At 42.1% G+C, this 107,019-nt stretch overlaps 4 protein-coding genes and 2 long non-coding RNA genes across 28 annotated transcripts; 2 read left to right on the top strand and 4 right to left on the bottom strand.

Moving 5' to 3' along the window:
- Window positions 1-1,243: 1,243 nt before the first annotated feature.
- On the bottom strand, window positions 1,244-21,616 carry MFN1 (mitofusin 1). Of its 2 annotated transcripts, XM_066325765.1 has the most exons (18): window positions 21,534-21,616; window positions 20,887-21,008; window positions 19,928-20,063; window positions 18,723-18,885; window positions 17,952-18,076; window positions 16,394-16,502; window positions 14,394-14,501; window positions 13,611-13,764; window positions 13,417-13,484; window positions 9,017-9,138; window positions 7,441-7,567; window positions 7,011-7,115; window positions 5,848-5,950; window positions 4,662-4,891; window positions 4,037-4,192; window positions 3,355-3,551; window positions 2,009-2,143; window positions 1,244-1,331 (listed from the first exon to the last, which is right to left on the bottom strand). In XM_066325765.1, exons 2-18 carry the CDS (start codon window positions 20,999-21,001, stop codon window positions 1,262-1,264), a joined length of 2,223 nt encoding a protein of 740 aa, XP_066181862.1. In that variant the 5' UTR covers window positions 21,002-21,008; window positions 21,534-21,616; the 3' UTR covers window positions 1,244-1,261. The 2 variants fall into 2 exon arrangements, with proteins under 2 accessions (XP_066181862.1, XP_066181861.1); XM_066325764.1 differs by lacking the exons at window positions 1,244-1,331; window positions 2,009-2,143 and having other exon boundaries at window positions 3,424-4,192; window positions 21,505-21,611.
- A 3,086-nt stretch (window positions 21,617-24,702) lies between these two features.
- On the bottom strand, window positions 24,703-29,523 carry ZNF639 (zinc finger protein 639). Of its 7 annotated transcripts, none has more exons than XM_066325754.1 (6): window positions 29,451-29,466; window positions 28,356-28,449; window positions 27,897-27,973; window positions 27,270-27,365; window positions 26,293-26,433; window positions 24,703-25,988 (listed from the first exon to the last, which is right to left on the bottom strand). In XM_066325754.1, exons 3-6 carry the CDS (start codon window positions 27,952-27,954, stop codon window positions 24,841-24,843), a joined length of 1,443 nt encoding a protein of 480 aa, XP_066181851.1. In that variant the 5' UTR covers window positions 27,955-27,973; window positions 28,356-28,449; window positions 29,451-29,466; the 3' UTR covers window positions 24,703-24,840. The 7 variants fall into 7 exon arrangements, with proteins under 7 accessions (XP_066181851.1, XP_066181850.1, XP_066181849.1 ...); XM_066325753.1 differs by lacking the exon at window positions 29,451-29,466 and adding an exon at window positions 29,061-29,078; XM_066325752.1 differs by lacking the exon at window positions 29,451-29,466 and adding an exon at window positions 29,005-29,070.
- Window positions 29,524-35,222: 5,699 nt separating this feature from the next.
- PIK3CA (phosphatidylinositol-4,5-bisphosphate 3-kinase catalytic subunit alpha) lies at window positions 35,223-65,557 on the bottom strand. Of its 5 annotated transcripts, XM_066325760.1 has the most exons (23): window positions 64,815-65,557; window positions 64,527-64,730; window positions 64,351-64,432; window positions 57,820-58,233; window positions 56,147-56,356; window positions 55,260-55,510; window positions 53,190-53,435; window positions 52,300-52,385; window positions 50,721-50,826; window positions 49,491-49,643; window positions 49,252-49,386; window positions 47,508-47,632; window positions 47,068-47,149; window positions 46,450-46,614; window positions 45,796-45,899; window positions 44,951-45,122; window positions 44,515-44,621; window positions 43,885-44,006; window positions 43,277-43,355; window positions 42,292-42,462; window positions 41,942-42,059; window positions 41,621-41,772; window positions 35,223-40,455 (listed from the first exon to the last, which is right to left on the bottom strand). In XM_066325760.1, exons 4-23 carry the CDS (start codon window positions 58,169-58,171, stop codon window positions 40,185-40,187), a joined length of 3,207 nt encoding a protein of 1,068 aa, XP_066181857.1. In that variant the 5' UTR covers window positions 58,172-58,233; window positions 64,351-64,432; window positions 64,527-64,730; window positions 64,815-65,557; the 3' UTR covers window positions 35,223-40,184. The 5 variants fall into 5 exon arrangements, with proteins under 5 accessions (XP_066181857.1, XP_066181858.1, XP_066181860.1 ...); XM_066325761.1 differs by lacking the exon at window positions 64,351-64,432 and having other exon boundaries at window positions 64,621-64,730; XM_066325763.1 differs by lacking the exons at window positions 64,351-64,432; window positions 64,527-64,730.
- A 2,055-nt stretch (window positions 65,558-67,612) lies between these two features.
- Window positions 67,613-68,155, top strand: LOC136365379 (uncharacterized). Its single transcript, XR_010744362.1, has 2 exons — window positions 67,613-67,723; window positions 68,018-68,155. It is a non-coding gene; the product is annotated as an uncharacterized lncRNA (long non-coding RNA).
- Window positions 67,881-68,966, bottom strand: LOC136365378 (uncharacterized). Its single transcript, XR_010744361.1, has 2 exons — window positions 68,879-68,966; window positions 67,881-68,508 (listed from the first exon to the last, which is right to left on the bottom strand). It is a non-coding gene; the product is annotated as an uncharacterized lncRNA (long non-coding RNA).
- A 5,799-nt stretch (window positions 68,967-74,765) lies between these two features.
- ZMAT3 (zinc finger matrin-type 3) lies at window positions 74,766-106,453 on the top strand. Of its 12 annotated transcripts, none has more exons than XR_010744360.1 (8): window positions 76,787-76,878; window positions 80,563-80,888; window positions 82,330-82,449; window positions 84,165-84,331; window positions 84,444-84,544; window positions 85,548-85,768; window positions 91,340-91,481; window positions 105,685-106,453. XR_010744360.1 is itself a non-coding variant. In XM_066325776.1 (7 exons), exons 2-6 carry the CDS (start codon window positions 80,619-80,621, stop codon window positions 85,757-85,759), a joined length of 870 nt encoding a protein of 289 aa, XP_066181873.1. In that variant the 5' UTR covers window positions 76,787-76,878; window positions 80,563-80,618; the 3' UTR covers window positions 85,760-85,768; window positions 91,340-93,079. The 12 variants fall into 12 exon arrangements, 7 of the variants coding, with proteins under 7 accessions (XP_066181869.1, XP_066181873.1, XP_066181872.1 ...); XR_010744359.1 differs by lacking the exon at window positions 105,685-106,453 and adding an exon at window positions 103,453-104,434 and having other exon boundaries at window positions 76,795-76,878; XR_010744358.1 differs by lacking the exon at window positions 105,685-106,453 and adding an exon at window positions 97,265-104,434 and having other exon boundaries at window positions 76,795-76,878.
- Window positions 106,454-107,019: the final 566 nt, after the last annotated feature.

Here is a 107,019-nt window from a genome sequence, read left to right as displayed (position 1 = left end):
ACAAACAGAGCACTGATACACAGCTGTGCCCCCACCAACAGCAAAGTTACTCAGGGTGGATGCCACAGTTCCCCTCAAACCCCCAGGACTCCCCATGCACAGTCAGAATGAACACCTGTACACACTGGTGGTGTCTTCCTTCAACACCTTTAGCATTACATCTTACACCCATTTCCTGAAGAGACAGCATTTAGTTACTGGAAAACAGCAAACTCCTACACCTTAGAGCTCAATCTAACTTAGTCAGTGTTAACACTGCCATAAAAATATATAAATACTCTGAAAAGGCTTTTCTTTTAAAATCATTTTAAAAAGTCTAGTTAGGAAAAAGTAGATGTTGAATGACTGCAGACAGCAACAGCAGAAGGTTTCTAAAGAGGCTTTGCTGGAGGTGAGCAAAGGTAAAGGTCTCCAGCACAGCTGCCTGGAGTCTGACCTAGAGGAGGAGACCTATTCTAGAGCAGAGGCCCTGGGCAGGGAGAGGGGGTTTCCCCACGTCCTGCTCCCTGAATGCAGCAGGAGCTGCAGGTCCCTCCCGGCACCCTGAGCTTCCCTACCCAACCTGCACCACTCCTGCCCAACCACCTCAGCAAACCCTGCTGTGCCTGGCCCACACCTGAGCCCCCTGACCATGGTTCTAACCATGGGCAAAGGAACACTCCACTGCTCTACCAACTGCAGGAAATCGGTTCACTTCCATGGAAGCACTGCCAGGGGAGCCACTGCATGTCCTCAGTGCAGTTCACCCCCATCTTCTGCTGCCCAGCACCCTGGCACCTGCTTTCCAAACATGTCAGAAGTCCTTCCCCATGCCACTTTGTACTTCCCTTCACTAAACAAAATCCCACCCACATGGAAAACCGGCACGCTCCATCCCTGGACAATTCCTAAGCAGCAAAGCAGGAGAGTGGGCTAAGCTCTTTACCTGCCTTAAGGTCCTGGATGCCAGGACGTGAGAGACTTGCCACTGCTACATACTCATAAAAACCAGTGAGGATTTGGGGTTTTGTCAAGTGCTCAAAAAATTTAGTGTTTAAAGGTAATTTTTAACCCAAAAATCTGAAAAATGAACATAACACTCAAGAATATCACAGCTCTTCTGTATGGTTCACCATCCAACCGTCCAAGTTTTACAACAACTGTCACCAGAGTAATATTAAAAATATAAATAATTTCAAATGACTCCATGGAATAGAAGTGTCACCTGTAAAATTTCAACTTTGCCCTACAAAGGAGCACCAGGAAGGTTCACAATGATGTTTTATTTACTCTTTTGAAGAAACTGTTTTGTGAAGCGATCTAGTTCGTTCTCAAGGTGAATGGCTTTATTTCTGTAAAACAAACAAAAGCAAGGGATTTACTTCCATGCCCAAGCATCCCCAAGACAGGACTGACATCAGTGTTTCATTTCTATTCCTCTACTGACACCCTAGCACTAAGAAAACGTCAAAGCAGGTTTTTAGAAGGGCTGTGTGGGGGCAGATGTTCACCTGCCAGTGGTGGTGGATGTGCCAGGCCAGGAATCAGCAGCCCAGAGCCAGGGCAGCCTTTCAGCAGGTGGAAAGAACAGGAAACTACAGTCGAGGCTGCTTCCAAATCCCTGAACCACCAACTGCTGGAAGTTCCTCCTCTGCAAACACCCACCACTGGCAGCAGCAGCACTGCACTGGCTGACTCAACACAGCACAGCTGCTCTGCTCTGGGAATGGGGCTTTGGGAAGGTGCCACCCTCAAGTTACAAAGAGGAGACTAAAATTCTGGTCAAAGGCCTGTCCCCCACACAAGGGTAAATGTGATCTAAGAAATAATATTTCCGGAGGCTAGCTGATTCACTGAGGCAGCAGCAGCAGCATGTATTTATTTAACTTACCCAGAGCTGTTCAGGGTATCTTTGCACCCCCTTCTGCACCTGAACTAACCAATTCAACTCCAGAGTAACAGCAAGCATTGATCACTCTGAAGTCAGCAGGGCTAAGAGATGCTTGTGGCCAGTCATACCACAACTTACCTCAGCTGCTTGGAGCTGCTCTGTATGTTCTCCAGCTGATCTATTTCTTTGGAAAGCCTAGCTATTTCTTTTTCCAGGTTTTTCTCAGTAATATCCACCTGCTGACAGAGCCGAGCAAAAGTAGTGGCCATTTCCCTAAAGTGAAAACAAGTTTATAATCATGATTTACAGAAGTTTATGCTAAAAAAAAAAAAAAAAAAAAAAAAAAAAGAAATAAAACCTGGCATCGCAGTATGCAAAACACAGCATATAAACCTCCAGCTGTTACGGGATTACAGAACAGCAGAAAGCAGAATTTGGGTACTTTTTAAATTAAAAAAGAAACCCTCAACACACGAAATGCACGTCAGTCTATGCCTACATTGTGCCTGGCCATTTTCATAGAACATTAACAGCTCCAAGTCTGAGATGGGGCTCTGGAGGAGCCATGGGGCAGGAGGTGCCAGAGCAGCCCCACACTGCCAGGCTCAGCACCCTGTGCCACACACAGTGCCTGCTCACAGAACAGGAGCCCTGTGCAGGGTGAGGAGTGCTCCAGGCCTGCCCACTGAGGATCCCCATCCTACATCCCTCCTTAGGCATGTGCTCCCAATGTTCCAAGACTCCTCCTCACACAAAGGGAAAACCAACCCCGTTACCAGTCTGGGCTCAGCACCCGAGCTCTCATACAGGAGACAAAGCATCCTTCCCTCTCTACTGGAGCACTGGTTTGAGTGCAGCTCTTCCATGTCCTCACAGAGCTGCTGCACACAGGGATAGATCTCTTTCCTTTACTGAAGCTTAACTTTTTAATATTCCATTTTTTTCGTTTCCTATTTCCAAAACACTTTCCCACCTGTCTCTCCCAAGCAATACCTGGCTGATGGTCTTCCTTAGCTTCTTCTTGAAACTATGTGTTTTGACTGAATTATTACTTCAGAGAATTAGGTCTGCTAATGCCCCCTCTAGTCCCCAGGTGCAGAACACCTCTCCTGTGTAGCTCAGGGAATAGAAAGGCTCAGAAAGGCTATCAAAGTTCATCTCCTGCAGTGCACAAGAGCCAGCACTGGCTGCTCAGAACTTGACTATAGCAGCCCCTGGGGCAGAGGCTCTGCTCATCCTTCCAGGGACTCCAAGGGCAGAGCAACTCAGCCTCCACTAGAACAATCTTTCATGTCTCTGCTGTAAGGGGCTGGACAAGGAGTCACCATCTTCAGAGCACCACACACAAATGCAGGTATTGGCCTTTTCAGGTGGGCATTCTAAACTCTCTTCAAAGCCCCTCCCAAGGGACACTCGAGGTGCCATCATGCAGGGCAGGTGACAATAGCCTGTCCCAGTGAGGGGCCAGCCCGTGTGACACTTACTGCTGCACCTGGTGGCTGCAGTTGGCACTGGTGAGGCTGACAATCATCTGCAGCTTCTCGGTGGCGTAGTTGACAAACTGCTGCTTGAAGGCTCTTTCCTTGGCCCGGGTGGTCCATGTCAGCCTCTCATACAGGTACAGCAGCCCGTACATGCTCAAGGAGATGGAGATCAGTTTCCAGCCTATGGTTTTCCAAACCTGAAAAGCAAAATCTTCATTAGCTTAAACAAATTGACCTATGGAATAAAAGCTAATTCCACCCATTTTTAAAAAATCATCTCCACAGCCCTTTCACTGGACTTGTTTAAGAAAATAAATGTTTTCCATATTATTACTGCAGAGCAGTACAGCTACTTTCACATGAGCTGGTCCCCAATGGCACAGAGAATGTGAATGTTAGAGAAGCCTTGCTGCTCTTTCAAACTGAAGGAGGTACCATCAAATCACCATTTAATTCAGGCACTGAACACAGATTTATGGCACAGAGAATATGCCCAGCTACCCTCACAGTGATCAGCCTGGTTTCCCACCATGAGCTGACTGTGGGTATGCAGGGCACTGCACGTGCTCATCCGGCCCGGTGTGGAGTCCATGGCACACTGTTACGCCCCAGGCAGGACAGAGCAGCTCAGCCTCTGCCATCCCTTTCCAGCAGGGAAGGGAACGTTGCCAGTGCTACTTGCCACTCCGCCAACAACGATGACGCTCATGGAGGTCCGGGATGTCAGCGAGGCCAAGCTCAGCACCAAGGGAACCATGAAGTCGTCCTGGGCCGCGCTGTCGGGAGTGACGGCGGGAAGGCTGGCGCCTGATGGGGTGCTGGCTAAAGGACGAGGGATCTACAACATGGGAACACGGCAGCCTCAGTCTGAAGCATTAAGGAACTACACGGCTGGGTTGTATTTTCATATATTCAGGCTTTGATTTGCTTCAAGGAAACCCTTCAGCAGAGGGATCTGAACAAGACTCCTGAGGAGCAGTGGACGCTTTGAGACAGTTCCTCCAACAGAGAATAAAGGCCTGTGTAGGGCTGGTACGGACCTAAGGGTCCAAATATTACAAATGGAATAGGCTCCTCAATGGGTTCAATCCAAAGGAAAACTAACTTGTGTAACAACTTAGAAGAAGTTTTTTGTTTCATTCTAATCCTGAATATAATCCAATAAAAACAACCCTCACCACAAATATTTCACACAATGGATCTAAGGAAAGGTAGCAGGGAGCGTGTAAATAGCACTGGCACAGAGTAAAAGTCAGTATATTCTCATCGAGGTAAGCCCAAGGCAGCCCAAGCTCTGAAGGACTCACATGTATGTTTGGATCTGCTAATCCCAGGAGTACTTTCTGAGCTTGTTTAGGACCCAAGAAACGGTTTACAAGAGAAGTCCATCCCAAAGAAAAGTGGAACATGATATCCTCTTGAAAATCTGCACACAGGCTATGACAGTTTAGATCATAGCTCAGGTCAAACTTCCTGCACGGAATTAGCAAGTGGATCTGATCCTGAACATTAGAAGGCAACAATGGTTTCAGATTTTCTAGAAATAAGAACAAATAGTGAAGTTGAGTTAATGTTAGAAGAAGAGCACATTCACAAGCAGTATCTCTGCACTGCTGACCAGCTTTGTCAATTGAAAGAATCTAAACTGACCAGTTCATTATTTATTTATTTGTAAAATCAGTGGCATTTCGGCAGGATTGACCCTAACAGAGCACAGAATTTATTGCTCTGATACAAGAAAACAGTCATAAAAATCGATTCACCAAGGAAGCACTGCTGGAAAAAAAGACTCAAATTAACTGAAAGACCTCTATCAATGGTCAAAAGATAGAGATGGAGTAAGAAAAAAAATTGATTTATCCATCAGTTCTGTGGTGCCACACAGAAAAGGCAACATTATTACATAAGAGGACAGAAAGGTTCACATAATTTCATGATCTTGCTCGAATCTTTTATTACCAGCAACGGACAAATAGAGATGGATCTGCAATAAAGTTACTGCTTATTAAAAAAAAAAGGGAATGCACAAATCCTTTGTAAAATGAACTGTTTTGCATTCTGGGCCTGAAGGGACCTAGGGAGAGCATTATACTGCAGAAACACTTTCTATTAATTAGTGTATATGGTGTATATTTTGTGGAAGCCAAATTTTAAATGGGTTTATAAAAGGATTAAGTGAGTTTTCAGAGGACAGGTCCATTACTACTTGCTTAAGCCATTAATCCAGATGCAGTGTATCAGCTCAAAAGTCCCTAAAATGGAGAGGGATCGCTATATTTATCCTGGTTCATTATTCTTCTCCCCCAGCATCTGCTATTGGTTAGTATTAAGAACAGCGGACTGAGCTAAACACTCAGTCCTGGTCTATCATGGCTTTTCTTTTATCTTTCATAGCATCAATGTTAAACATGATCAGAAGGAAAATTCTTTAAAAACTGAATTTTCTTAGATTGTCCTCCTTTAAATGTGAAGTGTTAACATTCCTCCTCCTACCAATGATCTCCTGCTGGGACTGGTGCATGGACTGGTTGACTTCAGTGGAGCAGCGCTCAGCCAGGTTCTTTCCCAAACCGTCTTCTATGTGTTTGTTCAGCTCCTGAAGTGTTAGAAAGAACACAAACACATCAATTTGTATTTAGCCAATCAGTTACTTTATATGGAGCAGGAATATGTCACACTAAGCACTGTTATTTACAGTGAGAAGAAAAGTTTGTTTCCATGGAAATAACATGCTTTCCAACTGGGACTGAAAACCTAACTCAAGTGACACAGGAAGGATTTCCCTAGAACTGTAAACATTAAAATGTGTAACAAGACTTCTATAGGACTTTCAATAACCTGTGACAGTGAAAAGCAAACCTACTGCCCTGCAAAGCCCTTACTGTATCATTTGATGGGAGCCAATTCCATTGCTCTGCACAGGGACAAACCCAGGCCACCAACTCCCACGGGTCAGGATACTCTGTTGAGGTCAAACAGCACAGATTGTCCTGCAAATGCAGCACTCCCAGGTGATCAGCCAGGCTGGGACAGCCTGAGATGAGCTCAGTTGGTTGGAGCATGGTGCTGTTAACACCAAAGTTGTGGGTTTGATCTCTGTGTGAGCCATTTGTTTAAGAGTTGGACCCGGTGATCCTTGTGGGTCCCTTCCAACTCAGAACATTCTGTGACTCCAGGGGGAAGCTGTGGCAGTCACCACTATCAGCAAAGTCTGGGCACAAGAGGCAAACACAGGTATATGTGCTTTAATTTAAAGCACTAAGTTTGAGGATTAATTTATAAAGTTAAAAAAAAAACCAAACCAGTTTTTATTAAAAGTGTTGGGTTATTTACAAGCTCATTTTATTTTTGAACTTATTTGATTTTAGGAGCAGTGAAAATTATTTATGCAAAGTCTTATTACTGGAAGTGAAGACTTGAAATTAGAAAACACTCTACTACTAAAAAGATGCTGAAAAAATTAATTTCTTTCTAAAAACAAAGCAGAAAATATTGTCAACCTTTTTCAGTTTTGGTAGAGATATGCACATGTCAGCAAGCAAAAATCCTGCAATGCTCAGACAAAGTCACATAAAATCTATGCAAGTTATAAAAATACAGAATAGAAATTAAGGGAAAGACAGAAGTGTGGCTTCAAACCAGTCAAAAAAACTTACTGTCTTATAGAGCTTCAGTACTTGAGGAGAAGGGTGAAAATCAGAATAAAATTCATCAACTAGAACTGAAAGCCGGCAAATCTCATCAGTCATGGCAGAGGAGACCTGGAAGAACACAGGAAATAGATAAAATGTTTCTGCCACCTTTTCCAGACAGAGTGAGAACAGACTACTGCATGAACTGTCCCAAGAAATCATTCCATCACCTGTCAGGAAAGATTGCCATTTTAAGCTTTTAGTGGTTTTTTTTTTTTTTTTTTTTGTTTTTTTTTTTTTTTTTTTTTTTTTTTTTTTTTTTTTTTTAATTGAAAAAGGAACAGTCTGACACTTCAAACATTATTTCCTGAGATGGGTGGGCTCCATAAGGAGCTGCCTGAGAGAGGAGGCAAACACTTGGATCTGGGAGGTTGTGCCCACTGCATTGACTTACTTTGCTCTCCACTTCCTCAGTAACAAGTCTGATTTTTTCCTTGGTGTCTTCTGTCAAAATGTTCAGCTGATTTCGAACGAAGTCCAGCCTGTCCTTCCGATTTTCTCGCTCTTCCATGGAAAGGACTCTACCCCAGCAGAAAGGAAACCACCATCACCACCATGTAATCCCCCAGGAAAGAAACAGGCCCTTAAGCAGGCATGGAGCATCCAGCTGATGGTTTCTGAGCAGCCAGGGGGAATGCCAAGGGACACTGGCTGCCCAAAGTAGAGGCACTGCTCCACAAGGGCTGTACATGCCAGTTCCATGTGCACCAGCATTCAAAGGCTGTGCTGGGCAAACACGACTCAAAACCAGCACTTCCAGTCAGAATTGTTATCAGCTAAAAAAGGTGTGGGGAATTGGAGGCCTTTAATAACTTGTCTACCCTGATTTAAAAAAAACAGGTAGATCTGATCAAACTGCTGCTCACAAACAACATCAACCACTCCTGAACAGTGACGTGAGTCTGATGACCCTGCAAAGCAAAGGGGCCAGGGCAGAAACCAACCTTGGCACAAACAAGCCTCTTTAGAATTCCTTGACCTATCACTTAAACAAAAATTCCTGAAAACCTGAAGCAATTTCATCTTGAAGGGCCAGCAGAAACAACAAATAGCAATTCAGACCAAGAGGTGTCACCACAGACATTTTGGTTAAGTCGACTGACAGAGAGAGGTGGAATATCAGAATATTTTCAAACATTTCACAGCATGTTTTCATGGGATCTGACAATGTGAGACAAGTCAGTCAGTAAACAGGCAGTCTGTAAAAACTGACATATTCAGGGGGATGATTGTGTTTGACAGCACAGTGAAGTCTGCGGAAACACAGACATATTATTGACAGGCAGGAAGGAGATGGATGGGAAGGATTAATCGTGACAGCAAGTTCACTGTGTACAAGAGACACAGGGTGGCAACAAAAGTGAGGAAAAACTGCACACATATGTAAACCTCAAAGGATACATGAAGCTACCAGACAGAGCAGATGAGCTGCTATCATTAGCACTAAAGGATTACATGAGTGAAGACAGAATAATGATATTTAAGGATGCAATCTGGAAAGGGCCAGAGGCCAAGCTTCTGTTAGCTTGGGCTCATCTCATTCCTTACAGTATTCTAATCACTTGCAAATTAAAGCATCTACATACTTCCATTTTTTTTCTTCACTGTAACTGTTAATGGAAGTAGAGCAGGCATAAACATCACCTCTGAAATGCTGGGTACCACTAGAAAAAAGTAACATTTTAAATATTTCTGAAAAAAAGGCTTGAAAACACAGATTGCAAGTCAGTAATGAAGGACACCAATTAAACCAAGATCCCTGTACAGAAGTCACAGACCAAGAACACAACTGAGTGGGCAAGTGAACAATGGTAAGACTGACACATTGACACACCAGGGCAATTGCTTCTTACCAACCAGAAAAAGTGAATTTTAAAAGTCCATAATGGCCCAAGAAAACCACCAGCACAGAATTGGCTCCTCAGATGATCTGGACAAACCAAATCCAACCAGCCCTCCCACCCACCTACCTTTTCTCTGCTGCTGCCACGTTTATGGTGTCCATAATGTTTTTCACAGTATCTATTATCTGTTTAGCTCTGATAGTGTGCTGTTCAAACTTGGTTTTCACGGCTGACTGCGAGATACACTCCTGCGAGGGGCCCAAGCCACAACACATTACTGCAATTCCATGCCAACACAACCAGGAATTTCACTGTCAGAAAGCACACGCTGCCAATTTTACCATGAACTTAAACCAGTGGGAAGTAAAAGGGGAGAAAGCATAAAGAAATTAAAAGGCAACAGAAAATGAAATCTCAAATGAGTCTATAGCAGCAAATCTGCCTTCGTGTCCATTCACAGTAATGTGCATAGGTTTTAATTCTTTTAAAATAAATTAATAATGAAAAAAAAAAAAAAGAAAACTTGGATGAATACATAAAATAAATCTATCTCTTCAGGAAATTTTCAGAAGTATCTATTTAGAATTACAAGTGTCAAATATGAATGCTAGCAATATGCTCTGGGTTCAGTTTTCTTTGTTGCACTACACAGCCTAACTTTCAAGAGGCAATTCTGTCAATAAAATTTGACATTCTCATGTCAATATTGGCCATCCAGGAACAAAATATTCAATTAGGAATAAGAAACAAGGGTTTTCTCACAGGATAAACAAATGTTAAGTAGTCCTTAAAATATCAGCTTGTTTGCATAACACTGAAGTGTTGAATGACTAAGTAGAAAATGCTCTAACAATACAACTCCTAATCAACCTTAAATATTGAACAGAATTCAGAAATACAGGACGGTGACTGAAGAGCTCTTGTGTTTGAGGGGAAGAAAGGGAGCAGCTGATTTCCTTAAACCAGATTGATGGGATTTTTAATCTGTTCTCCATCTGTGGATTCACCTTTCATGGCACAGGTTTAAATTGCTTTTAGAAGACTTGCCTATGACCTTAGCATATGCTGCAATTACAAATTTTGGCTATCTAAAAATAACAGATGAAAACAAAATAAACAGAATGGGTAAAACAGTCCCTGTTCCTCGACGAAGCAGATCTAGAAATCAGCAATGAAAGGCCAGAGTTTCTTAAATATCAGCACATTGTAAGAGCTAGACTAGGCACAGAGCAGAGTCTTCCCAACATTAGTATGTGGTAGATAAAAGGATGACAATCACTCACAACACAATCAGAAAATCCAAGTTAGAGCACTAGGAAAAACACAAAGGTTAGTTAAACAATGGGGAAAGATAAGAGGGGGACAGCAGCAGTTTTGCTGTTAGTCTGTAATAAGTATTTACTGAAACCAAGATAAACTGTGTTTCAACAGTCTAACCAAAACCAGGCACCTTCCAGCCCACTGCCAGTAGCACAGGACAGTTGTTAAGTGCCCAGCCTGCTCTAAATTCCATCCCCAGGCAGTGCTGGGGAAGGGCTCTGCAGCAGCTGCCTCATTCCTGCTCTGCCTTCACTCCCCTCTACAGCCAGGAGTACCTTTCCACCCTGCCTCCCTCCTCCTGTGCTTCCCACACCACTTCTGTTTTTGAGAAACTTGAGAAGCACCCCAACCTAAGGCATGGTGGGGCTGGTTTTATGTGGGATATCCTCTAGGCACTACTGCACACAGTGCAGGGCCCAGGCATTTCTTTGCTGTACCTCACAGTAAAATTTCAGCAAATACATTGACTACTTTCTATTATTCCCCAGTATAAAAATTCAGAACTGATCCAAGAATTCAATGCTTTAAGACTGCCTCTCTCCTTTCCTTTGTTGCAATACAGCTAATATACACAGTAGCACCACTTTTTAAAACTACTACATGAATCTCTAAAATCTTAATTTCCCCACTGCTTGCAAGTGTTTCCAGTAATGCCTGCACCAGGTTTTTTTTTAGCAACTTCTGAGCTTTGCAGACAAACATGTTTCATCTAGTTTTGGAATGATTTTTGCCCTCACACAAAAGTCTATATAAATCTTACAAGCCTTTCAAAAATAGTCCAATTTTTTCTCATACCACAACTAAGTAGCGCTGGTGGTTGTTTCTACATTTTCTTTCAAAGATTCTATCTATACTGAGCTCATATCAGTCCTGGATTAAACAGGCTTTCCCATCAGGGAACTGATACTAAAATCAGGAATGTGGAAGTACTGGAGAAGTAATAGTTCTTCTCAGCCCATATGGAGAAGGGGGAAAAGCTGTCCAATTTTAGTGAAGACAAAAGCAGGGTAAAGAGAATCCAGGAGGAGCAAACCCAGCAGGTACAGCCAGGGGGAGCAAGGCACATGTGGAGTGACAGATTACTGGGAGATGTGAGCTGGACAAAAAAGTGAGAGGTGTTTGGGAAGTCTGAGGAGGGCACCTGCACAGGACAAGGAGATAAAGGCAAGGCAGACTGAGGGAGGGGAGGAGTCAGTGTTTGATGAGGACAGACAGAAGCATCTGTGCTCTTATCCCTTCCTTTTCACACACTGGAATGTAATCCAGGCTGCTGGGACTTGCAGCTCCCGTGGCAGGAAACAGAGTAACTGCAAAGTGCTTTAGGCAGAAGGGCTTAGGCTGTACAGCATCTGAGTTTGGTCTGGCAGAGCACAAGACACAGCATCAGTGAGGATTTCACACAAAGTTCTTCCTGCAGTCTGAGATTCCTCATTAATACAGAGCCTAGAGCTGGCAAGCAGAACTGATGACAACAGTATGCTGATGTCAGCTACTTTATCAGCTCAGGTGACAGTAATTTGAGTATTAGGTCTGAAGACTTCAGACCTGATAAACCATTTCAGTCTCAGCCTTGCTTTAAAATCATATAAACTGCCACTGTAACTTAGGAAACTGCCACAAAACCTCAAAGAGGCTGCAACAGCAAGCACTCAAATTTTAAATTGCTTTGGCAATCTTAATTCAGCACAGTTGTCCTTCTCTTTAAATGATGGGAGCACACCCCTACTCTAAGCCATTAATAATGACTTTAAGATGAAACACAGCTGAGCAGGGAAAAACACTACAGAATCCACTCTCACTGCTGGAGTCAGGTGTGCAAAAATGTAACATATTGTGAAATAAGAAAAAAGGTTGAATTAAGGCCATTCAGTGCTGTCACAGAATTGTTCCTTGTCCCAGCCTCTGCCACAGAAACTTGTCATGGTTGTGATCCTGTGACGTGTATTTCTCATTGTGGTGGCCAACTGGAGTTTGTGACATCTGATTTACAGATGTGCTGAGCACTCACAGCATCACATCATTTAGGAAGTCATCATCCATCTTCATATTGTAATATTCTAATCACTGAGCATCTAACTGTAATTATAAGAAATTTTGTCAAACAAGCTTTGGGTACAGCAGATGGCAAAATACAATGAAGAGCAACAACTGATTTAGAAGCTCAATTTCCACTTCCTTCCTGCTGGCTCAAAGTTTTCCTACCATGGTTCTGAGGATGAAAATTACAAAAAAGCATGCATGTTTGACTATAGCTAGTGACACAAGGAATGTCATGTCTCATGGAGCCAGGCCCTGCCAGCGCCCTGAAGCCACCATTTCAACACTTCAGTCACCTCTCATATGAGTGTGGATAAGGAGTAAATTTAGTCTGACATTTTCTTCCTTATGCAAGACTGAATCAAGCTATTGTTTTAAAACCTCTCTCATATACACACATCACTACATAATTCAATATTGCTAAGGTTAAATGGGTTTGTTGTAATGCAAGAACAAATACTTTTCAGAGGCAGTTTGATTTTTTTAAAAATACTCAAATACAGAACTACTGAGGGATACCCAAGAGGCCTTGGTAAAATATCCCAGAATGGCTTTAGTTAATTAAAGTAATCAAATTCAGCAGGTCAAATGGATCCTATCACAAAGAAACCACTCAACTGTCTAGGAAGTCCCACTTCTGTAGAAACTCTGAACTCCAGCTGTGAATATGGTTAAACTGAGGCGGATTCTGTACAGCACAAAGGACACAAGGAGAGCGTTAATACTCAGAGTAACAGAGCTAAGAGGTACATAATGGCGATAGATTCAAAACTCTGCCTTTAGAAATAAAAGCAAATTTTTAGATTTACATTGAAGAAACTGAATTTCTTACTGCAAACATTCACCAGCACATGGCTGTAAATGATACACATCTCAAGACTGTAATTTCTTCTTACATAGACTATATTGATCTTGAGATCTCAAAACATGAACTAAGAGTTTTGGTTCCTTCCTTCACTGATACAATTCTCCTTTTCAACAACTACCTGCTACTCAAGGTGAGGAAGTTTGAACAGAATCCACAGAAAAAGCAAAGCTGCAGCTGGTTTAAACACCTTACGCTCCTCCACTTGCTAAAGTGGATAATGCTCAGTATAATTAAGCTAAGCATAAGAAAAAGCTATCTCTATAAAAAAAAAGAGGCAGTCTAAAAAGCCCATCATAAATACCTCAAATATCTGCTCAAAATGTTGAAATTCCTGGAATCTTGTTTGAAACCCTTCAGCAAGTGCTCCACCTGTGAAAAAACAACAGACCATAAGGAAGACAGCAGTACCTCAGAGCAGGGACTGTATCTTAAATATATTGATCGGGTTTTATAGCATTTTTCTGCATTTGAGGAAAAGCAGGAATTCCTACACACCACCCTCTGGCATTCCTTGGGCCTTTTGTCTCCTGGCACTCAGAACTTCTTTTGCAGAAACGAAGAAGATGCGGTTCCTGGCTTCTACAGGATCAATAACTTTGAGCTCATCCACCAGGAAGGTCAGGCAGCGCTCCATGTGCTGCCGCCGCACCTGTGGGAAAGGGGAAAAGCTCATGGAGGAAAGGCAGAAACTGAGCCACCAACACATCACAACATCAGAGGCAAAACCAGCTGCTGAAGCACCCCTCTGACAGCAGATGCCTGCCAACACTCCAGAGGCAGCAGCTGCTTTTACTCCTTTAAGCAGACCTGGGCACAAGAATACTTCCTCCTACAATTGTATTTACGTAAGCCAGAGATCTCAGCCAGTTACTGGGGGAAACTCTTTATTCCCCATACAGGGAGGAATGACTCTCACTGTCTGAAAATCCAAACTGTTCCCATCTAATGCTGCACTTTCCCAGCTGCTCTATGCAGGTATAAATGTATAAACTGTGCCTTCAGGCTGCACTATCACTGCAGAAAGAAAAGATAATACATATAAGATTAAAAAACAAGCTTAACAGTGGAGGAAAAAGGTGCTAAAGAATTCTCCCATTTTACTATTTGTCTGCATGTACTGTAATTTGAGCTTCAAGCTGCTTTTTGGTCATAATGAGGAATAGGTTATTTCCATTTTCTGACCATGTAACTTAGCCTTTTATTAATAAGACAAAGCTGGTGTTTCCATATTAATACATATTAACTGTGAACCCATGTAAGAGCCATCAATTCACTCACATCTTCCATGGATTCTGGTTCTGATGCAGAGGCATCCCATCTATTATTAAGGATGAAGATGTTTGGCTTGGAAAGTCGTTCATTCACTTTATGGAAAAAATGTTTCTCCTAAAAATTAAAGCACAAACAGAAAATTCCCTAGACATTCAAACCAGAGTCAAGCATTCTTCTCCAACATATTCTTAAATTTATACAGCTTTTCAGAAGATTATTATAAAAAATTCACCAGTATTAAAACTCACAGGTGCTCAGCACATAGCAGGCTTGGGGTAGTCCAAAAGTCATCCAATGTCTTAAAACTGATGCCAGTCTAAAAGTCAAAGACACTGCAACTCTCTTTAAAAATTGGCAAAAATACAAACTAAGAAAACTTCTTAAAAATAGTTCAAAAAACACTGATGCCTGACTAAAAAAATGAAGTCTCCCTTATCTGAAGTACCAAAATGCTCCTGCTAACCTGTAATATCTGGATTTATATCCAGGTAATAAATACATCATCTAATTATTCTTCAGCTAGGCAACATCAGCTTGAATTACAGAGAAGTAACATTTCCTGCATGAAGAGCTATGGTTGAGACACAGCAAAAAAAAAAAAAAAAAAAGTAATTGATGAGTGTCTTAATTTAAGAAAATTAGGTGTATTTAGGTCTCTTGACTGCACCTACCACCCATTATTGCTGTTCACAGAGTCATAATGGGCGAGTGGTGATGGAGTGAGGCCCCACTCAGCAAAGCTGAAACAGAAGAGATGTCTGGGCAGCCATAAACTTTTCCAGATTGCAGCAGGAACACCACGACATATCCTGCACACAGCACTGGAGATCCACTGTTCTCCATCAGCTGAGAACAAGCATGTGCAAACCTGACCACTGCTGCAGAAATCAGAATTTTGTCTGAGGAGAATTTATGAGGGAATAGTAGAAGAATCACATTTTCACAAAAAAAATCTCTGGTGGTGTGGCAGAATAATGCCAAGTATTCTCAAACCTCTTATGGTAAGAGGCATCCTCCTTAAGGAGGATGAGAACATAGTTGTCAAAAGCTTTATCTGCAGGATAACTTATGTTGTCTATATAGCAATGAGATCTTCACTGAAATAATTTTTCTTTTTCCTTTAATGAGAAGAGCCCAACAACTGTTATACACAGAATATAAACAACTTACAGATTTTGTCCATTAAAAAACCTAAAAATGTCACTTGTGACATAATAGAGAAGATATGGCCACAGTGGTGCCAAATCCTCTTTGCCCTGAATGTTTTAAGAATTTTCTTTTTCTTCTGAGTTACATCTCTTGTACTTGACTCTTTGTGGACTCAGCTCAGAAGATGGAATGCAATGTTTTTAAACTTACAGTCTTTCTCAGACTTCTGCCAAACTATTCTAATTTGCTAGAAGGAAAAGAAATACTGTCTTTGCACACTCAGTTCTTTATTGTATTAAAATTGTCTCGACAGAAAGTTCAGACCTTTCAAGTCAGAACTATCCTCAGAACAACCAGAGCATATTATCTGGCTGCAGTAGGCTTAATAAAAATCAAGAATTTTCTCAGTAGCATTGCTCTGTATTCTGGTAGTCACACTTGCAATAATTCAGAAACCTTTTATGTTCAGCATCCACAGTACTTAGTTTTGTCAAAACTGGAGATTACTGCAAAACTACTCCACAATTTCTGTGATAATGTAAGTGTTTTCAGGTAACAAATACCAACGAATTGCAAGGCAAGACAAGCACTCTGTCACCTATTTATCAAAAGCACAACTGAACTGGGAAGGAAAATTATGATGCTCAAGGCAGAGAAAGCCAAGCCAGTAAGAAATTTAAATTTTGTTCTTCTTTTCCTAGTGAGGGATATACATTACTTCTTGCCTCCCACCCCCAAATCCTATTCACAAGATCCAAGTGCAGTGATTCACCTTCTGTAAAGGTCTCAGCTATTTTGGTTATGGAACTGCTGAATATTTAAATGAAGAAGTAGCATAAAATCATTGCACATCATACCGTGTTCATGAGAGTTGATTCAGAATTGGCAACCAAGACAAACACATCAGCATCTAAGCAGAACTTGTCAATCCAGCTGTCCAGTTCTGTGGTGACATCTGTGCCAGGGCTGTCGAGAACAAAACCCACAAACTCTTATTTACACAGTGAAGAAGTAGTCGATTTTTATAAATTGATAAAAACAGAGTGGAATTGCCTAAGGGCCTTGCAAGAAGTTACAGAGGTTTGTATCTTGAGGCTGATGCCTAGTTCAGACCAAAGGTAAACACTGCACAAGCAAATGACCATCCAGAATTTATCAGTCACTTGATCATTAGACTACCTACTCATTCCAAAATGCAATTTCTGAGTAAGTATGCACATATAATTAATTGCCAAGTGAAGTGACAGGCAGGCCATCTGAAACCCAGGAAGCCTCACACAATGGTTCCCCTCTTCAGATCCTGGTTTTAATCAGAAGAGACCATAGTTCATAAAATATTTTTTTCATTAATAAAGTCCAAGTTTAAAGCAATATGGTATGCAAGCTGTGCACAGATTTAAGAAGATACCAAAATGAAGTTAAAACTGTAGTGCTATCTGTTTTTTAAAAAATTCAAGTGGAATATGAGCATTAATTCATGTTTGCAACACCTAGATTATTGCTGGTTCAAATTTTCTCAATTTAACAGTAAAAGGATGATTTGCTCTTTTCAAGTACCTGCTCTCTCAGAATACATGCTTGTTTCTTTTCCCTTTACTTTTTACCTTTGGCAACAGAGGCTGTGCAGACCCAAAATCATGCACCCAAGAATATAATAACAAACTCCCAGTGATTTCAAAGTACAAGACAGAGATGGAACAAAACCCACTGTGATTTATTAGAATACACACTGAGTGTTGTTTTTGTGAAGAAATCATTCTTAAAAATTCACTGACACCTGTGTGACTTACTCTCAAATTCCGTATTTGTTGATTTACATGTCAGGTACAGATCACCTGAAGGTTTGAAAAGCTATCACCAGGTTATAGTGCAGTGGCCTGAAATAAGGGCATTTGGCATGGACAAAGCAACCACTTCCAGAATTCTTTAAACACATCAACACATGGGAAATGCCAGCCTAGCACAGGGCACACACAGCTGACATAGGCACAACTACATTTTGAGGTCACCCATTACTTTGGCATGTAGGCACTGCATCTCTTATCAAAAGCTTTTATAAATGAAGTTTGTTTATACTTCACATGATCAGTCTGAAGCGTTTCAAGAAAGGAAATGGGCAAAAGGTTGTTGCTGCACCAACCCTCTTCACACTCCCATAGTGCTTGTTTTAAAGGTAGAGTATCCTCAGCCAAAAGCTATTCCCTTTTTCAGCTCAGTCACAAGACACTTGCCTGTTCCAACTGCTACAAGGGCAGAATCAGGAGGGTGATGACAAGTTGTAAATACAAAAGAACAAACTCTGTCCTTCCAAACGAAACAGCTTTTCAAGAATTTTCAATCTAAACCAATTTCTTTTCTAAACATTGTAATGGTTAATATTCTAAAGAAAATATTTACTAAAAAAAAAGAAGATACCTGTCCACTATGACCAAATCATCTCTCAGCAGGGCACACTTTGACTTGGGCCAAAAGACATGGACGAGACAGCCAGCCTTCAAATCTTTATCCATGTGAAGTGCATGAGCCAGCTGATTGACTGTCTAGAGAGAGCATTACAGAGAAGACAAATGTGAATATGTACCTCAAACAAGTCTGTAAACCAGTCTAATTCAGTTCTCAAGCAAACTTGGACAGGATCTATCTTGAAGAGGGTAACAGAGTTCATACTCTGCTCTGGTGAATAGCTGTGATTTTTTTTTTAAGCTCTTCAACTCACCAGCATCTAAAGAACAAGTTGTGCCTTGAAACTCAGACAAGAGTTTCTTTTGAGGCACAAATGCTCCCTGCAGGGCTGGACTATGTGCTGTGGAGCATCACCATGACTTTGCCTCAGAGATTTAACATATCAGGGTAAGCAGTTCAATAAGATGAACACCCTAAGTCCAAACGAAAGGCACATTCTAAATCCTTAATCAGTAACAGGACTTACTTAGTCCTATAAAAATAAATCACTCAGCACATGCTGTGGTACAACGAGACACACATTAGCTGTTTCTCTAGAACAGCCAAGAAAAACTGCAGAGCAGAGCACTTTAATCAGTTCCTTCTTCCATCCTAAATAAGAACTTAAATATGCAGAACGAGTGACCCTTATACTTTTGTTGGACTTAAAATAGTTGCTTAAAAAGAGACCATTTGAGAATCAATTCCTGTGAAAACTGGCATGAAATCATCCAAGAACTGTACCTTGACACTCTTCTTTTCATCTGATCCTTCTGTCATAAGATAAGCCTTATCTCCATCAGTCCCTTCCACACTGAGGAAGCAGTTTGTTGTATGGCCAATCCCACTGGGAAGTACCTTATCCCACAACATTGCATTAATGACTGAACTTTTCCCACTGCTTGTTCTAGAGGGACAGAAAACAAAAGCACTTTGAGCAGAGCACCGCAGCATGAAGCACACCTTTGTGCAGAATTGAAAGCAGCCCCTGGAGCCCATCAGCCCAACAGAGCTGGTTTGGGTACAAAGATGCAGCCAGGAGAGAGTGGGGAGTGCTCATTCAGAGGAACCAGTCACCAGCTCCACCTTCTGCAACAACTTGAAGTCCCTGAAGTAGGACAAAGCAGTGTTCCACTTTGTACTAACCCTCTACCCCTCACCCATAAATATTTGAGGTTTAATTATTACACAACAGCATGAAGTTACACAGACTGTAACTTGTTTTTGGGCTACTTCCAGAAAAAGTTCAGTGCTCACTGTATAACAGTTCACAAATTTATTCAAAACGCCAGAGGGGAGTTGAGTTCTCCTTTTCTTGCTCAGAACTTTTTGCCTTTGCAAAAGGGAAACTTTTATCACACATCACAGCTTGTATTCAACTTTTAACTTTCTGAAATATCAAGGCTGAGAGATAACTCATTTCTTTATTCCAGAACTTTTTATAGTTTTTCTTTAAATTACTAAACTAGTTTTAGCAAAATGAAGGCGAGATGACCATTGTAACACATTTTTTCCAATAGTACTACAGAATTTTTAGAACCATGAAGATTCATGCTCCAAAAATACATAACCACACATTTAAATGTAAGCACAGAAAAATCAATCTCCCTGAAGCAAAGTGGACACACATTGCTACTGCTGTCCTTAAAATCATCACACAGATCTGTCACACTGATGTTACAACCAACCAGGCAACCATCTCTGTTTCTCTTCAGCTGCTTATACACAGAAACATGAACAGATCCAAGTTTAGCTCTTCAACACTTCTGATCAAATACAAAAAAAAAAAAGTCCTCAGCAGAAAGAGTCCAGAACAAAATAAATATATTAAACAAACAAAACTACCAGCTTAAAAAGAACCAAAAGCTCTTCTGGAGTACAGGGCAACCTCCAACTTTCCAAACTCAAAAAAGAAGAAGAAATTAAGTAGTAGCAATTTCGTTCATTACCTGCCAAAAAATGCCACTTTCATGTGTCTCCGTGAGAGCACCTCTCCAATGACTGCCAGCTTTTTTTTATATGCATTTATTTTTGCTAGTTCATCTTCTGTTGCTATCTGATCAAGCTCTGGGTTCTTGTATGTGGCTACACACAGAAAGGAGAAACATAAAAGCAATCACACAGAGAAAGTGTTCTGTGGTATGTGACATGTACTGAGTAATTAACAGGCCAAGTGCAAATTTTAATTACAGTGGTTGAACAAAACAAGCAAAACCCTACTACAGACACTGATATCAGCCCTTATCATTTGGCAGCTCTGCCACAGGCACCTGTGAAATCACGACATGAATCACTTCAGATCAATTGCCAATGCAATCACTGATCCACTAACCCTGTGAACACAGTGAGTGATGGGCTCACTTGCCCAGCTCCTTGGGACACCTGTTTCCTTCAGAAAGGAAAGCCAGGACCCCTCATGGATACACCAGCTCAGCTGGGCTGTCTTCCCCCTGCAGAGCTCACTGGCATGATGAGCAACCAATTCTGTGTGGCCACACACGTCCCACGCTGCTAAAACTTCTGAGGGTGTGACCAGTGGTTCCCTGCATTGCATCACTGATGCACCCTTCTGCTGAAAAATGGGAGAGCCTGTTTGTCCTTCCTTCTATGCAAAAGAAACCAGCACAGAACTACAGGACCAGGGTGGTTAAGTTTTCACCCTCATGGAAAGGCGAGCAGGCTGCCAGCCAAGTGACTTAATCAGCTTTTCAGGTATGTAGCCATGCCAGGCATTCCTTCCAGCACAAGCTGAAAAAAACCCCTTAGCGTCAAATGAAAAATGTGACTATTTCTAAAAGTGCATGCTTATATAAACAGCAAAGTAACAGATAACATAAGGCACATTATGCTGCTGTAAAACATACTCAAAACAAAGGACAAGGCTCTCGAGTTTAAGGGGAAAGCTCACCTTCCACAAAGGCTGCTCCCTCAGTGACATAGTCCAGCAGCTGGTCGAAGATGGCAGTGATGGTCTTTTTGGCCTGCACAAAGTGCTTCAGTGGAGAGACAGAGGCTTCTGCCATGCTGCAGCTGCAAGGAAAGGTGCATAAAGTGACCAAACCCTCGGTACACCCAGCTAAGTAAAACTCATACACTGCTCACACAGCCAGTAAGAAACAAAACAAAACCAAACCGCCCGAAACCCCAAACCAAAGCTCTAAACTCCAAACGGCAGTAAGCTCACTTTGCGCTGTTTACTCTGATCTCCTCGCCACAAGCGCCAAGAGCGGCTGGCGAGACTCAGGGACAGGCTGGGGCCGACCTGGCGCTATCTGTCCCGGAAACACGAGGCTTTCCCTTTTCAAACACGGCTCCGGCCTGCCCACCGCCCGCGGGTCAGCGCTGTCCCCCCGCCTGTCCCTCCCGGAGCCCCGGCTCAGCGCGGTCAGGCCGAGCGGCCGCAGCCCCTCACGGTGCCTCCCTCAGCCGCGCTCTCTCACGGACCCTCGCCTCAGCCCCGGTCCCTCACGAAACCCCCGCTCGTCCCGGTCTCTCATGGAGCCCTGGCATAGCCCCGGTCCCTCACTGAGCCCCCGCTCTCCCCCAGTCTCTCACGGAGCTGCCGGTGCCGGCCCCTGTCCCTCAGGGAGCCCCGCTGGCCCCGGCCGTGCCCGTCACCGCCGGGACGGGGGGGCGTCACTTCCCCTTCCTCCTCCCATGACCCCGCTCCGCGCCCGCCCGGCCGCCGCCATGTTGGCTGCGGGCTGAGGGCGGCCGGCGCCATCTTGAGCGCGGGCAGGTCGCGAAATGGAGCCGGGCAGGAGCGGCGGGAGCATCGCCTCAAAGTCCGCAAAGTGACAGCGCTCGGGGCTCGCAGGGCTTAAAGTGCACCGATACCGCATTTCATTCATATGCATTTCATATAGGGGCATTAGGAAACGAGAGCCAAAAGGAAAATCGGCGACAACAGCATGCTAGAGAACACGTTATTTGAGGATTACTGGCTGTATTTTAAGGTCTTGCAGTAATTTGTGGGATGTAAACTTTGTTTTGAAGTCAACAATCTTTCACATTAAAAAAAGGTCTTTTGCTCAGTAAGAAACATGATCCAGGAATCTGACACACAGAGATTTGTTAAGGATGGAAAATACCCCTAAAATCGAGTAACACATCGAAACTAAAGGTTCAAAAGTCTGAAAAGCAAAGAATCAAATACAGATTTAGTACAGATACAAAACACTACCAAAACCAATGTCATGATTTTGCATAGCTTCTGCTTGGAACGCTGTTCCTGAAATAGCTGAACCTTGCAGGTATCAACGAACTACTGGAATTTGATACTTACTGCCTTGGAGAAAAATAATAAATACTGCCCAGTCCTGGGCCCTACAGTTTATTTCTGCCACTCCAGACTGAGCTGAGCTGCTCAGGGTGACAGATTTGTGCTGGTACCAGAGCAGCTGCACTCCGGTCACAGCACTCACCTTCCACTTACGTGCTTCACCCAAATAACCCAAATGTCTCCCCTGTCCTTGGCAGGCTCAGCCATGCCTTTCAGCCTTCCAGATCCTACCAGACCCATTACCTGTTTTTCCTACTACTTAATAACTTTCCTTAACATTCAGGTCACGTGGAAGCTAGCAGTGTACTTGTGTTCCCTTTTAAAATGAGACACGCTACTTCTGCACACTTCTATTTACTCTCTGATAGATACTAAAAAGAAAATAGCAACATTAGTCCCTAATTTATAAAATCCAACCTAAGATGACCTTGGATACATTTCCTCTTTGGACCCTGCATTTTAGTTCGGAATGGTTTGGCTTCACAACATTCCTGTGGGGTATTGTTTTGATTCCCAGTTTAGAGATCAGAAATAACCCAACTCAAAGTCATCCATGAAGTTATTCATGTCAACAAGGAAGTTTGCTGTGTCACAGGGCTGTGTGCTGGCACAGGATGCCACCTTTCCAATGCTGGTCTATGCAAATACACACATTTCTTAAGCTCCCTTATCTTGTGGGATTTTTTAAATGCCTTTTTTCTCCTTCTTGTCACTGTCTCCCAGAGCAGCTTTCTCTCCAGAGCTCAGCTGTGTCATTCCACCTCTATGCCATCAGCAGGAGCAGAGTTTTCAGAGAACCAGCATTCCCCCTTTGAGATATATGAACAAAATTAATTTTCCATATAGAAAAAAATCATCTTAGTGTTTTGTTAAGTGTATTATTGCTATTATCATTTTAAGCCAGCCAGGAAGAATGTGTTCAAAATAGGAAATCAGCAATTCTACCACAGATACTGTCATTCTCTATACAAGGGAGTAATAAAATACAGCAAGACACCCTCAGGTTGCCCTTTTCAATGACAAACACAAGATCCAGTAGTAAATCAACATTTCAAAGTGACAGAAATGGCCTTGCCTCCCACAACAAAATAAACACTAAGTGGTTCATAGACTTTCCAGAAATACTTCTCTGGAAATCAGAACTTCCATTAATTGATAACATTCAGCTGTAAGTTTTATCCTTAGCTTTAAAAGTCAAATCCAAATACCCTTGCATGCCTTGAAGCTGGTAACACCAAATCTCACTGATCAAGATATGTTTGATACATTAATTACCTCTATACAAAGCTTGCATTAGACAATCTTACATTACAAATTTACAGTCAATGAAGAAAAAAATGTAAAGTCCACCAGTAATTTATGGGTATTTTCACCGTGGTATCTATCTAGCATAATCTAAGTGACCCCACTCTTGTTTTTTTATCTGTCCAAGTATCCACTTGGAAATAGAGCTGCAGAATGAACTGTAAAAACTCACTGCCAATGATTTTAATGGCAGGATAGTGCTATATATAACATAAACAAATATGTGAAATAATTTGAGAGTGAGTAGTAAAAATTTTGTTATGTACTAGTCTTTTAAGCCCGTATAGAAAAGTTTAAAATTTACAGAGTTAAAATAACATCCCTCAAGTTACTAGTGGTGGAAAGATAATTAAAAACATACAGAATTATTACAATATAGACTACTAGAAGTGTGCTCTAGTCAGAGGTTGGTGACACATAATTTCAGTGAGAGCTAAATTAGGATTGTACATAAGAAATTAATTTTGTGTATTTTCAGCAGGATCACTGCAATTCCTTTTGCAATTAGAACACGATCCAATCCAAACGCAAGCAATGTGTGTCTGCTCACTGCATTAAAAGACAGGAACTGAGGGTAAATAAAGGGAGTATCATGTGGGAGTCATGCAGAACATGTGTGGAAGAGTGTGTTGTACATGTGTTGGACAGTCCCACAGAAGGGACTTAAACATAGAACAAAGTGAACAGTGAGGTCAGAAAGGTATCCCAAGAGAAAAACAAGACAATTGAAGAAGCTTATCAGGAGCATGAGGTGGGAAATGAAGGCTGGTAAGTGAATGTGGACATGTCCATGCCTGGGAGCTTTTGGAACACCCTTATCTTTGGCAGGCCAGTGCTATTGCTGCACAGCAGTGCAAAGACCTGCTGCCACACAGGGTAACGTGACCTGCCTGTGGAACTGAGACCAGCATTGGGTTATTTAAGCATGGAATTAAGTACTTGCTTTGTTTTTGTGCCTTTTTAAACTCAAGAGAGCTGGTCTTGTACACTAGACATGAAAGATCAGGATGACCGTCAGAACTGGTATCACAACATGCAATTATTCCCATGGTCCCTCCCCCTAAAATCTGATCCATCACACTGTAAATGTGATTATTCCTACTGAAATGCCTAGACAAGGAAATTCACAACACCAAGTGCTATACATGCTTTACTGATATAAAGATGAAAACATTAGAAATGTAAAATTGCTGTTAAAATTGTATTTAATATCACATTCCAGTGACTGGAAATTAATTCCAATTCTAACAAATTGATTACAGGGCAAGAAAGCAATCACACCGTCTCATGTATCTGAAGATGACTTAAAAGATCTTTTTCATTCCCAAACCTCATTAAACAATCAGTACATTTATGAGGCAAATCTGCTGAATGCCTGAAATCCAAATGAGTTTTAAGGTCTTCGATCTGTCCCGTTGAATATTCACAGTATTGACACAGATAAATCCCTTCAGATAAATGAGAGCTTAGGTGCTTGCAATATTCCAACATACCTGAAAATCCCTTCCCACAGTCATCACAAACATGAGGGAATATTTTGGTGTGCTCAATAGCTACGTGCCTGTTGACATTCGTATGCAGCCTGCTCCTAAAGCCGCACACCTGGCACACAAAGAAGTTTTTGCATTTGTCAAAACTGATTTTGTTGATGAGGCTGTACTGGCCTCGCTCCTTGTTGTTGTAGCTGTCGCTCAGCTCGATGAGGCGGCAGGCGTGCTCGTTCACCACGTGGCTGTGCAGGTCCTCGGGGTCGTTTGTCTCGTGCTCACAGAACTGACACAGGTACTGCTCGTCACAGCTGTGCTCCTGGAAGTGCAGGTACAGCTCGCTGCTGGAGGAGAACTGCACATCACACTGCTCACACCAGTACAGGTGGTCGTTGAAGTGGGTGTCTGCTATGTGCTGACTCAGATTCTCAAAAATCACCGTTTTGTAATCGCAGTATTTACAGATGTATGGATCCTCCTCGTGTAGTTTTACGTGTTCAATGAGTTGCACTTTGCTGGAGAAACTTTCTTTACAAACTTTACAGACGTGAGTGTCTGTACATGTCTTATGCTTCAGGATCATGTGCTGCTTCAGATCAGAGAAGTACTTGCTGTTGAATTCACAGAGCTCACACTTGTACAAGCCACTGCTGTTGGCTCTCAGCAAGGGCCATTTCTGTTGAGCTGTGATATTCAAAGCCTGGTTCTTCTCAAAGATTTTACATGTCTCCAGAGGGATTTCCTCAAGGTCCTCAGCTTCCAGCTTCTCAGGTGACACAGTCTGTGTTTCTATATCATGAACTTCTACAGCATTCACTTCTGTTGTAGAAATTTCTACGGTTTGGATATCTAGAGGTTTCTCTTCTTCTGTGGGGCTATCACTGAATATAGGTGAGTCACATAAGTCTCTGCACATTCCATTGTTAGTACCTTTATCTGCACGAGAAAATACATAATAGAAAGTGTTAAAAACCCCATTAGAAAACACCTGGGCCCATTTTTTACTTTTCAGCCAGCTGCAGCAGCTTTCAAATGCACAGACCAGTTACTTTTCCCCTGCCACACTATGCTGTATATTCAGCTAACAAAGCAATACCAGAAACTATAAATCCTTCCCCACTGCTCTCAAGGCAAGGAAGTTACATGAAAAGCAGCAGCTTTTACACATGCATGTTTGCATGTTACACAGCAGCAGGTGTGCTCTCCAACCTGCCAGCACCTCATCTGCAAACACACTGACCTTTACCTTTATCCTTCCTTTTCGGGTCTGTGCAGTGCACGCCGAGGTTTGAGTGTGCCCCACTCCAGTGAGAGCTCCCGGCGTGCACAGGGCTCCCGTCATCATCTGTGTCCAGGCTCTGCACAGGACTGTGGAATCTACCTGCAAAGGGCAGGGAAAAGCCTTTCCTTGTCATCGTTTGTCCACACTAGCATCATCCTGATTCCTTGATCTATGATTTAGTCATAGAGCTTACTTAGCTTACTTACTATTTATATTTTCTACTTGCATGAATTTATCTACTAAGCACATCATGACCTACATTTTAAAAAGTAACAATACCTTGAAAATTATTTCCATACATGCAACCCCCCCAAAAAAAACCTAACAAATTCAAAAAGTAGCAACTCTGTCTAGAAGATTTCAGCAGAAAATAGCTGATTATACAGAAAATAACTTAAAATCCTTAAATGAAATGTTACATCTAAAAGATGCAATTAAAAAAATATTCCTCAATATTTCTGGACATTACATTTTAAAATATGATACTTTCTAAAACTTCTGCAGACTTTATGGTTAATTGAAAAGAAGAACAGATAGACTAAAAATCCATCATCTCATTTCCTCTGCTAGCTTTCCACCCACTATTGGATATTTTATAAAAAAAGCATTTTGTTTTGCCAGGTACAAGTACAATTCAATGCAACTGTTTCCATCTGAACTCATCAACTTTGTTACCTAGACAGTAAGTATTTGAGGTAGTTTAATCACAATTATAAATGTAAAATTGAAGGGTCTTTTTGTTGTCATTGTTTCTAGTTTGAAAACTGTATTTCAGTTGTAACAATTGAACAAACTCCCAGCAGTCTAAGAAAGAGTCTGAATGTTCTAAGACACTCAGAAATCCCCTGCTATATATTGTGTGTTCTATTTGCTTGTATGAATAGGAACATGACACATTAAAGAACTGCAGAACAAGACCCCAAACACAGTCTTACCTCTGTTTACATCTGGCTGTCTCATGGAACAGACACTATAGCAGTGGTCAGAAAAAATGCCACTGTTGTCTATGTATCTGCTTGCACCAGAAGAATCTAAACCAAAATATCAACAAAAAAAGTTTAAGTACTCATGTCTTGTTGTAGCTACGGATGTATTTCATGTTCATCAAAATTCTTTTCACATTTTCACTCATTTTGGAAGAATTCCTGTGGTGACTGACACCTTCCAGCTGCTGCCCTGATGTTTGGAGAATCAGGTCTCTGCTCCCACAGAGGACATTGACAAGTGTGTTGTCTATTCAGTGCTGAACACTTCTCTCTACCCCCACCCCAACTTTTGCAGAATTCCTCCCCTCTGTGGCAGCAGAATCACCTTCATTTGCAGCTAAAGCCAGTTCCCTCATGTGCAGGGAGTACAGAGCAAAGCCTTCAGGTGCACTGGCTCAAAGTGGCCCAACAAAGGACCCTGCAGAGTGAGTGCTGCCCATTCAAGCCAAGATTTCTTACCCCACCCTTCAGGTCACTGCTTTTCTATGTGTTGGCACATGTGGTCCATTCTTGTAAAGTTATTCTGAGAAAAAAGATTAACTTACTTAAGTGTTATAACTCATGCTCTAGACTGACCTGAGTAACGTGAAGGATGCAGAGTCTTCCTTTTCCTCTTTTTAGGATGTTCATTCATTTTGAACAGTCTACATGAACTGTAAAGTAAAAACATTAAAGAATTAGACTTGTTTGTTTCTAGTTTATCTTTCAGAACATTATAGAACAATACAAGCATTTTGATAATCTGCTTATCAAATACAAAAGTTTTTTCCTACTCCCCCTTCTTGTTCCTCAGCCCATTTTGATACAGTTAAGAACCCACTAAATGCACACAACTGCTGAAGTCCAGTTTCACATTCCTGGAGCAAAAGAAGGGTCACCTTAAAGATAGGTCAGAACTCCAGGTACTCCAGCACTCAGGGTCATCTACAAGCCTCCCCTCCAGCACCCTTTTTGTCAGAGACAGGACATGCTGAGGCAGAGCCCTTCAGAAACAAGTTTAGTGTTTAAAATACTAACACAGTCATGCTCTCTTACCAAAAATCCTAGACTCTTCAGGAAGCAGAGCAGCTAAGCTGATGGCTGTACAGCTTCCAAATGTAGTGAATGCAGCAGCTCAACAGGATTTCCCCTATGGAGTGACAGCATTTTAAACCACTTAAAACATTAGCACAAAACAAAAAAACCACAGAATCAGAGACAAGTGATACAAATACTACAAAAAGTGAATCTACGGAGATTTAAGCTAGAAAGCAACGTAAGAAGTTGCTATTAATTTCGGTTTAGAGCATCAAAATTAGTAAGGTGGACGCACTGGTGCATTTCTTTTCCTTTTGTCTTAGGTTAGTTGGCTTTTGCTGCACTTGGCAGCTCCAGAGAGCAGAAAAATATTTGGAAACAAAAGACAAATACGTGAGCTGTATACGGGACAAATGGTCTTGAAGAAGAAAAGGCTGCAAACAAGGAACGTGATGTGGGCTGCCATAACTGAAGAGCACTGGCGGGCCCAGGATCCTCTGCAGTCAGTGCCATGCACCAGAGGTTAAAGGAGGCAAAACAGGGCCGTGATCAAGGCAACTATTGTTTTCCTGAGAGTAAATATTTTCTGAACTAAAATTTTATTTCAAGGCAAAAATAGAATAGATTCTAACATTATATCATGATCTAGAAGTATCAGTACCCTCACCGTTTTCTGTGATTGCAAGGGAAGAACCGACAGCGCACTGACACCGCAAGTCTCACCCCAGGTACGCGCTTGAAAAGCTCAACCTTTTCTCCACGGCTGGGACCGCGGGGCAGCAGGGCGGGCTGTTCTATTCCAGCGGCTTTCCCCGGCCCTGAAAAGCGGGACCCGGGCCCCGAGAGCCGGGCTCCCGACGGGCCCGGCGCGGCCTGCGCGGAGGCCGCACGGGGAGCCCGCGGCGGGAGCGCGGCAAAGGCACCGCTCCGCCCCGGCGGCGGGCGCGGAGCCGCGGGCAGGGGCGAGGCCGCGATCCTCCCGCAGGGACGGCGGGAGAGCGCCCGGCCCGGGGCCGCACCGGGAGAGCCGCGGGCCAGGCCGTGAGTCACAGCTCACCTCCCCGGCGGGGCCAGGGCGCGGGCGGCTCCCCGGGCGCTGCCGCCGGGACTCACCTGCCGGCCGCCGGCGCCGCTCCGCTGCTCCCGGGCCCGGCGCGGCCGCTCCCCGCCCCGCTCGGCGCGGGCCCGGCCCGGCGCGGCCGCTCCGCGGGCGAGGGGCGGGAAACGGGCCCGCGGCCGCCGCCCGCAGCGCCCCCTGCCGGCCGCGGGAGCGCCTCACGGGCGTCGCCATAGCGACGGCGAGGGGCCGAAACAAACCTTTCGTTTGTGTTTCGTCTGTACCCGACGGCGTCAGCACGGCCGCGTTTTCAGCTGCGGGCCTCCGGGCAGGGCTTGGAAGGCGGCTGGCGGCATGTGAGCCTGCTTCAGAACAGTGTCAGCGCTCAGGTTTTACACAAAGGAGAGGGTGGTATTAGAGCCGGAACTTCATAAAGCTCAACTTTACTTTTTGTGTTAAGGTAGAAGCTGTCCCTTAGAGCTACTGTACAGGAGAATCAATATAAAGTGTATGATAAATATATGCAGTGCAAGAAAGGAATATATACACACAAGAGAGAGAAGGAGTTACTGGAGAGGATCCAGAGGAGGCACAGGCTGAGGAGGGGTCTGACATCTCCTGTGAGGAGGCAGCAGGACTGGGCCTGGTTACTGTGCAGCAGAGACAGCTGAGAGGGAATCTCATCAAAGCACATAAATATTTCAAAGGCAGGGCCCAGAAGATGGTGCCAGACTCTTTTTGGTGGGTCCAAGCAACAGGACGAGGAGCGATGGCCATAAACTAAAACACAAGAAGTTTCACCTCGACATGAGGAAAAACTCGTGATTTGCTTAGAGCCAGATGGAAAGAGCTTCATCCTACGATCACATAGTTTTGGTGGTAAGCAGCAAAACAGGACTAAAGGTGTCCTTTTGCTGGCACACTGCTGAGCCCTCAGACATTAAATAAATGTTGTATGTCTATGATCTCCTGCACTGAGTTACCAATCATACAAGTTCCTGGTCTCCCAGTTCAGTTTGTTCTGTGCTTTTTATTGCAGCCATGGTTGCTGAGGTTTCCCCAGGACAGCTTGTGTTAAAGGTCTCAAATTTGCTATAGCCACCCAAATGGGCGGATGCCCACATACTTATCCCCCTATTCACTGAAATGTTTTCCATACAAGGGTTCCAGGAAAGCACTTTCCCCAGTTCCCAGCGGAGGGCAGTGATGAGAACCTAAAATCCATACGTAGCAAAGGGAGAAGAAAAAAAAACCCCAAACCCAAGCCCAAATCTTTGCTTTGATTTCAGTCCTGCTTGTGAGGCAAACTCAGGCCGACCAAAGCATCTTCTGTACCTTTTGACTGATTTATTCTCCACCCAAAGCAGCACAGCCCAACACCACTTATGTCAGATAAAAAGACAAGGCTTTAAGTGAAAGAAAAACATCTGAGGAGGATCCCCTTTGAAGCTGCAGATGCAGTTCAAAGTCACACGCATCAAACAGAGCTATCAATGCTTTAGACAGAAAAGCCTAAATGAGTCGTGTTTTCTAAACCACCACGTGCTTGGGATGTTGAGAGAGTTCTGGGTGAGATTTTAATCAGTCAGAACAGATTCCAACTGAAAATACAGAAAAGCCTATGTGATATTCACATTCTTGTTTAAAGGGGCAACATAGATGATGCTCATTTCAATTAGTGGGATGAATCCTGACCAAAATAAGCATGGGGTAAACCCTTTCTTCAATGAACACTGTTAGCATAGCTCATGAGGATAATCTTCACTGGAGGTAGATTTGTTAGTGTTTAAAAGGACATGTAGGAGGTTACTTGACATATCTTGTCTAGCATCAGGTTCTTAGCTTTTTTATTACATGGGTTCAGACTTCAAATTGAGTCTTTCTGAGACAGGTTGGAAAACAGACTGATTTTTAAGCATAAAATCAGGAGGGCTTACTGAGATTCCCACGCTGAAGCAAACTGCCCACACTGCAAATCTTTCTTGTTTCACCAGCATTATTTTGCAAATTTTCTGTGATTTTTTTTTCATGTTTAGACTTAGAACTACCACAAAAATCACACCCTGGCACTAAATGGCAGTGAAGGCTAAAATTTGTATTTGAACAAGAGCTGATGAACCTCTTATCCTGAACCATCCTGTGCAACTAACACGCAGTTGTAGCCACTCACAACCATTTTATAGTTACTAGGAAAGGTAAATCTCAACTTATTGATATTAAACACAAGTTTAACCTGTTAGTTCAGGTTGCTGAAGTAGCTAGTTCCAAACCTTCAGCCATGCTTTTCAGACCAGAGCTCCACTGAAGTTTCAAAATAAATACAAGGATGATGATGCCCATCTTTTATTGTAAAGTTGATCCAGCACAGACGGAGACCTGCTGGAACACAGCCCTTCTCAAAGCTGGGCAGTGTGACCTGAAACAGAACTGACTGACCATGTACAAAGTTTAGAGCTGACTGAGGACAAAAATGTTTTGAAGGGGCCTGATTAAAAACCCTGACACTTGCCTCATCCCTCCAAAAAAAAAAAAAAAAAAAAAAAAAAAAAAAAAAAAAAAAAAAAAAAGTGAAATCCTCACAAGAAAACTCAAATCCTTTCCAGTTTGTTAGCAACTGGAGTCCAAAGTAGGCCAACATGTCCAAGACCATGACATGCACTCATGGTCTTATACAGCCAGTGAGAATTTTCCCCAAATACGTTTGTCACTCTTTCAAAATTAGTATTGGATAAAAAAATAGAACTTTGTTTGTTTGTTTTTTTAAATTATTATTTTGGTAATGAAAGCATAAAGCATATTTTTCCAAACCAGAGTGATTTAGCAGGGACTGTAAACCATCCAGCTGAAACACTTCAGTAACATCATCTCTCTTGTCACAGCTTTTTACAACCCACGTCTAAAACTAAAATAAAATTACTTATTTTGAGGATCAGCATTTACAAGAACAAATGCTACATGCATATTGGACTTTTCACCCCTAAATAATGCAAATTCTATTTCAGTTCCCCCCAAATCAACTGAGGGATGCAATTTCTATTTCCTTTCTCCTAGCCTTTTTCAAAGGCAGAGCTGCAACACCAAATCACACACCGAGACGGAATATTCCTTAAATTCTTGCTTCAGAGTTCACAAGTGTACCAACCATATCATTTTAATTTAGTTGTTAGTATATACATTAACACTCAAAAGTGTGATAAAAACCAAAGTTGTTTTTTTTTTTAATAAACAGCATGATACAGACCGCGAAGATAAATAAAAAGCAGACTTTTTACAGTTTCCCATGAATATGAACTACAATAAGTATCATAGGCCAAACTTTTGTTACTTGAATAGCACAGCAGAAGGGTTAAAAAAGGGGTTGTGGTATTTTTTATTTAAAGTACTGCAAGACTATTCTCAGTATGATGACACATGCATCTTGCTGCATCTTAAATACTTTTTGGCCCATTATTACTAAAAATGTCTTGCTTTCTACCTACTTTACCACAGACCTTTATCACAGAATGACATACACACGGCAACATCCTCCCCCTGCCCCAGTAGTGGTTATTTCAAAGGTCATTGTCTCATTTTTAAAAGATAATTGAAGCACTGGTGTAGGTTTTTACTTTCCCTTTGGTGCAGACAGGTAACTGCTCCTAGCTTCAATGAAGTTACACAGAAGCATCAAGAGCTGACACCCTCCTGAGCTCTATTTATTCACCCAAAATGCCAACAGGATCCTGGGCTGCCTTAGGAAGAGCAGCTCAAGGGAGGTGAGCCTTCCCCTTGTCCCTCTGCTCAGCACTGGCGAGGCCACACCTGGAGCACTGGGCTTCCCAGTACAAACCTGACGTGGATGTAACTGGAATGGGTCCATGAAGGGCTATAAAGGGTAGGAGAGGAGGCTGAGAGAGCTGGGATTTGTATCCTGGTCAAAGAGGAAGCCCAGGGGGCGTCTGGTCGATGTACATAAATACTTGATAGGGAGGAATAAAGACAGGCAAGGCTTTTCTCAATGCCCACTGAAAGGGCATCAGGCAATGAAACAGAAGATATTTCATATTAAACATTATGAAAAAAAGATTGACTGCAGATTCCTCTTTCTCAGACAGACTCTAAACCCAGCTAGACAATGTCCTGGGCATCCTGTTCTATTCTGAACAGTTCTAAATGAACTCCAAAGGTCTTTGCCAACCTAAATGGTTCTGTGAAAATTCTGTAGTTGTGTTGCCATTTACAATGACAACAATACTTAGAAAATTTCAAGCCCAAGAATCCAGGACTTCAAACTGCAGCCATATATATTTAAAGCCCTTTTCTCCACCAGGGAAGGAGATTTTAATAGTGTAGGATATTCACAGTTAATACTTGAAGAGGTGCAAGGGGCAAAGAGAAAGGATGATACTTTCAGATAATGAATTACACATTTAACTTCAAATGAGAAATAAAGAATTTGGATCACAGCTCCTATAAGACAAGAAGAATTATCTATTCCTTTTCTTTTCCCAGCCCCAAATGAAACAGTAAGACAATTTTGGACAGCCTGGGACAGCTGATAATTCAGGATATAGAACATTATTAATAAAGCCTGAAAATAGATTAAAAATAGTTAAAGAAACAAGGCAGAATGAGATTCCAACTATGAATATCCATATTTTGGCTCACAAGAATTAACTAAATTACAACAAACATAAAGATTCTTGAAAAAAACCAGCTTTGCCTGAATTAGGCTTTCAGTAACTTCAGCAATACAATTAAGTCATGTTTAGCTGTGATTAAATTTATTACTGGAACAGGAGCCTAACAGAATGGATGCAGTTACACTGAACTGAATGGCTCCTGAAGCAGTTTAATAACTACTGGGAATCAGGCACCAGAATTTCAAAAAGAATCAAGACAGAATAGTATATTTTTTGCCTTCCTTCTGCCGCAGGAATATTGCATCACATACAGAAGTGACAGTAAGGACACTTAAAACACACTTACACAAACCAGTGGGGACACTAACTTCAAAGTACAGGCAGAACATTGCTTCAATTGATCTTCTCTTACAAATATTTTATGATGTTCTTATGCTCTGGGCATGTCCCAGAGGGGTGTTGGAGAGAGAAGAGAAGGGACAGAGGGATTCACCTCTGGCTTAGAGTCAGGAGCACTAACACGGCAAGACCTCAGACTTTTCAGTCTATCCCATAAAGCTCAGAAGTCCAGAACACTGTATGGCAAATGAAGAAAAATGATTTTTTCCTGAGTGTGACTTCAACAAGTCTGTATGCTACAAAAGAGTAGGAAGAGGAAACATTTAAGCTAGCAAAGAACAAAAATACTGAAGTGACAGGAATTAAACAAACTGTAGACAAGATTTCAGAGAGCTGAAAAGGCTATTTTGTTAATAAAGATTATTTCAAAATAAAACTATGAAGTGTTTAACTGAGCTGCTACTAAACATTCCTCTCCTTATGAGAACCTTCCATAGTGAATCATAGGAATAAATAATCTGGAGTTCTGATACACAAACAGCCTAATTCTGATTTCATATGCTGTTGTGAATCCAGAGCGATTCTGATGAAGTGAGTGTTGTATCAGTATTAAGTGAAATCCGAATTTCTCAAAGAGCAGAGCACCTATAGGTTTGCTTAGTGTATGCAAATAGAGAACTTCTATGGCCAGTTTCCAGTTGGCTTCCCTTCATTAAAACAGATTTAAAAAAAAAAATAAAACTAAACAAAGGAAAACCCCAAACCAACACCAGCTGCAGGGGTGGTGTGCTACACATCACTTTGGACAGATAGAGCCTTACCTAAACTGAGACAACTTCCAGCACAAAATAAAAAGATGCAAATCCATTATTTGTATGAAACATGTATTGCAAAATTAAATTGGGATTCAACAATCTGCAACAACATCCACAGCTATATAGTGTTTTTAAAAAACAAGTGTGGTTCTTCCATTCAAGTAAAACTAAAACAAGTGAAAGAAGTTAAAAAAAATCCTAGAAGCAGCAAGTTACAATTCTTTCTGTAATACCACACCATTTTCATTAACTTGAAGTATTTTCAAGATGTCAAAGACATCAACAAAAATAGTAATTCCAAGTGGCTTTTCTGATATTTGTTTTTTTGAATGGGTCCAGCCCAGGTCTGCAACCTGTACAGACATGCAAAAGAGGAGGAATTCATAATTACTATTTAAGAACAGACATTTGAACATGCCAGTTATATAATGACAAAGCAAAGACAATACCTTCAAATTGTGAAGAAACATGGGCTACTGACCACTGAAAGGCATTTAATACTTTACAGAAAAAGGAAAGTTGGCATAAAAACCCACAAACAACTTGCCAAACTACCGACAGCAGGGTAATCATACACAAAAGTCTTACAAACCTGGTAATTTCTATATTGTCCTCAATATGCAGGCTCATATCTTTTCCACAAGATACTGACCCACTTACAATTTTGGTTTTATTTAAAAGCCTTCTTAAAAAAAATTTAAAATTATACTGGAAGTCTGTTTCACCTATGAAAAAAACTGCTAATGCACCCTTTCAGATAAAGAAGTATGCATATATAAAATCAGTATAGGTACTTTTACTGCTACTCATAGGAAAGCAATGAATGTAATTCTAAGTAAAACTAATATGCAGCAGCCTGTTCTGTCATTATATCAAACACAGTTTCACAGCTGAAAAGGTTACTGGTTTTAAATTTTATTTCACTAAAACATCATTTCCTGACGCTTTGTGATAGAACACATGGCCCAGTCCTGGGCTCCTTGCTCTGGCAGTCTTACAAGGAAGTTCTGCAGGAGCAAGGTGCCCAGATTCAACTGAAGCCCAGAATAAACTACTCTAGTATTTTATGCAGCTGATTCCCAGAACAAAGGGAGCATTTTCAAATCTCCGTGAAGTGGGAATAGTTAAAAATAAGCCAAATTCCAAGTTATTTCTGTAAAAATCTAGGACTCAGTTACAAGTGCTTTCATGGTGTGTAAGCAGATCTTCTTCCTGATACTGAGAGCAGATGACATCCTCTCATTTCCACCAGGGTAAGCAAACAGTGCCTCCACTATCCTCAGTGAATTACGTCAGCACGGAACTGCCGTGACAGGATACAGCAATTAGGGTTCAACACTTTGAAGCTGAGAAAAGGATTGTTGTCTTCTGTGAAACACTGGCAGAATGTTTTTCAAATGCCCATCCTGGTTATGCAAAGAACTGGTTAAAGCCCAGGAGTTTCTCGTACTTTTTAAAAAATCTGTTGAAAGGTTACAATTACCCTGAACTGCATTATGTCTGTACCACTCTGAAGTCTCCTTTCTTTTACTATTTGATTCTCATCATAAGTACTACAGCTTATGCACAAGGTTTAATTGCAGTAGCTTCTGGAAATAGAGCCTGACTCTTCATACCTCTCTGTCTAGGCAAAAAGGGTGCAGAATACTGTGCTTGAACTGAAAGACATTTATACTCATATTTACAGAAGTGCTAGGAAGGGACGAAGTACAAACAAATTTGGCCTCGTAACATCCAATAAATTTGAGTTAATCTTTTCACTCAGGCTGGAAAAGGCTGACCATTCCTTGCATAAACGAGGTAAAGCATTGTTTCAACACCAGATAAATATGGTAATATAGCACCTAATGTGATGTCTGTGCAACAGTTTTACTCAGTTAAATTAAGAATTATAGCCAACAGGGTTTCAGATTTTGTGAACTAAACTTAAACTGAAACTAACCCATTTTAAGAGCTAAACCATTATTGTGTGTTGACTGCAAAGTAATAGAGACAAGGGTAATTTTGCTCTAGAAAGTACAACCAAGCTTAGCAGGAGTTAAAATATTCATATGAACAAAAAGGAATATGTAACAGTCAGTAAAAAGAGCAATGGGATATCTATTGGACTACTCCAAAATATTTCATAGAACTAAGGAAATAAAACTTCACATTTCCCATACTATTCTCGGAGCTTCTGTAGTTTTCACAAAACCAGGTTTCCCCCCACACCATCAAGTATCCGTGAGTGCAGTAATCAGCTGCAGGATCCTGACTTTGAAAGTGTCTTGAAACACCAAAGCCTTGGCTTTACAATCCCCAAGTCTTTCATAACGTAATTGATTGCACATTTTTAATATATTACAATTTGCTAAATGAAGCCAACCACTCATTACCTCATCAGTACAGCCTGCACAAAGTACAGTTTATTTATATGCTTATATTCTAATCTAACACCAACTGTCAGCATATTTTATATTACACGTGGTATTGCACTTTCTGAGTGGCACCTTGGTGCATGTTTGCAAGTGAACAAGCTGAACCCCCCAAAGCCCCAAACCTTTGGAATTCAAGTGCTGCCAATCTAGCAAGTTTAAAATGTTAGGGTGAACATCACCTGCAGAACTATTATGGGTTTCACTAACTTTAAAAAAACTTGTTTAGGAATTAGAAAAACAGTCCTACCTGAAGTTGTGCATAAGGGCAATCTGAAATCCTCGGTACTCTGAACAGTTTCAAAACATGGTGCCAATTTCATTGATTGCACACATTGTAATTGTGATAAAGGACAAGAACTAGATTTACAAATATATATTACACACACGCACAAAACAGACAAGGCTATAAAATGTTTGGTAACTCCACATGCTTTGAGCTAGCCAACACATCTGTCTGCTGAACTGCTAATTATTGATCATATTGAAAATCTAAATTGCTATTTCTGATGTATCTTACTGGATTCAACAACCACTTCCAAGGGAGGAAGGAAGAGGAGAAATGGTAGACCCAAATTTTGAGGGTTTAAATGAGCATTCTTGGAACAGCCAGCATATCGCTTCAGTAATGTGAAGAGTGATTCCCAAAAATTTTTTAGAGACTTAGGCCAAGTTCACCTCTGGCTTTAGTGGGTATATTCCCACTACTTCACTGGTACTTGTGTCCTCTTTCACTAGGGCTGAATTTGGTCCTAGGAGTATGTCTGGTCACCTTCAGTGACGTTAATGAAAACGGGAGTCTTGGACAGATAGAACTGGGTTGCAAAATTAAGAGAGTTAATATTGGACAAATCATGTAAATAAAGAATATATATTAATAATAGTTCCTATTATATAAATAGCCTTTATAAAAAAATAATCTTTCAATAATTTTAATAACTCACCTTTCTTTAGGTTCTGGAAAACATGTATGAAAAAAATCTATTCAGTTCAAGTTAGATTAAAGCAAACCTAAGATGAACACTACAGCTCTCTGTTGCACTAAACCCAATTCTGACCATTCAATTTCCAGGTTAGTCAGTTTTTGGGGATGATAGGGAGTTTCTCTGTGAAAGTATGAATTGCACCCCTAGAAATACTGAGCAGAAGAAACACCATACTGAGTGGGCCTATTTCCTACTGCTTTCAGAAACTGTGCAGATGATGGACCCAGAAATCAAAGGGCCACCCAAATCCCAAAAATGTTCATGCCTCTGAGCACATTTGAAAGGCACTGTCCTCTCACTATTTAGATCTTTGAGCTTCAAACTCCTTCCCTTTAAACTATGCTGCATTTAAGTATTTGCTATCACTTGAGTTCTCTTTCCATTCTTCACAATCCAGCATAGTCTCTACCTGCTGTACCAGATCTAAGGTAAGACATGATGGACTCTTATGTTCACACAAGCACTTTTTTTCTTTTTCCTTCTAATTTATCCTATCAAATGAGAAAAAGAAACATTCTTCCAAGTTCACCTTTTTGAGCCTATGGCATAACATGAATCATCAAATCATAGAATATGCTGAGTTGGAAAAGACCCACACGGATCAATCATTGAGTCCAACTCCTGGCCCTGCACAGGACACCCCAGGAACCACCATGTTTCTGAGAGCCTTGTCCCAACACTCCTTGAGCTCTGAATGGCTTGGGGCTGTGACCACCTCCCTGGGGATCCTGTTCAGTGTCCAGCCACCCTCTGGGTGAAAAACCTTTTTTTTAACATCCAGCCTAAACCTTCCCTGACTCAGCTCCATGCCATTCCCTCAGGTCCTGTCACCGGCCACCAGAGAGAAGAGATCGGTACCTGCCCCTCCACTTCCCCTCGTGAAGAAGCTGCAGAGCCCAATGAGGTCTGAGCTCAGTCTCCTCTTCTCCAGCTGAACACACCAAGTGACCTCAGCTGCTCCTCACACGGCTTCCCCTCCAGACCCTTCACCATCCTCGTGGCCCTCCTTTGGACACTCTCTAATAGCTTATTTTTTTTTTACACTGTGGCACTCAAAACTGCCCACAATATTCATGGTGAGGCTGCCCCAATGCCAAGCAGAGTGGGCCAAGCCCCTCCCTTGCCCAGCTGGCAATGCTGTGCCTGATGCCCCCAGGACAGGGTTGGCCCTCCTGGCTGCAGGGCACTGCTGGCTCATGTTCAACTTGCCATCAACCAGGACCCCCAGGTCCCTTTCTGCAGCTGCTGTCCAGCCTCTCATTCCCCCATCCATACACACAACCAGGATTGCCCATTCCAGGTGCAGAATCTGGCACTTGCCCTTGTTAAACTTCATACACTTGGTGATTGCCCATCTCTCTAATTTGTCGAGGTCCCTGCACACATCGTACTAAAGCTTAAGTTTTGAAGTTTATAATTTTAGTGCTATCTGAAACCCTGTTTTACATTATTTTCCAACGGTTGTCTGAACAATTCATTTCTTTTCTTGCCATAAATTCTAATGTTGTTCATGGTTTGTGCAATTCCTATGCAACCAGTCTTTGCTGCTAACGGGTATTAACAGTGCAGTACCCACAAAGGGGGGTATCAGTTCTTGTTTTCTTTGCTGTCAGTTCAGTTCAAAGCGTGTTGCTTTATTGTGTGGAAGATCCAGTCCATTTTTGTTGTCCAGCCACCATGGTGAGCATCATTCATTTGCTTCATGAAGTACTCAAGAGCCTCCTGCTCAGTTTTGTCCAATGCAAGGGTCTTTCGAATGTAAGCAATATCATCAAAGGACTGCAGTTCTGGCATTCCTGAGCCAAGCATCATGGAGAAAAGATTGATGAAGAGATTGGCATGCTGCCGAATTGCTAGGTAAGCCTTATAACACATCTCCTGAAACCTGGAAGAGACCAGGGGAAAAAAGCTCAGTGCATGTCTCTGCTGGATGCATATTACTGCTTCAGCTCCAAAACAGTTTTACAGGTAACCAGACACTAAAAATGCGGACAGTCTTAGTCTAGTAAGAACACCATAATGTAGCTGAGAAGATTCACTCCTTCTCCTACTTAGTTTATCTTCATTTGTGTAAAGATTAATAGTGGTCAGACTAACAGAACGTTTAAAGTCAGGCTTCCTAGTCTTAAACCCCATCTGCAATTCATACAGCTGTACAACACAAATTTATGTGAGCTCACAGGGCCATTTTTGTCACTGCTACTGACATTTCAGATTTCAAAAGATATTTCCTGATACCCTGCTAAAATCAGAGCTTCCCTGGCTATCTTCAGAGTCACATTTCTCCTGCAGTTTTACCCGTGCAGCAGCTGTTGCTCCTTAGGTACTCTGAAGAATGCACTGACAACAGGGGCATTCCCTGTATCACACTGGATAAACAACACACAGGTTAAGGGGAAAAATGCAAGAAAAGCTTCACTGCAGTGCTCAGACTGACACTATAATTCAAAATCTGTCTGCCATTGCCATCAACATAATTAAATTAAGATTAAAATTGAAACCTCTCAAACACTGGATTGCTGGAAAGAGATACTAAGAATGACTACAACAACAGATTTATTTCTTTACTGTTATTATTTTAATGTTCTTGCTTAGCAGGTTCTGGCCATTGTCACAAACTACACAGGCCAGCTGAAGAGCTGCTATAGGAGAGACAAGTATGGCTGAATGACCAGCAAGGCTCTGATGCACACAACACCCAACATTTAAGAATTCTCAGTAGCTGTAGTCTTGCCATCTCAAGAGGATTTTAAGTATAAAGTCAAAGAATTTTCAGGTGTTTGAAAAATTACCATCTTTATTCACATGTATGCTGACCCTGCAAATCTCAAGTGAGATTTCATGGACCAAAGGTCATGTAAGTGCTAAGATTACCCACTGACTTACAAGTGGATGGCTGATCTACCACTGAAGAACTAGAACATACCCACTGCAGGTCAATTAGAATACTACTGTTCAGTTAGAAGGTCTAATTATTAAAGGTCAGCAGTAGTAAAGCACATTTTAGGTAAAAAACACACTGGAGGTTAAATGCTTAAAAGGAAGCTCACCTTTCAAACTCCCTCGTTTTGGTACATTCTTGGGCTCCTTTACTAATCACTATTAAGAAGTCTTGTGTTAAGACAAATGGCACACGCTCTCTTTTGTAACCAAACTTTTTCTTCTTGTGATCCAGGAAGTGCCCAAAGTCAATGTGAAACAGCTTGGAAAGACAAAAATGTATTTTAAGATTAATAATTCCTTGTTTAAGTGAAGTCACAGTAAAACTGTTCATTTACTTATAGCTCTGATAAGATTTTTTTTTCTCCAAAACAAACTCATACCAAAGTGAGGATGACCTTAGGGTATGATTTTAGAAAAACATCTCTTACTTGTCCATCATCTTTGACCATGATGTTACTGTTGTGGCGATCACCAATGCCCAGGATAAAGGTGGCAACACAGTAGCCAGCACAAGAACGTGTAAACAGGTCAATAGCTGCATCATACCTATTCCAACAAAAAAGGAGACACTTTTTTACTCAGATATTCTAATAACACAGAATGCACATTTTTCTTTTGCGAAAGGGCTACCAGGTAAACAAGGACAGGTGAAAAAGAAACTAAAACCAGATGGACATAATTATGGACATAATCTCCTACTTGATGAACTTTAGTTCTCTTGAAGTTTCCATCAAAAAGAAGCATATGGCCAAGAAAAACAGGTGACAGGGAATCTCACATGTCTCCTTTGTTCTTGTCCTTGAGCCACTGGTGCAATGTATGGCTGTTGAACTGCAGTGCTCCTTTCAAGCCTCCTTTACACTGAATCTGCATGATGGTGTGAGAGCTCCTCACGACCTCGATGAGTCCCACACAGTCACCAATGGACAAACAGCCATAAGGCAACATCCTGAAAGACAAAGGCTCATGGTGGTTTTTTTTTTTCTTCTACCTTTATAGAGAATGATGGCAAGAGGTGGGAGAGGATGTATTTTTGCAGATTCCTGTATCTGGCTACTCTTCAAGACATAGGGAACTGTAACCATTCTGCAAACCATTCTTGGACAAAGGTTTAGTTCTGCCACTCATTACAGTGAACCATGACAGATAACACAGACCAACAGGTCTTTTTGTCTAGATAAGGAAATGAAAACTGGGAGTTTCTAGACAGTGCACAGGCAGCTCCTTTGTTCCCACTCAAAAATGTACCACACAGCAAACACAAATTTGAAGGTGTAACCTGTCTGGGATCAGTTTTCCAGAAGCACAACAGTTTATCCTGAATGCCCTGCAGAAGCTGCTGCACCCACAGACTGTCTGGAGGTGGAGAAGCTCACACAGAGTGGGCAGTATCTGCTGTGTGGACTGAAGTGAAGATATCAACTATAAAGAGTCACTGCTCAGCAGAGCTGAGGGTTTGGCACCTTGTTCAAAGCCAAACCTACAGACACAATCACTTGGCCATACCATGGCTACCTTCCTTGTACGTAGCTCACTCAGACCTACTAGAATTAGAATTAAGTATTTTTCAAGTATGAACTTATGTTTATAAAATCAGTAGTTTAGTTAACTGGAAAAATTAAATATTGCTCTAACATGCACAAAAATGGCTATTTATAACATTTCATTTATAACCCTTGGGAAAACAGAAGCAATCTCTGGGAACAAACCAATGCCAAAGCCATTAAGATCAACATTACTTGAGAACGACCTCTAATGCTTACCGAAGATCAAGACCTTGATTTTGCCAGATGTTTTCCATAATTCGAATTATCTGAAGTGTCAGCATGTCCTGACGCAAGTCTGAAACAGTCAAATGCATTAAATTTGCAAGTTTTGTAACATCAGAACCGTTGGTTAGATTTTACTTTCCTTTTCCCCCAAAACTATGTCTAAATATGTCTAAAGATAATGAGGTTTGCATAGTTTAATGCAGGTTTTCTTCCCTCAGTAGAGAAAAGCAGGTTTTAAATAGTAAAAAATTAATATAAACTTGTGGTGGTGATTTTTAAAACATACACTAAAACCAGGACATTGGAATCACACATTACACATCTGTTTTATCTTGAAGACAATGCACAAGTAAAAAGAACAAATATTAAATAGCATCATGTTCCACCTTGACAAACTGAGCATCTTAAACATACAAAATTTGTACTTGACTGAGATAAATACTTATTTGTCTATGCTTCATTTTTCTGGAAAAGAAAATAGCTTTGCTCACCTGATTTTTTTTTTAATTTATGTAATTTATAAGCTTATAAAACACTAAATAAAAGGTTAGGAAAATAAACAGGTACGTAGCTTTTGAATTACACTTCTCTTTTCTTACCATCTCCATTTTTAAATATTATCTCATTGTTCTGAAATAACAATTCAGACATAATATCTGGGTTTTCCCAGTTCAACCACAGCGGCCTTTTTGCAGATGACATTATCCTGCATTCCTCAAGCCTAAAAGAGATAAGATTTCTATGAAATAGGCATAATTAGATTCTTATACCATGTTTCTCTATTTCTGCTAAGTTCTCCCTGTTTTGGTAAAACTCTGAACTAGCACCAAATTAAAGATGTAAAGATAGCTGACAATCCACCATTTTCACTTTCAGACTCAAACTTAAATTAGTAAGTGCTACATTAACCATTTGCCGAGACCACAGAAGAGTTGTGTTGTAAGGGAATATTGTAAATATTCCTTTGGCCATATGAGCTCCTGACAACTGGAAAAAGGACTGCAGTTCCTGGCACCTTAAAGGAACAAGTAAAGATGTTCCCTGATTTGTTAAAACATTAGATTGAAATGACTCTACTCTTTATGGATTACTCTGCTACAAATTCTGTTCAGTGCACTTTGAAGATACTGACACTTACTAAGTTAACAGTCAACCTCAACACCAGTATTGTTACCATTATTAAACATTTACTTAAGTATCTAGACAAACTTCAAAACTGGATACAATACCGAAGGTTTCCCAATTGATGTGCAGGATTAAGAGGAGAGATAAAACCCTGCAAGGCATCCATAAAATCTGGCCGTCTCATTTGTTCAACAAGAAACTTCATCTGTACCTGATAAATAAGCACATTCAGGTCTTGAGAACAGTATTTACATGTAAATGAAGGTATCAGATTTTAGCTTTGGTTTTCAAGCATGGTTTTGCACAGTTCTAATGTAAGTACAGCTCAGCTACGTATTAACAAATTGAGACATTTAACTTTAGTCCTATTGCCTTGAGAGCCAGACAATGGCACTGAACAGAAAATACTGCAGCTCCCCAGAAAACACACCACTTACTGAAATTAGCATTAACACTGTCCCCCTTGATCAAACAGAATAGTTCCAAGTAATTTCTGTAACTCAACAGCAGCAGTTTTAATGAAAGGACAGCTTTTGATACCTTCTGGGTCTCATCCTTTTTTTCCTGCTTGAGAATATCTGTGAGGTTAATCAACTTCTCCATGGCCTCCACCTGCCTGCTCAGGTGCTTCAGGTACATTCCACAGGCTCGACAGTAGGACTCCAGAAGTAACCCAAACCTCTGACTGACAGTTTTGTTGTGCATTTCAGACCTACCCAGGGAGGAAGAACAGTTACGGCTTAGAGACAAGACCAATCAGAGTTGCCAAAAATGAAGCTGTACTTGTGACACCTTCATACAGTCCTAAAATACATTCCCTCAAACAATCCTCTCCCTTATGCTTGATGACACCAAGGCAAGTAGAAAACTGAGAGCACAACAAAGATGCCTTGCTTCTATTTCTGTGTCTGATTACACCAGCTTAGAACAGAATTTTTAGGTGACCTCTAGCTACAACCCAGTATGTTGCAGACTGAGTTATCAAGCTCTTAATAAGGAAGTAAAAAGAAAGTTTTTACTAGTCTTTTTCGAAGTTTTACCTTGTTGAATTGGGTGGCTTTCTTTAGGTCTCATACATTTGTAAAGTTTTCTGGAAAAACTGATGGGGCATCAGGCAGCTAACAATATGGGAGGCTACCCTAGTTTTAGAATAATCATCATTAGATAAAAAGAAGTGCAAGTTTAAGTACTATTAAGTAGCTTTTGAAACTGCAAGGCATGATCTCTATCACCAAACTATTCAAACTCCTAACTACTATAACCTGATCTTTATTTTAAGTGGTAACATTTTTCTAAGAAAGGACATTTAGTATATCAAACCTTTAGAACTAATTGTTTACAGCTAATAGGATGCCCACCACCCCTTAACATGACAATAAGCTTACTTTAAATGCCAAAAGAAGAAGTGTCCTATCCTTTGATTGGTCAGTGCCTTCTTGAGTAAAAATCTCACAAGCTGATTATCTAAATACTGCTCATATTTCAGAACCTAGTTAAGGATAAAAAGAAAATGTTAAAAAATCAGACGCAGTTATTATTTCTATAAACAATACACAGATTAAAGGCAGTTAAACAAAAAGCCATTTATGTTTTAACATTATTTTTTCTGGAATGACTGATCTTGGTATTAATATTTGCATGTGTTAGGCTCTGAACAATATATGCCAACTGTGCACTGGCTGCCTCTATTTCAGGAATTTACCATCTGATGCTTGCTTTACTGTTACCAAATATTTTAGCCTCAACTTGCTCAAAATTTTGAGAAGATGCTTCTGCTCATCCTTTCCCATATGTTAGGACAGCTGAAATAGCTGCCTGTTCCAGTTGGTGGAACAGTTTTGCATCTCTGCAGAATTCTGACATTTAGTACCAACAAGCAAAAACCACAGCACCACAGAAAAACTAACATTTCATCTCCTCCTAAATAACCCACAAAGCAAATGCACTTTTGATGACCACTTTTTCACAACAACTAAACTTTTAAGCCTCTGTGATTACTGAATATACACAAGACAAACATGCCAGAACATGTTCAGTACCTGTACCAGCTGGATTAGGTACTGAGACAATTTGTCATCTGTCAGGGACTTCTCCAGACACCGAACTGCAAAAGCTCGCACCATTGGGTCTGGGTAATTGCAGTCCAGGAGCTCCATGGCTTGCTCTGGTTTGATTGAGGGCCAATCCTTCACCAAACAGTACATCTGTGGGCAACAAAGCATGTTACACCTTTGCACTGGATTAGGAAGAAGCTGTGACACACAGCCATTAGAAGGCAGTGTCAGACACAAACTACGTATGAGGAGTTTGCTTGCTGGTCCTCTCAATCAACAATCTGGCATTAGATGACAGTTGACTTTGTTGTTTTACCCACTCTGAAAAGAATGAAAACAAAACCTCACATTTAACTATAATTGACAAGTTGGCAATGCAAGAGGGATTTAAGTAATGCCAGCAAGAGGAAATCTTAAGACCAGACTGATCTAAAGAACAAGAACTATGGACCAGAGACATCTGTCAATCATAGTGGCAAGTCCAACTATTCCTTCAGTGTATCATACACACATAACATGTTTTTATATTCCAAAAGTTTTCTTGAAAATAGCATATTTTAAAGGTTCTTCAAAACCTAACACTTCTTCAGTGCTTTATGTTACCTGAGCCACTTCATCTCTAGAATTCCACTTGACAGACAAAAGTAATTTGGGTAGAATTTCTGGAGTATTCACGCAATAGTGTCTGCAAAAGAGGAAGAAGCTGCGTGTACAAAACAACACTTTTGCTTTGATAACCATCAACTATGTCCCCACAGCCTTGCACCTTTTCCTTCCTTTGTCAGAAAAGTGCTGTCAGGATCCATCCATGCAGGTAAAACCCATAGTGATAAAGAAAATGGGAACTCATTCAACTTACTTTTCTCCACAGGATTATAAACAAACCACACAATGCAGAATGCTTTACAGGCCTTGTCTAAAACACCAACTCCTCAGCATGGAAGAAAGAGGAGCAAAACCCATGACAAATTTCAAATGAATGGGCTGAAATTTGATTATGCCAAGAAGGGTTTTTCTTTGGTTTGTTTTTTAATTTGCAGTACCTGTGTCTCCAGAGGAAGTCCTTCTCTTGCTCAGTGATTTCAGACAAAGGGTCTCGGGTACAAATGGCTCGCAGTTGCTCCTTGTCACTCTCTGTTAATTCACTATCTCGAGCTATTCTGTTACTCTGCAGAGACAGTGGCACATTAGCCCTCCACACAACTCCTTCTATTGCCAAACCACACACATGAAATACAGTATTTTAACAGCACAGCAACCACTACAGCCTATGGCATGCAACACTGTCTTTCTGTATCCACTTGTTATAACTGAGAGATTAAAATTTAGAAAGAAGATGAAAGACTAGGCCTTTGATGTCTACAACTGCTTTTAGTCACTGCTGGCACAAGAAGAGGTACATTTCAACTAAATCAGCTGTGTGGAGAAATAGCAGCAGTTGACATCTGATGAATGACACAAGGTAGCATCAAGTGAAGCTTGGTCATTTCTGACCCCACCTTGAAATTGCTGAGAGCTGCTGAAAGGAGTGAAAAGGATTCAAAAGCAGAACATGGGGAATGAAAATAGGTAAATAAGGGATAGAATGCTGTAGGAAAGTCTGAGTAACAAGAAGATGGAAAATATTAAATCACAATTAGTGTAAGATATTCCCCAAAGAGCACAGAAAACAGAACTGCTACAAGCAGAAATTAATTATGTTGTCAGTGAAGTGAGTTTATCCTTCTCATCATTTTTTCTTTGTGCCAGACAGAGCAAAACAATGAGCTGAGAGTACAGAAACCCACGTAAGAGGCTGGGGAATGCTATTTACCAAGAAGACAACTGTCCTTAAGCATTTATTAAGAGTCCTGCTCAGTCAGCATAAACAGCAGAAATGTTACTCTGTGATGGACATCCTGCTGAGTATCAAGAGAAATGGAATGCCCACAACCTGTTGCTCAGGATACACTGGCACAGGCCTGCTATAAATACCCCCAGAAGTCCCAATCTGGAAGCTCCTGCCACCTCTGTGCTCTCTGGCACAGCCCAACTCCCACCACAGAGATCCTCTTCACACAGACCATGGAGATCTCTTGGGCAAACCCAAGGCTTTGAACCAGCCTCCAGCAGAAAATGGAAAACACACCAACCAATTTCACAGCCTTGGCTTTAAATAAAGAGCATTTTTAGCTTTACTGCTTTTCTGTTTTTGATTCCTTTCATCATCCAAAAAAAGTTCTTTGAAGAAAGCTCCAAACCTCACCAAAAAGCCAATTGTAATGCACAAGTTCTGTTTGTGGAAAAAGAACTTTTTCTTTTGTGGAAAAAGTGAGATAAAGGACTACACCCATGTGTATGTCCATCAATTCCCTTAAAATTCCCTGTGCTCGTGGTCATAAGTAGCCCATAAAACAGACAGGAAAGAGTTCTAAGCACCTTAGGGTTACTCAGGAAAGCCTAACTAGAAACATGAAACTGCAACAAATAAAAACAGTATCATTGAGGGAATTGCAATTTTGGAGAAGTTCAACTAAGCAGCTTAACACCTGAATTAGTGATACAAAACTGTAAAAATCACAGTAAAACAGTTTGTCTTTGGAGTGTTTTGGTTGGTCACTCTACTGAAAATATAAAGGAAGGAGAATATATGGCCCATTTTACCAAGCACACAACAAAAATTTGATTTTTTGATTTTACAGTAAACAGGGATGTAACAAAAGAAGTTTTGTCACTGGCATACTGAGTAAAATAAAGTAGTAAATAAAAGTTTAACATAGCTAATCCTGGAGGGGGAGTTTGCCTTACCTGCCCTGCGTAGCTGTAGTTGAATCCCAGTTCCCGTGAAATTGTCCAGTTTGCATGTTCTTCAATCACTGTCATATCTGGAAACTTTACAGGGTTGCTAAACCAATCAAATTCCAGCTCTAAGCATGGAGTTTCCTAGGCCAAGGGAATTAAAGTTACTTTTTCTGCTGAATGATAGCAACCAGAATACAGCATATTTTGAAAATATACTCTTAAGGGGGAAGCTGGCATGCAAATACCTTATTTGGATTTGATCCAGTAACACCAATAGGATTCAATAAATCCTCCAGCCCATGAGGTACTGCCCAAAGATTCAAAGCCATTTTCCCAGATACCAGAGTGTCTGTGTAATCGAACATGTTTATATTTCCCCAAGCCAATGGACAGTGCTCCTTAAAGAGATTAAAATATGATTTTTTTTGTGTCATCTATGGATTACTGCAGAGCGAGTCAGGAGAAACAACATTTTCACCCCAGATCAAGTTGTTACATTCCCAGATTAGCAGAAAGCAAGTTGTGGAAGGTGTACCATGTCTTTCTATGAATGGCTGTCACAACAGTCCTTTAACAAAATGATACTAAAAGAATTCTAAACACATGCACATATCTTCCTCACACCAGAATAAGTCAGGATGATGGAGAAAGTTTTTCTGACAAAGAGATTTTTTACCAAGTCCCGTAGTGAAAGAACAAGGGGCAGCATTTTTAAACTTGAGGCCAATATTTTTAGATTGGACAAAAGAAACATGTTTTTTTATGATAAGGGTAGTCAGACACTGGCACAGGTTGCCCAGAGAAGTTGTGGTTGCCCCATTCCTGAAGTGTTCAAGTGGATGGGGCTTGGAGCAACCTGGCCTAGTGGGAGGGAGGTGGAACTTGATGATCTTTAAGGATCCCTTCTAACCCAAATCATTCTGTAAGGTTCACAGACCTGCTCGTAGACAAACAGCCTCTATATTAACTTTGACACACACTCAAACCCACAATGTAAGGATGCTGCTGGCCAAAACTTAAATGCTCCATGTAGAGTCTTAAAAATTACTATTTGAGGTCTTGCATCAAATGCTAAAGGAATACAAAATTTCTTTCTTTGAAAATTCAACTCTAAAGATACAAATAATACTTTAAAATTAAATGTCCTTTAAAAATAAATAGGTTAGTAACACGGGTTTTGAAAATTAGTTTTAAAAGCACCTCTGCCTCAAAACACTAACAGTGGTCTCTGTGTCTGGCAGTGAGCATAGGCATGATTTACAGTGCTGAACTGACAAGCTTTTTTCTGTGTTGTTCAATTTCCAAACACACACACAAAAAAATCCCCCAAGAAAAGAAACACCCCTATTTTAATCAGATTCAAATCAAACATTGTACTGAGACCCATTGCCAGGACAGCATTTACCCAATATCTTCCCAAACTTGATTTAAGCAGCCTTGGCTCTTGAGTGCAATAAATCCATGAGGTATTTTACCTCCTTAGCACCCTTGCGGCCTTTGACGGAGCAGATGGAGAGGCAGAGGCGAGCAGCCCGTGGGAGATCAGGGATGTACATGTCATACAACAGCCACTCATTCCATCTGCAAGATTCAAAGGGCAGAATTTAGACCAGGTTAAAGAAGACATCATTCACTCAACCAAAAGGCATCTGTTATATTCCTAAACTGGGTATTTGCATACAGGGCACACTTCCTTACTGAAAGAGGGTTCCCATACAAGCATTTGACCACATTAACTGGTTTTGGGAATGGAAATTTCCCCAACAGTGTTTTAACCCCAACACTGTTTAAAAAGCCATGTTAGGTTCAATTCCTGCAACCTAAAGATAATGGATTTGCATATATGCTACACTAATGCAAGGTTCAGCTTGTGAAACTGTTTTCCCTTCAGGGGAAAAAGGCAACTGGGAACAAGAGCTTTCAGAACCAAACTAAACTTGAACTGTTGGAACATAAAAAGATGTCTGCAAGATGGGGATAGAACGTGGAAATCCAAAGCAATATTCCTAAGTCAAACATTTTTCTATTTACTATAGTAATAATAGCACAGATTGGTTCTACAGGAATAGTTTGATTTTGTTTTCATGAACTTCTCTAAGCAGAATTTAGTTCTCAGTTGGCAGAGCTGTGCTTTTGAAGAGGAACTTCTGATCCAGTTTCTTCCCCTAAGTGGATTGTCACACAGAATTTTCTCAGTTGAAAAAGACAGCAGCTTCCAAGGACAGCATTAATTTTTCAATGTATCTGTAGCTACTGAAAGCAATTTTACAAAGAAATAACTGTGAAAGCTCTTCTCTAAGAATAAAGAAATTGGCAGATAAAGTTTAATTCACTTTTCTTATGTGTTCATTTCATATAATACAGATCTGTGTGACCATATCCATGATTTCAAGGCATAACCTTCACCACCTTTCCAAGATTTTTCTCTCTAAAATAGCTTAAACTATCAGCTCAATTACAGCAGTATTCGGGGCAACTCAGGGGAAGAGCCTATTTTTCACCAACTCGTATATTATTAGTCCTTTAATTATAAAACCTAATCATATTCACAGAAAATGTACATATAAAAATAAGAGTCTTAAAAATTATTATTAAAGACATGAAGTCGGAAAATGCAAGTAAAGAATTACTTCTGCACACATCTAATCTTAGCAGGTGCTGAAATTTCACATCTCTTCATTAGTCAAAGTTATGAGAACAGGTGGTTAAAAGATGTCCCTAATGTTTATATATGCTCTTATAAAACTGTTTTTTGCACTTTTAAGTGTGATTTATTTTTTCCAGGTAATATTGATGGTTTTTCAAACATCCTGAAAATAGTTTCTATACTAAACTACTATAAGCAAGATAAAATGCTTGTGTTTGAATTAAATTAATGCTATTTTTATATATAGGGTTACGTAATATATACTTAAGTTAAAGCTCAAGGTAAAGGATTTCAGGCCAGGAGTTCTACTTGAGTAATGTCCAAGCTGAGCCTTTACCCCTTCAGGGCTATCATTTATGATGCCCTGAAAGTCAGGTTCTTTACAGTCACTCAGGTATTCATCTTACCTGGGATTAGAACAAGGTACCCTCTGAGTATTCACATTGTCACACAAAGGTTCTCCTCCATGGTAGATACCTGTCCTAACATAGATCTGAAAACAACATCCATATTAGTCTTTGAAATGTTACTATAAACAAATCTGTTCATTGCAGTCAACACAAACCATGATTACAACACATTATCCTTTCATTTCCAGCAAGTGAAAAATAAAACCAAAACTGAAAACCAAACAGCCCCACCACTCCCCAAATTAATTCATGCTCTGTTGGGTGTGAGGCACAGTTTATAAGCATATCCTTCTAAGAAAGTGTTTTGGTCTTTCTCCTCATTGATTGCAAAACTAGTTCCTAAAAAATACAGTAACAAACTTGAACATTAAAAACACTTCTGGAATTTATTCTCAATTCTTCCTGTGCCAAGGCATTGTGAAAGGAATTCCAAGGAAAGAGGGCCAGCTGTCTTCAATGGAATTGAACCCTACACCTGCCTTTTGCTCCCTATCACCACACCTTTATTTTCATAAACAAAGATAACATCCTCTCATCAAAAGCACTCTCAGTTACTGTAATATTTCTTAAACATAATTACTTACAAGACTGATAACAACATTTCTTTTTCTATCCATTTCATACTCTGCTGAACTGCTAAGCAGATAGAGTCCTGCTCCTACCAGGCAGAATATTTAGCTAATTACCACAACTCACACTTTTTAAGCAGTATAGAAAATTTCCACATACTAAAACATGGGTGAATACACATGAATTAAATACTCCAATTTAAGTAAAAGAGTGGTATAATTTTCTAATGTGCTAAACAACCATTCTTTCCCAACGTTGAAACAGAACCCTCAGAAGGGGAACCACGAGCTGCTGAGAAGCCACACGTGATGCCATACCTTGTCTATGTCCCTGATGTTCACATTTACGTAGGTTGCACAGAGGATCCTTATTCTGAGAGCACTGTTTATGGTCCAGAGGGATTTGGTGGTGGCCTCCCCGTTCATGTAGGGCGTGGCTGTGGAGATACGCCTGGAGTAGGAGGGCATGGTGAACATGTCCAGGGGCAGCTGCGTGTACAGGCTCTCCTTGGCCATCAGCATCAGGTTGGGCATGCGGCCAAGCATGATACAGCTCCTTATGTACTGCAAGGAAACAATCAGAGTGTGGGCCCCGTATCTTCTGAGCCTGAACATTGCTAGTTCTTCCCAAGAGAGACTTTTCAACAGTTTTCTTTTTCCCAGAAAACCTTGTGTAAACAATATTCCTTTCCTGTAACAACACAGGTGTTGTTTGCTAATTTTGTTACTTAGCCAATGAGAAAAGTGTCAGTCCTATGGACCAATAATGTGCCTTTTAGTGCAGCATAATATAAAAGGGCTGAATGAACTGTAAATAAAGCCTTCTGATTTCTACTGCTTTCTGACTGGAGTCAAGCATCTTTAATTCCTGTCCTGCTGCAACACCAAATGCTGTGTCTTTTCAGAGCTTACACTCTTGGTAATGGAAACCTAAAGATACTTGGGGAGATGGAAAAGTGAAAGAGCTTATCGTGTCCTGCACGCACACCCTGTACAGTGACAGCAGGTACAGCACCCAGCAGTCTGAACACGTTGGGGAGGGTCACACAGCCACACTTCCTGGTTTTGAGGTGTGAACATCTCCAACAATGGAAACCTGAACTGGAAAGAAAGATGGGAGCTGAAAAAAACATCAGCTGGATTTCTTGTAAAGCTCCTTAGCCCCGGCACAGCACAGCACAGAGGAGGTGGATTTGAGCTGTTCCTTGAAGCAATCGAGCTGTTTTGGACCAGCAGGGGCTGTACCAGTCTGCAGTGCAGCACAGGTGACTGATACTGCCAGTCCCAGGCAGGGAGCACAAGGCAAGCAGCAGACACACATCTGCTCATCTTTGGTTCAGTTGTGCTCATTACCCCACACTCAGCACTGATCCTGACACACTGCACCTGTCCATTCAGGTCTGAGTGCTGGGAGCATTTAGTCTGGCAACACTACCACAAAACACAGTGTGTTAGGACAGGTCCAGCCTGGAGTTTAATGAGCAAGTTCTGCTGGGGCACAGCAAAGGCAGACCAGATGCGCCTGAAGAAACCACGCTAGATCAAATAGGTCTGCTGTTTGATCTTCAGATGACTCTGCAAAATTATTCATGTATGCCTGCACTTGTTCCCCAGCTCCCAGAGCATAGAGATACTTTTCCCATTATTCAGGATCCCCCACCCCTCCTTCTCTCCTCGACTGCTCTGAAGATCAGATTGCCAACCATTTTAGCCGAAGGAATGGGAGCAGTTTATTACAACAATACATTCCTCCAAGAGGAAGCAGCAGCAGCCTGTCAGGAAGTCTACAGGGTAATGTTGTCTGCTCCAGAGAGGGCTGCTCAGATGCTCTTCTGTTGAGTCTCACCCAGCATTCACAAACCCAGGCAGTGAAGGACAGACAGACATAAGGAAAGGCTCAGCAATCATTTCTGCAGTGCTGGAAGTCTACATTTTTTATCTTATTAAAGTAATGATAAAGCTGTAACAGGGAAACAGTTTTCTCTTTTACACCCCTTCAGGACAGGATTTACAGTAGCAATGGCTGTTAATTCATAATCTGATCAAATTTCCTGTTTTATTACATCAGCACCATTCAAATATAGCTCATCTCTTGCCATTAAAAATCTAGGATATGTCTGAAAGTACCTACCTTTGATTTAGCACTAACATTAGAAGGAAACATTCAAAGAAGAAAAATTACATGAGTAATATAAATTCTAGTTCAAACCACCTTTTCTTCCCCCTCTCCTTTCTGAAGCACATGGATTTGCCAATTTGTGCACACATTGTCACTTCTTATGTTTTGGATTAAGTTAATGAAAAAGCCAGACTAATACTAATCATTTTTCTCCCCACAAATTTGGATTATTTTGGTGTAGTTCAAAAGAAATCCTTTATGTTACTCACCTTATACTGGCTCAGTGGACATTTTTCTAGCAAGTATTCATCACAGCCACAGACTTTTAAAATATATTTGCCCTGGTACTCCAAGACACAAAGCTTCAGTTGTTCAGATGACAGCAACATACTTCGAGTTTTCTTTCTAATTGCTTCAGCAATAACTTGCTCAGGCACACAGTCATGATTGATTTTCAGGGTGTATTTCTGCTTATCATTGTTTGGTGAGACTATTACCCAAATCACCACTATAATTTGCCCTGGAATAAATGTATAATGTCAGGCCTATCATTTTCAATGCAGTTTCCAAACAAAAAGCACCAAACCAAAATAACCCCCAAACCAAACAACTCCCATGCCTCTCCAACATAAAGATTTGCTTTTAGTATTAAAAGAAGATGTAAACATGATTCATTGCCCAAACTGAGAGAGTTTATAATTTCTGCAAGGAACTAAATGTATTAAGGTTATTTTTGACTCTAGTGGAAATTCAAACTTTTAGCCCTGAGGTTAATAATATTTTTATTAACTGAATAGTACTGACTATTTGGCCTTCAGGAAAACAGTAGGAACTCTTGCATATTTGAGGACTCAAGGTAGCTCAGAGAATCAGCATATTTAATCCCAGATATCTGAATACCACAGAAAACTGCAAAGCCAACAAGCTGTTCCCACCCACCAAAAAATTCACCTCTATTTACTGAGTTATATTTCAAGATTCAGTCAGAATAGCCCAATTTTAAATATCCTTTTGAATGTAGAGTCCATCAAGAAAATGAATCTGAATAACTTAAGGCGTAAGATATTGCTGGAGTGTACTATATACAGCACATAAACCAGTGATCTAAGTCAACACAGACAACATATTCTGCTTCTGCTGTAAACACTGCCCTTACCTTTGTCTAGTTTGTTGTAGATGTGTTTGGGGAGTTCAGCTGAGGACTCTACATTTGGAGGATAGACATACAGTGCTCTGCTGTGCGGGGCATTGGCGTCTCGCAGATCCACGGCTTCTTTACAGACATTGAGAATGTTCCTTCTGAAGTCTTGGACTTCTGGATCCTTGACCATATCAAACTCACAGACAGGCATGCCAATAGCAAAACCTACAGCATTGGAGCAGCATGAGGATAGAATTGTAACTGACAAGTAGAGCTAAAAATTTCTTCAATCAGTCACAGAAAAGGCAACTTAAAGCAAAACACAGCCTAAAATACGAGCCAGCTTCTACACGCATATGTAATTGTTTTATATCATTCAAGAACTACATAGTTCTAAAGTACACTCAGCAGACACAGAAAAGGTTAGAAAACAGGTGTACATTCCCTGAAGATCATGGAAGCCTTAAATCACTGCTCTCACAGCCAACATTCATCCTGGAGGAAAAGGACCAGGACTCCACATCCTTTGAAGTCAGCACAGAATTTCCTAAGGGGACCAGAAGAGCTGTGAAATCTGATTTTTTCTCAAACCCTGGCAGGATTATTGGTAGCTATTACGACCATAATAAACTTTGCTTTCAACTGAATGACAGCTATTATTTTTTTTTTAATCACCTACATTACTTAAGAACTGTAATGAGCACTCCAAGAGACACCGAATTTAAGCTCTTTGACACATATTCATAAAATAACAGTGCATTTCTTTCAGGTGCTCAGTCTCAGATGCAATTCCATTTACTTTAATGAGATTACTTTGATAAATCATCATTTATGCATGAGTGTTCAAATGGAAACTTTCAATTGTTGTGTTGCATGGTTACCTAACCACTACTTTCCCCAAGTCCTGAACATGTTGAGCTTTACAAAACAGAAGTAATTTACTTATTATGCATTCGTCACAATTAAATCATTTAACAATTAGTAGTACCTCAGAACAAGTATTTCCAGTTGACAAGTCTCTGCTCTGCAGTACACATTTGTTAGCAATGAAACAGGAGTTGGGTATGTTTGTACTGCCTCAATTTAATACTTAACCAAGATGTTGGAACAAATGGCAGATTCCCTGTGCTTCCTCAATGGATCATGGAAATCATAAACTACTCCAGAGACGATTCAAAACAGCACAGTTCATTTCACCTTTGCATCTCCAACCTCAGGTATTTTTCCCCCTCCTCTCTCTATGCTCTTTTGTCAGAAGGGGGAAGAGGAAAGGTGAAAAAATCTAATTTCTGAAATAAGCAAGCTAGAGCAGTATTAAAATCTGTGTCCACAAATGTGGTTAAAGATTCATAGCTAAATCTAGAATTAACAATTCTGTAAACTTCAAAATAAATTCCCAAAAAATATGACAAGTATTGCTCTGTAATGACATGAAATCATGCTAATAAAAGATGAGCAAAGATACCCTCTAACCCACATTATAAATACATTTTACAAAGCCAAGGTGAATGAAACAGATCAGAAAAAAGAAATTTAACTCACTGACTATAAATATAGACTTTACTATGATCAGCATCTTTGGACATTTGATGCAAGAACTGGCAGTTATGAAACATGGTGGAAACAGGTGACAAACACGGCCCATTTCAATTCTTTATGTTACAATAAAAGAAAAAATATAATCTCACCTATTTCTCTGTTAAGAATCTTTTCTTCTCTGTTACCTACTGGTTCAATAACTTTGAGGAAAGGCTGAAACAGTCGCAGGTCACAAAGTCTCCGTGTTTCATCGAAAAACTCTTCTCTCTCTGCTTCTTGTGTAACACTTACAAAAATGTAAGAAGATTCATCTTGCAGGAGCTGATAGAGAGGGTACTTCCTTGCTTCTTTAAAGAGTTCATGTTTAATAGTCAGTAAGGTGGCCTCACGGAGGCATTCTAGAGTCACTATCATTCCATTTGGGAGGAGACACTCCACCAGGATCCTGGGGGGCATCAAGTGGATGCCCCATAATTCACCGGACGACGGCCGCGGAGGCATTTTTAACTCTTGGGGTAACTTTGTACTTCAAGCTTTTCAAGCAGTGATTCGTTTTTGTTCACCTGAGTTAAGATCAGAGAGTTAAACGCCAAAATTTAAGATACAAACATCACCAAAGATTTCAGATAAAATGGTTCAAATGCTGCTTGTAATTGTAGACGAATATTCAGGGCTGTATTCTACATTTATAAGAAAGACTTGATAAAAATAAGCCTAAGAACTTGTACTTGAATCTAAATATCCACTCAAAGAAAACAGTTAATAGGACATACTAGCTTGGAAAAAAAGCCAATATACATATAGTGTTAAGAATAGGGGATATTGTTTTATCTGAATTTTTAATTCATTAATAGAACTTAAATAGCAGGGGGATGAAAATACCTAATATTCAAATTATTATAGAAATTTTTAACCAAAACTCAAGCCAAGTTCGCCACAGTTTTAATTCGGAAAGTGAAGTATTTATTATAATTTGGATGCTACAAACCATCAGCTCTTTTAAGTTCAGCTAAACCGATGCTTCCATAGTTAAGTTTTTTTTTTTCTCATCTCAAACCTCTAAAGTGTTCAAACAACACTTACATAACTGTTATTAGCATTTACTAAAAGCTCTGAATTTAATTTTAAGAATCCATGTACACACAAGACTTGGCCATAGCTGTTTCAGATCAGTATAAGCTACTTACTCCAACAACAAACCCTTTTTTCCATGAATGAGACAGAAGAATTGAGCCCCACTAACACTTTGTAGTTGGGCTTGTTTAATTTAGCGCCAATGCCCTGCTCCAGTTCCCTTTGGCAGCTGCATGAATGTCCCTGCCAAGCCAGAGGAAAGGAGGGGAACACGTGTGACTCTCTATCTGTGCTGCTCAGGCCATCTTAGAGCAGAGGAAATGAGCATGAGAAAGAGAGAAAATGAGAATGGGACAGAGTATGAGAAAACCAGAATCTGGACAGAGCAGAGATGTGTTATAGCCCAGTGGGTGAGGGGAGATGCCAAAGAGAGAGCAGAACTACCCAGCAGGCACACAGTGATACTCCACCAATAAACACTTCTAATCCCTACCTATTTTTAATTTCTTTAACCAGAGGCAATATTTGTGTATTTGCAAAAGAGATCCAGTTTGCTCAGAATGTTTTCACATATAAACTGTTGGCATCCTGTGACAAGACTGAAGAACACGTCATAGTACAAAAATATTTTGTCTTCTTTACTGGAATCCTGATACTTTCACACAGTATCCTGAAATTCTCAGCAATGAAATAAAGTTGCTTATCATTACTCTTAATTTTGGAGAGATCCATCACAGAACCATAGAATGTTAAGGATTGGAAGGGACTCTAAAGACCATCTCATTCCAACTCCCCTGCCACGGGCAGGGACACTTTCCACTAGCCCAGGTTGCTCCAACCTTGGACACTTCCAGGGATGGGGCAGCCACAGCTTCTCTGGGCAACCTGTGCCAGGACCTCGCCACCCTCAGGGTCAGTAATTTCTTCCTAACATCTACCTAGCCTAAATTTACCCTCTTTCAGTTTGAACCCATTCCTCCTTGTCCTATCACTACAGTCACAAAACCCCTTAGGACTGCCCCTGTATCTCAGTTTTCTTAACAACAGAAAGGAAGGGAAACCCACAAGCCAACAGATTCACATCTCTTCTGTTGGATCAACTTCCTGAAAGCTCTCACTGTGCAAAAGCAATGGTTGCAATGCTCACCAAATTTTAAAAATATGTATTTATATAAAAATACATTTTTGTATATATTAATTAAATTACTTTAATAGAAAATTAATATATTCCGTTTTATATATAAACATTTAAAAAGGTGATCCTCCTTGCTGCAATAACATTTCTTTTCTAAAAAGTTTTCTTCCAAGTACATCCAGTACCTGCTCTTGCCACACTTCAGTTCTTACAAAGAAACATTAGAATGAAAATGATGTTTTCCCAGATCCACTGCTTCCTAAGCAACTCTGAGCAGCAATAGGGTTGTCTTTTTTAATCCCTCCTTTGTAGTTGTAGTTTAGGCTTTTAAAAATATCCATGAAAGTATTGAAGTGCCACTGCAGATTTAGAAAAATGCTTTTCCACTACCACTTCATGCATATTTAGAAACGCTTTGCAACTGACTTCTTTTTAAGAAAGAGCTTAAAGAAGCTGTTTTATTTCCTTCATCATTGTAATAGCCTCAGTGAGCGGATGCTGAAATGGAAAGCTCCCAGCACACACAGTGTATTTACAGAGACAAACTTGGGAAGCTTACCAATTACAAAACACTACCAGTGAACCCAAATAACACCATTCCAAGTAACTTGGAGGGTTCCAAACCACTGATAACTATCCTCAGCTCACAGATAAAATGAAATACTCAAGTTAAATGGCATCTTTTTGATCAGGCAATGCATGAACGAGGTTCCCTCTCCATATCACTGAATCACATGCCTATTTACATTTCTTAACTGCAAACACGGGCAGAAGCACATCACTGTTATGGCACAAAGCAGCACAAAGCCCCCAAACAAACAAGGCTAAGCAGTCATATGAGCTCTCCTGTCCACACACACAATGATAGTACAGACGGACGGCAACCAAACTAAATATTCACAGCACAGACTGAGTTTATACCAGCAGCCTTTTAATTTCAGTTCCAGAACCCTGCTGAGGGTCTTCTGAACCATCAGAGCCCATTTTCCCCCAGCCCAAGGCGTGTGTTCTCACTCCTCATCCTGCTGGCACTGGGGCTCCCTGAGCCAAATGGATGGAAGAGGCAGAGAACAACTCACTTTCCCCTTCTTGTGCTGCCTTCTGTTGCTGTAGCTGTTGCTGTAGCTCCTTCCTGAGACCCCCATGGAGTCAGCCCAATGCAGGTCTGCACTGGGGGGTTGCCTGACTGCTGCACTGCTGGGCAAGAGCAGCTGCAAGGATGGTGCCTCCTTCCACTGCAATTTTCCTCCCTCCTAACCAGCAACAAAGACACAGAGGCAGGAGTGGGGGACACACATACATCAAAAATGTAAATCCTTTTAGCCAAGCAGCTCGTCAAAATAAACATCAGCCTTGGCTTCCTTAAAGAATTCAAAGCTTAAATGACAACTCAATACCTTTTCTTTAAAAACTTGCAAACGGTCCAAATGGGACGTCCCAAAATCTACAATTTTTGGAGCAACTGTACCAAGACAGAAGCTTTTGTTTCAAGCTGGGATACAGGCGTGTGCTGGATCAGTGCATGCAGTGACTCTGTGTGCACATTCATTTCACTTGCACATGTAAGCACGCCTCCAGGGTTTGGATTTGGAAAGCAAGAATGTAAACAGAAACAGTTCTGAAGTATAGCTGGCAGCTTGTGTTTCTGTGTACACTTTCAAATCTGGAAGGCTGCCTGGAATAAATAGAATCAATTATGTTCTTCGACAGTAAAAGGACTGTAATTTTAAGGGAATTTTAGAGAGATGTTATTCAAATCAAACTAAGGGGACATGCAAACACTTCAAATGAACACTTCATCACACCTGCAATCCCTGACCTTCCTAAAGCACCTTGAACATTTTTCCCCCTGCCAAAAGCTCTGAGACATCTGGACTAGTGCAAAACAAGCTCTAGTTTTCAGATTCCATTCGAAAAGGATAAACATACACGAGGGAAGACAGAAGGAAGATAAACATATCCTCCATAATACAGATTCCTACTATGCTTCCAGATATATTAGCATATGAATGCTAATTTATATAACTTATTTTCTTATAGGATAGAAATCAGCTATGATCTGATAAAGATGAAATGGTTCCTTATTAAGAATACGACTTCCCAAGTTTAGAAAATTTGGTTTCAGTAAACTATGACTGTTTTATCGTCCCACAGATGAAGACACTCTGCAGGTCAGGGGGGGCAATCTAGGGGAAAAAAATATTATTGTTCACTTTAGCAGACATAGTTCAGCCTGTCTGTCAACAGCCCAAGTACCTACAGTTACTCTTGAGGCTCTGCAAGTTCTTCCCTCTCCAAAGTGCCAACTAGCAAGAAATGTAGTGAGCGTACAAGAAAGCAAGAAGGGCACTGTGCTGTAATACTGTACTGAAGTATAAACTATGGGATGGTTTTGCAAAGAGATACACACATCCCAGTGACTGAGCTCTGAATAATCTGCACTGCTGTACACATCAGCCAGTGTTTCAAAACCCATTCAAAAGGACAGACTAAACACTCGATACAATTTTATCAGCCCGCGTTTGAAATTGAATGAGTCATTCAGCAAACTGCTACAATTTAATTGAAGTCCATTAGTTTTTCCAGTCACAAGACAAATCCCATTACACTGTTTTTACAGACAGGATGTAGCAATGTTTTATAACATTTTGTAGAATCTTTGGTATCAGAGAACTGTCCATTAGGATTTGTGTCTGGATTTGATTTCTTTTCCAGGTAGAAGCTTCCTTTAGACTCCTAGCATTGCCATCCATTCAATTATCAATCCCACAATTTATGATCCTGATTTACTGTGCACTCATGTGTAGGTTAAATGATTTTCCTGATTCTCTATCATACTGACAGAAGTATCAATTACAGGTATGATCCTCAAATAAGCTTTTATAAAGTACTGCGGAATCCCCAAAACAGAAGCTGTGAGTTTGTGCAAATAAAATAGTTCTTGGAACAAGAACAACACTTTTCAGAATGCAAGAGGCATTTCAACCTTTCTAAATGCCAAAATATTTTATTCTTACCATCAGACAGATCAGACACTCTAAAACATGAGAAGAACTGGTCAGAGTTGTCTGTCTAATTTTGCTGCTGCCCAAACCTGCTGTGTGGTGACAGTGAGACCGCCCCAGACTAGGTATTTTCAGTACTGTCCTTTTGTTCTTCCTGTTTGCCAAGCTGGCACTCTCCCAGAATCCAGGAAATCTAGTACAAAGATGTCTGAAACTGTCCTCCATGAAAACACTGTCACACACATATTTAACTGGGGAAAATACTGCTCTGCTCAGAATAGGAAGCAGCAGACTGTTGCATTGCAGGCGTGTCTTATTTCATACGTACTGCTGTCGTCCTTATTTCCCAGAAAACGAGCAGATACCCAGAACTCCTTATCTGATCACAAACAGCAGCCCCAAGGGAAGCAAACAGGAGGATTTAACACTGTCAAAAACAACACTTAATTTCCTTCAGAAACCAGCAAGTATTTCCAAACACTACCAATTTTATTTGTAGTTACCCATTTCTTCCACCTTTCAAAAAACAGTGCTGAGTACATTTGCCTTATTCTAGACAGAGCTAAAGCCCTTTAAAATTATTGGCAACATCTGTAGAATAATTGTACTGCTGAAATACAAGATCTTCTTTCCTGTGAATGGAAAACCTCACTAGAAATTAGTGAAAAGCAGTTTCACTTTAGTTGGGTATGAGACTACGAGGTGGCTACGTTTCAGAGTTGTTCTCTTTAAAGTTATCTTACATCCAGATTTATTTTTTCAGAATACAATATTCTCCTACTGACTTTCACACACTATGAATAAAACTAATGGTGAGGTCATCCTGAAAAAAAGAACTCACGACAAAGTATTTCCCAAGAGGAACTATGTGTGTTATGTTGCAGCAGGATCAAACAGCTGAAACAAATCCAAGATGATCAGTTTAAAAAGATTTACTATTGCTGGAATATTTTTTCCTCTCCAAGTAAACCAAAAGACCTTTGTGAATTCTTATTCTGAAATCCCCTTGCTCGCCCTCCCCCATCCATGCAGGCATAATGTTTATAGCTTCCCTCACTGTCTGGGAGCCATGAAAACAGGATCACGAGAAAGAAGCATTTTCAAGTTGTTGGTGACCTCCAGAGCTCCCACTACGACTGTGCCTTCTCCCTAGGGAACCCATGACATACCAAAGGCAGAATCTCTGTCCTAGAACATTTTCTTCCAGCTAAAGGCAGAACTTTTTCTCTTTGTTAGACAAAGAAAAGCCTGGAATTAAATTTTCCTTTTTAGTCCAAAATCATTCAGTAATTCCACTTCTAGCTTCACCTCAAAGAACAGGATTTTGTTATTTATTGAGGACTAGTAGTCATAAAGCACAACAAAGAATTAGAAATGCAACATATCATCTATTTACACTTCACATATCTGCTTACTCACTATTTCAACAATTAGCTTGGCTTGCTGTGTAGCAAGATGAGAATTACCTTTCCACCTGGCTCTGTGCTATTCCTCCACAGTAGGCTGTGAGCTCTGAAGGTCAGTGAGCAGCACCCAAATTCTTTTAAGCTGTTTAAATCAAAAGCTTTAAAGTTTGGCAACAAAATCAGAGCAACATGCTGTTTTGTACCCATAGAAATAAGGTTTTCCTCTGATTACATACTTTTGTTTAATACTCCCCTTCATATGGCTGACAAACAAGGTTTTATGTGAACATCAAGGAGAACATGAAGCCAAAGCATACCACAAGACCTTACTCTGCTCCTTGCTGCAAACGTTAATGGTTTCAGTGTCAGCTTTCACATGCAGTTCTGCTTCCAGAAATTAGTGCCAGATGATGTAAACAAAAGCTTGCTCTAGAATGTAACTAACGAAACCAGGTTTGAAAAGTAACAAATGCTAGTTATATAACAACAACAAATATATATATATATATATATATAATTTCCACCTTAAATAATGCTGTTTACTTTTCTTTCCATGTTTCTTCCCATCCTCCCACCTTCCTGGGGTATTTGGAATGCAGACAGTAAACAGGATCTTTAAAAACAGGAAGTGCTGGCACACAGACAAGGAACCAGAGCAGAGTTAATCCAGGTGTTCTGCGCTGCAGTCTGGTCTGAAACCCCACCCAACATGAGCAGCTGTGTAACTGATCTGTAACTCAGATCCAGGACCCTTCCCAGTGCTGATCCCCCCAGATTTGTCACCTTGGCTTTTAGAAGTAACTGCTGCAGCACGACGAAGCTCCAGTTGCACTGAGGAAGAGGAAAGGTTTCCTCTCTCAACTGTCCCTACCCAGAAAGGCAGGGAAAGAACTGCAATAAAACTCCAGAGGTACTGCAGACCTCACACGGCTGCACACTTGCCTCTCTAACAAAAGCAACGGTGTCAAGAGGGTTCAATTATTAATTCACATTCATCTTTACACAGAACAGTCACCCTGTGTGCCCTTTCTTTACTAAGAAGCAGCTGAAAAAGACATCAGGCTCAGACTGACTTACAGTATCTTGTTTACTTCCCGTGTAACATTTCTTAGGATGCAGTCTGGCAGCAACTTTAAACTGAGATAAAGTCTTTCTGCTGTACTAAGTTACTCCAGACCCTGAAAGCAACCAATGTGTAAAACCAGAAAAAGCTTTTGGAGTGGCAGTGGATAGCATCATTCTTGCATCTTCACAGATTTTTAATAGTAAGCTCAGAACAGTGAACTGGAAATGGAAGTTTCAGTTCTCTAATTCAAATATAAATTAGCTTTCCATTTATGCTACCTTTACAGACTTCTGTAGCCAAATAGCACTTAACAGGAGCACAGGTTTAGTCTGCATGGACTTACTGAATTCAGTTAGCAGAAATCATTATCTTTTATTTACCGGCAAACAGAGGATAGCATGCAACTTCATTTTTGTTAGAGGATTTGGAAGGAACCACATGCCTCAGCAAAAGCCATGGAAGTAGGTTGTTTTATTTTTCTCTTTGTTTAAACTCCTCAACTGAAAAACTAAAACAATGCTTTCTCCACAGAGCTACTCCTTAGCTCCCTTTTCAAAACCATTTGTTGAGCGAAGGAAGTTGGTAGCAGAGTTAACACAAAGGCACAGGCACTGTAATGAAAAATTTCAATTCTGCAGCTAAATACACTTGTCCTATAAACAGCTGAAACTCACACAGTTCTTAGCGGGTTATCCTATACAAAGACATACGGAATAAAATAGCAGCAATCAAATCCAGCTCTGTGCAAACCCTGCATTGTGGAAGCTGTTGTCTACTTCCACACAAGCTACAATCACGACAGGAAAACACCACAGCTCTTCAAGGGTCAGTCAGAAATTAAGTCCTACTCCCTATCACTTGTTTGTGATACAGTCATTGGTGATTAACTAAATATTTATTTAGCAATAGATGATAACCCTGCTGAGGTAAGTAGCAACAGTTTTCCATAAAATATTTTCAACAGACCAAGACTATCCTGCCTACCCCCCACACCAAGTGGGGATAATATTCATCTGCAAAGAATTTGGCACCACTAATAGCTCCCATCAGGCTTCATCTCTGTAAAGGTCACAGATCACATTGGTATATTGCACCTCAGCACACAGGAAAGCTGGGCATTCTATGTGAAACAACACTGCAAGATTAAATTCTCATTTTGCAAACTTATCTGACTGCTTCACGAAAGTTAAAAAGAAAACAAAATTTCTCTGAAACCTCAAGGAGTGTTTATTCTTCTTGTAGCTGTCGACCCTGGTTGAACAGCTTTTCCCTCCATTTTCAAGTTGGATACCACAGTCCTGATGCTCAAGACATCAATACATTTGCATTTGTGTTCAACAAGTGCAAACATTTTTCACTGTGACTGTGTGTGTCAGTACACAGGCTGCATGTGGAGCTGCATGTTCCAGCCTGAAGCACAAAACCAGCTCTGGTAAACTGGGACATGGTTCTTCAGCGTCCTTAATCAAATGTTTATCACTCCTGTACGTGACTGTTAGAAGCATCTGTTATGATTTGATGTTAAAGTTCCTTGCACAAATTAGGCTGCAAATGAGACCAAATGCCTGTTCAGCAATTTCAACATCATTCTGCCACATTAAGTGTATAAGGGAAAGAGGAGAGAGAGAGAGAGAGAGAAAGAGAGAGAGAGAGAGACAAGCAGGACAGAGTCATCACCATGGATCTTGTGGTGTCCTGTAGGTGCTCCAGTGCCCTGGGCTTTGCAGTGGTGGTAGGATCCCACATGCTTCACTCCCAGTTTTAAATCATCCTCCACCAGCATGAGAAACTCGAGTGGTTTTTGGGTTCTCATTAGCATGGGAGGTGAGAGTGGGCGTGGTCTCACCACTGCACACGGTCAGGTGTTATTTTGGTGGTCCTTAAGGGTCTGCTCTAAGGGTCATACAAGGCACACATCCCCCAAAACCAGGTGTCCTCCTTGTGACTCCACTCCTTGGCTTGTGCAGCTACACACCACAATGGAGCATTGCTGTGACAAGCGTTGCCTTTGGTCAGAACTGAAACTCTCCATTTTTGTGGCTCAGGCAGAGGCAGCTCTGGTGTTTCCGCAACAAGTTTCACCACTGAGCAAGTATTTAAGGCAGATGCTGCAAATGTTATTACCCCTTTCCTTACAGCATCTGCTTTGCAAACCACATTATGCAACACAAACATGGCAAGAATGGGGCTACTGAGACAGGAAGCTGTGTGCTGTGCATCCCTTTTCTCTACTTGAAACTGTTTCTCTAGCAAGGTCAGCGTACCAGCAATTTGTGGGTGATGCATCAGAAAGAAATGGAGTGTTCATCTAAATAGATAATGTTTATAGTGAACGTGAACTTCGAGAGAAGTGACATAAACTCATAGGTATTTAAGCAGTGACTATCAGTCACTTCTCTGCAGTAATTTAAGGATTTCCCAGTTTCCCAGTTTAGAAAGTCACTTTCATATCCAGATTAAATGGTTTGAGAATAAGGCATATGCAGCCTACTACTATAATGAGACCTCTGTAACAAGGCTATAGTAAACTGAAAGGCTTTTATTTTAAAAAAGATACTGGTAGTAATCAGTCACCGCTATTTTACACATTTGCACTACCAAGGAAGTATTTTTTAAATACATGGATAGTTCTTTGGAAACATTTCATTAATGTTTTTACAGGTGTGCATATTCAAAAAGACTGAAATCAGTTCTCAGCCTGGTGAAGTTTAACTGTGGATTAGAAGAGAAGACCACAAAAGCTCAAGTGTTTCAGATTTAATTTCCATCCATTATAAAACACCAATTAAGGGAAGCGGATCTATCTTGCAAAGCATCTCTTTTGTTGTTTAAATAAATAACCTGCTCACATACCAGGACAACGAGAGAGTGGAATCTATAATCATGGTTACACTTCTCACATCACCCTGAAGCTGTTTGTGATACTGTACTATCTGCTGATGTACAATGAGAAGCCTGGAAAAGAGGTGATGAAAGAAGACTTGAAGAGCTGGATTACAAAGCACTTTGACAACATATTTAAGAAGAGTTTCCCGAGTCAGGAATAGGTTTTGCTATCCTTTTCTTCACATATAAACTCTGCCGTTTTATTGCCCGTTGGCTTCTGTTTTCACCTTTATCTCTTGATGATAGTTTTTGCCATTGCTGCTGAACTGAAAAAAACATTCCAAGCTGGAGCTATCTGAGATCAAGGCAATGCTGCTGAGCAGTGATAACAACATCAGTGCTTTATCCTCCATTTCAGAGCTACTTGATGAGGAAGGCAAGTTATTAGAATTTTAGATGTTCAATCTTGGTTGAACACGAGCAAAGGAGTTAATCCCTACCTTCTCAAATAAAATGTTAAAATCAATTTAAGACCTTTCTTTTAACTAGCAATCTCTTATCCAAAACTTCATGTAACTGTATAAGTTCATCCCCTCCAATTACAGCATTACAATTTCATTTTACACTAAAATACAAATGCAATTTATCACAAATCAGTCTTTGTAAAAAACCTGCTAGACTGGCAGTGGAACTCACAGGCGAATATCCTCCATTATATACCACAATCAAGACTATTCCAGATGTCTGATTGTTGCTTCAAAAATAGCTCTTGAACACCAGAGGCTTCCTTGGGACAAGTGCTCTGTTACAGTACTTAACACCTTAAAATTGAAGATTTCAGAGGTGACAGCATGACACTGCAAGAAGATAAAACACAATATATTTATCACTTCCCTCCCACCAGTGGAGACTGCCTTGATAGACTGGTAAGTGGAACTGGTTGTTCAACATCCACAAAGGCAGAAGAGCATTTTTCAGTGTTATTAGTATCACTTCCACTTTTATTATTAGTCACAGCATTTCCTGATTATTCTGCAAAGAGCTGGGAATATAAATAAAATAAATGAAGACTAAGTGGTATGTTATGGAGTCTAAGCAGTTTAATGACACCACAGGCATATTTTGGAGTGTTTGGAATGATAGTCTTGACTTCCCTGTTCCCAGGGGAAGTTAGCTCTATCTAGAAACTTCTTATGTTAGCACTATTAACTTCCACCTTTCAAACTGTGCCTGTAGTCAAGAGTCAAACTAAGTGTTCTCCAGATTTAATGAAAAGTGTCTTAATGGCACAAGCACCAAAGCTGGATCATAACATTCCTCCTCACAGAAAGGATATTTATTGAGTTTTGTCAGAACTGAAACTGAATAGCTTGCAAAAGAAACAATTCCTCTCCACTCTGCTTGCCTGATAAACAAGCCTTTACCCCTCTGCTCTTTCTCCCTCTTTTGCACTTGTATTTTCAAGCATTCCATATTTAGCTTGCTAATGTCTTTGCAGAGATCAATCTCCTCACTTTTCCAGCAAGTCAGACGTCAAAGTCCCAAGGTACTGGAAATTTTGTTCTACTAGATTCAGATCACAGAAAAGGCATGTATTTCTACTTATGGCTGATTAGTCTCAGATGAAATGCTGAATCTTGAATATTTTCCTTTCAGTAATGTTCCAAGTTCCTTGCACTCTGAGGATGCTCAAGAATGTCTTTCTTTGTTGATAGCTAAGACAAAGAACAAGGTTGCAACAACGAGTAATTTTTTATTCGACAATTTAGTGTCCTCTGCAAGGATCCACAACTAAAGAGCTAACAGAGAAGGGCACTTTTCCAAGACAACAAACGTCATTTCACCAGAAAATTCATGTTTTTGGAAGGAGCGGGACTCAATTTTACAGGAAGAGTTAAAAATCAGGAACAGTCTTGGAACATATTGGGCAAGAGTCATTCATCACCATTAACTGTGAGATTAAGAATTGGCAAAAGACTGACTAACGAGTATGAAAAAAAAAGAAAAACAGTGAAGTCTTACTGACAGATAAGTTTTTTGACATGTTGTACAATCTAGGAGGCAACCATCCAGCTTTCTCTCTTTTCTGGTGGAGAGAAAAGAACCCAAGGGACGTTTCCTCTACATTTCTTTGTCATAGAAAAGGGTCAGAATGTACAGATTTATGACAATAAATGTGACTCAACTGTCTCAAAATTTCAGGGAATTTACAGTCAGTCTTAGTCAATTCAGTAAGTCTCCTGGGTTCAACAAATATACTTTGTGGTTCACAACCCTCAAAAGCTACATTTGCAAACGTTTCTTTAATCAGAAGGTGCAGGCAAAACTGCCAAGGTTTTTCTGCATTAATATTCACGAAGGTAAGTTAATTAAAGCAAATGTGTTAGCGAGTAGACAAAAACCCCAAACAACAAACCCCAGTCTCCTTGGGATTTATCTAACCCTCTGCTGGTGAAAAGCAACAGGGCATGAAACCAGAGATCACAGAACATGAAGTTGTATGTTTGACTCAACTGTTTGTTCTTAAACCCAACTGAAGTAGCCACTTTTACTGCTTCAAGTCAAGCCAAAGCTTCACCAGTGCTCCATCATTCTTCCCTCTCAACTTGACAAAGGTAAGCTGGCCTCTGAGAACTTCATTTTTACATTTCTGGAGCTCAGCTACCTGAGCACAGTTTTCCAAAGACAGACTATAACCATTCCCAGGCAGTTTACTTAGCAGACACAATTGACCAAGTGCTTTTATCCCATTTTGCTGGCTTTAAGAACACTGGAAATAGAGAACGAGTGATGATGTCCACTGTCCCTCACATTTCTTCTTTGAAATAGACAGGCTTCCTAGGCTGCCTTGCACAAAATTGTTCCCAGAATTAACCAGAAAAATACTTTTCTAGAGTTCAAGTGTAGACACATGCCATATAAAACAACATATGTGCTGCAAAATCATTAAGTATTGCTTAGACTGAGAAGTCAGACCCAGAATTACATGAAAACGCCTCTTTTTCTTCTTTAAACCAGTTTAATTCCCTCTACCCCCTAGCTGGGCTTGGTTTTGTGCTGGATTTTTTGTTTGTTTACTTGACTGATTGATTTCATAGGTTTTGTTTGTTTGTATTTTGTTAAAATTAATACTATACTGCAAGAGAAAAAAAAAAAACCAAACCCAAGCAGTTAATACTCAGAGTAGTATTTCTGGTTAATTTAACACTTCATTAACTATTCAAAAATAGATCTGTAGAACAAATTCAGTTGGGAGGAACCTCTAGAGCTTATCTTGACCAACTTCGTAATCAAAACAAATCACATACATTTGTTGTCCAATTAAATATAGAGAGAAACAAATGTATTCTCTCCACTGCTCCCATCTGGATTAGGATACTACAAAGAGATAACTGTAACAGAATTCTTTGCCATGACACATTCAACTTCAAGAGCAAAAAGAAAATTCCCATCCAGTTTTAGCGCAAATATTTTTTGTGGTCTCTTCTAGTCATGGCTACAGACAGGCATCACCCCCTCGGAGCAGCTGGATGTCTGGCTTCTCAAAAGGATGAGACAAAACTCCCACAAGCATGGAATGCAATGCATAAAAAGTTGCGAAAACCCCAAACCTTAGCCCACATCTGTTCTCCAGTTAGCCAAAGTGCAAACTCTTATCTTTTCCCTGCAAGTGCTCCCCCCCCTACTCCATCACACACACACAGAAAAATGCAGATATGGCCCACTTTCTCCTCAGTGGAGAGGATTTACTAGATCTCACATATTTTTCAGTAATTACAAACCAGTAAGTAGTAAGATAAAACTTAGTTTTATAATAGTATTTAAAGACTAAACTAGAAAGACGAGTTTTTCAGTATTATTTTTGTCCAGTTATAAATAACACAATCAGTTTCTGCATTAGTGTTGAAGCTAAAAGAAAGTATCTTAGCTTCCCCTCACCCAAACACAACACTCCTCAAATATCCTATTAACTACAATTTTGATAACCTTCATTAAAAGTACTCAACTAGGCAAAGCAAAGCTACATTATACCAATCTAGAGTTGCTATTATTTCTTGTGTGATTTGGAGCATCATGTATCATCATCCCAATTTCCTCTTGCCCCCAAGAGGCAAAACCAAGAGCAACAATCTTCCATTTGAAACTCAGTGAAATTTGCCAGGTGGTCAGGGTATTCCTGACACCCGGAGAATCTGCACCAGAAATCTCAGAGATTTCATAGTGTGTTGACCTTTTATGTACAAAACACAAGAAAGCAGTTTTTGCAGACTGCATGTCAGCCTTAGGCTTGTTGTCTAATCATTTCTGGATTGTTTTGACTCAGAAAGAAATTAAACTTACGATGATCATCAAGGTTGTTCCAAGTTGTAATACACATGAGCAGGCCATTGAAAAGCACACCACACACACGAAAATCCGAGGATCTGTGGATGAGGAAGTCCATTCCTTATGCCACAGCACCTTTTAAAGGTGTGCTTTTCTTCCAGTGACTGCAAACCTCCTGTGAGGTGACTTAGCTGGTTTTGTGAGATGGCATGAGGGTAAAGCATGAACTCCTTGCTGGTTGCAGAAATTCATATTCTAAAGCTTTGGGCAACTTAAAAAAAAAAAAAAAAGAAGAATTATCCAGGAAAAAGTATCCTCCATTTGCTCACAGAAAGCAGAAATAGCCTGATTATCAGAGAAACAGTTAACTAAGTATTGAACCATTTTACGACTTCCAATAAAGCACAATTGCTTTGTAAACAAATCAGCTACACCCCCTTTCCCAAAGAATACTCCAGAAAGAAAGAAAAGAAAGGAAAAAAAACCAAACCAAAACCCCAAAAAAACCAAAAAACATACCCCCTAAAAAAGAAACAAAACCCCAAAAAAACCCCTCTCAGAGCCATCATTCCGGCAGTAAATGCAACAACAAACAGAATACACTTGTCATTGATACAGAATGACAATTTGGAGCAGCCAATTAAAGCACTTTGGCATGGGTTTGTAGCCAGGAACTCGCCTGTCCTGAAAAAAACACAAAACACTGTCTCCAGGTTGCTAAGAATGGCACCAAGTTAACACCTAGGAAATGCAGGGTATCTCACCAGTCAAATTCCAACTGCAGCTCTGGAGCTGCTGCATTTATTGTCCTAATGAAAAAGTGGAATATTTCACGGATCCCATAGGAATTGTGTGGTTTCATAAATTCCTCTGGGAACATTGTGAGCTTGGTTGATGTGTGGTTTCCTTACATCAGCTAAAATATGCTTCTAAATAAGTAACAACTCTGAAAGAAGTTTTCCAATGGTCCTCCTTGAGAATGAAGTTATTTATTATGAAGCTTTAAGTTCACATGGGGCTTTATTTTAGAACAGCTTATCCAGTCAGTTCCTCATAGCAGACACACTATTAAATCCCCTCACCCTGAGGACTGGAATATTCCTAGGAACTAACAAAGTTTACACACAAGAAGTGGACTTTGATTATTACATTGCATTATAGACTTGCAGCCTGGAATCAACAAGTATGAGTACGCCTCTATAAACTAACTGTGAGGTGCAAGAAACCAAAGAATGACTCAGATCACGATGGGAAAGTTTCTAACTTTACCCAGCGTGATAAATTTGAATGCCTGGGAGCAGGGATGTGAAGGTATAAACAACCAACAGAACAGAATAGATTTTTTTCTATTAGGTTCTACAAAATCTAGACTCAGAACCCAATTTACCACTCCTTTATAAGTCTGCTGCATAATTAAATTGATAAAAACATCATACTCCCTACCTTCTATTTTCAAAGTATATATACTTGTCTCCTGTTTGTTATGAACAGGCACTGCTTATAAAGTAACCTTTGTTCAATCAGATCCTCAGTCAAAAAGAAAAGAAATACAGATTAAAAAAATATTAAAGTTGAACACACATCCACCATAACTACAGAAGTAATTGGCCTGATATCTTAATAACTTCAGGAATACTTTAAACATATACTGAATACTGAATTCTGAAACAGGAATACTGAAAACAGCCACAAAACCCGCAAAGAAAAGCAAACAGGCAGTTTCTGTTAGTTTGGCCAAAGTTGTGCTAATACAGAGTCTCCCAGAAAACACACAAATACTGGTAAGAAAGAGCAGTTTCATCTCTAACATCAGTACAAACCGATCTCCGGGCGGCACAAACCAGGGAAGATTTCCCCGGTAGCAGGGATGAGACACTGCTGCTGTCAGCCGAGCGCATCTGGAAGCAGGAGCTTGTGTGGAGCCGGGATGGCACACACACTGCCATCGGGAGAGGCTCTGCTCCCCGCGGCATCACCCTCCCCATGCCCAGCACCGCCGGAGCACACACAGCAAACCGCTCCGCTCCAGGGGTGGAGGCACCCACTCTGGAAAACAACAAGCCGCTATTCTTCCTCCTCTCCCGGCTCGCGTCCCCGCCACAGGCCGAGCGCGGTTTGCGGCGGGGCTCTCCCGGCCGGGCCCCACGGCCCCTCAGCCCCGGGCCGGCGGAGCCCCTCAGCGAGCGGCGCCCCGGGAGCGGCCCCTCGCTCCGCCGCCTCACACACTCACCGCCCGCCGCGGCCTCCCCGGGCCGGCCGTGCCCCGCGCCCGCCGCCTCCCGCCGCTGCGGCCGCCCCGCTCGCCTCGGCCGGTGCCTGTGCCCCGGGCGCGGGCGGCAGCGGCGCCGGCAGCCGCTCCCCGACAGCCGCCGCCTCCCGCACGGGAATAACAGGAAGGGAGCGGGGCTGACCCCGGATGGGGAAGGCACCGCCCGCCGGAACGGGAACCGCGGCGGGGGGAGGCGGGCGCGGGGCCCGCGGCGCCGGGGAGCGTGCTGCGGAATCGCCCGGCCTTGCCCCGGTTGTTGCCCCAAAGTCACCGACAGCCCCGTGCCCTGCACATCGCAGCGTGTCTGACCCGAGTCTTGATCCTTTTCCCGCTTGGATCACCCGGTTTCTTTACAATCGGCTGCCGCTGGCATCGAGTCGCTGTACGTGAGTCCGGTGTTCCGTTGAAAGAGCGGCCCGCCGAGCGAAGGGCCGTACAAATTAGAAGTCGAAAAGAAATAACATTGTAAATACGCACTCCCGAGTGGTGTGGGTTTTCAGGGTGTGAAATGAGAGCTGCGGTACCTCGGTGAGAGCCAACAAGATGCAACAAGTGAGGGTGGCACTGAGGTGGTGATAGGGAGGAGGGACAGGGATAACGTGGGTTATTAATTGTTAGGGCGTTCTGGCAAATCGCTCTATTGTCAAGGGATACTTATCCTTTCATCAAGGGAGATGGCATAAGCAAGTTTTGGAGCCAGGTGTGAACATGGCGAGGGCGTTGGTGAATTCTCTTACGTGGAATAGTTCTCCAAGCCCCAGGGTCTAGCATGGCACCACATTCGCAGCCGTGGCCAGGCTGAGAGGCTGCGGGTAGCGCTGCAGTAGGTGGGAGCAGCAGCCGTGCAGGGCATGGCAGAACCACCCAGCAAACACAGGGCAGAGCAGGCTCTGTGAGCACTCCTGCTCTTAAACTGCCCCTTTGATGCTTCTGTTCCGCATCCCCACGGCTCCTCATTCCGACCTGCAGCATCGTTCCCAAAGGGAGCCTACAACACAGACGGGGACTTTTTACAAGTGATAGAACAAAGGGGAATGGCTTTAAACTGATAGAGGCCCGATTTAGAACAGGTATTAGGAGGAAATTCTTGACTGTGAGGGTGGCACAGGTTGCCCAGAGAAGCTGTGGCTGCCCCATCCCTGGAGTGTCCAAGGCCGGGTTGGAGCAACCTGGGCTAGTGGAAGGTGTCCCTGCCCATGGCAGGGGAGTTGGAATGAGATGATCTTTAAGGGGCCTTCCAACCCAAACTGTTTTATGATTCTATGAATCGAGTAAATGGATTTTTTTAAAAGATCTAACAAAAATTCGTAACAATCAATGTGTCTAACCAATGGATTGCCAAGTGGGTTGGCTGATGGCTGCTACTGTAAAATCTGGGTGATGGTTTCAGCCTGTTGTGACTTCTCAGCACTTTCCTGTTCCAACAAAAGGGGAGAAAAAAATCAACAGAAACTCCATATGCTTTGAAACAGGGTGGCCCAACCACGCGGGGTGAGGCCTTGGTGGCTCGAGGGGAAATCATTACTCATTTTGGCTACGAGCAGCATGAATAAGAAGATGTTTATATATGCAAATCAGGTTCATTGTAACGTCTGCTGTGGGAAAAAAAAAAATATATATATATTAAAAAAAAAAAGAAGAAGAAAAGAGTAAATGCCCTCGTACAGAACCAGGGGTCAGGACTGAAGACTGGAGCGGTCCCGGAGGGTGTTTTCCCCGGCGATACCCAGCGGCCGGTGCTGCGGGGCGGTTCGGAGCGGCCCGGCCCCGCCCCGGCGGCCCCGCCCCTCCCCGGCCCCGCCCCGGCCCCGGCCCCGGCCCCGCCCCGGCCCCGCCCCGGCCCCGCCCACGCTCCGGCACGGCCCCGCCCCGGCGGCACGGCACAGCCCTGACCCGCCCCCGCCCTCACCCGGCCCCGGCGGCACAGCCCCGCCCCGGCCCCGCCCCGGCGGCACGGCACAGCCCCGGCCCCGGCGGCACAGCCCCGCCCCGGCCCCTCCCCGGCGGCACGGCACAGCCCTGACCCGCCCCCGCCGCCGTCACTTCCCGCAGCTGAGTGCGAGCCCAGCCCGGGCCCGGCCCTGCGAGCCCCGGCTCCGCGGTAGGTGCGGGTGTGCGGGGGGTATGGCAGCGCTGGGGCCGCGGGGAGCCGGCGGGTCTCACCCGCTGCCGCCGCGTTCCGAGCCACTCGGGAGATGCGGATTCCTGCATCCCTCTCTCGGCTGTGGTCTGTGCCTTCCCGGAATGGTGCGGCGGTGCTGTGAGGTTGCGGTGATTCCCAGGCAGGAAGGTAGCAGGGCTTGTGGGTTTTTTTTTTTTTTTTTTCAGCTGCTCTCCATCCCCCGGCGTGCGAGGCAAGCGGCTTTGCAGGAATGCCTGCGAGGAGTCGGGATTTACACCCCGGGTTCTGACCCCCCCCGTTTGACGTAAGGGATGGTTCTGAGTTGCTAAATGTGTCTCCTCATCAGCGGAGGGTCAATGCACCTTAGGGAAGAGCTGTGCATGATGTGTGTTTGTTTGGTGCTGCTTCCAGTCCCTGCAGCGTTATAAAACAACTTGCCTTTCAGGGTGAAGGGTGTAGGCCCAGTCCGTGGCCAAAGGAAACTTTCTGGCACATTTACGGTAAGGAATGTCCATGTATCGATAGACAAGTGAACATGAGAAGAAACGCTTCCTGTCTTGAAGACAGAGCAGTGAAACTCACGGCTTGTTCACCATTTCTATGGCTTTCATCTCTGTTGTTAGTTGCTTCAGCTGCATTAAAAACCACAATTCTGGTAGGAAGACATGGATTTGTCACTGTCGTTTATTCTTTTCAGCAAGGAAAGTCACGCCATGCCTTCCCCATCCTTAGCCCTGAGGCCATGCCAGCTCCTTTCCCAGCACTGCTGTCAGCTGGGGAGGTTGCTCCCCTTTACCTGGGCAGTGCCAGGCTGTGGCACTCGGGGCTGGATCTGCTCCTGCACTGCTGCCCTTGGGATGCCCCAAATGAAAGGAGGGAGAAGGGCTCTGCACCTGTCCCCCTTTCACCCACTCAAGGACAAGTGGCATGGGATGGAAGTGTGTCCTGGCATGTCAGAGGAGGCATGGCTGAGCTCTGAGAGGTGCTGTCCTGAGGCAGAACGGCTCCTCAGCTCACCCTGGAGAGCTGCAGCTCCTTACCCTGCCTTGGGCTGTGCAGATTGGGGCTCCTGGTGATGGAGGTACATTGTTCCTCTGCTGTGTCGTAGGGGAAAGATTTTACAGCTTCTCATGTGAAGGGAAAGCAGGAGTTAAAAATGTCCTTTTTCCTTCTCCTGAGCAAGGTAGCTGTAACAACTAGCAGTGGAGGATTAAGTAGATCTGTAAATAAGCTGAATTTCAGTGGTTTTTTTTCCTTATAAATAATACCAGTAAGAGAGAAATGAACATAACCTGAGCAATTTCGGTGATTAAAGATCACTGTCAAAGGACAATCAGAATTACATATATTGCATAAGCCAGATCAAGAAGTCTTACTATTGAAATTGCTCATGCAGCTTTAATTTTATCTTCAGACCACTGCTTACTTTAGGAAACACTAAACGACCTTAAAGATTTTCTAAGAATATTACATTATACCTTTTCCCCTGTAGATACAGATCCTGTAAGCACTGTGTCCTCTTGTATATGACAAATCCGATTTGTGACAGTTGCAAGAAAATGTGATGCAACAAACGCTCATGCAAAATTAAGCAGATGAATCTCAACTGCCATTTACTGTACATCTCTTTATGTGGCTTTATGAAGTATTTGGCTATAATTTACTCTCATTTTAAGGTAAGAGGCCCGTGTAATAAAACTCTGAATTTAGCTGGCATGCTTACCTGCTTGCATAGTTTAAATAAACTGCCTTGATAGACTTGTATTGTGAATATGGACTTGTTCCATCTCTAGATCCACAGAAATTAATTAGACTGTCTACAGAGTACTAGTTGAGGAAAATAAAAAGTTGTCTTCTTCTATTTAACCAGGGTGATATGTACTGAAAATAGGAGAGAGGTTAGGTAACACTACAGAATTTACACTGCTGATGGATGATTTGCAGCACTATTCCTGTGTGTCCTCTTCCTTCTTTGTGGTGAATTCCAGCTCTGAAATTTTGCAGAGCCTTGGTGGTGGAGGAGTAATATAAACATGAAAACTCATGGTGGCTCTGTTACTGCCTTAACACATTGTCCCCAAGCCAGTGCATGCTGCCCTTTTTTTAAAAAATAATTTTTTTCCTTACCTGTAGGTATTAGTCATATATGAACTGCCTCCATTCTTGCGTTAGAATAAGTTTGGGTTTGAGATAAACACTTCAGAAATGTTTTTGTCGCTTGAATGCTTTAGTCCCATTCATTCATTTAAATTACAGGTTTTTTTCATAATAGAACATAGATCTCTCTAGGAAGAGAGATTCAGAGATAATATAGTACCTAAAATTGCAGGCATCAACTGGGATTTTCCATAGCTTGAGTGTAGAAGGTATTTATCTTCAGCTAATTTTAGCAGATTGAAAATCCCGGAAGTTATCCCAGATAAATGCTATCTGCTTCTTCAGGTTCCTAAATGCCTTTGAAGTCTCTATTTTTAAAAGCAACTTGGGAACAAAATTCCTTGGTGGCATTTCATTTACTTTTCCCTAATTTTCCACAAGTGTTGTTTTAAAATGCAGATGTGTCTCATTATTTGCTTAAACAAATGAACAAAGCCGAGAGCATAAACAGGGATGGTACCAACACAGCCCTGGCTGGGAATGATCTGCAAAGGCCAAGATTATGCTTCTCTTGATCCCAGTGTGGCACTGAACAGGATTTGTTATGATAAGAAGCTAATAAGACATTAACAAAAGTAGCTGTGCCTTAATTCATAATGTGACTCCTCTGTATTATTCTAGGGATGTTCATCTGGGCTGTAGATGTGATTTATAAGCTTTAATTAAATAAATCTCTCAGAACCTCTTGTTGAAAATGTGGAGCTAGTTCTAATAACTTGAATTAACTGAGATATAATTGAATAAAGGTTAATATGAGATAAGTTCTCCATTTTGCAGAAGAAGATGTAGCTTTGAATGTTGCATTGCTTGTAGTTAATAATGGAAACGTGAAAAATAGCTCAAGGTCATTCAAGAAGACCATGGGAGAGAGCCCTTGGGAGCTGACTGTACAACAAGGTGTGCTCCAGCTCATTCCCACTCTCTCTGTTTTGTTGACTTACTGGAGAAAAGCTTTTCCTCAGGAAAACCTTTGTGAGTATTTGAGAGATAGCTGTGTTCATGTATTTTGCATTTACCTACAATACAACAAATCTCCTTTGAAATGTTTGGATTCTTTGTAAATTATCATTGCAGTAGTCCACTGTAATATTTTTTTAGGTTTTGGAGAGTGAGCTTGTCCTTGGGGCTTCCACAGGAGGGTGTGGGTAGTGGTTTTATCCTCCCACCGACACAGCTCTGTGTACTGTGCATGTTGTAGGTCCCCACCTCCTGTGGGCATGGAACAGTGGGGAGAGCGTGCTGTTGTCAGGTGCTGTGGGTGTTAGGAATCTTCACCTGCCAGGAGGGTGCCAGGGGAGCCACTTCTTATACAAGTATCTCCTAATGTGGCCCTGGTTGTCTGGGATGCTGCTGTTCCCGTGGGCAGTAGTGTTGCAAACTGACTTCATCCTGCTTGGCATTTTGAAAAGCCTGAAGTAGAGGCAGTGGAGTTACAGGAATTGCCCCTGGATCCTCAGTGTTCCTGTTCTTGTTGCTTATTTCGGCATTTGTGTCTTTCTGGTCTAGATCTGAAGAAGACTCCTCCTCCTTCAGCAGTAGCATGCCCATAGCCTTCCTGGCCAATGATTCTTCTACAGCAAGCAGGACTTCTTCCTCATCCTGAGAAGCCTTCATCCCTTCCTATGTCAGTGGCTACAAGGCCAAGAGCCAGCTCACCACTGTCCCCACCAAAGTCTCTCGGACTGGGGCCTTCCTGTCATCACACACAAGAGGAGGAACTTGCCAAGGTGGTGGAGCAGGACCCTATGCTGGAGGAACTATGTAAGCCCCTGTGCTGTAAGCTTTGCAATGTCACTCTGAACTCGGCCCAGCAAGCCCAGGCTCATTACCAGGTAAGGAGAGCAGCAGGAGGCTCAGCTTTTGGGGCTGCTGCATCTGCAGCTTGTGGAGACGTTCCTGTGCCAGCATGAGCACTGCCAGCAGCGTTGCTGTGGTAGCACAGAGGGAAGTGTGGGCTAATGCAGGAGGACTCACTCAGCTTCTTGAGGGGCTTTTGAGTGCTGCACACCAGCAGCAGCATTCAAGTTGCTCATCTGGAGCTACCTCTGCACCACCTCATGGGCTGAAACTGCTCTGTAGACATGTCTTCACTCTGCTTGGATTTGCTGGTTGTCCAGACATGCTGCAGTGCTTTCATTTAAGGTGTTGTTACTGGAGCTTTTTGCAAAGACTCTGTCCATGGAGATAGAGAAGTGGTGCCAAGGTGGCATGGGTGAAAAAGCAGACACTTGTGATTTTTCCTTTGTTTTATGCAACCTGTATTTCAAATCTACACTAGTTTAGTAAAATTGACCTTCTGGTTTCAGACATGATTTTGTGAGGCCTGGACAGGTGTTTTCTGCTGAATCCAGCTGTCCCATTAGGAAAGGGACTGTTGCCATGTGTTTCTCAGAGTCTCCTTTCTGAGGCAATGATCTTGTGTGCCTTTTATGCAAACGTTCTCATCAGCTGGATTGGCTCAGATCAAATTTATTTTGTTTGGGCTGGTCTTGACTTGTCTGAAATAGGCTAAGGACTCTTTGCATATGCTTCTTGTCTTGCATTACCCATTTTTACTACACCCTCTCTGCCTAGTGCTGTGTTTGCATGAGTATTTGAGACAGTGATTTTCTTCATCAGTGAATGCAAAAGGGTGGTTGTCCATAACCTCACGACAGCAGACACAGATTTCAGATTTACTGTTGGCCCTGAAAAAGTGGTATCCTCCTAAGGGTAGGTTGGATTTGTGTTATACTTTTAACATCTTATTTCTGCAGAATTTCTGCCATGAGGGGACAGAAGTGAATTTGTGCATAACTTACATTTGCCTTACTATGCATCCACAATGCATGTACATAGTCTCATGTTGTTTTATCAGGTTTTCAGAACACTAAAAACATGTTTTTATGTTTAATATAATGTTTTAACTCAAGCTTGGAGTCTCATGAATTCTGTGTGTGTTCAGGCTTATCAAAAAACCGCAAATCAGTTGACAGTCTTAAAACACAAAATACTTGTTTTAAGTGAAATGGAAACAGAGTGAGAAACTAATTGTAAACTTACTGAGAAAATCATCTGAAGATGAGGGCCAGTCATTCTAGGTGTTGAGCGATTTGGAGAAAGGGAGGAATGCCTGCAATCTGTTAAATTCTGAGCTGTTATTTTCTGCATGACAGCTCCTTTACCTGAGCTGCCACCTTCATGGGCACTTTCTCATTTCAGTCTCTGGATCCTTTGTCTTTCAGAGTAAGATACTATTATTAGGACAGTGATTAATCTGGGTTGTCTTTGCAGGGTAAAAACCACAGTAAGAAACTCCGGAATTACTATGCTGCCAACAGCTGTCCGGCACCTGCCAGGATGAGTAATTCTGTTGAGCCTGCCCCACCTCAGGTTGTCTCCCTTCCAACTCAGGTAAGGCATGGGAAGGGGACTGAGATCCTGCTTGCTTGTCACCTAACCCTCAGTAAGGAAAACCAGATCTCAGGCTTTGAGGATTGCCATGGGAGTTGGGAAAGAATTTTCCTTTTGATGGCCCAGGATGGTGGAAATGGCCCATTGTGAGCTGTTTGCTTTCCTTTGAAGATGCAGATATTGATCTGCCCTTGCAGCACAATGTTGGACATCAAATGTTCTATTTTTGCCTGGCAAATACTTTGATTCTTAGTTAAGTCAGATGTGCTACTGATTATAGCTGTGTAAGGGCAGGTATAAAACAGCATTGCTGGAATTGGATTTGGATGTGAGGGTGTGGTATCCACTCTGCACAATCATCCCTCTGTTGTGTGAGGGAAGCCTACATGGAAAAAGTGTTCTGGTGCTCCTACGCCCATGGCCCAGGGCTGTTAGCTAATTCCTCTTTTGTTGCTCCTTTTGAAGTGCTCATTCCTGTGTGCAGAGTGAATGGATTGTTCCTTCAGTGATCCAGATTAATTCTGTTTTGGGCACATTAGAGGCAGAAGAGATGGTTTTTGCTATCTCCTTCTATAATTCATCCCTTGGGATTGTCATGAGATGTGACAGCTAACCTGGCTTTTGCCTGTGACTGTGCAGGGAAGCACAGCTGGGCCCCAGGGATTGAAGCTGTGCCTGTCAGTCCCCACAGTGTAAGCCTGTGTTGCCTGTAGGGAAGCAGAGAGCATTTGCAGAGTGGCAGATTGTTCCGGGCCATGTAAATTGGCTTTGCAGCTCAGGGGTGTGAACTGGGATGGGGTCCAGCCTGGGGTGTGGGGATGTAGCTGCTGTACCTGCCAGGGTATCTGATGGTGTGTTTTTTAATGGAAGAAACAGCCCATGGCAAAAAAAAATACCATTCTGGGGCCGTGTGAGGGTTCACCTTGTAAGCTAGAAGTCAGAATCGTGTGTCTCTTGAGTTTGAGCAATATCAAAGGAGATGTGGAAGAATGTTGGCTTGTCAAGTGCTGCAGTGACATGGCTGCATGAATCACTGCTGCTGCACTGTTTACAAAACACTTTATCCTGGATGTTCTGTGCTGAGGAGGCATGGTTCCTGCCTGGATCACTGTCTGTGGTCTGGCTCCACAGGCAAGGTGTCCTTCATATAGCAGGAGCTACTCATGTGAGACTGGGTCCTTCCTTTGAAGTCTGTATTCAGGTGTCCTCCTACCTGAAGGTTAAGAATCAGAGGTTTGGCAGCTTTGCTACTGGGTTTTTTTCTGCTCTTGCTGTGGTCAGGGAGCTGTGTAAAGACAGGGTACTGTGCAGAGATTAGGTGGACTGTAAATAGGAGAGAGAAGCACCTCTTTATTTCAGTGGATCTTCCTCAGTGTGAAAATCACTGTTCATCAGCTCCCAGCAGTTAGGAGGAGTTAAATCCTTGCTGTGATGTAAACAAGCCTCAGTGGCTATTGCAGAGCTGATTGTTCAGATTGCTTTTCTCTCCACCTCAGGCCAGGAATTTGCAGGCTCTGCTGGAGGCTGAGGCAGGAACAATGAATTTCTTGTAAGAATACTTTGGGGAGAACTTAAGAGTGTCCTAATCCATGGGCTTTAATTCCAGCTCTCCTGCTGTCTGATGAGGACGGCAGTGGTCTCAGTCCCTGTGATTGAAATATTTCAGCGGTTTAACCTTCTTGTGTCTCACGTGCTGTCTCTCCCTTTGCTGCTAGATGGGATCCAGTAAGCCAGGTGGCCGAGTGATCTTGGCTACAGAGAATGATTACTGCAAGCTTTGTGATGCCTCATTTAGCTCTCCGGCTGTGGCACAGGCTCACTACCAAGGGAAAAACCACGCCAAGCGGCTGCGTCTTGCAGAGGCACAGAATAATTCATTCTCGTAGGTATTGTTCAACCTCATGCTCAGGCTGAAGGCGTGTGGCAGTGTCTCTGGCAGTCCTTTTTGTCAGAAAACTCTGAATTGCAGCTGTTCATGTTTGTTTAATCTGCAGAGATGCCTCAGAGCTGGGCAAACGAAGGGCGAGGAAAGAAGGGAATGAATATAAGATGATGCAGAACAGAAGAAATACGTATACGGTTCAGAACAACACAGGTAACTTGGAGCTTGCATCTATTGGTAGTAGGAATAGTAATTAATAATAAACAGACTTCTTTTTCTTCTGTTTCTGAGGTCTGTTTTAGCAGAGTCAGGTCATGAAAGGAGCTGATCCAAGCTCTGATGATCCTTCATATCTGCATCTTTTTTTTCCCAGCTGCTAAAGTTGCTTTGTTTTGTCAGCCTGCTTGTTAGTTCTTTTTCTCAGTTTGTAACTTAATTTACCATCTGCCTGTCTCTAAGGCTGCTCTAAGTGGTGACAGTTTTCCTGCTTTATTTTCTTGGCAGGTGGCCAGGTGCTTTGACTCCTGCTGTGGCACATCAACCTGTACTTGCACTCCCATGACCAGAATGAGAGAGCATGTTAGCCTCCCTCTAGGACCATCTGTTCCTAGCATAGAGTCCTTCCTCAGGTGTTAGATACTAACTTTGCCTCTTTACTATGATTTAAAGAGTGTATTATGGTCTCCAGCCAGGCATCTATTTCTCTTTTTCATTTTAAGTTGTTTTACAAGCACACATTAACTGAAATCCTGATTCCTGGTGAAGCTTGGTTTGTTTAATCGTGTCATTCTAATCACTGTTGTGTAGAAAAGATAAATCTCCTAAAGTTCTATTAAATATAATTTTGTGAGTTTTAAACTGAGGCAGCTTATTTCTAATCAAAAGACTGTTCCAGTTCTGGGATTAGACCGTTAAGAAAAAAAAAAAAAAAAAAAAAGAATTGATTAATTACTTAAATGGTTAGGTTCCTGATTTTCAATAAGACTAGGGCATTAAGCCCAGTCTACTGCTTTATAAAATTCCAAGTGCTGCCCTGTGTGCTGTAAATCTGGAAATCAGCAGAGCGGTTGTGGGGAAAGTAAGGCTTGACTCTAATCAGTTAAAGAAGCAAATCTTTGTCTGCTTCTCAATCGTTCACTGGGCTTGGGCTTTGTCACTGAGCTCCTCCAGCCCTGATTTCCTCCAGGCCAACCAGGCTTTTCTGTCCCCTCCCCAGGCCCCTACTTCAACCCGCGCTCGCGGCAGAGGATCCCCCGTGACCTGGCCATGTGTGTGACTCCCAGTGGCCAGTTCTACTGCTCCATGTGCAACGTGGGCGCCAGCGAGGAGATGGAGTTCAGGCAGCACCTGGAGAGCAAACAGCACAAGAGCAAAGTGTCCGAGCAGCGCTACAGGAGCGAGATGGAGAACCTGGGCTACGTCCAGTGACCGCCCTCGGTAGTAGTTTGCAACTAGAGCAGCTTGTCTCTCGCCTGCTGTTTGCCCACATGCCCTGCTTTGTGCTCCATTGGGTAGGAGTATGCTCTCGAGCTGTACATGTAACACCTGCAAACTTTACTGGTGTGGTTAGATTTTTTTTCTATCATAGTCGGCAGGATGACGCTGTGCAGGACATGAAGTGTTTTTGGTGTTTGTTTGCTAATTATCTAAGGCTCTTCATTGTGTTGAGTGGCAGGGAGGAACTGTGTCTTCTCCCCAGCCTTCTGCATGAGTATGCAAAGCCCAAGAAGTGCTGGGAACTTCTGTGGTTCTACCACATGGGTGGACGATGTGCAAAGCCCGCTCCCCTCTTGGCACACCACAGAGCAGTGCTCCAGAATGCCTCCCTACAGCAGACTGTATCTCTGGGCAGCTTGTAAAAGAGGGGCAGGAGTAGGGCCTGTGAATGTGTGAATTAGGTGGTGTGCTTGTCCACACTTTGCTGCTTCTGGCCCCCATTACAGTCCAGAGTAGGTTCTTTCCACATCCTTGTAGAAAGGCTGTGCATACCTCTTCTTCTTGGAGGGTCTCACCTCCTACTGCTTCCTCTGTGATGCAGATTCCATTCTGAACATCTGACATGGATTTCAGCTGATTAGCCCCATTCAGAAATACTCTTCTACTCTTGATATTGTTGCCTGAACACCTTAATATACCATGGATGTAGCTCATCTCCCTGAAGAGAGAGAGAGATGAGATCCCATTAAGCTCTGGGGATCTCAGTGGCTTAATGAAGTGAACAGGAAAGCAAACCTGCTCAGGTGAGATGTGCTATGCTCTGATTCTGCCTTAGATTGAGTCAGGTTGAGAATAGATGGAAGGAGCTGTCAGCTGTAATTTCTTTGTGTGTTGATATAGAAGAGAGCAAGAGTTGGTCTCTGGCCTGCAGTCCTTGCTCTGGAAGAACAGGGCTGCCTGGACTCTGGTAGCAGATACTGGTGTGTCTCACTTCCATACCATTCCCTGGGCAAAGCCTAATGGGGGTTTATAGAGAAAAGGTGAAACTTCTAGCTTTGAACTAGAGCTACCAGTACTGGTTGACTTCCCCCATCCCCCTTTCTTTTTCCATCTTAGGATGGGTTTTAATTCTATTCTTTGATGTAAATTTGACAGTTCTAGGGACCATCAAAAATCCAAAGTTATGTAGGATTTAAATGTCAGGGTGATGATTGTTTGAGTAACGGCTTTTTGGCCTCATGGAGGTATTCAAGAAACTTGTTAAGCAACTTTTTAGTTGTAGACAAACTCAAAAGGTGTGTGTGTTTGTTTTGATATCCTTTAGCAAAAGTAGGAAGGGGATAAAGAGCAGAAGTAGGGCTGTTGATTATTCTTCTGCTTGTTCAGGTAGGAGCTGTGATTGGAGTCCAGTTCACAGTGTCATTAAAACATGGTCACCAGTGGCAAGTGCAGCATGCAGGTGGCTTTTGCTGGACCTGATCCCCCACTGTGCTGCTGGAGCTGTGCACTGGGGTAGCTTCACTGACTTCAGTGGCAGGAGCAGAGAGAGGGTCCAGGAAGCTGTATGGCTCATCTCTCACCCCTCTGCAGGCAGCTGGAATTAGATACAGCTCCATTAGTTTCAGTAGGATTTTATTAGGAATAAATTGTACCTAGTGCATAGTGTTGAAGGTAGCTCTCCCACCTCCTTTTGTTGCCATTCTGATCCTGCCTCTTGCATTCCAGAAGGACTTTCTGCTTGCCTTAAAAAATGAAGAATGAGTAACAAAAAAATCCAGATAGTCTTTATTCATCTTCCTAGTCGACCTTCAAAAGGTTTGTTGCACTTGGCTGCTCCTCAGAAATTGAGTATTGTATTCTTCAGCTCCCTGAGTGAGCATCAGGGAGCCACACCCCCTGAATTCAGCCTTCCTAAATCCAGGCAAGGTGAGTGTTTGCAAAGTAGTTGAAAACAACCCCCTAGATCATTCCATGCTGATCCTTGTCCTGCAGATGGAGGCAGAGGAATAGGTGTCCTCATGAATGGGATTCCTTCCCTTCCTTTGTGCAAAACTCAGTCAAATGGGGTTTGTGCCCTGGAGCACGTGAGAAGGTAGAACAGGTGCCCAGGTTGTAGAGCACTCACTGAATAGTTCTGACAGCTTTTTAAGTCTGTTTCTTTCTGTGCTTTCCTGCCCCTCTGTGTAGCCATGAAGAACACTTGCCTTTCCTGCCCCTCTGTGTAGCCATGAAGAACACTTGCCTTTCCAAAATCTCTCATCAGCCTTTCCCCCTCATCATTTGTATTGACAGAAGGGCTCTGGTTTTCTCTTTGTGTCCTGTCCTTTGGTTTGCCAGTCTGACACCACTGTCCAGAGGGACAGAGGGAGTTAGATGAGCCTTACCACAGTGTGCTTCAGCACAGTGATCCCTGCATTATGGTTAAACATCCCTCTGGCTGTAAATTAAAGCGTGGCATTTCCCACAGGCTGCAATTAGTAGCAGAAAAACAACCCTTTGTGAAATATTAACTGGAGGAGCTGTAGGTACTGGTGCTGCCTGGCTTATTGCTAGGGATGAGGAGGCATTTTTGCTTGCTTTCACGTGCCCCAAAAATCAGCTGTTCACTTAGCTTTGGTTACTGCTCCTACTCCCAGGCCAGCCATCTGCTTCTCATTTGGCATTTCTAGTGACTGCTGGAGATGTGAAAACCTGCTTTGCCCCAGCTTTGTAGATGTGTCACAGCACAGCAGTGTGCTGGTGCTTTTGGGAGGGTGCAGGGGGCTGATCTTGCAGGCTCCTCCCTGCTTTGGGCTGAGTCTGTTTGGAGAGGTGGCTTCAGACTGCCCTGAACAGGGAAGCCTCAATCTGCTTTTTTCTGTTCAAGGGACTACAAGTGAATGTGGTTATCCTGGTGATTTCAGAGTGGTGGCTTGTAGAGCAGGTGTACAGTGGGACTCAAGTGACAAGGACAGATTTCCTCCCTGGAAGGAAAGATGTCTTTCTGGGAGAAGCAGCTGTGACTCACTTTACCCCAGTGCTCTGTTGTGGCCCTTCCTGCAAGCAACCAAAGCTTTCCTCTCCCTCTTCAGGATTGCCTAATGGCTTATGATCTTCCCACTCCCCTTTCAGCATAGGAAGTTGCTGACTGCAAAGAGAAAACACCCAACTTCCCCATTATCCTTAGGGTTCAGGACAATCCAAACTCATACATGTCAGCATTAGATACTGAGTAGATCCCGATTTTATTTCTTTTTGTGAAAGGTGTTCTCCAAATCACTGTTCAAAAAAATACTGAAAACACTTTCTGGGCAAACCCTTTTGACACAGGTGGGCTGGGGAGAACACTGTACAGCTGAAGTGCCATTTTCCAGACCCAATTAATCTTTTTCTCATGTTAAACCAAGTACCAAACCCAAGAAACAGGACTTCTGTGAAGCTGTCACATTGGCCAGTAGGTTAATGACCTTTGCTGCTAGACACAAAATGTAAATCAATGTGTTCATATTTATTTTACTGTGCTGACCACTAATTGATTTGTTAATATTTAAGGCATTATGCTGTAGGTTGTTTTTAAGTGGAAAAATTCTACATCGCACTTTGCTTTTGGATCGGAACAATTATTTATTGTATTTGTGAAAGTGTTTTTCCTCCCACATAGCTATTGTTTTCTTTCCCTTGATGCAAAAACCCAGCCAAACCCAAACAGCAAAGCCCACCCCAACCAAATCCAACCCATGGATCTTTGTTTCTTTTCATGCTAAACAAAATGGGGATTTCCTTGCGACTTGTTAGTAAATGTCCATTTCCAATTTCTTTTTCCTCGGATGATTCCTTTGCTAACTCGGGATGTTATTTTTAGAGACACAAAGTTCATGCTTCATTTAAACATTCATTCCTTTTAAGGCAACGAAGTAAACCATGTGGAATCCATGAATTTGTGAGGAGTATGAAAGTGATACTATTTTGTTTGTATTAAGCCTTAGCTGTTGTTTTGCATTCTGCACTAATGAGTAAATCTGTTATAATCTTGCCTAACATTGGTCTATTTTTGACTACTTTTTGCTTTCTTCATGCACATTGAAAGGAACCCTGAAAACTTCTGTGGAGTTGCTTAGGATGGTCATCAGTGTAACAAAACGCAGATTTTTTTTCTGTAAAGCTGCTTATTTCCTTTCCTAGATGCCCATTATAGGGCATTAGAAGGGAAAGCTATTGCCATAAGCATGGATTCATATTTTAGCTTACTAATGCATGATGTCCTTTTGCTACATTACTTAAGTGATGCTCTCACTGTAACCTGTGGGAATCTTGCCTGGGTCAGGAATAAATGAAATACCCAAGGCAAAGATATCATGTTGGCTGGGGCCAGGCAAGGTACATTGCTAAGTTTGTCTTTTACTCCTCCGTTTGGATTACAACACTCTTATGGTTTTGCTTTTTGAGGACCATCTGTCTGGTTCTGTAAGGATTTGGTCTTGCTCCAGCTGAAATAGTTTGAAGTACCTTGACTTTAGTTGAGTTAGGAGCAAGGCTTGAAAACATTCAGGAATTTCTCACTGCTGATGTTTTATATGTGTTTTTGTTTTGTGATTTTTAAAATTTTTTATTTTTAAATTTCACAACCACATACACAAGGGTGCTCTGGATGAGATGGAGATCTGTTGCTGATTATGGAAAAACAAATGCCATGGTTGCCAAAGGATAACAGAAAATGGAGAAATATGGACCTGGTTTCTTTGAAGTTAGTGGCTGAGCTTCTATTTTGAGCTGGGCTTACCACTTTCATGAAGTTGGAAGGGAAAATAAAATCCAGTTTGAAATAAATGTAGTCAAATAGTAGTTCTGGGAATCTCTCCTTTAAAAAATGTATCACAGCTAAAATTGTGTCAGCTTACTTGAAATATTTGCAGGTAAAGAGAGAATTGAATTTTTGAAAATAAAATCAGTTTTTCAGTTTGTATTTTGCAGGGGAAAAATGACTTGATTTAATTTCCTTCTGCATCTGTCCAGCAACATCATTTGCAAGTGCTTTGAACATGTTTCATCTAGAGCCTTCTTGTCAGGTTGTTTTGTACATTTTTTCCTTATTTCCTTTATATTGTACTGACCCCCGTGAGGGAATACTTGATGAAAATGTATTTTTTTTTCCTTCTTCATTATATAATAAACCATCTTGCTCTTACCTTTGTACAGCCTTGATACTTGGTATTGCTACTGCTCATAGCTGGACTGGGCAAGATCGAGTTAGCCCAGCACTGAGTGCAAATACATGAACATGTTTTCATGCACTGGTAAAGGAGGATAATTCAGGGTAGAATTTGTTGCTCTGGAGGAGGGTCAGTGTACTTCCAGCTGTTACTGAAAGCCAGCTGAGAGCTCTCTTGGCTTTGGGAGTGCTCAGCATCTGACAGGACAGGAGTCAGGAGGGGCACAAAAGGCTCTGTTTCTGTCTGTGCTTTCCCCTTGAGTGGACATCACAAGCTCTGCAACAGCCCCAGGCTGAACCATGGACTGACTTTCAACTCTGACTGTGAAAAGGTGGGGACAAGCTGAGCCTGATACTTACATTTGCACATTTTTTTTTACCAGAGCGCTGTTCCCCCCCTTTCATTACTTGAGGGCTCCAGGAGAGCACAGGCTTGTGCAGCATAAATGACTTCCTCAACAGAAAGGACATTCTGAGTGGAGCCTTGGGAGCAGAGAAAACCTGGGTTTTTTGAGTTCAGCTCAGGTAAGAGCAAAGCACAGCCCTTCTGTGTGCTGCAGCCGTGCTGTTGGTGCAGTGAGCTGTTGACCTCAAGGGCAGTGTCCTGGGGCCACACCAAAGACATTTGGGGGTGTGATTGCTGTTGGGGCACAGATTGGGGTGTAAAAGCAGCTGTGAACAGGGATCTGTCCCTGCACTCCCTGTCCTCTCTTATTCCAAGCATTGGGCCCTTACGGAGAACACTGACACTGGTGGAATTATCCTGATTTACCATTTGGGATGAAAGCTGCCTCCATGCTTAGGTGACTTCTTCTGTGCTAACAGTGAAATGCTAGAGGTTTTATGTGTTCTCACTCATAGTAAATCGAGTCATAAAAACTTGTAAATGCAGTTTAATGCTAGATCTCACCCCAGCCCTTCACTGTTTATGTTCATCCAGGCTGTGTTTGGTCATCCTGGAAACCAAACCCTACAAAGCAGCACATCCCCTTTATCACATTTCTCTGATAAAACTGCATTTTTAGTACTTACATGTGGTAATTGCATTTTGTATAAATTCTACAGCAATTTGGTACAGCCAAAAACCATAGAGACACACAGACACCTGGGCAACCTAACTGAAAGTCACAGGCATTTGCTGAATTACTCAGCAAATAAAGTCTATAAAAAAAGGTGAAAAAAATCAAAGATGAAATGCATTATTTGAAAACATAAATAGACCTCTGTCTGCGTCTATAATTACCCTGCTGTCTAAGGATTTCACATAGTTGTCCTGTAACATTTTACAATTGCAGAAGTAAAATTTGGGGGAAAAAATGATTTACCCAGAAAGTCTATGGCTAAAAATGGAGATTGAACTCAATGCTTTCAAATGCCAAGCTGCTGTCCCTGCCTCGTCTCCATCCAGCCTCCCTGCTCCCAGGATGATGAAAATGACTGGATTTTAAAACCAATTTGATTAATAATGGTTGGATTTTCATTGTTCATGTAGTGGCTTTATAAAGCATTAGGACTTTAGCATGTGGTTTAAAAATAATGAATCCTGGCAGAGATCTTCCAATATTGCTTCTCCCATTAAACCTTAAGTGGAGATGTGGACAAACAACAGTTGTTAGGAGGATTGTAAAGGATGCAGGTTTGCAAAGCTCAGGTTTGGAGACTCTTCTGTATTCGTTTATGTCCCGTTCACATAAATTCCCTTTATTCCTACTTCTAGTTCTCCTAAAGCATTTGGAGCGAAGGCTGCTTCTCTCTTTTGGAATAGTAATAGGCTGCTGTAACAGATAATATCAAGGATTTATTGGCCTATCCTTCAGGGAGTGATGTGCTCTCGACTGGCCTTATTCCACTGGGCTTCCTTCACTCTCTACCTGTGTGAAACAGGAGCAGAGCTGTGTAAAGTCACTGGAATTGCATGAGGGTAAAGAGAAATAGGCAGATTATCCACAAGGTATTATCTGAGACCAGGGAATGTGGCAGGTGTTTGCAGTACATATAAAGATGTTAAAAAAAGTATTAATCTAAGGCTTGTTTCACAGTGTGAAGGTACAAAGATACTGTGAGTGAAAGAACAAGATGAAGGATTCTAAGAAGAAATTAACACTGTTGCATGAGAAATGAAATAGGCTGTGTTTCGTGTGTCTGGAATTTTTTGCAGGAATTCAGTATTCACCTGAAGAAGCAAACTATGTACTTTACTAAATGCAATGTGAGCAGTAGTATGAAAAACAAAAAAGTTGAAACATAGGTATGAAAACAAAGGAAAGTCAAATGGCCAAATCCCTGTGTACCAGAAGAGATTTGGGGAGTCTGGAAAGAATACTTCAGAATTAAGAGACTTGTAGAAACATTATGATGATGCCCAAAATCTCTTATTGCAGCTGACTGGAGAGTTCGGGGGCTGAAATGTCATTTATGACAATAGCTCCTTTTGTTCTGTGTGAACCTGTGTAGGTGGGGATTGTTTCAGCAAAGGGGGAGGCTCATGTGCAGGGCAGGGCTGTGGTCTCAGTAGCCTCCAGGGACAAATTCTGCTATGTATGTGCTTGCTTGGCCCTTTAAGGACTCTTCCTCCTTGTTCTTATCCACTAATTATTAAAAATCATTTTCCAGTAGCTCCTTATTGCAGCTTCCTCTAACACTTCACAGCATCTCAACAGCAGCTTGATTAGGAAATGGTCAAACCACCCAACGCATGAGATCTTGGACAACTAGCTCCTGTTTTTAAAGCTGGTGATACTCGGAGCATGTTTGGATTAGCAGGTCTGAGTTCTGACAGAGGAGCAAAGCCATTCATCTGCAGGATATTGCATTTATTCATGTCAGGTGGGGTAATGGGCTGCCATATGTTCTGCTGGTCTGTAGTTGGCATCAAGGTACCAGGCATGAGAGCTGGATGCTCCTCATGCCTCCTATTGTGCCTCCTCTCAGTGACTGTGCCTTTGAGGGTCTGTTTTTGACCAGTCTACCTTTGGTTTGTCACAGTCACAGAAGTGCAGTTAACAGGACACCTCCTCAATTTAACGTTTATTTGGGTGAAGCACAGATTTTTATTATGCAACCCCCAGTTTCTAGTGGATATTGTTGAAAAGTACAAAGAAAAGGGATAACAGAAGAAGAATATAAATAAGAGATTTTCAAGGTTGTGGTGACCCTAGGCACAGAAAAGTGAGGATGTAGGAATGGCAGGCAGCTGTGGATAGTTCCAATCTGTCTTTTGCCAATCCCACAGTCCCAAGACACCCTGAGGGTTCAGCTGCTGTACTTGCAATTATACCCTTGAAATAAAGTTTGATAAAATGCGAGCTGCACTGCTGACCATTGGAATTACCCTTTCCTCGAGGCTGATCTGGAGTTGCAGACAAGAGACTGGATGCTGGAGGCTCAGGATCATTCTGCAGAGCCAGGCAGGCTCTCCTTCCCCTGCACTCTCCTCCCACAAGGGCCAAAAGCAGCAGGCTGGATAAAGCCTGTGCCCTTGGGGTGGGCTGTTAGCCTGGTGTCAGCACAGAAGACATGACAACCATGATTAAAATGTAAAATTTAGCCACATACCTGGAGCTTTGAAGCATTGGAGGCTGTGGGTGAGCAGGACACAGAGAGAGGCACTGAGAGCTCAGGGTGACTGCACGGAGCAGCATCTCTCTTAACAGGGTTCTTGACAGACACTTACATCAGCCTGGACTCCTGTTGTGCATTGTCCAGTGCCTAACACATGTCACAGATTTCTGCAGACACCTTGTTCAGATAGATTAGCATTGATCTTCACACAGCTCATCACAGCTGCTGAGAAGTGCAAAGGTGGGGCAGAGCACAGCTATGGGTATAAACATACTGGGGATATATTAGGGCATAATAAGCTTTCAAGAGAGGAGTTCTTAATTTGGGTACAGACTGTATATGCTAATTATATGGCAGCAGTCTTGGCAATTAGCATACATGCTTTCAACTTGCATTTCTGATCGCTGTAACAAAGCCAGCACTGCCTTCTCCCCTCACTGACTTCAATGGCTTTGTCTTGATTTAAGAAATGCTGTCCTAAAGCTGTTAGGAGAAAATGAAGCTGTGGTACTGCCACTGTCAGGCTGCCCACTTAACAAATGGTGTGGTAAATGGATGAGCAGCCAAGCTCCCTGCAATGGTTCATGAGAGCTTTGAAGCTGGAAAATGCCAGCCAGCATTTATTGTCATTGGTACACAACAGAATATTCCCACAGTGAATACAGCCAGGTCTTCCAAATCAGAGCATGTGTCCCTAAAATCTCAGCACCCAAAGATACACCTTGGGTCTAGACCACAGGCTGTCGTACTTCAAAGAGAATATTGTGTACACATCCCAGAAGGGAAGGTAATAATCAGTGGAAGAAACAATAACAGAAACAAGAAGAACATCTGAAGTTCTGTTGGATGATCCTGCCAACCCTGGGACTCAAGACTAGCTAGGTCATGAGTAACATTTAAAAACATTTGGCACCTTAATCTGCTTGGGCTTTTTCATCAACCCCAGCAGACATTTGAAATTGCTGTAGCATTTCTGTAAATCTGGTTGCAAGTCATCTTTGAAAACAAGGCTTGAACCCCCAAGCAAGTTGATCTTTTACAGAATTTAGCCCTAAGAGGAGAGTCAACAGCAGGTGGTTGTGCGACTGCAGTGAGGGGAGTTGTAGCCTTTGAACCTGGCTAGAACTCTCCAGGGCAATTCCCTGCAGAGAGCTGGAGTTGCCTGAACTGTCTACACCAAAATTGAGGATTACAGTCCCCTGTTGCTGCCAGGGTATATTTCTGATTCCAGTCTCAAGCTATATATTCTGTGTAGAAGCTCATCTCAGTGTTGCAGTGCCACAAACTGGAAATATTTGAGTGTCTTTCCAGAGACTGGTTGAGGTCACCCTGTGCTCAGCAGGTGCAGCTGAAGTTGATCTAGATTTCCTCAGAAGGAGGTGAAGCTGTGTCACATCATGCAGGAGCATCACTTACTGATTGGCATTTGGAATAAAACTTAATGTTACACAATTATAGTGTCAAATGGCTGGAGGCAATTTTGCCAGACAAATACCACGTGTCTTTTCAAGAAGGATTCAATCTTTAATATTGTTTCGATGCTGGAGGCTTTTCCAATTTCTGTTTATTAGAAATGACTTATCTATGTTGGAAGTGCTGCCTTTAGCCCAATACAGCTGGTTCCACCTACAGCACTGTGAAAAAAATCCTGTCTGCAGCATTTTGCTTCCATAGACCTGCTGTATGACCAAAGCAAATTGTCACCTTGCAGAAATTAGGCCTTTGAAGGGCTAAAAGAGTGTTAGCTCTTCATCTGCTTTGTGTGCTTTGAGGCTCTTTCCAAAGAGTTTAGCTTTTACATTCCTCAAAGCATGGAGATGTATTGCTGGCAGGGAAATGTGGAAAGTTAAGTGGTGTGGATGGAGAACCCATGGAAAGAAGAACAAAACAGGGGCTCTGAGGTGCCAGGGCTGTGCCAGTCCCTCCAGAGCCAAGCTGAGGAGGAGCACCAGGCTTCTCTCCCCTTTTTTGTGTCTTTCTGCTATTACCTTTCTAAACCCAAATCACCAACTGCAGTGGAGGTTCTTGCTGTGAAGTTAACTGGTGATGAAATGCAGTATTTTGGGGGGCAGTCTTCTTCATCTGGAGCACATGTACAAGGCCAGATGCTCGAAGTCCAGGCAGGCTCCATTACTTGGAAAATATTTCCACTTGCACAAGAAGAGGCCAGTTTTAATCAGCGTCCTCATGCCCAGATTTCCTATAGAGCATAGAACAGGCAACTCCACCTTCACCTATTTGAGCCACTGCTTTTTCTTTTTTATTTTTTCTTTAATGGGACCTTGGTGAAGTCATTACATTTTTCTGTCTCGGTGGAATCTTTCCTGTCCCTCTGGGGAAAGAGCAAGTGTGGGGTGAGTGGACTCATTCCTATTTTAAGGAAAAAAATAGTATTCAAGGTGTAATACATTGGTGGCAAATCTGACTCTCTTGAACGTTCATGTAAATGCAGTGATGCACTTGAACCTTCTTTATTAGGCAGTAAAGAAGGCATTTTTATTTTATGATACATTTTATGGGGCTGAGGAGATGAGTGAGCAATTGTGTGAGGTGACTAGTCACCCTCCTCTAACAAGTGTTTGATCTTTGTTCCCTGAGGGGATGGTTTTGGTAACTGGAAAAGTGAGAACAATAGAGAACTGAGGTCAGTTTTGGCAGAAATGGGTCGCAGTAATTCAGCTGTCAAAAATAACTCGTATTAGTTGGTATCCACTTTCTCAGCCTCCAATTTTGCCACCTCCCTGCAGGTCCAGCAGCTTTGCTGTGGGCTGTGGTGTCCTGCTTGGGCAGCACTGACCAGCCTTTCACCCACTGCACATCCAGGCTGTGCTTTTCTAATCGACTTCCAGGAAACTAAGACGAAAAAAAATTACAAAAGTCTTGTAGCCCCTTAGAAGACTGCATCTTTCCATGTGTTTGAGCCTCCTGGATGCAGGATTCCCATCAGTCCTCAGCGGGGTCCAGGCTCTGCAGGTGCTGGCTGCAGCCAGAGAGGTGCAACAGAGGTGGCAACACCTTGTGGTGACCCTTACAGGTGCCTGGAGCTCTTGGGATGATGCTGTCCCTGGAAAGGGGATGTGGGATGCCTCTCCCCACACCCATGCTCCAGTGTCTGTCTGTCCTGTGGCTGTCCTGCCTCACCCAGCTGGTTTGGCCTCAGCTCAGCCTTCCTATGCTGTGATCACACCTCCTGATGGCACTGCAGACATACTTTTAGAAATTCTGAACAACTCCCTCCTTAGACCCATATTTCAAGCTCTTATTTAATGTTGCCCCCGTTTCAGAGGTTTTAAGAAAGGTGGCAGTGCTTTATTGAGATTGGGTTGTTGTTTTGAGGCAGGCAGAGCCATGGCATTTTATTTTGATTTCAGCAGCACACCCATTAGGATCTTGAAAGGTAGTAATATTCCTTGGAAACAGAAGAGGGCAGCTGTTTTTTGGGAAATGAAGAGTGCGTTGACTATTTTTGAGAATGAAATAGCAGTCACTCAGATCTAGACGAGAGAGCTTTTTTTTTTTTTTCCCCATGAATGAATAAAAATAGCACAGTATTTCAGGGCTCATGCTGGTGTAATTAGTGTGTGAAATAGCTGGACCCCCATCACCTTCCACTGAGTCCCTGGGTTTTGTCTGGCAAAATTAGATTCCTTGCAATTTTATTGCAATGTAATTAAAAAGTAACCAAGGGAATACAGAACTCGGTCTTCAGAGATGTTCAGCTTCAGACAGAGTAAAAAGCATCTGCAGCTCACTGGATTGAGTCAGTTTCTTTATTTACTGCCCATGGGGGAAAAAAAAATGCTGTCAACTGTCTGTATGCATGGAAAAATCAGGTTTAGTAAATGTTTTTCAACCCCCCAAATGCATGGGGTTTTTTAAGCTGAAAGATGTTTTCAGCTTGTATTAAACAACGGATGCATAAATTCCAAACCAAAACATCCTCCTGGAGTGAAACCTTCATTTTTAATTTCTCAAATAAGGCATCTTGATTTTTCAAACTTCCATTTCCAATGTTAACAATCACACAACTTTGACAGGAGATCTCAATGAGGTTAAGTCCATCCAATTTTTTATTTCCTGACAAATATTTGGCTGAAGACTATGTAGCTGCTCTAATGTGCAGCCCTGAGACCTGACTTCAGGCTCAGAGCAGCCCTGCTCTGGCACCAGCCCCAGCCTGCCTTTCCTTCAGCCTGTACACCTATTTTTCAGTGTGTGCAAACAGCACATAGGCAGTGCAGCCTTGTAGCACAGGGTGGCCAGGTTTTCCATAAGAAATCTCCCATCCCTGATTTTCCACGTGATTCCTGTTCCCCATCCAGAACTCACAAGCCTCTCTCCCAGGTCTCCGTGGCTGGGGCTGTGCTGGGGGCATGGCTGGATCCAGAGTTAGGAAATTTGGTCTGTTTTTAAAGCCAAAATAATTGTACTGAGTCCCATGGAAACACATGTCCTGGATGTGTTTTCCCCCAGGCTGTTGTGTGTTTCCTGGATGCCACATTCTGGATATGGCTCTTAATGAGAGGGGCAGTTAATCCCCTGTTGCCTTGTTGGTCCAGGCAGGTAATTTGGAAAGCTCAAGAGTGACTTCTCCCAGAACCTTCCCAGTATCACAGTGACTTCTTCCAGCACCTTCCCAGTGCCACTCTGTCCGCCCAGCTCTGAAAACATATGGGAATTTTTGTATTTGGCTGCACCAAGAAGCATGTGAAAAACAAATTGTCTTTTTTTTTTAGTAGCTCTGAGGCAGAAATAATTAAAGACCCTCTGTAATGAAACAGTACTGAATGAAAGGGTAGCCCAAAAAAGACTGCTCTTCTTATGCAGGAAATAATGAGGGCTGCCCTAAACTTTTAATCAGAGGCTCAAATTTTTTTTTTTTTTTTTTTTTTGCGGCTCCTGACAAGGATAGCATCCCTTAATAACGCTCCTGACAGTTCCAAACTCCTGAAATTAATATGAGAGCAATGAGGATTTAATGGAAGCGCTAATTACAGATGCTGGAATTATTCTGCCACAATTCAGAACCTCTGATGTGGAGAAACTCTTAGCACGGTTGGGCTGCCATCTAATTTCTGTGAAGTTTTGCTGTGAAAGGTGACCCTGGCTTTACACACCTTCCTTCTGCGAGATGTGGGCATCCTTCCCTCACACTGACTTCCACAGCTTGCAATGAACTGGGATTCAAGCAATTAATTCTTCCTGCTCTGGAGACTGTGTTGCTCACACTCCTCTTGAGTGTTCTTCCCTCTATTTTCTCTCTCATGATTAGCTGTAGTGTCCTAGTGGATTCACATCCAGGCTTTTTGCACAAAGGCTGATGGGTTATGCAGGAGGATGAAGCACGGATGGCTGTGGCAGTTTGTACCTGGAGTGCCACCTCTGCTGCAGGAACAGCTGAACCTCACGTGGAACAGCTCCTGCTTCTCTGTGCTTCATGATCTTGTTCCTTTGACCAACTGGTCCCAACAGATTGGTGCCACTTGACGTGGTTCTTCAGGGCTTGGTGGGGCATGGAGGGAAGTGGAGGCCAGGCAGCCTCTGGGTGAGAGAGAGCAACCCATGGGGTGAAGCCACCTCAGTCTCTAACCCTGAGTGCTCCTCCCAAAAGGCACAGATCTTTGAAACCATCTGACATTATCAGCAGACCTACTTATGCCTTGCTCCAGAGGCACTTTTTACCCCAGCCTTCCTCCAAACCTCCCAGAGGTGCATGGAAGCCCTGGCAGGTCCCTGGGGCCAGTGGGCTGTGGGAGGTGGTCCCTGGCTAGTGAGTCCTTGGCAGGATTAGCTGGTGGGCTCCACCCTCAGCAACCACCTGGCTCTTTGGAGCCTTCATGGTGGTGCCAGGGGATTGCTGCTGGCCTGACAAGCTGCTCTGAACACCCTGAAGGACCCTGTCATCATCTTCCTGAAGGTTTTGTTGGGGTTTTGGAGCCTGGCTGTGTGGCAGCAAGCCCAAAGTGCCCTCCTTGTGTATCCTGCAAATGCTCTCTCTGGATGTTTAGCATTCAGGAGAACAAGAACTAAATTTGAAGGCTTTAAAGAGAGAGCTTCGATTTCCAAGATCAGAGGAAGTCACAGACTGAGGGACTGGAGAGGGACCTTCCCAAAAACATGAACCTCTTTTGATCCACGCAACTTTTTCTGGTCTCTCTTACAGCCAACTGTGAAACCTGAATCTTGATATTAGTTCCAACTGTTGAATGACATTAGATGATTCATCTCTGCTATTAACACAAAAAAGTAATACCGTTTTCTGCTTTGCACATAATGCCTTTTGAGAAATAGATGAAGACATAAGGGACACGGAAGAATTATTTAATCTAAGCTTTTTTCCTTCAGCCCTGTGTTTTGTCACTCTATTGAATGATTACACTCCAGTTTCTGCCCTTCCCCAGTTACTCTGGAGACAGTGACAAAGGCAGGAGCCATCTCATCCTGCTTCAGTGCCCCTCTCCTGAGGGAGGGGTGTGCATCTTTTATCAAAAAGTAATAAATGTTCTTTGGTATAACAGAGTGAAAAGAAGGAGGGGAAAATCACCAAGCTGGTTTCAATATGCTCTTTTAATAAGCCAGAGCCACTGTCATAAAAATGCCAGCACCAGCATTGAAAATCGAAGTATAATCTCAACGATTCAGCTGTGAAATCTAATTTGGCCAAAGACAGGGCTTGGAGATTTTTCCACCCTCTCTGGTCAACATGGAGTCGTGTGCATAAATAAAAATATTCCTGGGAAACTTTGCAATGAATCACATGCTCTGGGGCAATAAAGATGGGGAAGTTTTTATTGTTGTGGTAATTCTTGGCATGGGATGTGGATTTTGCAGCTGAAAAGCTATGGACAATTTTTATGGATTTTTGAGCTCTTATTTATTTGTGAGGACCTTGATAGAGTGGAATTTGAGCACCCCATTCCTCTCCCCCTCTGCTATTAAGAAAGGGAGCAATAAATGAAAGATGAATTGGTAGAAGTAAAAATGACAGGAAAAATCTTATGGTGTTGAATTTTGGGGAAGGGTATTTGTAAATCAAATACTAAGTTCCAAATGCCACTGTAAAATAATGCACTCTCTAAATTTCCCTGAAATTATGGACCATGTGCTGACTTGTGGATGCTGGGTGTTGAGCTGACCTCAGCTCACACTAAACCTACTAAAAGTAAAGAATTTTTGAATCAAAATTTTGTACTAAAAATTGAGATTTTTGAATTTTGCGGGTGAGTAGAGAACGACATTTTACGCAAGCATCTTAAAAGCTCCAGTTGTCCATATAACTTAGTGGTGGGTGGCCTCATAACATCCATATTTGTGTTTGCTGGGGTTTGGAAGTGCTGTTATAACTATGGCAAATTACACAGAAAGAAATGAGTTAATTTCCCAGGGCTGGGAGCAGAAAATCCTTTCTCCTTTCGTGCCATTCTGTTAAGGGTTTATCAAGAGGAAGCTGCATTTTTTTCAGCACATTATTATTGTGATCGTTTCCCCGGCACTGACAGCAACCCCAGTACTTTCTCATTATGTGGTAGATGTGCAAGAGCCTGCTCTGTCTCCCATTAAAATCAATAACTATCTCCCTTAATTAGCATTCAAATTACAATCAGTCTTTTAACATTACTATCAATTAGGCACAGCACAGCCGTGCCCTGTTGTTTGTCTGAATTCTTCCCAGTGAGCCAGGCTCCCGGAGGCTGGGTGGGATCATGGGCAGGAGCCAGACCCCAGGGATTTGGGTTGCATCCACTGCTGGTCGTGGGCTCTCTGAAATACTGCTGCAGGTGGAGGAGGAGGAGCAGGTTCTCCTGAAAGAACAGACACAGCCCAGCTGGGTTGGTTGCCCCGTTCCAATCAAATGAATAACTTGGAAGTGTCAGAAATGTGATTACATCCACAGAAAAGAGAGCTTTTCCTCCTTTTTCCCTCCGTGCTGGATGCTGAGGGCTGGAGCAACCTTGGCACATTCAGTGAACTTTCCCCAGGAGCTGGGCTGGGGCCCAGAAATCAACACATGCAGGTTTCTAAGGCAAATTACAGCACATGGGAGCAAAGGATAACTGGCTGAGAAGCTGCAGGTTGGAAAACCAGGGCATAATAGCGCTGGGTTTATTTTTCTCTGAGTGTTACATATCAAGGAACTGATGAAGATGTTGAGGAGGCACCAAGGGAGCTGGAAATGATTGATATGTCATCACGACTCCTCCAAAGCACCTGCCAAAGGGGACCTGGCCTGGGGTAGTGCAGGTTCCAGGGACTGAAGCTTGTGTTTGCTGTGCAAGATTTTTTCTTCAGATTGGGATCAGAATATTTGCAGTGCTTCAGTCAAAAGATGGAAAAAAAAAAAAAAAAGGAAAGAACGAAAGTGTTTTGATGAAGTTAAAGCACAGAACAAATCTGGTTCCCTGATGGCTCTACCAAGGTTTGCTGAAAATTAGTTGCTCAGCACATGGTAATATTTGCTAGCAAAACAGACTAAATGATCTAAACCAAAGCACATGGGGCTGTTATAAACCTCCTATGCCTGAGATCAGAAAATTGCTTAGCACTGGCAATTTACTCTAACATCCCTCCTCAATCTAATAGAGATTATCCTCTGGAAAGGTCTGTTTTCTACTCTGAGATCTCAGACTGCCACCTATTTTCCTCTGTCCCCAAAATTTATATTAAATTTGCACTATTTAAACTCCTGACTGTTTTTTTAGACTATTGTGTTTTACAACCACGTGGTGGATGTGAATTAATTGTGCATGTGGGAACGAGAGGCAGACAGAAACCTGTTCTTTGGAAGCGAGGAGTATTTCCCCCTGGAGCTCTATCCTTCACCTCCTCTCTCCATTTTCCTTATCTGAGTTGATAGAAGACCCTCTTGGCAAGGATAGCAGTTGTCCATGTGGAAAAGGGACCTTTTAATTTATATTTTTTGCTTTCTTGGATCCAGTGAGCATCTGGAAGAAGGAGTGCAGATAGTGCTGCCCTGCCAGAGGGCTTTCAAGGGCTGCAGCAGCTGTGCCATGGAGGTAAGGGCAGACTGCTCCAGACCAGAATGAACCTATTAGCATTAATTAAAACACAGAGGTATCTAAGTGTGATGGAACTTGCCTGTGTAGCACCTGGAGAGGAATCTCAGTCTTATTTATTAACCTCTTTGCTGCACATTGAGGGACAAGCTTCAGATGTTCCAGCCCAGCCTGGTGTGACCACATCAGAGAACATGGACAGAACCAGGGCTTTTCCTGCAGGATGGAGGGTGGGAGCTGCCACAGAATGCAAACATGGACCCTGAGGAACCTGAGCTGGTGGTGCCATGGTTGAGGATTTGTAACTAAATGATCTTTAAGGTCCCTTCTAACCCACATCATTCTGTGGCCCTTGTGGCCATTTAGCCCAGACTGGCTGTCAAGGCAGGAGAAGGGGATTCAGGGGCAGGAAAGAGAGAAATGACTTTCCCCCCTTCCATCTCTGATGTCTTCTTTATTCATTTACATCTCACAACCAGATTTAATGTATCTAGATGTGCCAGCTCAATGAAACTTCAGTTTCTTCTCTTAACTGCTGTGATAATCTCACCTCTGCTGCCTTCTGAAAATAGAAAAAGCCATGCAGATAAAAATGGCCCATTTTGATGAATATCTTTGAGATTCTTCAGCTTTCTTTTCTTCACATCACAGAAAACTTCAAACTTCACCTCAGCACCCGAGGCTCTGATTTCAATTTACATTAATTTCAGACAGCACAAAACGATTCCCTAATAGCTAAGAGCATTGTTAATGCCTCTCCTTTTTGAGGTAAAGAAAGAAGAAAATGGTCTAGAAGAAATTCATATATTGTTCATAATAACAATTTGCAATGAAGCAAAACCCTTAATGTCCCTATGAAAGTTGTTGCAATAAAATACATACGCTTTCCTGTTTGGCTCTTAATTCTTATTTCATGCTTTTTATTTGCTGTGCTTTTCAATTTTCTGAGCAAGATGGGAAAAATGAACTCTTGGTGCTCAGTGTACAGGAGCATCTCATCAAAGTGAAGTGAGTTTCCTCCCTAACCCTGAGTAACTCACCTTCCACAGGTAAAAGGTGGGGAATGAGGGGAAATCCTCACTCTGCCTTGGGTTTTCCAGTGACATCACAAGGTCTGACGGAGAGTCTGCAGAGGAGAACTTCAAAGACTGGTCACTTAAAAACGCAAAATTGTGATACATATTCTGACAGAAAAGTCTTGCTTTAGCTTGGGAAACTGAAAAAATGGCTTTATTTAACAGCAGTGCACTTATCCCCCTTGAAATGAGAATGAAGATTAATCCTCGGTCACGCTGGGAAAGACTTTGCTTTGAAATGGCTGTTATAGTGATTTTAAATTAACATACACAGCACGCAGAGTGAATTCTTTTCCTCTGAGTGTGTCCACTCTGGGCACTTTTACCACAATTTAATTGACTGCCAATTAATGTAAAACAGTCAGACATTTTTAAGGCCAGGGTAGACATTTTCCCACATTAATCTGCAAGCTGGTTGATAATTAATCTGAGACATCTATCCTCCCCAACCCCAGAGATAGGTAAAACTATCAGATACCAGACACTTGTTACTAAAACCCACAATTATATCTTCATTTACAACAGCTGAGGAACAATGTTTAATTAGTTACATGATATTATTTGTGGACAGCTGACTTCCATATAGACAATGTCTAGGGTGCCTCAAGTCATATATTTTGGTTTGAAAATCATCTCAGGAAATCATCTGCTCCTTTGTGCTTCTCTTCTGACCTCCTATTTAACACCAGCAAAAGAGAATGAAAAAATGCTTTATCAAAGGTAAGATGTTTTCTTTTTAATAATGAGTTTGTGGATTTTGTTTCCAGTCAAGGTAATCTCAAGAAACTAAGCAAAATATTTCTCTCCAAATATTTATTCAGCCTGAAGTTATTTGTGACTTTCTTTGGGGAAAAAAGGAAGCATTTTTAGAAGAGGCAGGCTTCTACAAAGCATGTCGTATGTGGAGACACCTGCTTGATCTGCCATCCCTTGAATTTGGATGGAGAGAAGGTACAGCTGCCTTTGCATTTACCTGACATTTCCATTCCCTCTGTACACAGACAAGGAGAATGTCAGCCTCACCACGAGCACAGAATCTGTTTTGTCCTTTCACCCTTTGCATCCCTTGTCTTGCAGAGATACCCCAGCACCCAGAGAAAGAGCAAATCCTCTCTGTTCAAGGCTCCTGCCCCTTCACAGAGCCCAGCCCTCGTGAGGAGCTGTGCTGTGCATGGTGGAAGGTACAGGGGAACAAGCAGCTCACAGGAATGCAAAAACCACTCATTCCACATCTTATCTCGTTCCCAAGTGAGCACAACCACTTCCTTACAGCTGCTGGGTGATGAAAGCCCTCCACTCTGCTAGCTAATAACAGTGGTTGAGCCAAGCTGGTCCTTGAGAGAGAGAAAAAGGAGCTGGCAGAGCCTCCTGCTCTCTGCTGGTCCCCACCCACCTCCCAGAGTGCCAGTGACTCATGCTTAATCTCCAACCACAGACATACTGCCCGGTGCTGCTGTGACAGATGCTCCCAAAACCTTTGGGGCCACTTTTCTTTGCAAAATCAAGGCAAAATGTGTAAGTGAGTGAGACCAAGTGGACTGTTCTGCTCCCAAGACCCTTGTTGAACTCACTGCCTCAGGATTTGCACCAACACTTCAATGATGAGTTCTGCTGGGCCCTCAAAGCCCCCAAGCCTCAGACAACATCTCAGGGTGCTGCAGGCAAGCTCAGAGGGATCTGGTGACCACAGGCTGGACTGGGCTGGTCCCTCTTCCTGGGTCTGTCATATCAAATCTGTTCTGGTCATACTGGGGGCAGTGCAGCCTCTGGAGCTGATGCTGCCACACAGACAATCCTCATGGACACCCCCAGCTAAGAACAATAAAACAACTCTCACCTTCACTTGCAGAGATGAGTTTCAGCTTTGTGATTTCTCCCCACACCCCATCAAAGCCCCTCCAATTCTGTAGATACCCCTGTAGCTTAAGGACTTAAAACTTCTTCCAGGGAGGTTGGTGGAAAGCCCCTGCACAAACATTGAAAGGTTCTTAATCAAAGTCAGTAAGTGCCAGAGCAAAATGAATTGAACTTTGGGGTGAAAAATGGCTTTTCTTTTTAAGAAAGGTGGATACTTTCTATTGATTTTTTTTCTTTACTTAGGATTTTGCAGCAAATCCATAAAGAAACTTTTACTGCAATGTTCTTGGAAATAAATGGTCCACATATTATACACATTCATTTACACCCAGCAGATCTATCTAAAAAGAATAGGAACTGATTGAGTTAGCTTGCTGTAAATGAAAAGGGGCTTGGCTGTACCAGTCTTTTTGCAAAGTAATTTATCTACTTGAAAGTTGGATCATCAGCTGTAGTTAAACCTCATTTTGCTTTCAAGATGCTTGTTTTGTGCTTCCAGTCTAGGCTTTTTCTAAACCATCATGAGCTCAATTTTTAGCTTGGGTTTGCACAAAC

This window comes from Sylvia atricapilla, chromosome 10, assembly GCF_009819655.1.
Source record: "Sylvia atricapilla isolate bSylAtr1 chromosome 10, bSylAtr1.pri, whole genome shotgun sequence".
NCBI lineage: Eukaryota > Metazoa > Chordata > Aves > Passeriformes > Sylviidae > Sylvia > Sylvia atricapilla.
The sequence above is the reverse complement of the archived record's forward strand: the minus strand, read 5'-3'. Positions and strand labels throughout refer to the sequence as shown.

Coding starts and splice junctions, on each gene's coding strand:
- MFN1 (XM_066325765.1), bottom strand. CDS start 21,001: ATGGCAGAAGCCTCTGTCTCTCCACTGAAGCACTTTGTGCAGGCCAAA. Junction 2,144..3,354: donor TGCAGCCACCAGGTGCAGCA/GTAAGTGTCACA, acceptor TTTTCACTTTAG/GGAAATGGCCACTACTTTTG. Junction 1,332..2,008: donor AGCAGCTCCAAGCAGCTGAG/GTAAGTTGTGGT, acceptor TTTGTTTTACAG/AAATAAAGCCATTCACCTTG.
- ZNF639 (XM_066325751.1), bottom strand. CDS start 27,990: ATGTTTTTACTTTACAGTTCATGTAGACTGTTCAAAATGAATGAACAT. Junction 27,366..27,896: donor GCATCCTTCACGTTACTCAG/GTCAGTCTAGAG, acceptor ATTTTGGTTTAG/ATTCTTCTGGTGCAAGCAGA. Junction 26,434..27,269: donor ACAGCCAGATGTAAACAGAG/GTAAGACTGTGT, acceptor TGCCCTTTGCAG/GTAGATTCCACAGTCCTGTG.
- PIK3CA (XM_066325760.1), bottom strand. CDS start 58,171: ATGCCTCCGCGGCCGTCGTCCGGTGAATTATGGGGCATCCACTTGATG. Junction 52,386..53,189: donor ACATCAGGGACATAGACAAG/GTATGGCATCAC, acceptor TGTTGTTTTCAG/ATCTATGTTAGGACAGGTAT. Junction 49,644..50,720: donor GCCGCAAGGGTGCTAAGGAG/GTAAAATACCTC, acceptor AATCTCTTTAAG/GAGCACTGTCCATTGGCTTG.
- ZMAT3 (XM_066325776.1), top strand. CDS start 80,619: ATGATTCTTCTACAGCAAGCAGGACTTCTTCCTCATCCTGAGAAGCCT. Junction 80,889..82,329: donor AAGCCCAGGCTCATTACCAG/GTAAGGAGAGCA, acceptor TTGTCTTTGCAG/GGTAAAAACCACAGTAAGAA. Junction 84,545..85,547: donor TACGGTTCAGAACAACACAG/GTAACTTGGAGC, acceptor TCCCCTCCCCAG/GCCCCTACTTCAACCCGCGC.